This window comes from Cupressus sempervirens, chromosome 10 (assembly GCF_028749045.1).
Source record: "Cupressus sempervirens isolate cs-2001-9-10 chromosome 10, ASM2874904v1, whole genome shotgun sequence".
Lineage (NCBI taxonomy): Eukaryota > Viridiplantae > Streptophyta > Pinopsida > Cupressales > Cupressaceae > Cupressus > Cupressus sempervirens.
Window position 1 is genome coordinate 353,911,457 of NC_143127.1, and position 144,179 is coordinate 354,055,635.

The window sequence follows — 144,179 nt, forward strand, 5'->3', positions numbered from 1 at the left end:
TCTCTTTAGGCGAATGACACTTCTCGATGTTAATCATTCTGGGATTATGAATATCTCTAATATTAAATCCTTCATATTTTGGCCCCTTTTCTGCTCTCTTTTGTTTGATGTATGCATCATGTCTATTAAATAATTTTTCTAAAGCCATAAAATATGGAGGAATAATATTACCTTTCAACTAAATTTCTCCATTTTGATTTTGTTCCCCACTCACATTAGAGCTTTCATGATTACTTCCACTGGATTTATGCTCAAAACTAGATTTTTCATTTTCAAGGAACATTTGCAAACTTTTATCATCATTGAAAACCTACCATGATTCTATGTTATCTGGAAAGGCAAATCGATACACAATTTCGATCTGATACTTTTTGTTTTTGTAATCTGGGTGAGGAAGTAACAGGGATGTAGAGACTACTAAGGAATCAGCTTTGGTATTCATCTCTCTCAAAACTTCTTCAAGAGAGAAGGCATCAAGGCCTTCAATTTCATCCCAGACTCTATTTTTGCAATTCTTCAACTTATGATTTTTAATAGAATACTATTCTTTTACCTGCTTTACAATAAGCTCTACATCACCTTGATCTTTTAAAATCTTTATCCCTCTTTCTTCTGCTATTATTATCTCCAGTAACAAGGCCTCATATTCCATGGTATTATTTGTATTCCCAAATTCTAATTTGAAAGCCATAGGTTCAGGTTCTCCTCCCAGGGATATCAATACTACACCTACTCCAAATCCTGAGGTGGCACAACTTCCATCAAATTCAAGTGTCCATATACTCGATGCATTTTAATTTCTTTTAAAAATGTCATTTATTTGAACCTCATCTATTTTTTCATCTGAGCCTTCCTCAGTAAACAACATATAGTTGTTAAATTCCAGCTCTTGGTAGAGAATTTGAGCTTTAGGGTCATCTGATTTCAAGACTATGAACTTTTCCTTCTCCTCAGGTTCTAATTTGACCTTCTTATTCCTAATAGGTATCACTACTTGTGACTAGTCCAACTTTATTTCTCCTCCTAAGTCTTGACAAAAACTTCTACTTAAAAGGAATCCATAACTAGCTAGAATATTAGCTACCAAAATAGTTAATAGGAGCTTCTTTTTTGGGCAAGAAGCTAAGGCTACTTGAGTGTCTTTAATCTACCCAAGTAAGGGAACTTATTTAGCACCCATTGATTAGCACCTTCCATGTACTTTTGTGATATTGAGACCCAAGGCTTTGACTATAGAATAAGGCATAACATGTTAGTCTCAGAATGGTTTTTATATTTGAGTGCCAACACACTTAACCACTTTCTACATTGGATTCGAGCACACTATGTATGCCGAGTCACAACATGAGCCAAGTCAGAAAGTCACAACATGAGTCGAGTCAAAAAATCCAATAGGTGTCGAGTGATCTTCAGGTGCCAAGTAGCCTTTAGGTGTCGAGTGAAGATCAAGTGCCAAGTGACTTCAGGTGCTGAGCATGATATAGGAGCCGAGTGATATTTAAGTATCGAGTCACAGATGATGCCGAGAAAAATAGAAACACAATAGGAGGTGAGTGAGACAGTTTTGTTACATGTGCCAAGCATCAAAAATTAGTAAGTGTCGAGTAACACAAAATGCACATATGAGTTTGTAACTTCACTAATTCAGATATAAACCATTTTTATGGCCAAGATTGAAGGATCTAGAAGGATCAAATAGATAAGATCAAATCTTTTATATTTCCTATGCAATCTACATACAACCAATAAGAAAAATGGAGAAGTCATGCAACCAATAACAAAAGTGCAAGGAATGAGCGGGAAACAGAGATTCAATATGGATCATAGATCCATACCTAACCCTAAGTCTTCAAATGTCTATATAAGGAAGATGAAATCTCATTGTAGAGGGATTTTTGATGAAGGAAAGCATGGGAAAATTATAGTGGAGTTTAGAGTGATGAGTAAAAAAGACTTAGAGGAAGAGAGCAACAGTTAGACATTCAGTTGATCAGAAAAAAGCAAGGGATACATACGAATATCAGATCTCAGAGGATCAAGATCAGAGAAAGTAGATCAAGTGCCTGTATTCAGCAATCAAAGGATTGTAAGCTATCAGGTTTATTATACCTAATACTCTCTAGCCATTGTATTAGAAAAGAAACCCTATGTTGATAGGTTAGCTTAACAGCTAGGTTGTAGATCCTTTGAAAAGGTGATTAAATCCTTTAATAGGGTAACACTTCCTGTAAAGTGTTTGTAAATCCTTTAACCAGGTCACTATTGACACAGTGTAAAGCCTTTAATAGGGTAGACCATCAGAAGTGGTCAAACACTATTGCTGCAGTGATTTTGTGGGTATCATCCCCACCCCAGGTTTACCTTCTTATTCCTAGAGGGTTTTTGGGTTACCAAAATCTCAAGTGTTATATGGTGATGCATATTTGTTTCTCATGATTCCTTAATGTTTATATGCATGCATGTTCATTTTAATTATATGTTATTAAGGGTTTAAAAATAGGCTAAAAGCTAGTACTTCTAATTCGCCCCCCCCTCTTAGAAGTATTCTTTCCATTAAGACATTCCAGCAATTGGTATCAGAGCTAAGTTCTCTCAAGAAGAAGCCTAACAACTTGGAGGAAAAGATCTAAAGATGGAAGTTTTTAAACTTGGAAAGATCATTGAGAACCAGGTGATAGATGTGCATCTCACTCTACACAAGGTAGAAGAAGCTAGAGAGGAATTAAGAAAACCCTTTAAAAAAGGAAAGAGATAGCTATAGCTGAAAATGATATAAACTACAGAGAGATTGATACGACACAGGTGTTTTCCAATGGAGACACTAAAGAGTTTGATGCAGTGATAGCATAACTGATGGAGAAAAACAAAGTTCAAGTAGAAGAGATAAGATCTCTCAAGATGGAATATGAATTATAGGCCATAATGTTATGTGAAATCACTGAACAAAAGAAAAGAGCAGTTGAGGATAGAGTCATGATGGAAGATGACAAAAGGAATCTTGCAAACAGACTAGAAGAAAAATGTACTGAATTAGCAAGGATCTCAAATATGCAGATGGATACACTTGCCCAAATGATGAATCTTCATCATGAACTCAATATAAAAGATATTGAGATCTCTACTTTGAGGATGTAGAATGAACAACTACAAAATGAATTGAACAGAGAAAAAAAGATAGTAGAGAATCTCAACAAGTCAAGTGAAGAGATCAAGTACTTTGAATAGTTGCTAAAATTCCCAAGATCAGCCCATGATACATTAGGAATTGGACACAATAGCACTAAAGTTGGGGAATCATCAAAGAGTGTTGAGAAAAGAAGTGACAAGGGTAAGGATTCTAAACCCACTTGTCATTACTGTAATAAAAAGGGGCATACTGCTAATGTGTGTAGGTGTAGAAGAATCAATTAGCTAAACACACCCAAAAGCAAGGGTTACTATCACAAGTGCAACATGCAAGGACATATGACACAAGATTGTAGGTCTAAAGTCACAAGGACACAAAGATTTGATGGACATTGCCATAATTGCAAGAAGTATGGACACAAAGTCTTTCAATGCAGATCAAAGCCTATGTGGACACCAAATCAACATGCAAGAAGGAAAAACTATGTAAATCATTACTATTGGGACTACAATACAAGGCATAGCTATCATTATTGTTAGGAATATGGACATATCTCTAAAAATTGTATAAGGACACACTTCAGAGGGAATTATAGTAGGTGGCTAAGTCAAACCACTTGTTTAAGCTATTTGAAAACTAGTCATATCAGTAGAAACTATCCTACAAGGTCAAAAGCACCAAAAATTGAACCCAACAAAGGAAAAGAAAAGATTGATGTCAAAAAAATAAGAGGGAAAATGAATAAGACTTGGAAGAAGAAAGATGAGTGGAGCACATCAAGTGAAGGGATCACTTCACCCAATGAGTCAAGTGATCACACTTCATCAAACTAAGCATGAGAAAGGTGCATGGGACTGATATACAAAGTTATATCATACACCAGTCCCAAGACAAAGAAGTACTAAAAAGAAGAAATCAGGATGAGCAGAGATGCCAAGTCATAATATGAAGATTCTTACAAAATTGCCGAGTTGTCCTCAGAGGTTGAGTAAAACTCTAGTGGGTGCTGAGTTCCTAATAGCAACCGAGTTGATAATTGATGTTGAGCTAAATAACTCCAATGGAAGCTAAGTGAAGTGAAAATGTAGTGCAAGCCGAGTAATGTTAAAAATCCTTCAGAAGCTGAGTGGGTAGTTGAGCATTTAATGCGATGGAAATAGGGTATATTATCGCAATTTTAATCATTTTTTCTTCATCGCGATCGAGAAGCAAAGAAGAGAAAGAGAGTGGAGAAACTTCATAACAGAGAATCTAGTGTTCCAAGAAGATTCCAAACTCTTATAAATTTTTTTCATCAATCTTGAGGTATTTTCATTTGTGCCGAGCTACACGGTCTCATATTTCTTTGTAAAGGAAACCCTAGTTTGCACAAATGGCTTCAAGTTCTAAGAAAACCCATGACAAAGAGTCATTCAAGGTCCAGCTAGTATCTAATGAGGTTAAGCAACCTAATTTTCATCCCATCCCTAAAGTTTTATATAAGAACGATCCCGCTGGAGCCCTTTCCCACATACCCTCAAAAGTTGTAATGGTTCAGGACGTAAGGAGATGCTATAATTGTAAGATAGGAGCCATAGGAGATATGGAAATAAGGGAAGCCTATGAGAAGTTATGTGACGATGGAGTTTTGAAGGATGAATACAAAATTACTGAGAGGAAGGGTTTAACATGAGCTTTGAGTTTTCCCACCATATTTAAGATAAATGGATTAGACTTGTGTTAAGTAGAATTCATGATGGTAGTCTATGGCTAGAAGATGTTCCCACTAAGATCACGAAAAGAATCATTCATAGGGTAACTGGATATCCTACCCTAGATCAGTACAAAACCTTGAGAAGTGAGTCCAAAGAGGTTATTGAGAAAAACATAGGTGCCTAGTGGAATAAAAGAGGAATGACAATTCACACCATTCAAGATCCTCTTGTTGAATTTGCTGTTAGAGTTATTGCCCATAAATTCTATCAATCCAGGAGACTCAACAGTGTGCCATGTATTACAGTAGATGTAGGTTACAAATTGGTGAAAAAGGATCATACTTATGATCTTGTATAACTACAACTACAACAGATTAATGAAAACCTAGCAGCTATAAGAAGGACAAAGGTTGCCCAATGCAAATTTGGTGCAAATTTGGTTTGTATATTCTTCTATGTTTAGAATGAATTTCCTTCTTTTGGAAAAGTTGCATGGAGAAATGATAGAACTATCATAGCCCAAATTAATAAATATATAGAACAAATGGGAGATAATTTTGACACACTGATGACAAGTTATTTTGAAAATTTTAAGAAATCAATGAAGAAAAGACTCAGGATTCCAGTTTCTTTAGTGGAGAAACATGTAAATGATGTTTGTTTTCTTATGGATATTGACTATACCTATGTACAAGCCATCATAACAAGGTGAGATGGTTGAGGCCTTTTGGTTATGAGATCAACATAGATGAAGCATCTGCAACAATAATTGCATTATTGGTAGAAGAGATAGACAAGAGTGCCCCACACTTTGGCACTTATGATGTGGTAAGGTCAAAGGGGAATATGGAGTTAAATACTGCCTCCACACTCAAGAAAAAGGATAAATTGGTTAAAAAGTTGAAGGCAAAACTTGGTGAAGGCACAATAGAAGGGGATGAAGAGGATGAGGAAGGAGAGGGAGAAGAAGAAGAGCAAGAGCAAGGACCACCTGCATTAACCCAAGGCATGGGTGAAGATGCTGAAGAAGAGGAAAGTGCAGAGAAGGATGCACCCAAGGCTGAGCCCAAGAAAAGGAAAGCAAAGAAGCAACTAGTTGCATAGCCTAAGGCATAGAAAACTATGACAAAACCTAGTCCAGCCAAGCCAACTACAAGGGCAGATACACGGGGAATAGCCAAAGTAGAAAAGGAATGAGAAAAGAAGAAGGCAATAGAGAAAGGCAGGCCTACAGAGCAAAAGAGAAGAAAGTTTGTTGCACCACAGGAGTCAGAAGAAGAAGAAACATAATCTAATGAAGAAAAATTTAAAATGGTAAGACGCTCTACTTCATCCAAAAAGCATTTGTAATGATATTAGAGATAATGTAGATTTATCTGGTCTTAAGACCATAAAGTTCAATAAGTTGTCTATAGAACAACAAAATATAGTTGAGGAGTCAATCTACGCTATGATGGAAAAGTTCAAGACTACTCCACTTGAACTTGATGACTCAATACCTAAGGAGCTAAGCACATTAATTGAGAATAAGTGGCATTACTGCCTCAAAATGGAAAAGGAAATAAGAGAGTCAACTTTGGCTCATGTAATGCCAGATCTTACAAAAGGTCAAATCAGTAAGGCAAGCAAGAAATATGCAAGTAAATTTGTACCTAAATAGCGAGCCTTCAGTATCTTGCAGAACCAAATTGAAGATGTTGTAAAAAAGTCAACATAAATATGGAAGGTAATCTATGGATTGACTACAAGAAAGGAGGGAGAAGAGAACCCTTTTGAAGGGAGAAATGAAGAAGAAGATAATGATGAAAGTGAAAAAGAGGAAGATGTGGAGAAAGATGCCTAACAAGGTGAATAGGCAACAACTGAGGAGCAGCAACAAGAATAGAGTTTCCAAGACACCTAATTGCCACCACCTAGTCCTCCACATATTGCAACTACACCTACAAAATTTGTAAAAATAAAGGATGTTCCTGTCAGAACATCAATCCACTCACTACAAAGGATCTCAAGAAGATTCTTCACCAAACAAAATTGCAATCACAGTTGTGCACTAGCCTTGTTTTGGTGAGTGTAGATGAATTGCTGAAGGTAGTAGCTGAAATTACCAAGGATAAGGTGAATCCACAAGATCTACCTTCACAACTTCCTATGGCTACTAGTACTCAACCTAAAGAGCACAAAGTCAAAGATACAATTGCTAAGGTTGACACTTCAATAAGTACACCTGCAGGGGAGACAACAAAAGAACAAACTAGACAAAAAGATACCTCTGTATCTACAACACAAACACAAGGTGCATTGCCTAAAATAATTGTCATTGATCAAGGCAGAAAAGAATAGGACAAGGAAGGGGAGAGCCCTAAGGAGAAGGAGCAGTAGGCAATTCAAACATTGGCCAACTTGCCTAGAAAAGGGACTCCCATTGAAACTTCACAGTAGCTGAGCTCTGTAGTACCATTGTAGATATCTGTACCAGGCTTGAGTTCTACCAAGGGGTCAAAGGTACTTCACTATGGAGACCCTACTCTTTATGAAGAGATAGTCATTCCTAGGTATGACTATGACAACATGACCATTGCCCAAATGACTGAAGTGCAAGAGGCACTTGAAAGGAAGAAGAAGTAAGAGGTACTTAGGTATGAGTACAAAAAGAGGCAAGCATTAGTAGAAATTAAGGATATATTTCTAGATGCTTTCAATTTATAGGTACCTGATGAAACAAAGCCCATAATGGAGCAGCTAGCCAACATAATGGAATAGGTACAAAGTGAAGACCAAGAGACCAGTGTAAAACTCATGGAATGGTCTAAAAAGAAATTTCAAGGGCAAGTAAACAAGAAAATTGCAAATGAAATAACACTATCACAAGTTGAACTGGCCAAGAAAATTGAAAAGGTCAAACAGGTACTTGAGAATATATTCTCATTGTACAAAAAGTTGTGTGACTTCTCATATTTCACACAAGAGACCAACTAGAAGATAATGAGCTTGGAGAGGAATCTGAATATTTCAAGCATGCAGCTACCTAAGGATCCAGCTCAAAGTGAGAAGCATTTTTCTCAAACTCTTTGTACTCAGAAGGAATTGGCTGAATTAATAACAGAAGATAGTACCATCAAAGCCAAATTGCTATAGCTTCAATCTTCCATCACCCCACACTTGGAAATCCTTCATAAGGAACAAGCCTATGCAAAAAATGTTCTAAAGAAAGGCCCCAATATTTCTACTCTAGATGGACTTGTTCATCTTTCTATAGAGACTACCATCCAGCACAAATCTCTTGAAATTGCTTTGAGTAATTGGGATGCTTCTCTTAGGATGATTATGGAGGTAAATAGTACATTTTTGGCAAAATATGGTCTTAACCCTTAGTACCCTTTGACATAAGTGTCAAAAAGGGGTAGATAAAGAGAATGGGGGAGATGAGATAAAGGGCAAGACATATTCAACACATAGATAATGGCACAATCAACTCAGGGGGAGTTACAATCATTTTGTGGTATATATTGTTTCTTACAACAATTTTGATCACGTTTTTTTAAACTTCTGTATATATACTGAGTAGATTAGTGAATATACTCATAAGGTTAGATAAATAATGCTTAGTTAAGTGTTTTTGTCACTCATGTCAAAGGGGGAGATTGTTAGTTTCAGAATGGTTTTGACATTTGAGTGCCAACACACTTAACCACTTTCTAGATTGGAGCCAAGCACACTATGTATGCCGAGTCACAACATGAACCGTGTCAGAAAGTCACAACATGAGATAAGTCAAAAAATCCAACAGGTGCCAAGTGATCTTTAGGTGCCAAGTGAAGATCAAGTGCCGAGTGACTTCAAGTGCCGAGCATGATACAGGAGCCGAGTGATATTTAAGTGCTAAGTCACAGATGATGTCGAGAAAAAAAGAACACAATAGGAGCTGAGTGAGATAGTTTTGTTACATGTACCAAGCATCAGAAATTAGTAAGTGCCGAGTAACACAGAATGCACATATGAGTTTATAACTTCACTAATTCAGATATAAATCATTTTTATGGCCGACATTGAAGGATCTAGAAGGATCAAATAGATAAGATCGAATCTTTTGTATTTCCTATGTAATCTACATACAGCCAATAAGAAAAATGGAGAAGGCATGCAACCAATAACAAAAGTGCAAGGAATGAGTGGAAAATAGAGATTTAATATGGATCATAGATCCATATCTAACCCTAAGTCTTCAAATGTCCATATAAGGAAGATGAAATCTCATTGTAGAGGGATTTTTGATGAAGGAAAGCATGGGAAAACTATAGTGGAGTTCAGAGTGATGAGTAAAAAGGACTTAGAGGAAGAGAGCAGTAGTTAGACATTTAGTTGATTAGAACAAAGTAAGGGATATAAACAAATATCAGATCTTAGAGGATCAAGATCAGAGAAAGTAGATCAAGTGCCTGTATTCAGCAATCAAAGGATTGTAAGCTATCAAGTTTATTATACCTAATACTCTCTAGCCATTATATTAGAAAGGAAACCCTATGTTGATAGGTTAGCTTAATAGCTAGGTTGTAGATCCTTTGAAAAGGATATTAAATCCTTTAACAGGGTAACACTTTATGTAAAGTATTTGTAAATCCTTTAACCAGGTCACTATTGATACAGTGTAAAGCCTTTAATAGAGTAGACCATCAAAAGTGGTCAAACATTATTGCTATAGTGATTTTGTGGGTATCATCCCCACCCTAGTTTTACCTTCTTATTCCTAGAGGGTTTCTAGATTACCAAAATCTCAAGTGTTATGTGGTGATGCATATTTATTTCTCATGATTTCTTAATTTTTATATGCATGCATGTTCATTTTAATTATATGTTATTAAGGGTTTAAAAATAGGCTAAAAGCTAGTACTTCTGATTCACCCCCCCTCTCAAAAGCATTCTTTCCATTAAGACATTCCAACATAACATTATTTGATGCACCTGAGTCTATTATACAATTACTAAGTTTACATCCATTAATATGTAATGAAATATAAAAAGGCTCAGGTTTTTGTCTTGGTGATGTTGCCAAGATTGTAGAGTCCTCCTAGTTAAATAAACCAGATGTCAAGGTTTTATCTTCCTTCTCAACCATCACATTACAATTTGTATCTGATGTACTTCCTTTACACTAGTCTACCAGTATTTTTAACTCAGAAGGATGTGACTTTAGATAATCAATAGTGGAAATTTGAATCTTTGACTCTTCACAAAATTGAATGAAATCAAAGGATGTCTTATCCTTACCTGTCTGTGAAGTAGTTGTTCCTTGATCAATATGTGTATTATTTGTTGAAGAACTGGAGTCATTTTTGTGAGTGTGACTAGAGGATTCATTCTTTGACCTTTTCCCATAGGTAAGAATTGTGTATGAAGTTCCATCAATTGTTGCATAGCACTCACCTTTTGATTCAGAATCTGATTCATATTCCAAAAATAAATTTCCAAAGTCACCATTTGGATAGGAATTGTGCTTTGAGCAAGGAGTCACAATGTTTAATTCGTTAGTAGATAACAACACCATCATGCAAGCAATCTTAGGACAACACTCATTATCATGATCTATGGTCAAATGAGAGATGCACATATTTCCTTTTTCTGGTGCTGCCTCAATTTGCAACCTGGGTTGTGAACTTGTAAGGTGTGGAAACTTACTTTTGTTGCTTCTTCCTGGTGAATTTTGATAATTTTGCTGATAGTCCCTATTGAATCTAGGCAACTATTTCTTCATTGCTACTAGCTCATAACTTCTAAATCATCTCCTCCGATGATGTGGTATTACTGGAATTTCCTTTAGTTTGAAGTTCTCATTTCCATTTTCCTACAAAAATCAAATCATCCTCACATTCAATCACCTACTTTTGCGCATCAGCTAGATCTATGGGATGTGCCCTCCTTAAATCATAATTGAAATTTGGAGGCATTGCACTAATAAAGAAGGTTTTCAAATTACCACGTGTGGGTCTGTCAACAATTGGAATTCTGCTAATAATCTTATTGAATTTGAAAATGAAATCCCTCATGCTCATAGTTGGTTGCTTCTTAATTGAAGTCAACTATGTTAGCAGGGCATGTTCATCTTCCACAGTCTTAAATCTTGTCTCACAGGCTATCCTCAATGTATCCCAATTAGTTATTGAGCCATTGGATAGATGGTAAAACCAGTCTACTGTATTATCTGTGAGGGTCTCTACAAATAACCTTACAACCACATCTTCATGTCCCACCCTTAAGATATGAGTGGCTGCGAAGAAAGCTTTAATGTGTTCGTTAATAGTGACTTTCCCATCACCTAAGAATTTAAGGAAATTCTTCCTCGAACTTCCCAAAAGTGGATGATAAGTGTTTAATGCTAAGGGTCTTTTTGTCACAACCCATGGAGAAGCCATGATTGTCCTAGCAGTATATGGCAGGAAATAAACAACTAGAGGAGTAGTCACTCCATGTAGTGCTAACATCTGACAAGTGGAATGTGAAATGCTAGTGTCTTGATTTCTAATAGGGGAAGGGGGTCTACTCTAGCTTTTACCTTTGCTTTTCCACTTTGGGACATCTAAAATAGGAAAGTTGAGCTCTGCAAGCTTATCAAAGATAGGGTCTTGTTCACCCTATTCCTTGGTACTTTTGAGGAACCTAAATTGTTCTAGGATGTTGGGTCTAATTTATCTCTAAGCTTATTACCTCAATTTTCTTTCTACTCTCTGGATATCTCTCCTTTAAAAAACTCTTTCCAAGGCTTCAACTCTCCTCTCTTCTTCCTCCAATACCCAACTAGCATTCCTATAATGTTTAGCATTCCTTCTATGTCTCCAAACAAATGTGTTTAGGGATGAAATTATGTCCTCTTGGTCATCTTGGAAACCAAGGTTAGGTTGGAGCACTAGAATTATTTTTTCACGAGGTAGTACAATTTTTCCTAATGATGTAGGCTTTTTGGTCAAGCAACTATTTATCTCCCCAGTGGAGTTGCCAAAAATATGTTGCTAAATAGATTTATTATTTTAGATTATTACTCTTTAATTCCTAATTCAAAACAATGTATGATCACACATAGTTGGAAAGCTCTTTACATATATTTTATCTTTCCTCTGAATTGGTAGGTATAGCTCCCTGAAATAGATTTACAATGAATTCTATTTTCTTCCTAAACTACTTTAGGGTATCTTCTTAACCCAAGAATAGTAGAGGGATAATCAAGCTAGACCTAAATAAAATCTAACTCAAGCAGGTAAAACTTCTCAATTTTGAAATAGATTTATGCATCCACACATCTTATGAATCCATAAACTCCATCCACATGATTAAATGATTCTTCACTAAGCTAATTTGAATCTAAAATTATGACTAATAAATTGGAAATACTAGCAGAATCTCTTTGTCGAATGAATTATAACAATACCTATCACATTCATCCATTGCTTCAAAATAGGGGGCGTAAAACTCTACTCTTCCCTTATTCCAATTCAAGACAAAAGACAAAATGTAAACTAAATATAATAGTAACTGGAATAGAAAATGATTGACATAAATACCATTCAATTGTCTCTGCAACAAACAATACTTCACACCAAAAATTTGCCGATCTTTCATTAATCTTTTCAATTCATACATATAGAGTTTTGATATGACCGTTACAAAGGAAGTTTAATCAGTTCATCTTTTGAAGGTGACAAATGGCAAGGTGCTAGTTTGTCATATTAAAAAATTACAAAAGAAAACAAAAAGAGGGTATAATATGAATCTTTAGATTTCTTCCCCTTTTTTGTTCTTGCTCTATGTGACTTGGCAGCAACCATTATTGGGATCAACTCTTCATGATTGGGCATGTGTATATTGGTGAATCTCAAAAGCCATTTTGTATGTTCCAAGTGCCAACTCTTTTATGGCATTCAATTTATCTGGCAACTCTTTTGCGGCCACATGTATCCATCCATTGAGCACCTAGAGTTATGTAGTTCTGTTCTGGCTATTGGAAGCTATTGTGGACAAGTTATCTAAAAAATTAGAGAAATTAATTTTCATCACTTCTATTCTAATGAAGTCCTTTCCTTGGCCACTAGTTTGAGAGTCAGTGTGTAACCCTCTCATTAGCTCAAATCCTATATCTTGAGTCTTCTTTATTTTTTCCTTTGTCTCCTTGAGCTCTTTCTCAGCTTCTTGGATCATTTCTAGTTTGAACTACATACTTTGGAACCATTCAAACAAAGGTTCATTCCCTTTCTTTAGAATCTTGGCTTTGACTGCTTCCTTGGCTTTCATTTGGATGATCATCTTCAAAAGGGAGATGCATTCATCACATCTGACTCTTTCTCCAACCAGAGTATTACTATTAGATAACATGTTATCCTTTTCTATTTCCAATCTGAGGATAACATTTCCAATCAAATCTATGAGAGAAATTCCTTCTGATTTGAGTCTCTCAATCCACTCTCTATCGATCTAGCCATAGTGTCTATCTTCCTGGAGCTGGGAAATGAGAGCTTGCACTTTAGCTACACTAGGGGTCTAAGTCATAGACATGTGAGAAATAGTTGCTAGTGGAGTGGCTAACTACCTAATAAACTTATTCAATTCTTCTATTTCTACCTTCATCTTGATCTTTGACAACTTGAGACTCTCTAATTGTCCTTCTATCACTTTATTACTCGATCTCCACAAGCCAACCTTTGTATTATATCTGGCTTCCCCAAGGTCAATTGAATGCAAAGTAAAATCATCAGGAGTCATATCCTCAATTCTCCCTCCTTTGTTCAGCTTTTCTATCTCCATTGTCAAGTTCCCTGTTTCTAGATCTTGTCCAAGTATGGACAGAGTCTTCTATTTCTTGACCTTTGTCAATGCAGTCTCAGAAAAAATTGCAAGGGATACAGTTTCTTTTGCAGAAACACCCTCATCCTTTCTCTTTCTTTTCCTTTCCAAAGTATCTTCTAGCCAAGAATTAGTTCATATCACCTTGGAAGCTATTCCGAGTGATTCGATGTTAAACATCTTCTTCTTCACTAGAGTCATGGCCACAATAGTTGAAGAGAAAGGATTCTTTGAATCCTTGGAGATGAGTTTGGAAGAAGCCTAACCTTTTTCTATTTTTGAAGTCTTCTTTTTCCCTTCATTTGATTCAATTGACTCATTGGTGCTACTTTTTCCATCCCCTAAGTCTACTATCTGTATGGGAGAGCCACCTAGTCTCAACAGGGAAGCACTTGCTAATGGCATGGGGCTATGATGAGGGGATGGGATTGGAGTGGTGGGAAGAGAAAGAACAGGGGTAATGTGAGGATATGGAATGGGAGAAGTATGTGGGGAAGGTACTGGGGAAGGAGCACTATCCTTTGGTTCTTCTACTTTCTTCTCTTCAGTGCCAGTCTAGGTTCCTATAACTATAAATGATACATCATGACATGTTGGGGCTAATGGAACATTCTTGTTTGGGGGTTAATCACCTCCATCCAAAGGTTGAGCTAGTCCTTGGGTGGAAGCTATGGTCACACCCATTGTAACACTCTGAGATGAAGTAGGCATTATAGCTGCTAGAGAGGTTTGAGTGGCTGTACCCTTACTCCAGCTCTTTTTGGCTGTCCAATCAACCCACTTCCCAATTCTTTTAATTATCCTTGCCATCATAATATCGAGACTCTCCTCCACATCTACATATAAATTAGAATTGATATGGATTCCTCTTAATTTAGTAAGATATGTATTGCTATACATATTTTGACTCTCATCCTCTAATCCCTCTATGTTGAGATCAATGCCATATGTCTTTATTTGTTGCATCGTGAGTCTGGAAAATGCAAAATCATGGCTCTCCAACTCATCTCTGCAATCTACCCAATAATCCTCCAGAGTGGTGACATGTTTGATTGCACTCCCAATCTGAAGCACCTCACTTGCATATCCATTTGGGTGGAACATGGGCCTCATAACTTCATATTCCTCCAATTTGTAATTACTCTTGAATGCCTTGAGCATGTTTTTAACATCAGACTGAGAATCACAACTATAAGCCCCAACCTTCATGGGGATCTCATATCCCTTCTTCCTTAGATTTTCACTCAACATGTTCACTTGGATAGCTTGTCTTATGATCTCTATGAGCACGATCATGTCACTTGGGTATATAGGCAGCTTTAGAGGAAATTAGTCAAGAGTTGCAAGATGCAAATATGAGAAGGATGAGAATTGAATGAAGTAGCTACCAATCTGACTCATGGCCGCCATCACTTCTAGACTAAACCTCCTCTTTGGGCATCCTTGTAGCTCCCTACAAATCCTCATTGTAAAAGAGTTATTAACCCTAACATACTCTACATAACTATTCTATAAATGCAAGCATGGATAAAATTCATAACTTTTTACATCATCAAGAAAATCCTCTATTTTGGGAAGGCCCAACCACAATTGTAAAGAAGTCAACATGTACATCAGCAAAGAAGACATGTAGAAGGTATTGTAGAACTTTGCAGCACTGAGAGCTATGGATATATGTTCACTCACCTAATATGCCCAATCAACATAATGTGTGTATGAATAGACAATTTGCACTAAAAATAAATATTGTTCTACGAAATTGAGTGCTTCTACCTCACCTTTCAATCGGTGCAAAATAACCAGGATGTCCATGATCTTGGGTGCCAAAAAGGGTCTTAGGAACCTTACTCTTATGTCCTCATGGCTTTTGGAACCAAGACTTCAAAATCTCTTTCCGCCACACCATCTTCTTCAAGAAGAACTCAGACATGGCTCCTCCCATGGTCAAATTGGAAAATTCTTCCTGCTTTAGATTTTGGAGGCAATTGACTATAGTTTGCCAGTCAATTGATATCAACACCGTATGATCCGATAACATAATTTTTTTAGTATGCAGATTGTAATGGTCAATACATTCAATGATTAGCTCAGGGGCTTGAATTGCTACTTGAAACTTGACTGCTTCCAGTACTTCATTTCCCCAAAGTTTCTCTATTATAGGATGGATTGGATCCATCTTCAACCTTTTTTGAAAATCCTACATGTTGAAGAAGTGGAGTGAATTATTTGTGACATTCTATAGTGTCGACTTAATCCCATTCAGTCCATCAAAACCAACAAATCTTGTTGTCATCTTAACTGAGATAGAGATGACCTGTAAATCTTAAAATTGAAAATAGTACAGAGAGTAGAGCTTTGTAGCTATGAGGATTTTGAAATCACTATTCAATTCAACAACATAAAAATTCAACTAAGAAAGTGGTAGTTTGAAAATCCATTATGTTCATCTCTATATAGAAATCCCAATCCACGCATTAATCTTCAAGATCTACACCACACGAGTGAATTAAAGGATAAATCCATTGGATTAGTAAATGCAAAGGTTTTTAATGAATTTTTGCATGTCATTTCACTATTCTCATTGGCCCAATGGTTAATTTTCTTTATTATAGAATTACTTTCCCATTTTTCACCAAGTTGAGAAGAATTAAGAATGGAGTACTCCATGGGTCTAAATCCACCCAACTAGATTTTTCTCAAGATACCTTCCCAAATGTGATCAACTAGCTTCCATTATCCTTTTTAAGCATCCTGTGATTGATCTAAGAGCCCAACATATTTGCAGAAGTAATTTTTCAATGGATGCGAAAATTCGCTTTTAAGGGTTGAAAACCTGCCAAGGAGAAGGCAACTTCTATTTTTCTGCCTTTGTCTCATTTTCACTTAGCCCCTTTAAGTCAATGTGTCTCTAAGCTTCAAAAATTTTTAAAATGGTTGTGAAAATGAAAAATGAACCCACTTACTTTCTTTTCTTACAATTTTTTTTGTCGAAAAATTGACTTCCTTGGTCGAAGACCCGCCGTGGAGAAGCTACTTTAGTATTTTCCGCCAGATGCTGCTCGGATTATTATAATGATTTTTGAGTAATTCCCAAGGTAAAATACTACAAGGTAGGAACAATCTATCCATAAAACAACTCATTTATTCTTTTTTTTAGTCTATAAACCTCATTAGTTGGCCTTTGTAGAAAATCACCTACACAGTGCGAAAAACCACCAAGGAGAAGCTGATGCTAGGTTTTTCGCAGACTTCATTTTCTTTATGTGTAAACTATAATGAGTCATGAGTAAGTTATTTTTTGGTGATGACTTTGTGAAGATCATCATACAAACTAAGAATATCCATCAAAAAGTATCTTAGATTACCCACAAAACTCATGACAATAAGGGGAAACCCACCTAGTTATGTAATGCGGGAGAAGGACAAAGATGAAAATTTGATGGAGAGACTTTGCACTCAGGGAAAAGAAATAGGCTCAGACATACCTAAACCTAATTAAGACACAAGACCATTTTCCACTTTGCATAATGGGTACAGGATGAAAAGTGGGGCAACCGAAATATAGTTGTTGGGAAGTTATTCTCATGTAAGGGAAAATGAGGCTATATAAAGTTGTTCACATATCAATGTGAAACATTTAGTATCAATTTAGTTTGTATCAGAATGTATCTAATGAAAATCAAAATCAATAAAATCAATCATTTTATATTTTAGCTCTTTCATTTGGTAGTAGAGCCTAGTTGATCAATGGGGGGAAGAGTGTTGTTAGTGTATTTTGGATATCTAGACCCTAATTTCTATGGATTTTATTGAAGAGAGGTTTGAGATTTATTATGTAGATATTATAATGTTATATTGTCCATGATTTGCTATGATTTTTTTTTTATTAGGAATAAAATAGGGATAAGTTGAAGATTACATGCATCACTCAATTTTCAATTACTTATTTATTCTATAGTATTGTTTCCTAAAAAATGGATAAATTAACTACAATTCCCAAATTTGAAGGGCCTGAGTTTTGCACATGGAAAATTAAGATAAATTTTCTTTTGATTGAAAAATATCTATGGGATGTTAGTAGAACTATTCAAAAACCCCAAGAAATTCCAAGATGTAGATGAAATGACAAAGTGGATGGCTACATAATTTAAAAAATTATAAGAAATTGGAGGAAATGGAGGTTGGAGGATTTTTTATCATCTCAAGCTAGCTGCTTGCTCAGAGATGATAATTGCATGGGAATCAACTATTTGTGTCCCTGTAAAGCCGAGGCTTGACAGGAGAAGAGGGGACTTGATAGATTTGTGTCCCTAAAGAAAAGAGGGGACTTGATAGATTTTTATCCTTGAAGAAAAGAGGGGGCTTGGTTGCGTGATTGTCCTTTTATGGAGCAAGGGGGGCAAGACTTGAAGAATATTTGTCAAGCACTTATGGTGGTGTCAGAGACACTCGGAGGAGATGTTGAATTTTAGAGGAAAGACACCCATGTGCAGAAATATCAATGGTGATTATTTCTACAACACTTAAGGAGGCATAGACACACTCAGAGGAGATGTGGACTTTCAAAAGAAAGACATCTCATGTGAAACACCAGAGGAGGCATTAGACACACTCCAAGGAGATGTAAATTTTTTGGAGTAACTATGTCTCATTATGCAAGGAAGGTGATAAATCTTATTATGAGGAAAACTTTAGGATTTGCAGTCCCAAGTTGGGATATGAAATTTACTTATGAGGGCAACTATAGGATCTTAGGATTTGCAGTATGAAGTTGTAGAGAGAAAATATACTTCAATAAGAAAAGATTGGTGAAGAATTTCATAAAAGGATCAAATGAAGAATATTGGTGAAGGAGATTCATCAAAGTTTCTAGAGTGTTGGATTAATGTAATAAGATTCTTTACAACTTTCACTCCTGTTGGTTTAATGTAATAATGGGGAATGTTAAATCTATTGGATTAGTGTAATAACGGGGGAATGTTAGATTTATTACATTAATTAGGTTAGTTTCTAAGTTTAGTTTTAAAAAATTAATTAGTTAGATATATAGTTGCTAGGAAGTTTTTCTGTAAGTAGTCTTTGTAAAGGAAAATTAGGCTATATAAAGTTGTTCACATATCAATGTGAAACATTTAGAAAATATAGACATTCAAAAATATAGTTTAAAGAGTCCTTTGTTTTCCATTTTTTTTTTTAACATCTAAAAATAAGGTTTGTATTTTTATTCTATTTACCCTATTTTTATCCTATTCTTTCAAGGCATTTTCTATTGTAGTGATGCCTAGAAAGACTAGCAATTCCCCCTAGCTGGATCCAAAAAATGTAAGTAAGTGCACTATAGTTTAGGCTTATTGATTTTTGGTTGTCATTATTTACTTAATGACTTTAAATAAATTTTTTCCATATAAATGAAATGTAATATTATGCACTATTGACAATTTTGTGTGACCAAATCACCCTCAAGACATTACAAACATAGTTGTAAAAGCACATTCCTTTGAGAAATTTGAGTACTCAAATAACCCATGATAATTGAAGTAATGGTTCTACCCAAAATCTTGGAATACATGAAGCCAAAATTAGTCAACCGTATTCTTTGTCTCTATAGGGATTATAAAAATTTGAAGAGCTCAAGAAATGAAGAAATTAGGGTAATAATCAAGAAATAAAATTAGGGTAGTAATTAAGAAAATAAATTAGACTAATAATCAAGAAACTATATTAGTTTTCAAGAAAATTGTTCTCACAAATATAACATATTTTCAAGTTTTTCATGGCTGACTTTCAAATTAATTTTTTAAGAGCTTCATGGGTTTGAACAAAATAATTTAAATTTGATTTTTTTTTTGGTGCCTATATGCACCATTTTCACCATATTCCTCCTTTATACACTATTTTTTATACCATTTCAAATGTCTATTTCCTTTAGCCACCTTAAAACTGTTTCTTCTCAACATTTTTGAGAGCTATTCCATCTAATTTTCCATCTTTAAATCCATTATTGACATCTTGGAACAAATAAGCATTTAACATATGTGGAGAAGTTTAAAGGAACGTAATCAAGAATTTCTTCCCTATTGATGTTCCTTATTTCATTTTCCCATCAATTATTGATTATAGTTACCTCCATGTAATTCAAACTTGATGTCTTGTTCCTTTCAATTCAAGAGACACTCTTATTCAATCTAATCATTGATGATTATTTTCTTTGTGATTTCCTGTACATATTAATAGAATTTAGCTAGCTAGGCTATTTGGATTATTATGATATAATATTCTTGACCATAGTATGCTTAGTTTACACACACACACACACACACACACACAGACAGATACATAGATACATACATATATACACATCGGAAAAGTAAATATTATATTATATTTTATGTATATATATATATATATATATATATATATATATAGACATAAAATATTATATTATATTTTATGTATGTATATATATACACACACATATATATATGTATGTATATATATATATGTATCTATATATATGTATGTATATATGTATGTATATATATATATACATACATATATATGTATGTGTATATATATATATACATACATATATATGTATGTGTATATATATATATACATACATATATACATACATATATATATATACATATATATATATACATATATATATACATACATATATATATATATATACATACATATATATATATATGTATATATATATATATACATATATATATATATATGTATCTATATATATATATATGTATGTATATATATATGTATATATATATATAATATATATATATATATATATATAATATATATATCATATATATATATATATATATATATATATATATTATAAATAATATAATATTTACTTCTCCAATGTTTCAAAGTTTTGTTAGTGTACATGAGTTGTTTGCAATTGAATTTGGAATTAAACTTCTAGTATGAAAAGAGGGAGTTGTTGAATAAAATAGAGAACAAAATTAAATCTAATAATAGCTTGTAAGATTTAATTTGTAATTATGGAGTTCTTCCTCATAAAAATTGAGGATCATTATCATAAAACATTCATTAATCTAGTTCACTTTTCTTTGGATTCCATGTCAGTTAACTGACATCAACTAGGAAATATATGCATCTTGTGTGAATTTTATGGGCAATGATTTCTGATTGTTTGCTCTCTCTTTCTATAGATTCCAAACCAAATTTTTAATAACATGATTTCCATTGTTAGTTTGTATTAATAATTTAATACTTTACTTTTCTCTCACTATATTGTGATCTATTAACTAATTTTGTCAATCATGTTCATTTGTAAAAAACTTTAATTATTTTTAATGATTTCTTGAATTTGGATGTAATTTGATTGATAAGTGAGATTTATTTTTGAGAGCGAGTAAAATTGTTATATTGCTATAAAGCTTCAACTATATAGTATTTTGAGTGAAAGAAATTTACCCTCTATAAATTTTTTTATTTTTTAAATAAAATTCATTGACCAACATTAAATTCTCAAATAACAAAATAGATCACTCCAACTTCAAAATTGGAGACTAATGTTAATATTGATTTGCAACCGACTGCTAACAGTTGTTTTATTAAATATGAATTTTATCTTTTATGATACTATCAATTATGATTCATCCTCCCTACCAATCTACCATAATTTGAAATTATTTTTAGTTATTCAGTTTGAAAGATTCATGCATTATAACATATGACCTATACACTTGTTTTTTTATTGTAAAGTTTATTTGTTTGATGTTTTCCTCTACTATGGGACCATCACCATTTGATGACATTGGAACTTTCTTAATAGTTTTAATTTCTTTTATTAAAAAAAAATTCTAAGACACTAGTGAGTTTTACTAGACTCGAGAAATAAAGATTAACAAAATAGTCATTTTATTCATGCTTCTTAGTAGCATTCTTCGATGGTCTGTAACTTCGATTGGTGAAAGCTAATACAAAGCTTGACGTTTCAAATTTTTAAAAGTGAAAGCTAATACAAAGCTTGATGTTTCAAGTTTTTTAATTTAAATAGGCATCCAAAGAACCTATGATTCTAACTCAGATGACTTTGTTCTTTGTCAATGTGGATTATTATTGTATGCCATTGCAATGTTTACATAAAATTTTCTTCTAGAGTCCAACTCTATTATGTTCAACCAAATTATATTTTAACATTGGTTGGACATTCTATGATGCTCCACAACTCATTGATATGCCTTCTAGCATATATATGTGTCATCACTGAAGCAATATGGATAATTTTATGTAAAAAATTTATAAAGTAGAGAGTATTTTGATTGTTGATTGGTAGATTATTTTTCATTACAGTGGTAGTCCAAGTTTCTAAGTATTAATACTGCTTAATTTCTAGCAAGAGCTTATTTTTATTTTCCAAAAATTATACATCAAGATTTTTTCCATGTGTCAGATAATTAATTATATTAAATTAATACTAAACTAAATCTAATGTTGATACAATAGCTGGCATAGTTTGTCAATCTTAATGTCAAATTCGTTCGTTGAAAATATTGCTTATACAATTAGTACTTATGATTGTTAAGAAATAGATTAATTCTAGTCCATTAAATATTACTAGGAAAAGGGTGCATATTACATTATTCTATTAAATTGCATATTCATATAGCCTTTTATATATTATGCTTAAAAGTTCACAACTAAATAATTGACTACAATAAAAGGCTGGAACTTTGGCGGTTGGCCCCTTGTTATATTTTCTTTTTCAACAAAATCAATTTACATTTTCACATTTGAGATATAAACTTAAATTTCTTATAATTTCTAGAGTTGTTGTGAGGATATAGTTCTATAATAGTTATAGGGCATACATCACATCCTTTGACAATTACTGGCTATTACTATTTATATCGCAGAATTTTAAGTAAGCTTAATTTAAATGATAAATCATAGACATCCATAATTTGACATTTATAGTATTTTATTTTGTGTGTTTACATATTACTCATATTTTTCAAATAATTCTCTATAAGGAATGTAATATATGCATATACTAGCTGAAAATTGAAGCAAATGATAATTGAGTATGAAAAATATATACCACATTGCAAAGAAGAGGATCACACAAACCCCATAGTTTATCTGATTTAGTTTCATATATTATGTACATGATTAGTAAAATTAAACAATATAATAGATATATTATTTATTTAAATATAATAAGTAGAGAAACTTCATGATACTATATGTGAAACAAGTTTGATTTCCATAATCACAATTATATTCTAAGTAGTTTAGGTCATGTTTGATCATAAATCAATATGGTTATAGTTTTTTTAATTTTTCAATTTGGCAATTATCACGAGCCATTTTTCATGGGAGAGATTAAACATTAAAACTCATGTCAATGAACACAAATGCTATCCATTTAAATACGAGATTAATCATGTTTTGATTGGATTTTTATGTATTTTCATGGTGATAGATATGCAAAAACTATATCCACTTCACATTCTTATAAATTGGAAAATGTTATAAAAAAAATTGATAGCTACAAAAGTTATATCTTGGAGTCATCTTTTCTACTTCTATTTTCTATTAAATATGTATATGTAATTTTAGATGGAGTTTAATATTTGTTTCAAAGGTTTCAAATCTAAAAATTGATTGACATTTTATAACTGACTTTTTCCTCAAAACATGGAGTTATTTATATTTGTTTAGATCAAAATTAGCATTATATTAATTTTGACTTGGCATTTAATATAAATTCCTATTTTAGAAATACTGTTGGAAGAGAACTCATCTTACTTAAAGCTCAACAACACATTTAACTTTACTTAGATATTTATAAAAACTAAATGATCTATTGTTGATTTGATAACATAAAACAAGAACACAAGTGAATGTAAATTGAATCCTTCATATGTTGATCAATCTTGTGTGTTTGATGGGTGTAGTGTGTGTTTTTCCAAAGACAAATAATGTTCCCTGTAGAGGAGATTCCAACCTTCGAGATGGGATTTCAGATCCTATTGTTAGTGGGGGCCTACCAGAGGTGAGGTTTTCTTTCTACTTAACTCATTCACTCATGGAAAATTATTGGTATTTTTGATCATATTTCAATGTTTCATCTAGTTCTGATCTGCATTCACTCGTAGTGAAAAAATATTCAAATTTTGCAATCAATGTAGCATTTAGTTACTATTATTAAAAAAGATTAATATGTTGATTTCAAAAAATATAGATGATTCAAGGAAATTTTGTAAACGTATTATTTAGAACCTTCATATACTTAAAATATATGATGTATGTCTTTTTCAATGAACAATTGAATGTATTATACTTAAAATTGGATGTATCAATTTTATATTGAACATTTAATCAGTTGAAACATGTACTGAATGCCATGTGTTAACATTTTCATTATTATTTATATTTCAAATGGATTTGGTGGGCCAGTACTATGATGCAGGGGACCATATCAAATTTGGTTTCCTAGGAGCATTCACAATCACCATGCTGAGTTGGAGTGTGATTGATTACAGATACAAGTGTGAAGGCATTGTAGAGCTCAACCACATCATAGAATTGGTCAAATGAGGAACATACTAAATGTTGAAGACCTTCAATGGCTTTGCTATCAAAAACATTTTTGTTATCTATTCACACGTCTTTCTCTTTCTTTTCCCTTTATACCATCCAATCCAATCACATGGTCTACTTTTTAATCTTATTTACACATAATTAAAATCAATTTAATTTATTGCACAAAACCCTTCCAACTAAGCTCTTCCCTTTGGAACCATCCAATTGAATCTCACACTATGATGGTTGTGTATCCATTCAATTTTAACATTAATTTCTATTTAGAAAATGTACATCATCCCTTAAATGCTCTTCCATAAATATTTTAATCAAATGCATTTTCTTTTTCATGTGAAACATTGGGGATTTTTCTTCCAAGATGAGTTATGTGTGACTTAGTTTTTAAAGTGATGTAGTATGATAAATTAAGTAACCATGTAGTATTTCCTTCAAATTATAAGGGAAACACAAAAAAATTCTACCACCATTATATTATCAAGCTTCTAGTATTTTCACTTGTAGTTCAAACAAGGTTTTGTTGTAGCATTTTGTTCTTGAAAATGAGCTTCATAGAGGCAAACAATAGTAAAGAAACATAGAATTATTTTTTTAGAAAGAATAAAAAAATGTCTATATCAAAATCCCCTTTTTTGCCTCTCTATCAAAATGACTAGCTAAAGTATGCCTTTCACCAAGCACTTGACTCACAAGATCAATGATGCATTCAAAATAACAACTTATCTTTTAGAACAAATTTTCTCTTCATTCTAACAATGATATTTTAATTTTAGACATGATGTTTTAAGAAATGCTTATTTGAAAGCACTCACTCTATCTAGCAAGTTAATGTTTCTATTGTATATTTCAAATATCCATAATCAAGGTTGTAAATTAGGCCTATCACTTTGCATGCATTCTTATTTCCTAGTAGCATTTTATTTACCTCTCCTCTCCCCTATAGTAGACGGGAACTAAAGCTGCATGTATCTCTTATTTATTTACTTATAAAGTGTCCTTGACACTTTAGTGGTCCATAGTCAGTCTTTCTAGTTCCCCAAAATACCATATTACTATTATAAAACTACATTATTAGAGTATTCTATTGTAATTTATTAAATTATTATCTTTTTAAAGTTTGAAAATCAAATTAGTGAAAATTCTATAAATTTGGAGTTTGTACAGTCATTCCCAAAAGTGCTATTTTTTGTGTGGAGAATACCTTGTATTCTTTAAACTGAAGGTTAGATAGCAGAGAATGAAAGTCTGTATATAAGATCTGGAGAGCCATATATTCTGAAAATTTTGCATGAAATCTTCATCACTCTTTGTTTTCAGTTGTCAAGAAACTATTGATATGGGATTATAATTAAGATTTAAAGGCCACAACATCATCAAATATTATGCACATCTATAGATTTTTGGTCAATGTGTTTGAAACTGTAAAAAAAAAAAAACTATAAATTGTCCGTCAAGTCAATTTTTTGTGAGTAGTATTGTATGGATGTGGTGATGTGATCTAGGATAGATTTCTGATGTAGTGTCTGCCCTCGTTTACATTTTTTTTTCTAGTTATGTTGTTGCTATCATGGACAAACTCTATTAAACTAGTTTTGTGTTGATAGTTAGTAGCATTGTTTTGAGACTATCAGATATTGTGCTATGGATTCAGTTGATATGTGATGAGATTACTTAGACTCTACATTTCATATATGCATGATGATTATTACATTATTTCTAGTTATTGATGATGATTAGTTAGATGGTCTATTATCACATGTGTTTTCTTATGGATACTTACCCCATACTTGCATGTGTATGGTGTGCGTATTTGTTCTCTTATTGTATGGCATTTCTGATGTGGTTAGGAAGGGATTCGTAGTCACCTGCTAGTCGGGATCTACACGATGCACCACTTCTCGTCATTACTTGTTTAGCTTAGCATATATATATATATATATATATATATATATATATATATATATATATATATATATATATTGTATGTACATGCATGGATTTTATGCAGGTTGCAGGTACTGGGTATCAACTTCCCTGAATTTCTAGGATGAGCGTACCCTATCGCACTGTCTCAATGGTAAGAGAGGGGAGATAAATTCTCAAGTCCAAATCTTAAGCCCTTAAACCATTTGTCCTAGAAAGGTAGGACAAGTATCTGAGATATTTTACCTTTCGAATGTGTTGGATGACATAATTTGTGATTTTAACCCTTTAGACTGATTTTGTATGGATTGTTCTATGATGGGTTTTCATATTTTATTTTTGAGGTCTATGGTGAATTTTCTATTAATTAGGTCTAAAATTAAAAGATTTAATTTATAATTTAATTATTTTGGGAAAAATTTATATAATGTCATGATCTTTAGATATTTTGATTATTTAAATGGGAATTAATTGAGAAAAAGAATTAAATAAAAGAAATTAAAATTAATTAAAAAATAAAATAAAATAAAAAAAAATAAAAAATAAAAATAAATAATAATAATAATAAATAATAAATAAATAATAATAATAGAAATGATAAAAGAATTAAAAATAAAAGTTATAAGTCTACCAAGGAGTAAGCGCCTCTCTTGATTGCACATATGTCAACAACACAGGAGTTAATACACAAATTAAGCACATGGTGTCTACAACCTTGTGACTCGTCTAGAAGGTTGGAAAAGACTCATGCTTAGTTGTCAACATTTTCTGGTTGTTTTTAGAAACATTCTAGGCGCTTCCTGAGAGTTCTTTATATTCAAGCACTCCTAGAAGCTCGGGGAGAGCATGTTTGGAGTGTTGGAATAGAGTAACTGAGAGGGGGAGGGGGTGAATCAGTTACTACAAAACTTTGCACAGTCCCTAAGATGTCTGAATATACCCTTGATCTGATTAATATAAAATGGTGAAACTTGATAATGCAGCAAATGATAAATATTAAGAACTGATATGTTATCATGCACAAAGCAATTCATCAATTAAGAACACAAGAGACACCAATTTTAACGTGGAAACCCAATATGGGAAAAACCACCAATGTAACTAGATACTGTTTTTCACTCTTTTGAAGTGAGCCCTATTAGGAGCCAACCTTGTTAAAGGTTACAAAAACACACTGTTAGGTGTGACCTTGTTAAAGGATTTAATCAACCTGTTAGGAGTGGCCTTACTAGAGGTCTTTAGAACAATTCAACTGAACTGTCACCTTGTTAGAGGATTTATTGAATGGCTATTAAACCAACTCTGTTAAGAGATTTTGAATTCACTGTTACAATGGTTAGAAGGAAACAATGAAGTGACCTGATATAATGTACAACTTAGCTTTGCTGATTATAGATCTCTGTTATGCTTGACTGGATCCTTACTGATCAAATGCAACTTTACAGCTCCTTCAACTCATTTGATTCTTCATCAGACTTTGCTCAACATTCGCCTATTCACTTCATACTATAATTCGCATTCATAACTTCTTTTTCACAATCTCACACACTTTAATTCATAACTTGAATGACCATATATACCTTTCAGATTATCTTAGTCGGCTCGAATTACTGACTAAACAAACAATTACAATAGTCAGCTAGAAGTAATTAATTTGCAAATTCCTATACTGGTTGACCCTGCATGGTAAACTTTTCTCAGAAAATAATTTTTGTGTTAACCGACTGAGCTCGATTAATACAGCGAACTTCGTGACAATCCTTCAATCGCTAGGAGAACTCGGTAAGTACTGAGTTTCCTGAGATAACCGAGTGAGCTTGGTGGAAACTACGCTTTGGAGACCGAGTGAAGCTCGGTTAACACTGACTTCTCCATGATTCCTTTGATGATCGAGTGAGCTCGATGGAAACTACCCTTTGGAGACTAACTGAAGCTCGGTTAACACTGACTTCCACATTTCCTTCGTTGACTGAGTGAGCTCGGTGAACACTGTCTTTCACCTTTCCTTTGTTGACCGAGTTAGCTCGATTAACATTGTCTTCCACATTTCCTTCGTTGACCGAGTGAGCTCGGTTGGCACTATAGATTACATTGCATACTGTCTGAGCTCGGTGAACTTGAGACTAATGACTGATATGACATTTGTGTGACATCAAGGACAACATTATCCAACAATCTCCCTCTTTGGCATTGATGGCAACACAACATGTCATAACATAATGAAATTTTGAAAACAAGTCCAATAAGATAACAGACTTCTCCCTCCTTCAATAATCTCCCTCTATTAAGGGACTTCATGGAAAACTTTTCAAATCTCACAAATTTCATAAGGATATGACAGTAAATCTCTCCCTCTTTGACAACACATGCCAAAGGCAACAGAGGTTAAGTGAATTGTAATGTACCTTTAGTATTGATTCATATGCAATAATTTCTGATTAAACTGCACCAACAGATAGATCTTCAATCTTGTATGTGTTGATGCATCACTAGAACTCATTTTTAGTGGACTTCAGATAGGGGAATGACCCCTAACTTACCTCTGAGATACAAGAATGCATCCTTAGGTAAAGGCTTTGTGAATATGTCAGCAATTTGTTCCTTTGTATGGACATATTCCAATCTGATCTCCTTGTCTTGCACCAATTCTTTGACAAAATGATATTTTATTGCAATATGCTTGATCTTGGAATGCATCACTAGATTCTTAGATATGTTGATTGCACTAGTATTGTCACAGAACATGACAACTAGTTCTTCGATTTCCATCTTCATTTCTTGCAATAACTGCTTAAACCAAACAATATTTGAACAATTTACTGCTGTAACAATATGCTCTGCCTCTGTTGTAGATTGGAATGTACAATTCTTCTTTTTGCTTGTCCAAGAAACCAATCTTTTTCCAAGAAAGAATGCTCCTCCACTTGTGCTTTTTCTGTCATCAAGGTTTCCTGCCCAATCAGCATCAGTAAACACTTTCAAATCCAAATTACCTCCAAATTTCTACCATAAGCCATAATCTTTAGTTCCTTTCAAATATCTCATTATTCTTTTGATTGCCATCAGGTGAGTTTCTCTTGGCTTTGCTGAAAATCTTGCAACAATACCAACTGCAAGGGAAATATCTGGCTTGGTATGAACTACGTATTGCAACTTTCCAATCATAGATCTATACGATGTTTGATCTACCTCTTTGGATTCATCATCTTTGGTAAGTTTCAATCCAGTACACATAGGAGTTCCAACAAGTTTACAGTCCTCCATACCAAACTCTTTCAATATCTCCTTGATGTATTTTGATTGAGTGATGTAGATGCCATTCTTATTTTGTTGAATTTGAAGACCAACAAATAATTTTATTTCCCTAAACATAGACATTTCAAATTCCTTGTTCATTTGTTCTGAAAATTCTTTGTAAAGATCATCATGCCCTGTGAAAACAGTATCATCTACAAATATTTCTGCCAAGACAATTTTATTATCTGGTCCTTCTCTTATATACAAGCTACTATTATCATTAGTTCTTTGAAAACCAATCTGAATAAGATAGTTATGCAATCTTTCATACCATGCTCTAGGGGCTTGTTTCGGACCACACAGTGCCTTATGTAATTTGTAGACCATGTTCTTTTTATCTGGATCAACAAAACCTTTAGGTTGTTCAATATAAACCTCTTCATTTGAATCCTTTGTGAGTAGCATATGCAAGTAAGGTTTTGACTTCTTCCAATCTTGCAACAGGAGCAAAGGTTTCTCCATAATCTATGCCTTCTTCTTGAGAGTATCCTTTGCATACCAATCTGGCTTTGTTTCTGGATACCTTACCATCTTCAGTCAACTTGTTTCTAAATACCCACTTGGTTCCAATTACATTCTTATTTTTAGGCCTGGGTATAAGAGTCCATGTCTTGTTCTTCTCTATCTATTCTATTTCCTCGTTCATTGCCTCAATCCAACTATCATTTGTCAATGCATCTTTAATGCTTCTAGGTTTAAAATCAACAAGTAAACAAGTATTTTTCAGCTTGCTTCTTGTCAAGGTTCCTTTAGACTTGTCTCCAATGATCTGATCTGGTGCATGATGTCTTCTAACATATTTAGCTAATATAGGTTCTTTTCCTCTTAAATGAGTTTCATTTCTATCTCCTTGTGCTTCAATTTCATGTTCAGGCTATTCTGGCTTAGTAAGAATTGGCTCGGGCGCTTCAGACTCGGTAGACACTTGCTCGGTGATGTTTGAATGTTGCTGTGGCTTGGTTTGAACTTTTTGCAACTCGGTTACTGATGACTCAGGAGTTGAGGATTCTTGAGCGAACGGTATGCTTGGTATAGTATCTGGTTCAATGTAAACAAATCTTCTGTAATCTTTAGGTACCTTTTTGCTTTCTTCTTCAGATTTGTCTACAAACTCATCAACTTTCACATGTGCACTTTCTATGACTTTGTGAGTGGATAGATTTAAACATCTATATGCTTTGCTTTTGCAAGAATATCCTAAAAATATTCCTTCATCACCTTTTACATCAAATTTTCCTTTTCTAGATTCTTTTAAAATATAACATTTGCTTCCAAATATTTTCAGATAACTTACATTGGGTTTGTAGCCATACCATAATTCATAGGGAGTTTTGAATGAGTCCTTCTTCAACTGTACTCGGTTTAAGGTATGAACTGCAGTGCTAATGGCTTCCTTCCAGTATTTGATAGCAATTTTCTTTTCTATCATCAGGGTTCTTGCACAATCCATGATGGATCTGTTTCTTCTTTCAACTATTCCATTTTGTTCAGGAGTTCCTGGTGCCGAGACCTGTCTTTTAATACCTTTTTCAATGCAGAAGTTGTTGAATTCATGTAAGATGAATTCACCACCTCTATTTGACCTTAAACATTTTAGTCTTTTTCCTATTTCATTTTCTACTCTTGCTAAATACCATTTGAATTTCTCAAATGCTTCTGATTTATTCCTTAGATACATGACAGTCATCATTCTTGAGTAGTCATCAACAAAAAGAATGAAAAACTTTTCTCTAGTATAGCTTTCTATTCTAATGGGTGCACATAAATCAGTATGCATAATTTCTAATATATCTTTAGACTGATAGTTTTTACTTTTAAAACTAGTCTGTCCCATTTTACCAATTTGACAATTCTTGCATAGACCAACCTCAGGTTTCTTAATGTTAGGAATGCCTCTCACTTTCTTGAATTTGCTTATTTTTACTAGATTATCAAAATTGACATGACACAACCTTTTATGCCATAACCAACTTTCTTTAATTTGAGTAGTAAAACATGAGCATTCACCAAGTTCTAGATAGAACAAGTTACCTTTAGTTTGGGTGCCAGATCCTATCAACTTTCCTTACTCATTCAACAGTCTTGCCTTTCCATGCATGAATTCCACCTTGAATCTAGTATTGAGTAACTGTGCCACACTTAGCAAATTATGTTTAAGACCTTCAACCCAATAGGCATTATTACATACAAGTTCTTTGGTTAGACAGATTCTTCCTCTTCCTTTTATGAAATGAGGTTCATTATTACCAAACCTTACACTGCCACCATCATAGTCTTCAAACTGATCAAACTTAGTTTTATCACTAGTCATATGATGTGAGCAACCACTATCTATAATCCATGTATCATTCTTACTTATATGAGAAACAAGTGCCATTTTATCTTCCTCATCACTGTCAGAATCATCTTTAACAACAATATAAACAATTTCATCCTCACTATTATCAGAATCTTTAGAATTTTCAGCCATGAAGCATGATTTCTTACCTTTGTTCTTGGATGATTTGAAGTCTTTCTTGCCATTCCATTTGTAATTTTTCTTTTCATCATTGTTTTGCTTGTTTGGACACCTTGTTGCAATATGACCAATTTCCTCACAAGAAAAACATATTAGAGGAACTTTACCTTTGTATTTTCCTCCGCCTCTAGAATATTTCCTTGCTAGTAGAGCTTCAATCACTTCGAGGTCACTGTCTGAACTTTGGCTTGATTCATTTTCACTTTCTGACTGAGATTCCTTCTCCCTTTTGTTTTTCTCCTTGAGTGAGAGCTTGGCTTGAAATGCTGATTCAATGTTCTTGGAGGCTGGAGCATAGTTGCCAAAGTTATCTAGTTCAAATGCAGTTAGTCTTCCAACTATGGCCTCAAGATTTATCTGATGATTTGCTTCACACCTTCTTTCCTGAATTGCAGAAACTTTGATTGCATAAATGGGAAGCAAGGTTCTGAGAACTTTTCTTATAACTGTTTCTCCTTTGATATCACCTCCAGATGCTCTGATTGCACTCACACATGCTTTAACTCTTTCAACATACTTTGCAATGTTTTCATCCTCTCTCATCCTCATTTGATCAAATTGTCCTCTTAGACTTTTTTCTTTTTCTCTTCTCACATTATCATCTCCTCCATAGATCTCTTTTAGCTTGTTCCACATCTCAAAGGCAGTTTTGCAGTCCTTAATGTCATCAAATTCTTCATCAGACTTTGCTCAACATTCACCTATTCACTTCATACTATAATTCACATTCATAACTTCTTTTTCAAAATCTCACAAACTTTAATTCATAACTTGAATGACCATATATACCTTTCAGATTATCTTAGTCGACTTGAATTACTGACTAAAAAAAAAATTACAACAGTTGGCTAGAAGTAATTAATTTGCAAATCCCTATACTGGCCGACCTTGCATGGTAAAATTTTCTCAGAAAATAATTCCTATGTTAACCGACTGAGCTCAGTTAATACAGTGAACTTCATGACAATCCTTCAATCATCGGGAAAACTTTGTAAGTACTAAGTTTCCTGAGATAACCGAGTGAGCTTGGTGGAAACTACGCTTTGGAGACCGAGTGAAGCTCGATTAACACTAACTTCTCCATGATTCCTTTGATGACTGAGTGAGCTCGGTGGAAACTACCCTTTGGAGACCGAGTGAAGCTTGGTTAACACTGACTTCCACATTTCCTTCATTGATGTCTTTCACCTTTCCTTTGTTGATTGAGTTAGCTCGGTTAACACTATCTTCCACATTTCCTTCGTTGACTGAGTGAACTCGGTTGGCACTGTAGATTGCATTGTAGACTATCTGAGCTCGGTGAACTTGAGACTAATGACTGATATGACATTTGTGTGACATCAAAGACAACATTATCCAACATGGAGGACCCAAGAACATTGGAGAAGGAAGGAGCTGCTTTGTGGATTTTGAGGAGAAGTGATTTAGCATCAGTATCCAGGTAGACACTTGTGAATTTTGCATATGATATTTCACTTCTTGCACTTCCTTTTTTTCTTCGTGTCTTCTGAATGCTTTTTTAGGATTTTCATATGTTGAATATTTTGGTTGTTTGCATTTTGTCATGGGTAGTTAAATTAAGAGAAAATGTGATATGCGTAGATCTGAGGAAAGCATGGGGCTAGGGTTTTTCAAGTGTTTATGGACAGACCTATTTAAAGGGATTAATGGGTAAATTTGGAGAACAATTATTTTCAAGGGAAATTTTTAACTTATAGAATTGGAAAGCCCTTCTTGTTTAAAAAATAAAATATACATATATGTTACAAATCTGCATATATTCATATATATATAAAGTAAATGGAACCAAATACCATACATGATACATTGCAGGGCCTGCGATGGCTGTTGTAGTACCTGCGACTACAAGTACGGTGCTGCAGCCTACAAACATAAGCATGGGGTATGGGGGGGTATATCCCACCCCTCCCATATATATATATATATATATATATATAAAGTAAATGGAACCAAATACCATACATGATACATCGCAGGGCCTGTGATGGCTATTGCAGTACCTGCGACTACAAGTACGGTGTCACAGCCTACAAACATATGCATGGGGTACGGGGGGGTATATGTTTGTAGGCTGCGACACCGTACTTGTAGTCGCAGGTACTGCAATAGCCATCATAGGCCCTGCGATGTATCATGTATGGTATTTGGTTTCATTTACTTTATTGCATCATGGATTAGAATTAGGATGATGATGTACTTTATTTTCACATATGTATATTCTTTTAAGCCTTTCATACCCTGTGACATGTACAGTGGATGATTGAGCATTCTAGAATGTAGTTGACTAAAAGGACATTTGGAACAAAGTATATTGTTTTAAGAACGTTGGACTTTTCATTATTATTTCATGTGGATTTGGTATTAGACGGAATTAATATTAGTTGGTTTTATTGTGATTCAACATTAAGTGATCCTTAAAGAATGTAACCTGTTATGTATACTTTTAGTTGAATTGTTGCTATTACTTCCATTACTATGTATAAGTTGTCAATGGTTTTAATTTCATGTTTTAAAAAAAATAAAAAATAAAAAATGCTACCAAACTTAGTGAAACTTTAGGTGTAATTCCCCGCAAAGGGATCCAAAGAATTAACCTAAAGTTTCACTACGTTTGGTAGCATTTTTTTTTTTTAAACATGAAAGTTAAACTATTCACAATATAGTAGTGAAAGCAATAACAACATCCAACTGAAAGTAAACATACATACATAATAGGTTACATTCTTAAGGATCCCTTAATGTTAAATCACATCTAACATAACTATTAATGTTTCCAATTAATACTACATCCACATAAAATAATAATGAAAAGTCCAATGTTCATACATTACATTTTTGAATGCTCAATCATCCGTTGTACATGCCACAGGGTATGAAAGGCTTAAAAGAATATACATGATACATCATCATAAAAGATATAAACATCCATCGTAATAGAGAACCATAAATAAAAAACATAGCTAACTAAGTGCACAGTTCCTCCCAACCATAAATAGCATCATTAGACCATCTAGGGCCCTAGCCATCCCTCCATGCATAACATCCCAAATCACCGAAGGGATCATTGGTATTAACATAGTAGGAATGTCATTCCTAAATCATACCACATCATATGTAGAAAAGAAATCTAACATGAAAAGTAAAGCATAAGATAACATTATCTAACATATGCAAATCATCAATTTAAGGATACGTGTCCAACATCATAATCCATGAATAGAATGAAGATAGATGCCAACAAAGAATGCATCAGCCACAGTGTCTAAAACAGATCTCAAATGATAAGAGTGGAAAAGCACTACCACCCGACCGCATGGAACCTAAATGGTCTACTCGCACTACGCTGAGGAGATAATCTCAAGTCCCAAATAGGCTTTCAAATCACATAGCATAAATACTCTCGAAGTCCAGGAATCCTAAAAGTATACTAACTCAAAGGTTCCAATCACAAACCAACATCTAATCCTAGAGGCACACAAAGACATGTAGGAAACCTACTATGCAAGTGAGAAAGTGTCATCGCATTGATCACGCTAGAGTTACCCTGGTAGTCTCCCAATAGACCTCAGCCCCCTAGTGATCCCTATACGGCCACTAGTATCCTCTCATATAGACAAGGAATACTATAGAATGCAAGTTTGCAACCAAGCATTCTCTCTCGTCCCATCCTAGTCTATACTAGCACTTGAGGCATGGGCGAGAACAAACAATTATCTCATTAAGTCCATTTAAGTCAGTATTAGGTGTGATGTTTTCACTTATTAAAACAACTTACTATGAGTTACCCTAGTAGCCTCTTAGAGCCCCAACCCCCATTGCAAGCCACTTCTCGACACTACAAGTAGATAACCTACCCTAAGCTCATGGAATCATAAATCACAAAATCACCACAGTCCTATACAAGCGACTAGAAAAAAACCAAAAGATAATCCACAATATAAATGTCAAATCTCCATGAGCAACTGAAAAAGCATCCATAGATAATCATGACCACAATAGTTCTCTATTGGGAACTATAGGTATCACTGATAATCACAAAAATCATTGGTTCTTAACAAGCAACCAAAAAAGTATCTCAAAGTGACACTGATTGAAGACTCCAAAATGGTTGAGTCAAAACATGTCACAATATGACAACATCAAGAAATAAATCAACACTTCAGTCCCACCACAGTGACTACAAAGTAATCCAAGGATAACTGATCGATGACTCAAAAATGGTTAAGTCGAGTGTCTCATACACATATAACTTAGCTTCACACAAGAAGACTGATGAGCATCAACTCACAACTAGTACAAACATCTCATAGAGCATATCATCACATTACCATGGTTGGGTTATAAAAAGATCGAGATCAAATAACATCAACATGCCATCACAATCATAACCCTCGAGCTTCTAGTAGACGTCCTATAACTGGTCAACAATCTAGTCAACCCAAAAACCCAAAACAAGAAGCGTAGAGAAAACACAAAATATAGGCACATGTTTGGGTTTGCTAAAGTTACATAGTTGAATTAAGTGTAGAGGTTTCAATTTTCATTTTTTCAAATTTAGATTGCGAGTGGAGAAATTTGTACATTTTACCTTACCCAAGTATTTGTTTGATAGATAAAAGCATTCTCCCCATAACCCATTAATTCAATGCAAACAAATACAATTTATCATGCTTTGTTTTAAACATGATTGAATTCGATTTATATTAAAATATTATAAAATGATTAATTTAATTAAAGTAATATTCTATTAATAAAATTTTATTTATAAATATATATTAATTAATATTATACAACATTTAATATCATATAATAATTAATATTTAATAATATACATAACAATTATTAATTAAAAATTATTAATATTTATAACATTAAACAAAATTCTTTTTAAATCGATACATAAAAATAAAAATTTGAAACACATTATATATGTATAGCGTTTGTTTTAAAAGGCCGCCGCCTTTATGGTGGAGGCCGTGCACCTTGCCTGTCATTGTAGGGCCTACGACGTAGGTATGGGTCGCGACCCGACATCGATGGACTTGGGGTACGAGGGGGAAATATATCCCTTCCCTCCAATACCCTTCCCTCCAATACATATAATTTTTTAAAAATATTTTTTAAAAATCGCTTTCCTCAAATGGAAATCACGATTCAGAATTTATAATAAAGTTTTTCAACTACGATCAAATATATATATATATATATATATATATATGTAATATGTATATGTATATGTATATGTATATGTATATGTATGTATATGTATATGTATATATGTATATATGTATATATATATTTATACATGCAGATTATTATTATGTATTACAGCATATGTATATGTATATGTATACATATACATATACATATACATATACATATACATATACATATACATATACAACATATGTATATGTATATGTATATGTATACATATACATATACATATGCTGTAATACATAATAATAATCTGCATGTATACATACATACATACATACATACATACATACATACATACATATATATATATATATATATATATATATATATATATATATATATATATATATATATATATATATATATATATATATATATATGCAGATTTGCATAATTTAAAAAGAAAACAAATGCATTGTTCTTTTTTAAAATAAAAGGGCTTTCTAATTCTTAAGAATTTTCTTTTTAAAATAGTTGTTCTCTAATTTTACCCATTAATCCTTCTAATAGGTTTGTCCATACGCATCTGAAAACCCTAGCCCCATAGATTCCTCAGATCTAGGCATATGAAAATTTCTTATATGGAATTTAACTACCCATAACAAATGCATACAACCAAGAAATGAAAATCTTTAGAAAGCATTCAGAAGACACAATAGGAAGTGCAAGAAGTGAAATATCATAAGTCAAAATCACAAGTGTCTACCTGGACACTGATGCTAAATCACTTCTCCTTAGAATTCTGTAGAGAAAGCTTCTTCCTTCTCCAACATTCTTGGGTCCTCTTAGAACGCTTCCTAAGCTTCCAAGAGTGCCTAAATATAAAGAACTCTCAGGAAGCACCTAGAATGTCTCTAGAAAGAACTAGAAGGTGTTGACAACTAAGCATGAGTCTTTTCCAACCTTCTAGATGAGTCATAAGGTTGTAGACACCATGTGCTTAATTTGTGCGCTAACTCCTGTGTTGTTGACATATGTGCAATCAAGAGGTGTGTTTACTCCTAGGCAAGCTTATAAATTTTATTTTAATTCTTTTATTATTTCTATTATTATTATTTATTTATTATTTTTATTATTATTAATTTTAATTTCTTTAATTTATTTCTTTTACTCAGTTAATTTCCCATTTAATTAATTAAAATCAAAATATCTAAAGATCATGATATTATATTAATTTTTCTCAAAATAATTAAATTATTAATTAAATCTTTTAATTTAAGACTTAATTAATAGAAAATTCACCATAGATCTCCAAGATAAAATATGAAAACCCATCACAAAACAATCCATAAAAAATCAATCTAAAGGGTTAAAAATCATGAATTATGTCATCCGACACATTCAGAAGGTAAAATATCCACATACTTGTCCTACCTCTCTAGGAAAAAAAGGTTTAAGGGTTTATAATTTGGAGTTGAGAATTTATCTCCCCTCTCTTACCATTGAGATAGTGCGATAGGGTATGCTCATCCTGGCAGTTCAAGGAAGTCAATACCCGGTACCTGCAACCTACATAAAAACCATGCATGTACATACAATATATATAAGCTAAGCTAGACAGGCAATGGCAGGAAGTGGTTCATTGTGTAGATCCTGACTAGCAGGTGACTACGAATCCCTTCCTTATCTACATCAGAAACACCATACAATAAGAGAACAAACATGCACACCATACACATGCAAGTATGGGGTAAGTATCCATAAGAAAACACATGTAATAATAACCATCTAACTAATCATCATCAATAATTGAAAGTAATGTAACAATCATGATGCATATATGAAATGTAGAGTCTAAGTAATCTCATCATACATCAACTCAATCCATAGCACAATATCTGATAGTTTCAAAACAATGCTACCAACCATCATCATAAAACTAGTCTAATAGAGTCTAACAATAATAGCTAAAATATGTCCAGAAAAATGTAAATGAGGGTAGGCACTACATCCACCCCCCTTGGATTAGGCTTACTCCTGGAAGCCTACAAACAAGTAGGGATATAACTCTCGTAATCTAGTTGCATCCTCCCATGTAGCTGAAGAGTCATCAGTAGGGTCCCATTGGACTCTTACCTACTCTGTGGTTCAACCCTTGAGGGTCAACTCCCACTACTCCAGAATACGAACCAGCTCCAAAGCCAGCTGCCCATCCTCTACCTGCAATGCATTCCAATTAAGAACATGCAGAACATCAGGGATATATTGCCTAAGAACTGAAACATGGAAAACATCATGAATACGAGCTAGGTTGGGTGGTAAAGCAAGGCGATAAGCAACTGGGCCAATCCTCTCAAGAATCTTGAATGGTCCCACAAAGCGAGGTGCTAGCTTTAAACCCTTTTCATATCAGATCAAACTCTTCCGTGGATGCACTCTCAAGAAAACCTGATCTCCCACAACAAACTGCTTATCTGTCCTATGTGCATCAGCATACTTTTCCTGTCTATCCTGTGCCATAGTCAAGTGCTCATGGATACACACTACTTGTTGCCCCATATCACGAAGCATCTCAGGACCCAACAAGATGCGATCCTCAGGACTGTCCAAACTCAAGGGTGTACGACAAGGACGTCCATATAAAGCCTAAAATGGTGCCATGCCAATAGAACTTTGATACCCATTTTTGTAGGCAAACTCCACTAGGTAGAGATAGTCCTCCCAATGAGTCTACCTATCCATCACATACATCCTTAACATATCTTCCAAAACTTGATTCACCCTCTCTATCTGTCCATATATCTTTGGGTGATATGCCAAACTGAAATTCAATTGTGCTCCAAGCTCATGCTGCAGCGATGTCTAGAATGTGGATGTGAATACAGGATCCCTATTCGAAATGATGTTTTGGAGAATACCATGTAGTCTCACAATGTCATGGATGAAGACATTAGCTACAAAAGCTGCCATGTAGGAAGACTTGATTGGTGAAAAATGTGCCACCTTAGTCAATCGATCAATGGTGACCATGATAGCATCATGATGACGAACAGTCATAGGTAATCCTACTATGAAGTCCATAGAGATGATGTCCCACTTCCATGAAGGAATGAGATTTGGTTGCAAAAGTCTTGCGGGATGCTAGTGTTCTTCCTTGACTCTCTAACACTCAAGAAACCTAGCCACATAATTAGCAATGTCTCGCTTCATCTTAGACCAATAGAATAAATGTCACAAATCAGCATGCATCTTCTTGACACCAAGATGTGCCGAGTAGGGTGTATGATGGGCCTCTGCTAGAATCAAGGTGCAAAGCTCATCCAGTAATGGCACATAAATCCTTCCTGAAAGTCTTAAAAGAACATTTAACTGTCAAACGTAGCCTAAAAACTTACCCTCCAAAGGTCTTCCTAAATTTATCTCTCTGCACACCTCCTGATACCAAGAATTTGTAGGATGTGCCTGAAGAATCTAACTCCTCAATCAACACTAAGAATCATAGATGTTATCACATGTCTCCTACGAATCAAAGCATCTACCACCACATTCTCCTTTCCTTGAATGTACTTTACCTCAAAGTCATACTCACATAGGAATTCCATCCATCGCCTTTGGCGAGCTTTCAAATTAGGCTGAGTGAAAATGTATTGAAGACTGTGATGATCACTATGTAGCTCAAACCTGTGCCTCAACAAGAAATGTCTCCACCTTGTCAAAGCATGAACTACTACTACTAACTCAAGATCATTCATAGGATAATTTAGCTCATGATCCTTGAGCTTGCGTGATTCATATGCAATCACCCATCCATTCTACATCAAAACTGCCCCAATCCCTTCCAGGGAAGCATCTGTACACACCATGAAATCACCTTTCAGATCAGGTACTGCTAAGATTAGTACACTGGTCAAAAGCTCCTTGAGCTTCCCAAATGCTTCCTCACATTTCTCTGTCCATATAAACTTTTTTCCTTTCCTCTAAAGAGAAGTGATAGAATGCGCTATTCTGGAGAAATTTTGACAAATCTATGATAATAACTAGCTAGACCCATGAAACTATGAATCTTTGACACATTAGTCAGTGTAGGCCAATCTACTATTGCCTAGATCTTTGTAGGGTCTACAGAAATACCATCACCTGATATGATGTGCCCTAAATATTGAATCTTTGATTTGAAGAATTTTCACTTAGCTGCATTGGCATAAAGCTGATTGTCTCTTAAACACTGCAAAACCAGTCGCAGGTGTTCCTCATGCTCCTTTTGAGACTTAGAATATATCAATATGTCATCAAGGAACACAAGTACAAACCTATCAAGATAAGATCAAAACACTCCATTCATTAAGCTCATGAAAACTGATGGAGCATTAGTCAGCCCAAAAGGTACCACTGTGAACTCATAATGCCCATAGTGAGTTCGAAAGGCGATCTTGTGAATGTCAACTTCCTTAATGCGAAGCTGGTGGTATCTTGACTTAAGATCGATCTTGGAGAATACTGTAGCTCCCTTGATCTGATCAAATAAGTCATCTATCCTAGGTAGGGGATACCCATTCTTTATTGTTACCTTATTCAACTATCGGTAATCAATACAAAGGTGCAAAGAACTGTCTTTCTTTTTCACAAAGAGCACTAGAGCTCCCCATGGTGACACACTCAGTCGAATGCTCCCTTTGGCCAAAAGTTCCTCTAGCTGAAGATGCAACTCACCCAATTCCTATGTAGTCATATGATAAGGAGCTTTAGAGATAGGCTCTGGTCTAGGAATCAGATCAATGCTGAAATTAATGTCCCTCTTCGAAGGCATGCTTGGAATCTCACTTGGAAAAACATTTGCGTACTCCTCTAAAATTAGGTGATCTAAAGTCTTCCTCATAGGATCTTCCTCATCAAAATAATTTACCATAACCACAAATATCTAACATCCCTTACGGAAACTCCACTTCAGTTGCATGGCAGAAATCATCTGTAGAGATATAGGCCTTGGTATCCCAACAATCTTCACATCATTCCCTTGGTCATCTTGACACATAATAATCTTCTTCCTATAGTCTATACTAGCTCTATGAGAGCCAAGCCAATCCATACCCAAAACCACATCATAGGAACCATGAGGTATAACTTGAAGCTCAACTGTAGTATCAAATCCTCCTATGCTAAGCCCACACTTATGAACTACAGAATCTATGGAGACCTTAATGCTTGAGGCTAGTTCCACTTGCCAACCATGATCTTGCTTCACCACATCCAACTTACACTTAGCAACTATAGATAGAGAAATAAATGAATTTGTAGAACCTGAATCAAACAACACTGAAAGAGATGTACCTTGAATAGCTCTTATGGTTTCAACCATTGTTCCCTAATGATCTTCCTGATGGTGATCTATAGCTGCAAACACTCTATGAGCTCTACCTACATCCCCAATTATAGGCTCAGATGCTGTTGGCCTAGGTCTTGAATATTGAGGTGCTCACTGAGGATAGTGAGCTACAAAATGTCCAACTTTCCCACATGTAAAACATCATGTATTTCTACTAGATCCTCTACCCAAAGGTGGTGCATTTGACTACTGATGACTATTCCTACTAACAAAAGACTGACTGCTTTGAGCTGGCTGAGGGGGCTGATTTCATTTATTGTACTGAGCATTGTGGTTGTTCTTGGAGGTAGAACCTCTGCCATTGCCTTGAACCTGAGAGTTCGATCCCTTCTGTTGTTGTGTCTACTGAGACTACTACTGATACTATTTCCCCTTAGAAAAAGGAGGCTTCCTATTTCCACCTAAGTTGTAGTTGCCTTTAGATCCTGATGCTACAAGTGCTCCCACGAAACCTCCCTGACCAAGCTTGACACTTTTTTCTACAAGGATGGCTCTTCATACTGCATCCTTCAGGGTTTTTGACTCAAATACCTTGACACCCCCAATTATACGGTTGTTCAAACCCCTAATAAAGTGCTGTGTCAACTAAGTCGAGTTGTCATTGAATCTTGAAAAGGACATGAGCTCATAGAATTTGTGCTCATACTTTGTTACAATCATAGAGTACTGCCTAAGATTATGGAACTCATCTGCCCTTTGCTGCTTCCATTCCTCTGGTAGGAATCATTTGTGAAAACTCTCTAAGAATAGCTCCCAAGTGACACTATTCATATCTATACCCAGTTTCTTTTCCTCAATTGCCCACCAAGTGACCCATAAATTCTCCAAGTTAGTAATGGTCAATCTTTCCTTAACATTACTCTCAAAGTCCTGCATAGCAAAAATCCTGTCAACAGAAATAAGCCACTGTTCGGCCACATATCCAGAACCTTGCCTGTTAAAGGGCTTGACCTTGGATCTCGAAAGGTCCTTCATCTGAGTAGATACAATAGATCTCTGTTGATCCTTTTGAGGGCTCCTTGACCTGGGTCTATGCTTTTGTTCTGACTAATGTGCTTTATGCTAATCCTAAATAAGAGGTAGGTGATCAAGAATGGTCTGCATCATCTATCTCAAGTTAACCTCCTTAGACTTAGCTTGGTCACCTCTATGGCTCTCTTCTTGTTGCTCACTAACATGCTTTCCTTCGCTTTCTTCATGAGCATGCCCTCCACAGATAGACTCATGGACACTAATAACTTTGCCACATCCATGACCTCTTCCACAGCCTCTACCATGGCCTCCAACAGAAGACCTTGACCCAGATACCATACTACAACCATATACAAGATACAAAGTACTATTACAACCATAAGACACATGTTCTGCAAATAGACTAAGTTAAATTTTAGTTTTGCCTATGTTTAGGTTTAAATAAAATTTTTAGTTTTGAAAACTAAGTGTTTCTTATGCAAGTAATAGTTTTAAGTTTTTTTTTAGTTCACCTAGTTTCAATTTTGAAAGAGATACACATAATAGTTCAAAGTCCTAGTTTTGTTCCAAAATATCGACCAGAGCTCCCAATGTAGAAACTAGGCTCTAATACCAAATGTAATGCCCCGCCAAGGGATCCAAATAATTAACATAAAGTTTCACTAAGTTTGGTAGCATTTTTTTTTTTAAACATGAAAGTTAAACTATTCACAATATAGTAGCGAAAGCAATAACAACATCAACCTGAAAGTAAACATACATACATAACATGTTACATTCTTAAGGATCCCTTAGCATTAAATCACATCTAACATAACTATTAATGTTTCCATCTAATACTACATCCACATATAATAATAATGAAAATTCCAATGTTCATACATTACATTTCTAAATGCTCAATCATTTGTTGTACATGCCACAGGGTATGAAAGGCTTAAAAGAATATACATGATACATCATCATAAAAGATATAAACATCCATCGTAACAGAGAATCATAAATCACAAACATAGCTAACTAAGTAAATGATTCCTTCCAACTGTAAATAGCATCATTAAACCATCGTGGGGCCTAGCCATCCCTCCATGTGTAACATCCCAAATCACCAAAGGGATCATCAGTATTAACATAGTAGGATTGTCACTCCTAAATCATACCACATCATATGCAGAAAAGAAATCTAACATGCAAAGTCAAGCATTAGATAACATTATCTAACATATGCAAATAATTAATGTAAGGATACATGTCCACCATCATAATCCATGAAAAGAATGAAGATAGATTCCAACAAAGAATGCATCAGCCGCGGTGTCTCAAATAGATCTCAAATGATAAGAGTGGAAAAGCACTACCACCCGATCGTGTGGAACCTAAATGGTCCACTCCCATTGTGCTGAGGAGATAATCTCAAGTCCCAAACAGGCTTTCAAATCACATAGCACAAATACTCTCTAAGTTTAGGAATCCTAAAAGTATACTAACTCAAAGGTTCCAATCACAAACTGACATCTAATCCCAGAGGCATACAAAGACATGTAGGAAACCTACTATGCAAGCGGGAAAGTGTCATCACACAGATCATGCTAGAGTTACCCTGGTAGTCTCCTAATAGACCCTGGACCCCTAGTGATCCCTATGTGGCCACTAGTATCCTCTCGTACAGAGAAGGCATACTACAGAATGCAAGGTTGCAACCAAGCGTTCTCTCTAGTCCCATCCTAGTCTGTACTAGCACTCAAGGCATGGGCGAGAACACACAATTATCTTATTAAGTCCATTAAAGTCAGTATTAGGTGTGATGTTTTCACTTATTAAAACAACTTACTATGAGTTACCCTGGTAGCCTCTTAGGGCCCTTGCCCCCATTGCAAGCCACTTCCCGACACTACAAGTAGATAACCTACCCTAAGCTCATGGAATCATAAATCATAAAATAACCATAGTCCTATATAAGCGACTGAAAAAATACCAAAAGATAATCCACAATATAAACATCAAATCTCCATGAGCAACTGAAAAAGCATCCATAGATAATCATGACCACAACAGTTCTCTACTGGCAACTGAAGGTATCACTGATAATCACAAAAATCATTGGTTCTTAACAAGCAACCAAAAAGTATCTCAAAATAACACTGATCGAAGACTCCAAAATGTTCGAGTCAAAACATGTCACAATATGACAACATCAAGAAATAAATTAACACTTCAGTCCCATCATGGCGACTATAAAGTAATCCAAGGATAACTAATCGATGACTCAAAAATGGTTAAGTTGAGTGTCTCATACACATATAACTCAACTTCATACAAGAAGACCTGATGAGCATCAACACACATCCAATACAAACATCTCATAGAGAATATCATCACATTACCATGGTTGGGTTATAAAAAGATCGAGATCAAATAACATCAACATGCCATCACAATCATAACCCTCGAGCCTCTGGTAGACATCCTATAACTGGTCAACAGTCAACCCAAAAACCCAAAACAAGAAGCATAGAGAAAACACAAAATACAGGCACATGTTTGGGTTTGCTAAAGTTACATAGTTGAATTAAGTGTGGAGGTTTCAGTTTTCATTTTTTTCAAATTTAGATACTGAGTGGAGAAATTTGTGCATTTTACCTTACCCAAGTATTTGTTTGATAGATAAAAGCATTCTCCCCATAACCCATTAAATCAACATTTTAAAATGTTTCTAAGAGTATATTATATATACAATATTTGAAAAAGACCCCCATCATGTTCACATAGAAAATTCAATGCAAACAAATAAAATTTATCATCCTTCATTTTAAACATGATTGAATTTGATTTATATTAAAATATTATAAAATGATTAATTTAATTAAAGTAATATTCTATTAATAAAATTTTATTTATAAATATATATTAATTAATATTATACAACATTTAATATCATATAATAATTAATATTTAATAATATACATAACAATTATTAATTAAAAATTATTAATATTTATAACATTAAACAAAATTCTTTTTAAATTGATACATAAAAATAAAAATTTGAAACACATTATATATGTATAGCATTTGTTTTGAAAGGTTGCCACCTTTATGGTGGAGGTTGTGCGCCTTGCCTGTCGTCGCAGGGCCTGTGACGTAGGTATGGGTCGTGGCCCGACGGTGATGGACATGGGGTACGGGGGGGAAATATATCCCGCCCCTCCAATATATATAATTTTTTAAAAATCACTTTCCTCAAATGGAAATCGCAATTTAGAATTTATAATAAAGTTTTTCGATTGCGATCAAATATATATATGTATATATATATTTATACATGTAGATTATTATTATGTATTACAACATATATATATGCATGTAGATTTGCATAATTTAAAAAGAAAACAAATACATAGTTCTTTTTTAAAATAAAAGGGCTTTCTAATTCTTAAGAATTTCCTTTTTAAAATAGTTGTTCTCTAATTTTACCCATTAATCCTTTTAATAGGTTTGTCCATACGCATCTGAAAACCCTAGCCCCATAGATTCCTTAGATCTAGGCATATGAAAATTTCTTATATAGAATTTAACTACCCATAACAAATGCATACAACCAAGATATGAAAATCTTCAAAAAGCATTCAGAAGACATGAAGAATATAGAAAGTGCAAGAAGCGAAATATCATAAGTCAAAATCAAAAGTGTCTACCTGGACACTGATGCTAAATCACTTCTCCTCAGAATTCCACATAGCAAGCACCTTCCTTCTCCAATGCTCCCCAAGCTTCTAGGAGTGCCTGAATATAAAGAACTCTCAACCAAGAATGTCTCTAGAAACAACCAGAAGGTGTTGACAACTAAGTATGAGTCTTTTCCAACCTTCTAAATGAGTCACAAGGTGATGGGGACACAACCCAAGAACAGAATGGACACAATAGAAAAGGGAAAAATTATATTCACTGAGAAAATAAGCTAGTACAAATAGTACAGAGAAAATAAACTTCAAAACATGCGCTAAGGGCTTACAATAGCATAAATCTAGAGATAATTTCTCCTTTCAGTACCTCCTCTCAAACTCCACTCCGAACTGCCTTTTACAATGCCAGAAATCTCCTTAAATAGACCTCGGAAGGTCAAGGACTACGAGTACATTTTAGAAAGTGGTAGTAGGCATCCACTGACCAAATAGAAGTTTCCAGAAGCTGCGTTAGAAGTCGATGCAAATCTAGAAGAACCCAAAAACGGTAACCGAACTTTCGGGAGGCATAACTTTTGAACTGTAACTCCGATTGATGAACCGTTTAAATTTTTGGAAAGCTCTCAAAGCACTCTATAGCCCTATGGACCAGCTTCACTCATCCCCCATTTTTCATCCCTTTTTGAGGTCATTTAATGCCCCTAACCTGACTATGAAGCATTCTTAGGAGGTCTCCAAAACCCAAAAAATTGCAATAACTTTCAAATCGTGGAGCCTTTTGACCTGATTCTTTTTTTGGAATGCTCTAAATCATAATTACATTCATCTGGCCAATTCACACCTCTAGGTTACCAAAATGATGGCCCAATTGCATGCTCCTATTTCTTCAAGATTTTCTAGCACACTGATAGTTGAACTGTGAGAGTTGGAACCTTTATTTGACCCAAATGGATCAATAAATTGGAAAAATACTTTGAGTATGAGGATATCAAGGACCTAGATAGGGTTAAGTTTGCAAAGGCCAAACTGAAAGGTCATGCCAAAATTTGGTGACAGGAGGTTCAATTGGAAAGAAACAGAAGAAGAAAGGAGAAGATCACAAGATGGGATCGCATGGTGGACAAATTGAAGAAGCAATTCATTCCTGTGGACTATGAGCTTGATTTGTTTAAGAAGATGCATGGGTTAAAACAAGCAAGAAGATCAGTCCAAGAATATATAGAGGAATTTTATCAACTCTTGATTAGAGTGGGACATGTAGAAGCAAATAAGGAGAAGGTTTCTCGTTATATCAGTGGGTTGCAACATAGCATCCAGGAGGAATTAAGTCTGGTAAGAATGACCAGCGTTGAAGAGGCATACTAGTTTGCCCTACGAGTTGAAGAGAAGCTGAATAAAAGGTTTGGAGGAAGAAAAAGAGGGCGCGGTCAAGGAGGAAGGGGAAGCGGTAGATCATCTGGAGGCCGCAATGAAACCCAAAAGAAAAATGAAGATGTGGGTACTAACAGGAATCAGAGGAATGAGGGTTTCAATCGCTCCCATGATCAAGACTTTGGAAATCAGAGAGGAAGAGGTAGAGGAAGTGGACAAGGAAGAGGAGGCTTTCGTGGTACTTTTTTCCATTGCAATGAAGAAGGTCATCGTGCCTTTGAATGCCCTCAACGACAAGGAAGGACAGATAGGAGAGCTGAGGGCCAAGCTAGGGTTGCTCATGTGGATGAGGATGCAGAAAGAGGAGAGACCTTGGTAAATGAAAGAGTCCTACTAAGTGGTGAGATTGAACTAGGAAAATGGAGGAGTTTGTTTCATACCAGATGTAAGTGTGAGGATAAATGTTGTGACATGATCATTGATGGTGGTAGCACTGATAACTCGGTATCAGAAGAGATGGTCTCTAAGCTAAAGCTCAAGAGGGAGAAATATCCCCAGCCCTATCGGATTTCTTGGGTAAAAGATGATCATAAGGTCCTAGTAAGTGAACAATGTTTAGTGAAATTCAAAATTGGGAGTTACCATGATGAAGCTCTCTGTGATGTTATTTCGATGGATGTTTGCCATCTATTGTTGGGTAGACCATGGCAGTTTGATAGACATGCAGTACATGATGGGCATGCAAACACATACTCTCTGAAAAAGGATGGAGTTTGCCACAAATTGAAGCCCATAAAAAAGGAAGGCGAAAAGGTATGTAGCAGTGCTAGGATTTGTCTTGTTGATGAAAGGAAGTTTTTAGATGGCATGAAACATCAACATATGTGCTATGCTTTGATTCCTAGGAAAGATAAAGAAGGTAGTAGTGAAATGCCACTTGAAGTTTCAGATTTACTAGGGGAGTTTGGAGATATTATCTTTGATAATATTCTAGATGGATTGCCACCAGTAAGGAAAATTAGTCATCAGATAGATTTGATTCTAGGAGCTAGTTTTCCTAACAAGGTTGCTCACAGGATGACTCCTACTAAAATAGAGGAGCCAAACAGACAGGTTTAGGAGCTGTTGAGGAAGGGCTTGATTCGGGAGAGCCTAAGTCCATGCAGTACCTATAGTAATCGCACCAAAGAAGGATGGAGAGTGGAGGATGTGTACAGATTCTCGAGCTATAAATAGGATAACCATCAAGTACCAGTTTCCTTTGCCAAGGATGGATGATCTTATGGACTGCTTGAGTGGAGCTCAGTACTTCACAAAGATAGATCTCAAGAGTGACTATCATCAGATATGGATTCGAGAAGGAGATGAATGGAAAATAGCCTTCAAGACCAAGGAGGATCTTTATGAGTGGTTAGTCATGCCCTTTGGATTGACGAATGCCCCAAGCACCTTCATGCGGCTCATGAATGAGGTACTTAAGAAGTTCTTGGGAAAATTTGTTATTGTTTATTTGGATGATATTTTAATTTTCAGCAAGACTTTGGAAGAACATTTATTGCATATTCGTAGTGTCCTTGAAAGGCTAAGGGAAGAGAAACTGTTAATTAATCTGAAAAAGTGTATCTTTGCAAGAAGGGAGTTAGTCTATTTGGGGTTTGTTATATCACCCGAAGGTCTCAAAATGGATCCGGAGAAGGTAAAAGCCATCTTGGAATGGCCTACTCCAAGGTCTGATACTAAGGTAAGATCATTTCATGGTTTGGTTAGTTTTTACAGGAAGTTTATTAAGAATTTCAGTGGCATATGTGCACCCCTAACTGATACAATAAGAGGGGATAGAAAAGAGTTCAAATGGACTGCAACAACTGCGAGAAGTTTTGAATTGCTGAAGAAGAAGGTGACAGAACAACCTGTGTTGGCACCTCTAGATTTTAGAAAACTGTTCCAGGTGGATTGTGATGCTAGTGGTAGTGCTATTGGGGTTGTATTAAGCCAAGAAGGTAAGCCTATTGCATATTTTAGTGAAAAATTGAATGATGCAAATAAGAAGTATTCTGTTTATGATCAAGAGTTCTATGCAATAGTTCAGGCCTTAAAGAATTGGAGGCATTATTTATTGCCAAAGGAATTTTTTTTGTATACTAATCATCAGGCATTACAGTACCTAAATAGCCAAGGTAAATTGAATCAGAGGCATATGTAGACACCATGTGCTTAATTTGTGCGCTAACTCCTGTGTTGTTGACATATGTGCAATCAAGAGGTGCGTTTACTCCTAGGCAAGCTTATAACTTTTATTTTAATTCTTTTATTATTTCTATTATTATGATTTATTTATTATTTTATTATTATTATTATTAATTTTAATTTCTTTTATTTAATTCTTTTACTTAGTTAATTTTTCATTTAATTAATTAAAATCAAAATATCTAAAGATCATGATATTATATTAATTTTTCCCAAAATAATTAAATTATTAATTAAATCTTTAAATTTAGACTTAATTAATAGAAAATTCACCATAGACCTCCAAGATAAAATATGAAAACCCATCACAAAACAATCCATACAAAATCAGTCTAAAGGGTTAAAAATCACGAATTATGTCATCTGACACATTCAGAAGGTAAAATATCTAGATACTTGTCCTACCTCTCTAGGACAAAAAAGTTTAAGGGTTTAGGATTTGAACTTGAGAATTTATCTCCCCTCTCTTACCATTGAGATAGTGCGATAGGGTACGCTCATCCTGGCAATTCAGGAAAGTTGATACCTAGTACCTACGACCTACATAAAAACCATGCATGTACATACAATATATATAAGCTAAGCTAAATGAGAAATGGTAGGAAGTGGTACATCGTGTAGATCCTGACTAGTAGGTGACTACAACTCCCTTCTTTAACCGCATCAGAAATGCCATACAATAAGAGAACAAACATGCACACCATACACATGCAAGTATGGGGTAAGTATCCATAAGAAAACACATGTAATAATAATGATCTAACTAATCATCATCAATAACTGAAAGTAATGTAACAATCATGATGCATATATAAAATGTAGAGTCTAAGCAATCTCATCATACATCAACTAAATCCATAACACAATATCTAATAGTCTCAAAACAATGCTACCAACCATCATCATAAAACTAGTCTAATAGAGTCTGGCAATAATAGAAACAATATGTCCAGAAAAATGTAAACGAGGGTAGGCACTACATTAGGTTAATTCTTTGGATCCCTTGGTGGGGTGTTACAGCCGATTTTAAGTTTATATAGTATCTTCATTAAATTGTTAGGAGTACATGCTGAAATTGCTGTTGTCGAAGTGAGAGTCTACATGGATTCCTAAATCTAATCTCACTATTTCTTTAGTATATATTTGAGTAGTTCACTCACAGTCATGGATTCCAAACTCTAGTTTCACCATTTCTCCAACTTTCAGAGATATCACACACCATAATGATTAGTTAATTCAAAGAAATCATGTTCATTATTGTAATTCATTACAAATAAAGAAGAATTTATATTGTTCAAACTCCAATTAAAAATGGTGACATATAGTTCTTCCACCGTAGTTTTAGGGAATTGCATAAGACTCAGCGTATGCACTTTTAGTATTAAAAATAAGTTGTAATTTCATTTTTTAAATTAATTGTGCAGCAATATTTTTGTTTATCTCTAATATAAAACATATCATTCTCTATTCAAAATAGAGTATCTTTTAGTGTCATATATTATTTTCTTCACATTTTTTTTTCCATTGTATTGTTGATCTTTGGTTTCTATAGTACATATTAAAGTCACAATTATTACTACACATTGTTCTTTAATATTTCTGTCAAAGAATGATGTTTTTATTTTTTCAAGTATGTACACGATTTAAATCAATTCATTTCATTGAATGAAACTCTTGGACTGAACATGGTGGTGGTGATTACTCTACGTGTAGGTGGGACATGTAGTCAATGGTTCATCAACTCTTGTTTACCATTATTGTTGGATGCAGCCTGAAGATATGACCTGCTTACATCCCATGCTTTGAACTACTAATGGCCTTGACTTGGTTGCTAAGATGGCTGCTGCACTGGCTATTGCATCTATTGTATTCAGGTATAATAGGGTCTACTCAAAGAAGTTGGTGAGAGGTGCCAAACTTCTATATGAATTTGCAAGGGACAGTGGTAGGAGGAGCCATTATAGCACTGCAATCCCCACATCTATCATTTTTACAATTCGATAGGATATTTTGATGAGTATTTGTGGGTGCAACGTGGTTATATTTTTCCATAGGAGACATCACTTACCTCCAGCTAGCTACCCTACAATTGATAGCCAAACATGTAAGAGCCTTTTCAAAGGGGCTATCTTTTGGTGTGTTGAGTTGGGACAATAAGCTATTAGGTGCCTAAGTAGGTACTAGAGTTCTAATTTATTTGTCATTTTATGCTAAAAATAATGAAAATGGATGGTTTTTCTTTTTGTACTCTTAGAGACAAATATATAACACAACTTAAAGTATGCATATCAGTTGCTTATCTTTCAATTAAGAAAGGATTGTTTTATTAAATTTCTCAATGTTTTTGGTTTTCAAAGTTTGGAATAAGTTATTCAACTATGAAGTTGCACTTTTTTTTAGTGTGACTTGGCATTTTATATTTAGTAATGCAAGAATATGTATTGATATTATGATTTTTAATATCTAGTTATTATTTATTTAATATATATAATAAAATATATGTATTTAAAAAATAGAATATATGTTAAGGTAGTATTATTGTATACTATGAAAATATCATAGAAATAATGTTTCATAATTAATTATTATAATAGTAATTTGTAATTTTATTCTTTTATATATATTTATATGTACTCAAATACTATATTTATTACTTCATACAATATCTTCACAAAAATAGATAAGATAAATTATATGTTTTTGTTATATTTGTTTATTGTTAAGTGCTCATTTTATACCTTCATGTTGCTAAATAAAACTGGCATATACAAAATCAAATCATTTAGTTAAATATCACCATTAAAATATCATGTAATTAACCATTAAATATCTCAGATATTTTATGTTTCAATTGAATCATGTGTAGTTTGCATCATAAGATTTTTGTAAGAGGCCTCTATTTATTTAAAATATACTCTTTTGTTTCTTTTTTTTTGAAAAATAGTTAGACAATCAATGTCCCTTTTTAAAAATGTCTCCTTGATCTAATATATGATTAAGATCTTCTAGATTCTTTGGCAATGCATTTTCCAACTATTACATCATTTTTACCTTTTTTACACATCATCCCTCCTTGTTAACACATCATGCAATCAAATCTGCACTCTTAAAAGTTATGGATCTTCTCACTCATAATTTTTTTACTTTGTATTATTAAGTTATCTCCAATGTTTAATCAAATTGGCTTGAGCATCTAGTACCTATTGATTTTTTTTTTCTTTCTATGCTTTACAATTTTTAATTTTGTTTCTATTGATGACATAATTTTTTATCATGACACCATATTATGCTTAGATATGTGACATTTGGCTAGTATAATTTGCTTTCTCTTCTTACAATATAGAGTTAAAAAATGAACATGTATTCAACAAGCATAGGACTTTGAATAATTCCATTACCAAGAAAATGGTTCATTGCTAGAAAGCATGGACTAAAAGGTTGCAATCAAGCTCCTCAAGCACATAACCATTGCTGTATATGATTCCTAGATAGCCATTTTCCTCTTTCTTCTCATGTAATCGAGTAGAGTTTGGATATTTGAGAAGGCTATACCCTAAATAAATCCTATTAATCATTGACCAATGAGAATAAAATCAAAATCGATTAGAAATTTCTCAAGTAACTCCCTCCACTATAAGGATAGGTGGATAAAATACATCATCCATAGACTTCAACCTTCTCATTCTACAAATTGTTGATCTCAGATTGGTTTTGAGAAGTGAGTGTCCATACAATTAAGTCATTTATTTAGTTCATGCCAAACAAGTAGTATATGCCGAGCAAAACATGCATAAGATAGAGCATGCCAAGTCCATAGTGAGTGTCGAGTCACTCATGTGCCAAGTCACTCAAGTGCTGAGTAGACAATATATGCCAGGTGATATAGGAGCCAAGTAAGCAGTGGATGCCGAGTCATTCAGATGTTGCATCATAGTATAGAAAATAGTATATGCCGAGCATCAAAGACTTCAAATGTCATGTAAGACAGTTTGGTCATAGTTGTTTGAAATAGCACAAACTACTATGTAAACCATTTTTGAGTTGGCTTAAAGATTGAATTATGATATTTTGGAGATAAGGACAAATATTAAGTAGGAATCCCTATGAATTACATGCATCCAATCATGAAATAGGAAAGGTTTCAGTGGAAAAATGGATGAATCACAACTATTGATTCATACATAACCCTAAGTCACCTAGATCTTCTTAAGGAGGACAAACCCTAAACTTCATATGCATGTGGAAGGAGCAAAGATAGAAGTTTGCATGCACAAACAGAGCATTCATGGTAGCTAAGGAATTGTGAATTGAAATTGCATTACAGAATCAGTTAAAAGAGAATAGAGGAAGGGAATAGTATACAACAGAGAGACATCTGATCAAGAAGGATCAAGAATACATTAGTTTAGAGGTGATTCATCATCAAGAAACAAAGTGCTAACCATAGGATCAATGTTGAGTCATTCTAACAGGTGAATTAGTTAAATCTCTTAATAGAAAAGTCCTAATAGGTTGTATTAAAATCCTTTAATAGGGTGCTTACTTAATCATGAGTTAAAGTCCTTTAACAAGGCACACTTCTAACAGGGTGTTGAAATCCTTTAACAAGGTAAAACCTAACAATCTTTGAAAGCCTATAATAGGGTAGACCTTTCACAAGGTAGATCATGTTTCATGATCAAACATTATAACCTTCATTGGATACATTTTATTACTGCAGTAGTGAAGATTTGTGGGTGTCATCCCCACCCCAATTTTACCTTCTCATTGGAGGGTTTCTAGGTAATCATATTTAGTGTCACATGTGTGTGAATGATTATTTGTTTACTTGATTTATATGTACATGCTTTACATGGTATTTTATTTTTACTTATTAAATGTATGAGATGGATGTGTGGCAATTTTTTTATGGGTCAAATTTTATACTACTGATTCATACCCCCCCTAGAAGTTTACCTTTCCTATTGTAATTCCAACACAAATGAGGTGAATAAGGAATCCAATGCCATTAGGTACTTGAAAAAAGAAAACTAACATTCATAAAATGTTTGTGTAGTTTTAGATAATGAAAGGAAAAAAATAGTTATAAATGGCATTAGGAAAAGAGATAAGCTTATAGCTATAGAGATATCCTTGGCCGTTGAAGAGTATGCACACAAACAAGTGCATTTAGCATATACTGAGACTATAAATGACATGTAATGTACACTTTTTGTTTTGACAGCATCTCCCTGGAACCATAAATAGTAACTTCTTATAATTCATTCAAGGATGAATTTCATGGGCTACTTAACTTCCTCTAGTGTTTCTAGGTTTTGGGTACACCCTAATTTTTTTTATGATTAGATTTTAAAACTTTTTATTTTTTGTGTAGGAATTGTATTTATTTTTGTTCATTTTATTACAATTTTCTTTTTTATATGACTTGATGATGATTGCAATAGGTTCTGCTAATGAGGTTGAGGATTTCCCTTGATCCAAGCTACCCATATGAGGACATTTTGGCAAGCTATCAAAAGTAGACCAACATTTTTATGTGTTCTTACTTACCTCCATTTGAAGTGTTCAATAGAACTAAAGGTGAGCTTCTATTACCTCTTTTACTTTTTTAACCCAAGGCTTGTGATTAATATACCTTCTATTCTAATAACTTATTTCTTATATGTAGGTAGTTTGATCTAATTGAACCATGGAAATCTGCAACCCGTATAGTACATTGTGAATGCTGCTTTTCTCACATTAGTATACAAAAATTATCTTTATATTGCTAGCATCCCTAGTTTTTTATTAGCTCTAACAACTTTTCTAGTATGTTGTGAATGCTAATTTTCTAGCATTTGGTTACCTTAATACTACATGTATCCCTGGTTTTGATTGTGGTCCAAATTATATTTTGAGAGAAATAATATGGAGCTTTTCCAGATTTTAGATATAAGCTGACATGTTTTATAACATTAGACAACACTAATTGAATGTTAAATTTTATTTCCATGAATGAGGGGCTTAGGTAAAATTTTGTTTTTGTTTTCTAGGTGGACTACGTCTTAGGTCAAAATCTTGAATCAATGAGTTATGTTGTGGGGTATGGGAAGCACTTCCCAAGGTAAGTGCATCACCATGCATCATCCATCCCTATGGATAACATGAAACACTCTTGCACAGGAGGGTAGAAATGCAGAGATAGTGCAAATCCCAATTCCCATGTAATCACAGGGGCCATGGTCACAAGTCTTGATAAATATGAACATTTTAATGACAGTCAACATAATTATATTCAGATTGAACCAACAATTGCATGAAACATTGGCCTGGTTGCAGCCTTGGTTGCTCTTTCAGGAGGGGACAACTTAACGGTTGATAAGAATATACTCTTTTCTGCACTTCCTCCCATGTTTCTTTTATCTCCCCCGCCCTGTTCACCATGGATCCTTAAATGTATTTATCATCTTAAGAATATTCCTAAATGTTCTAGGGAATTAGCTCATTCCTTTTTGTAAATTGAGATTTCAATAAAGATGGATTATTTACTTACAAGTGTGTGTACTACTTTGGATGATTTTGTATGAACCTCATTTTTCATTTCTCAATTCCAATTTATACTTTATGGAAAAGGAACCAAAAATATTTACCCTTATACACTGAAAAAAACTAATATTTTGATAATTATTCTATTTTATCATTCTTTCTAAGATGGTACATGTGAAGGTTGAAACTGCACTACATAATTTTTTTAGAATCAACTATTACACTAATGGTTTTTTTTAAACCTTGCAATTAAAGTGGCATTGTTTTTGTAAAAATTGGAATATCATAATCATCCCATAGGGGGCTTTAGAGACCTATTGAAGACTTGATTTTTTATAACCAACTTCAAGATTTTTCTCAAGAACATAAAACTGGAATAAATGCCAAGTTTTTTCTAGATGCTTATGATCGCTATTAGAACTTATCATGTTTATAAGCTATGAGTGAGAAAGTTTGGTTTTAAAATCTATTTCCATAAGGCATATTTGTTGAGCTACATTGTCAAAATTACATGATATCTTTAACTTTTTTACTTTGAATGTATATTAGAGAGAGTATAACAATACAGGAGAGAACTATAACCTTATGAGCAATGACTGGATTTTCTCCTATATGCTTAAGAAGTTTCTACAGTTCATGAATGGGAACTTAGAATATTGATAAATGCCATTCACATTAAATGGGAATGGGAACATGTAAGAGAAAAGCCAACCTAGAATACATAATATACATGTTAAATATTGTATCAATTTCTTTACTAAAATAACTCCCACATCATTGAAGAATATGCTAAAACAACTAGGTAAAAGAGTATAAGATATGGTTTTTCAAAGCATCAGTTAACCAACTACTAATTTAAAGCATATCAAACTATGGGAAGTTAGAAATTCTAATATCAGTTTTGTAACCACTGATAGCTTGTAATTGATTTGAGGTAGGTGCGATCTATTCTAGGTGCAGACTATCACTCCTAAAAGACTGATATTTTAAGTTTCAAACAAAATAACTAATCTTCACAACACTTTCTTATGTGAGCTACCTTCCAAGGTTGCTTGTCAATTTTACCAAGACATTTCTTGCGTAACAAATGCAAATCTTAGGTTTAATTGCTCTTGAGATATCTGATATCTTGATTTCCTCAAGACTCAATGAATTATAGAAACCTATAGATATTGAATTCATTAGTACTAGATTTAAAATGTGAACCCAGATGTTTTCTTATTTTCTTGATCTTTCATCTTTGGATCCTCATTGTTTAATAACAAATCTTAAGATAGAATTACATCTAGGATGAAATTGGATATGAAAAGGTAGCAAAACTTTCAAACCCAACAAAAATCTTAAGGGAAACAAAACAAATATTTGATTAAATTCTTGAAATTATGAAGTTTAGTCACATATGTCATTTTTAAAAATTCTTATGATCACTATTAGAACCTATCATGTTTATAAGAAAAAAGTAAGAAAGTCTTGTTTGAGAATATATGACTAGATTTGTGCGGTCTACTAAAACAATTGCTAAAGTTCACAAATGGGAACTCAATTCCTGTCATCAATAAATGACCTTCAACATGTTAATGGGCATGTAAGAGTAAAGCCTACCTAGAATGTAAAAGAGAAACATTAAATGTTTTATCAATTTCTTTCCTAATAGATTTTCCATGTGCAGGTTGTTGCCACTCATTTAAAATTTGATATTTTAAGTTGAAATATAAACCACTGACCTCCACAACACTTACTTGCTAACATGTGAGCCAAATACACAAATCAATGTGCATAGATATTTATTCTTTGTGAATGATTGTTATAAAGATGGATAAATTATTTTGTAAGTATTTATATTTCTTAATTCTGCCAAATCACAAGTAGTTGTACTTAGTATTACTTTGCATGTAGTCTGCATAAAAAGGATGAATCACAATGAGTAGGGAAAATGAAAGAAATATCAAAGATTATAAGAAATACACATGTAAATGTCATTAGACTTCATTCCAACAAAAAAAAAACAAAACTTTTATACAATTATTGAATGGTGTATTTTATTTGACATGTTTTAGAAAATCTATTGAGTACTAAGATAAACTTAAAAGTTCTTTGAATTGAATAATAGGAATTTAATTAGTTTCCTTTAGTTTTGATCTTTGCTTAAATGGATGTCTACGACTGCTAGTTTCTTTGCATAAATTCTATCATTTTTAGAAAATAGAATCTTTTCAATTTGGTTTTTGATACACCACTTTAGAACTATAAACTACATTTTTCACTGATTAATGTTGAGAAAGACAATTTTATCAAATAATTTTGGTAGATATTCTTAATCTAACAAAACATTGAAAAGAACAACTTTAGATAAAAAAGAAAAGAAACCGAATCACAATAGAATCCACTCTAGTTAACATTTTTTTTAAGAAAAAAAACAAAAGTTTCTTTTGTTGTTGCTACATTTGACATACATATCTACAAGGGAAAGTCACAACCACATTAGGCAATAATTTATTTTCTATTATTTTTTAAGACTAGAATATTCTCTTACAAAGCTTCAAGTTTTCCATCAACTAGCTGAATGCTAACGTAGGTTGATGAGAAAATGTAAACCTACCAATTTGATATACTTAAAGTTTTTAGGGACACATTTTCATGCATATTTGGCACTACAAAGTTCCCGTTTTGGTACAAATAGGTAGTATGACAAGAAAGATATGCCTTGCAATTTTATTTAATAGGTCTCTAAAGAATAAGATTGTAGTTTTAGTAGGGTTTTTTTTTATACATTTGATCTTTTGGATATTGACTTGTTAACCTATGTTTTGGCTAAGGTACTTACAACATTTGCAGTCATATTACACATAGAGAGATTGAAGGGTTAACGTGTGTTACCTCATAAAAATACACCTTATATAATCAGTATTGTTTTTTAACAGATTTTTTTTCTTCAAAGGTGTTTGAGATATTTTCTAATAGGTATATAAATGATTTTTTTCTCTTGGAAAATCTTATCATATGAAAGCACTTTAATGTGCACACATGAAAACTTTAAGGAAAAGCTACCCAAAAATATTTTTATTGTATAATGGTAGGTTACTAGAGATATATGGTTCTTAGCTCATTAGATGACAACCCATGTCCTATTCATCATCATCATCATTACCAAATAGTGAGTTTCTTGTTATAGTTCAAAGATTATTATGGTTAGTGATTAGAGTTCTAACTATGACTATGTATGCATCTTTGTATATTTTCTTTAACTCATCCATCTATGGTTTCTATATAAATAAATTATATGATACACTCATAGAACTATTATAAGATATTCTTTAAAATTCAATCTTGCAAAAAAGATGTCAATTTATTTATGGAAACTTGGTTTTTAGCATTTCTCTCCATTCTAATCCTTGCACATTTAATTATTGTATAGATTCTTTGAGATTCCATAGTTTATTTTATGACAGTAAGAGTTAATATTTTGCAATAATATTTAATTTCAAATAATATTATTTTTCTACTTTGTAGAACTTTTAAAATTGAATTATGTGCAAGTAAACATTCCTAAATTGATAATGCATCAACCCACTAATTTCACCTAACCTTAACTATTAATTCATCAAATCAACTAAGTCACTACACAACAACTTTTTTTATTTTCAAACTTTATAAGATGAAGAGAAAAAAGATTATACTTATTTACACTCTCTAAGCTTCCCAATATATAGAGTTGCCAAAATATTTTTAAAAGAAACTTGTTTATAGAAAATATTGAATATGTATTTTAGAATAATGAAATACCATCAAAATATTGTGCAAATGAATGAGCATGAATTTTCATGTATGTAGAAACTAGTCTTTAGTTCTTTTTATTATTACAAATGAACCTTTATTTAAAGTTTCTATATTTTAGTTTGAATATGACTCATATATTAGTATTATTATATTGGATATTAACATAGAAATATAGTTTTTGACTAACCATTATTTAGATAATATGCTATATAGAATTTATCACTTGAAAATTTTATGTATTTTTTTAAATATAAAAGTCATCATGTTTGTTTTATAAAATTGAACAGTTATTTTTCATGTTGATTGATCCTTTTACTAAATTATAAAATTGGTGGTGTTTAATCACATTCTTATTTCATCATACTTATCCCAAAATGCATCACAAATAGGTAGGAACTTTGAAATGTGTATCCCTTGTTGCTTTATGGAATTACATTAATTATGGTAACTCTAGGGATGTACAAAATCAATATAAGAGTTTGTAGACTCATTAATCAAATTCACCCTACTTTTGTGAAGTTGTCCAAGATTTAATTATCTATATTTTCATCTTTCACCATTAATGATATCTATTTTAAAAAAAATTCCATATATTATATTGTCCTATCTAAACATTGAAGGCTTTTGGTTTTCTCATTTTAGTAATTTTTTTTGTTCTATGCAAGTACTACTATCAATGTCTCGAATGAATCATAAAACTTAGGTGCCTTTCACAAGGAGTACGAGGTAGTCTCATTTTATAGTCACTATATTTAGACCCTAAAAAATATATTGTTGATATTGTTGGACTATAAAATAACCTTACATTTTTCTTCACCATATTTTATGTATGTACTAAGGCTACATATCTTTTTAAATAATGTGCTAGTAATATTGAATTGAAGTAAATTAGCATAGTAGTCATTTAAAAATGCACTATCTAGGCTTTTGATTTACCCTCTAACAAAAAATCACAAAATGATGATGACTCCCCTTGGGTTGATGATCCTATTGCATATTTTCATGATGTTTGTGTCACATCCTCTACAGTGCTTGTGCCCCATCATGTTATTGGTAAATTCAACTACATGGACCCTTCTCTATTTGTTGTTCCTTCTCTTCTTCAACCTATGACTAATAATGTACAACCTTCTCAATACTTGCTTGTGTTGATAGTCTCCTTAATAGGACTTCACCACTTTCTTCCATTTCTAATGGGGATCCTAGTGGTAGTATTATTGAAATAGTTGTTTGATCTTTCATTGAAAAAAAGTATTGTGTAACCCCTTCCTCTTATCCCTATTTTGTGGGTGCTTTGTCTATCCACTCTTTAGGTGGGCAACTAAATTTTTTGGTAGTGCATCCTTAATGGCCTATACTTGTAACATTGAAAATATTAAATCTTAATGTGTTGTTGATATTTTTTGACACCTATGTGTTATGGTTTTGCAAGGATGTGCATCCATATTATGTTGTTGATTGATATTAAAATAACTAAAATATAGTGAATATTTTACAATAACATCTACCTAGAAGTCACTTCTCTTAAAAATGTTCAAAACAATCAATTGTTAAGCTTGGAAGAGCTTTTGGTGAAAATAATAATTTTACAATAACTCCACACAATTAGCATTACACTATAATAGCCTTTTATTTCTTTGACCAATTATCAAAAAATAAAAATAATTGTTAAATTGAGAACTTGTATTTCAAATGTGACCACCAAGTTTTAAAAATTAATGTGTTCCTTGTCTTCCAAATTTCAAGATTGTGCTTGGTACCATGTGCAACTAAATAATTTTCAAAGTAAAAGTGAGAAAAATAAAAATACTTGGAAACATCATAGAAAATATTTGTAAATGGTTGATAATCCACTTTGAAATGTTCAACTTTTAGAAGTCAACAAATATAGAATTAATAGTGTGATTATCGACCACTAATTACTACCTTCTATATATAACATGTATATGTCTTGGATTCCACCTAGGCTAACTAAAGGACCAATGCAAGACTACATAAATAATTATATAATATACTTTAGGCTAATGTTTGTTAAGCCACAAGAAACTCAATATATGTTCATAACAAGAGGAGAAAAATAATAAGATAGATTGGCTAGTTTCTCTATAGAAGGAGTAGGTTGGATTCCTAGGCTTTGTGCCCCACAAATATATGTTGTTCAATTTCCATTTATTCTTTAGCCATAGGGTGTGACTCCAAATATAGTAGAAATACCCACCCTGATGATGATTCTAATGGGGTCTTTGAAATTAATATCAATGGAAATGCATTGAGTGGTTGAATGGTTGATCAATGGAATAATATGTGACCCTTGGCCTATCTTTTATAAATAAATGGTTTATGCCTAGATAGTGGAGCATTACATAGATATATCTAAAATGAAAACATATATGTTTTTATCTAAATAAACAAAAAAAGGTATTTTCCCATACACAACCAAGATGCATGTGCATCAATAGATTGGCAAAATTCCATTTACAACAAGATCAAGAGAATATCATAAACAACACACTAATAGAAAAGCTAGCAATCCATTTCAAGAGTTAGTAGACGAATCACCTACAATGTGGGGAGGAGAATGAGAGATTATCGAATAATTTTTTCTATGTCAACATACAACCATCCAAGTGATGTTTTCACTAGGATCCCCACTACAAGGAGGAGAAAGTAGTGAAACCCTATTTTAGAGACTATCACTACATGAGATAGAGTGTTGAGAAGGTTGCACATTGTTATCAAAATATTGGAGTAGATAATAAATAGATTGAGGAGGGTCCATGCAGCCAAAAGGGGCCACATGAAGGAGGAAGATCCACTTGGTTTGAGGAGTCCAATCAGTAGTATGAGCATTATCGTGAGGGATTCATCATCAACTTGTATATCTTTAACAAAGAAAGAATTATAAGTCAAGATAATTAAACATTCATTATTAGTAGTCCTTCCATAAGAGGTTTTTCCCTTACAATGTGAGAGAATAATGTATGATCAACTAACTAGTTATGTGTTGACAAAAATTGTTCAATTATATATTGTCTTTGATGTTACACAAAATGTCAATTCTTTACTAGTTAGTGTTTGCCAAGCTCACTCGAGCAATGAAGATAGTTTCCAATATCTATCAAGCATTCCATATTTTTCCAAGTTCAAAGTTAGTGTCTACTAAGTTCAATTGGGAAATTGGCATGGAGTTAGTGCCTATCGAGTTCACTCTGGCACCAAAGAGAAGTTGGAAGAAATTTAGTGTTAACTAAGCTTACTTAATTAACAAAGGAAAGTTGGCCTAGAACTAGTGTTAACTGAGCTCACTTGGTTACCAAAGGGATCAGGATGGAGTGTTAACCAAGTTTAGTTGGTTTACAAGAAAATCCTTTTCTAAGTTAGTGTTGACCGAGTCAGGTTGGCTAAAAAAGGATTTTCTGTATCAACATATTGCATCTAACGAAATAATTTGGTAGTTCTAGTTGACTCAAGGGTTGATTATTGAATGTTTATAATAAGTGTATTCAAGTCAACTTGACAAGGTAATTCATGTAAGCATAAGGTTAAAATGAGGATTGAAAGTGTGAATGTGTGAAATTAAAGAAGATGAACAAAGGAAGTGAATTGGAAGGATAACCACGGTATCCTAGTTAATCGAGATTCAAAGAACATTCTAATCAATGGGGATCAAGTAATCAAGCTAGAATAGAGATCTAAAATCAACAAGTCAGCTATATCAACAATCAGGTCAAGTCATTTTTACTCTCTAATAATTGTAGTAGTGAATCAAATCTCCAAACAGAGTTATCTTAATAGCTATTTTTCAAATCCTCTAACAAGGTGCCATTTGTAGATCGAAGTGTTTGAAGACTTCTAACAAGGCCACTCCTAATAGGGTGATCTAAATCCTTTAACATGGTCACACCTAATTGTATGTTTTTTAACCTTTAACAAAAGTGGTTCCTAATAGAGCTCACTTTAGAAGAGTGAAAAATAGTAACTATTTGCAATTGGTGGTTTTCCCAAATTGGGTTTCCATGTTAAATCTTGGTGTCTCACGTCTTCATGTTATTTCCTTTATGTTTCTGCAACTATGTAATTAAGGTTAATCAAACTTAATATCATAAGATCTACATGTTCAGTGTTAATCAAGTAACAATATATGTATTCAATATTAACTGAGTGTTACCGAGTGATAGTCATTCTTAGTGTAAATTGAGTTACTATGTTAACTGAGTAATTTAGTGCTAACTGAGTTATAGTAGCATAAATGATAGAGTGTTTTTTTGTTTTGTACTGACACCTTAAGGGACTAGGACTTTTTTGTGGTAATTGATTCACCCCTCCCCTCTCAGTTAATCCTCTTACATTTCCAACAATTGGTATCAGAGAATTTGGTGCTTATAGATAAGGTTTCAAGGACCTAAGCTAAAGATCAAGATGTCTTACAGAAGGGAAATTCCTAAGCTGAACACAGATGATTTCCAAGCATGGTAGGAACTCATGAAGCTATATTTGGCAACCATTGGAGACTCGGGCTTGAAATATCTAAACACCAAGTATGTGGTACCCACTAGAACTATGAGTGTGGAAGAAATTATAGAAAAGAAGAATCATGACATTATGATGATTGATATTGCCTCTACTCTCAATTATGTTGAATTTGATGAAGTAAAAGATTGTGGTACTACTTATGAGATGTGGATCAAGCTAAAACTTATCTATGGAGGAGATGACAATGAAAGGAGAGTGATGGAAAAAATTTGCAAAGATCAATTTGATCAAATGAAGATGAGAGAAGATGAAAACATTGCAAAATATAGTCAAAAGATCAAATCCAGTGTGTGTGCAATTAGAGCCTCAGGAGGAAAGGTAGATGATGTGAAAGTGGTAAGAAAGGTACTTAGAACTCTTCTTCCTATTTATGCAATTAGAGTTTCAAAAATTCAAGAGATGAGACGTGATCCCAAAAATGATATAACTTAGGATGCATTAGTGGGAAGGTTGACAACTTTTGAGTTAGATAACTATGATAAGTATGTTCCTAACTCTGGTAACATTGAGTTTGCATTTCAAGCTAAGATATCACTCAAAAAGAAAGCTAAAAAATCTAAAAAGCAGTCTGACAGTGAATATGAAGAAGACTTTGATGATGATTTTGAAACCATTGAAGCATTAATTGCAAGAAGATTTCTTAAAGGCAAAGGAAAGTACAAAGGTAAAATACCTCTAATATGTTTTTCTTTTGAAGAAGTTGGTCAAATTTTTGCAAGGTGTCCAAAAAAAGAAGGCCAAGAAGAAAAGAAGTATAGCAAGTATAAAGGCAAGAAAGATTTCAAAAGCTACAAAGATAACAAGGATAAAGCAAGAAATCTTACTACATGGCTAAAGATTTTGATAGTAGTGATGAAGATGAAATGGTTTACATTGCTATTAAAGATTAATAAAATGATGAAAATGATAAGATGACCCTCATTTCTCATGTTAGCAAGAATGACTCATGGATCATAGATAGTGGTTGTTTTCACCATATGACTGGCGATGAATCTAAATTTGAAAACTTTGTACATTATGATGGTGGAAGTGTCATATTTGGAAATGATGAACCATGTTATGTAAAAGGAAAATGATGCATTTCATTGACCAATGAATTTAGATGTGATAATGCTTATTTGGTTGAAGGACTAAAACATAATCTACTTAGTGTGGCACAGTTGAACAATATTAGACTCAAGGTAGAATTCATGAATGGTAAGGCCAAGTTGTTGGATGGGAAAGGAAATTTGGTTGGGACTAGAAATCAAACAAAAGGCAATCCGTTCTATCTTGATCTAACTAAAAGTTCATGTTTCTTAGCTCAAGTAGAGGAAAGTTGGTTATGGCATAAAAGTTTGTGTCATGTAAATTTTGATAACTTGATCAACATAAGAAAGAATAGAAGAATGAGAGACATTCCAAGCCTCAAGAAACCTGACATGGGCATGTGAAAGAATTATCATATTGGGAAGATGGGAAAGATAGGATTCAAGAGAAAGAACTATAATTTTGAAGAAGTTCTGGAGCTGGTTCACATAGACCCTTTTGGACCTATTAGCATAGAAAGCTACTGTGGAGATAAATACTTTATTTTATTTGTTGATGATTATTCTAGAATGATGATAATAATGTACTTGAAGGATAAATTAGAAGCATTAAAAAAATTCAAGTGGTATCTAGCTAGAGTGGAGAAGGAAACTAAAGTGTCTAAGGTAAGATTGAGGAGGTGAATTTGAATCTCTAATGAATTCAACAAATTCTACAATGAAAGAGGAATGAAAAGATAGGTATTAGCGGACTTTCCCTTGGATGGACTTAGCTATCTCCCTATCTAGGCTTGAGGGAGATAAATATGATGATGTTTTTGCTACTACTAATGGTTGGCCCCCCCCTAAGGCAACCATTAACCCCAAGGACTTCTAGGGTTCTGATGATAAAGACCCTCCTTCAGCTAGCACTGCTCTTGGCACCTGAGGCTTTATGCTTCTCTTTTAATAGTTTTTTTGATGAATAGTTGTTAATCTATCCTTGTTCCATTTGAACTCATGGGGTGATCTTGTATCCCCCGACCCCTTTTTTTTATGAATATGTATCTTAATATTATAAATTAATGGAAAGGTCTATTCATAAAAAAAATATAGGCATCAACACTTGGTATACCTTAACAGAATTATATAGAAGAAAGAAGAAATAGATCTATCGTGGATTGTGCAAGGACATTGATAATAGAGAAAAATGTTGCAATCAAATACTAGAAGGAAGCAATCAGCAAAACAGTTCATACCTTGAACTGAGTTCAGTAGAAGAAAGATTTAGAACAAATAGCTTATGAATTATGGTATGCCTATAAACCTAATGTTTGTTACTTCAAATTATTTGGAAGAAAATGTTATATCTTAAAAGAGACAAGGAAAGGAAAATTTGATGTGAAAAGTAATGAAGGCATATTTTTGGGATACTCCAACAAAAGAAAACCATATAAGTGTTTGAATCTATCTACTCACAAGGTTATAGAGAGTGCACATGTAAAGATTGATGAGTTTGTAGAAAAGAGTGAAGAACAAAGCAACAAGGAACCTAAATACTAAATAAATTTTGTCTACTATAAACTTGATACTTTACCTAACACAATTGGGAATTGACAACCTTCACCATCCAAGCCCCCAAAATCTCCAATTCAACTCGAGTCACAATCAGAAGGACTTGAGTCTCTATCAAAAGTACTTGAGATTTAGGTAGTGGAAATTGGGTCATAGTTTGAAGGACCCAAGTCACAAATAGTAGGACCCTAGCATGATTTAGAAGATCATTTTGAGCATAGTGAACCATGTCATTCAAGTCCTAAATCCAAGGAGAAGATACATGTGCTTGCTAGATATATTAGAAGGCATCATGCACCTGATAAAATCATTGGAGATTAGTCAAAAGGAATAATGACAAGGAAAAAATTGAAAGGTACATGTTTTCTTACTAAATTTGAACCAAGAAATGTTAAAGATGCATTAGATAATGAAAGTTGGATTAAAACTATGATGTAGAGATAAAAAAAATTTAAAGGAATAAGACTTGGTCTCTTGTTCCTTGACCCAAGGATAAGAATTTATTTGACACAAAATGGGTATTTAGAAATAAGTTGAATAAAAATGGAGAAGTATCAAGGAATAAGGAAAGGCTAGTGTGCAAGGGTAATGCTCAAGAGGAAGGTATCGACTATGGAGAAACATTTTCTCCTATTTCTAGACTATAAGTTTTTAGAACACTACTTGCTTATGCTACATATAACTTTTTTAAGTATATTAGATGGATATCAAGTCAAATTTCTTGAATGGAATCCTAGAAGAACAAGGACCAAAAAAGAAGATATTGCTAGCATAAATTTTTGTAGATGATATATTATTTATTGGTCATGATAACTTGTGAAAATCTTTAAAAAAAAAAAATGAAATAAGTAAGGAATTTGAAATTTCAATGTTTGGAGAGAACAAATTCTTTATTGACCTACAGATTCAATAAAATAAATATGGTATCTACATCACTCAATCAAAGTATATCAAGGAGATTTTGAAGAAGTTTGGAATGGAGGATTCTAGACTAGTTGGAACACCTATGTCTACTAGACATAAGTATTCCAAAAATGATGATTCCAAAGAGGTGGGTTAGACTACATATAGATCTGTTATTGGAAAACTTTAGTATGTAGTGCATACAAGACCTGATATTGCACTTGTAGTTGGTATGGTAGCAAGATTTTTTGATAATCCAAAAGAAAATCATATGATGTTAATGAAAAGAATCATGAGGTATCTAAAGGGTACTATAGATTATGGATTGTGGTATAAGAAAGGAGGCAAATTTTAATTGAAAGCCTTTACTAATGCCGATTAGGCAGGAAGTATTGATGATAGGAAGCACACTAGTGGTGGAGCATTCTTTCTTGGAAAGAGGCTAGTGTCTTGGACAAGAAAGAAGAAAAATTGCATCTCTCATTCAACAATAGAAGTAGAATATATTGCAACAATAGTCAATTGTTCTAATATTGTTTGATTCAAACAACTGTAGATAGGTATGAAGGAAGAAATCAAGGATCCAATACTTATTTTCTATGATAACACCAATGCAATTAACATTTCCAAGAATCTTGTGATGCATACTAAGACTAAACACATTGCAATAAAATATCATTTTCTTAGAGAATTGGTGCAAGACAAAGAGGTGAGATTGAAATATGTGAATAAAATGGAAGAAATTGTAGACATATTTACCAAGCCATTACCTAACAATGCATTCTTGTATCTAAGAGGTAAGCTAGGGATTATTCCCCTATCTAAAACTCACTAAACAATATTTAGTGATGCATCCACCAAGAATTTGAAGATCAGTTAGGGTTGATGTAATATTATCAAAGTAGATCACATATGAATCAATACATTAGGCACATGGAAAGTCCATTGCATGTTTTCTTTGGCATAAGATGTCAAAGAGAGAGATTTTGTTGTAAATATCAAGAAATTTTGTGATCATTTTAGCTTTTGGCATCAGATATCAAAGAGGAAGAGTTTTTTGTCAAATCAGATTAAGAATAAAGAGAGATAGTTTGATGACAAAGGGAGAAACTGCAATAAGAGTAATCAAAGAATCATTCCAGAGAGAGAGATTGATGTTAGAAGGAGCTCACACTGATAGACAGAGTCTCACACTGATAGACAGAGTTCTTATGGATGAGAATCATAATTAAAATAATGATGTTATCCTTAGTTTTATTTTGCTCTAAAATTTCATTGTATTATAACATATTGTGTTTCAATCAATGCCAAAGAGGGTGATTGTTGAAAATAATTGTTCAATTGTTATTGTCTTTGATGTTACACAAAATGTCAAATCTTTACTAGTCAATGTCTACTGACCTCACTTGGGAAATGAAGATAGTTTTCAATATCTATCGAGCCTTCAAGAGTTTACCAAGTTTAGAGTCAGTGCACTAGTAGAATTTTGGTAAATAAATGACCACATGACTAAAAATTTTAGTCATAAGTCTAAAAATTATAGTTACGTGACTAGAAGTGATCAAATTCTTTCAATGTTTTATAGTTGAAGCATAATGATTAGCGGTCACTTTCTAATATTCATCATGGATAATGATTGATAATGATCCATAAATGATCAAATTTTCATCATATTCATCATTATAGCTTGTGGTGATCATTGCTAATCAAAGCAATAGAGGAGTGGCCTAGGCGATCAGCGATGAGATGAAGTCATTATTATAGCTTGTGGCAATCATCACTAATTGAAAAAGTCAGCTTTTAGACATAGAGACTGGCGATAAAGAAAGGTTATCACTATATTTTATAGTGATCATCATTGATCAAGGTATTTAAAAAGGCTTTAGTGATCAACGATAAGGGTTTTCTGATCACTGAAGGATATGGTGATGAAAGGCTATATTATTAAGCAGTTATTGCTATATGGTATGCCAATAAAGTAAGTATAATTGTTGATTACACTTGGTGTAATGGAGATATAATGATCACTGATGAGATGCGGAATATTGACATATGTTATAGTGATTCTTTTTGCCAGAATAAAAAATAGAGATTTACAATCACCATACCTAATAGTGAAAAATTGTATTAGGGATCACAGTTGAAGGATTTGCATTGTGGCAATGAGCGATGGTGTTATCATTGTTACTATAGTGATGGGCACAAAGTTGAAAATAGTTCTCTATTGGAGGAATTTGACAATGGTGATCAAGAGACTCATATGTTCATATCACTAATGGCTATAACAATGAATGTTTGAATATATTTTGATTGTGTGGAAAGAAAATGCATGATATGACCTCTGATAACTAGTTCATCTGGTACAACGATAAAAAATGACTTTATGTTTTGATTCGTGTGAAAAGAAAATGCATGAATGTAGTCTATTTTCTAATAAAAGGGTAATCATTACAGTGTTATGGTAAAAAATTATGATAAGTTAGCCACTAAAGTTAACATTTGTGTTTAGTCTTCATAGAAGATTTGTATTTGAAAAAGTATTAGGAACAGTCATGGAGAACTCTGGTTTAGTTCAAAAAATGAAAGCATAGAAGGTTAAGAAGGTGAAGGCTAACAAAAAGTAGAAAGCTGATGATGAGGTGCCACCATGAAAATTGAATGAGGATCTCATTGAACAAATGGAATTTGCAAGCCCTAAATCTAGAAGTGGTAAATTTTCTTCTCCAGACAAGGTGGAAGACAAGTATAGTAAGGTTGGAGATTTTTAGACTTAGACTAGAGGCTATGAGTTGTTTCTATATCATTATGTGAGAAGAAACCATTAGGCACCCATATGCCATCCTTGGGAGATGAATTTGGGAAAATTGACAGTGCTAAATGTATTCTTGAATGTGGAGATGCTCAAGGTCATTATGAGAAAATATAATGCTGAGGATAGATGTATATACGAAAAAGATGGGAAAAAATTCATGGAAGTATCTATTGAATTCTTGAATGAAACATTTAGACTCACTGATGGATTGACAAAGAAATTGTCTTTCATTGAATTGAATAATAAATATGAATAGTCAAATATCTCATACATGCAATCGAGGTTGATCTTGCATAAGATAGAGAAGGGGCCTTTGAAATCAATAGATAGACCTCCTTTTAATGTAAAATTGTTTAAGACATACTTAGATATGACTTATTAATCATATGGACAAGTAGGGGGAATCGAAGCACCTGATTTGATGGAGGTTGGCCCTGTGGTGTTAGCATCAGATGTGCAGATGCTTGAACCAAGACCCTATGATTACGTAAAGTATGTTGTTGACAATATTCATATTGCTTTTGTTAATTTTAATAATTTAGAATACCCTACCTTTAAGCACTATTCATTATTTATGCATATGGTTTTGTATTTTGGATAAATAAAAGGATTATGGGTTGAGGGTTTATTATTGAATTTAAGAGAGTCCAATGGGGATATGAAACCAGTTCAAATGTGGATATTAGTATGAGATTATAGGTTTAGTGCTTCTTTTTATCTAACATTTGAAGATAACTTTGTGCAACCTTTGTATACACTGTTTGGACACCACTCTTTCCCTTTAATCAACCCTCACATCAAAAGATTCTTAAGACCTAAGGAGAATGGGCTAGGTGAGAAGATTAAGCATAATTGGGGAGATTGGTATGCTTATGACTATTTCACTTTTGTAAGAGTGTTTGGATTTGAAGGGAGACCATATAGATTTCCTGCATCAGTGCTTGATCATATTTCTTATTTGGAGATTGTTACGAAGATGTCCTAGTCCAACAAGAAGCATTTTGGAGGTAGGTAGAGAAAATAGTCTTTCCTTCTTGTAACCTTATCATTTGGATATTTTACTATTTGTTCAACTAGGTCATATGATAAGATAGAAGGAAAACTGTAGAATGAGTATCATATGCATACTATGGATTCCTGGAGTCACTATGATCTAGAAGGATGCATTCATGTATGTAGAAAATAAAAAAAGTTGGCTGATTTCAATCACCATGGAAATGAGAATGAAGAAAGTTTCAAAAACATGGAATTGATTGAAGTAAAAAAAAAGATTGAGGAACAAGAGAGGGAAATGGAAGAACAAAGGCAGAAAGCCAAGGTACAATTTAGAGAAGAAATTCAAAGAGTTCCAGATTTCCTTGTTCAAGTTTCCAGAACTATAGAAAGGCCAATACTTCAGCCTGTGGAACATGATGTGCAAATCCTAGAGAGTGTAGATGCCTAGAAGGATGAGAGACTTTTAGGGTCTAGAAAATTTGTAAATGATGATGCTTTCATCAAATCCAAAGAATTTATAGCTATATTATATAAAATAGAGGTAAACTATTGAGGTAGAGTATCCCTAATATCTCTCCTAAGAATGAACAACAATTATATTTCAAATATGAAAGAAGATATTAAGAGAGAGGTTGAACACATGACTCCAGCAAGAGGGAGACAATTTCTAAATGAGGAAGGGGTAATGGTTCTACCTAGTTGGGACTTAAGTGCATCATATATTTTTGATAGTTTGATCAAGTCGGGCAAGCAGGATATGAAGTTGGATGTGCAAGGAGTTAAAGATGTTATTATTGGATCATGATTTGTTGAGGATGAAAATATATGTTGCTTTGGGCTTTATATCTATTGCATAAGAGGCTAAAAATCATCGATGTTGATCAAGCATTTGGTCATTTAATAACATTAAAAGTTAGTGTCACAAACCCAAACAATGTTGTAGGCATGCAAGTAGATCTTGCATTATTCAATTAAAGAAGTGTTTCATAGGTTACTCTTGAAAGAGATAATTGGAAAACTATGTACACAGATTTGTTGAAAATACGACAACCTCAGATGCAACTGAGGAAACAATCATCGGATGATGCCCTAAAGTTTGAATTGAAGAGGTTGTGAGAGGAAAATGCTAAATTAAAAAATATCTCAATGATTAGAAGGGAGGTTGCTAATACCATGATTATAATTTTTTTCAAGAAATTTCTAGTTAAATTAGGTCAGGTCTGGGATGCTTATAATGTGTATAAACCTCTAGCCCAGAGACATAACAAGATATATAAGAAATTGGTTAAATAAAGAGATACCCTCAAAGAGGACAAAGATATAAAGGAGGCTGAGAAATTGATTAGAGATCATACTATGTATTCTCAAGAATTCAAGGTTTCTTTTAGACTGATAGAGGAATTAGTGACAGAGTGTAGATTTGTATCTTGGTAGGAAGAAAATGGTGACATAATTAGCCAAGATAGATGGATGGATACATGCCATGTGATGTAGAGAGAAGCCCTAGAAGCAACACAAAATGATGACCTAGAAATGACAAAAGCTAGCAAGTAGATAGAGCATATGTTCAAGATCAAAGTCAAAGTCTGGGAGATTATCAATGATGCAAATTTGGCAGAGGATGACAAGTATGCTGAAAACATCAGGCTATGCAATGATTTTATTGAATCATCATCATCAAAATCAGTGACATAAAGCCTTTTGTTTTATAATTATGTTAAACGTGCATTCATTTTGTTGTTAATATGTTAATTAGTTATGAATTTTGTAAACAAAGGGACATTCCCTTTCACAATGTAACTAATCCAATGCCTATAATTATAAGGGTTGGATTTTAAATAGGATATCATAGGATAATTTTTTTTACATTATATATCAAAGGAATCTTATCCTTTTTGTTCACTTTGGATTTTTCCAAGAGTGTTATATGTAACAATGTGGTGAAGCATTTTAAATTTAATATAAAGGATTATATGCTCGTTTGATCTTTTGGTGATATCGATTATGTCTCTTTCATTTTGTTTCCTCTATCTACATCGCTATCTTATTGGCCTCTTGAGGAGAGTTAAAATAAATAAGATCTGATATTAACATTTTCTTGAGCATTTCAAGCAATTCATACTTCATTAAAGTGACAACAATTTTTCTTAAAGAGATTTGTTTTTGTCTTGGAGAGTTACATAAGCACTATGAAGGATTGATAGAAATTTGATAAAGAATCCTTTGGTTAAGACACTAGTCAAATGTATTCATTTGAATCTTCATGTTGATTGCAGAAAGGACATACATCCAAGTGACAAAGATAGAAAAAACACATACATATATTCATATACATTTACAAAACTTTTACTTAAACCTTTTCCCTTTTTCATTTATCTTTTATCAACACCCATGATTTGACAAGTTATCTGATCAAAGCCTCAAGGGTGTGAGGTATAGGCCTACCAGCCTTGGTCCTACAGAGCTAGAATTGCAAAGGTTTGCATCCTATTTGGGTAGGACCTGTTAGTTGGAAAATTGCTACTAGGAATTCCAAGAATTGGATTATTATTCCATAGGAAACCTAATCCATCAATTTGGGCACCAACACAAGCCAACAAAAAAAGTAATGCATGATTAACACATTATAAAATATAGATAAGATTTTACCTATTTTACTTGGTATAGTCAAAGGTGTTTGCAAGCTCCTTGTTGTTGACAATGCACTTGGCAATATCAGAGTGATGACTAAAGGAGGCATTCGAACTTCATCATGAGATGAAGAATAAATTGTTAGCAAAGATATTTTCAATGGATAAAGATCAAATGGGATACAAGCTAGAAGCATCTAAAAATAAAAGTGAAGTGTTATAATGTTGTAAAGAGAAAGTGTTACTTACATGAAGGTTGTACACTACAACCCTCACCATATTGACCACATGGTCTCATAGGTGTCACAAAATGCTGTAGAAGAACACATAATATTTTAGATCATGATCCATGAGATACTATAAAATATAAAAATCTATTGAAATTTTATTATTGCTTTAGATTAATTATTGCTTAGCTTCAAAGAATCGACTCTAAGTATCAATTCTTCTTTTAATGCTTCTATCTGCTTGGTTACGTTTCTCTCGAGTATAATGCTAATAATTTCATCACTATATTTTTGTATGAGCTTATGGGCCATGAATATGGGGTCCATCCTATGGGTGATTTCATCTAGAAAGGACGCCTATGTTTTAGACCGCATTTGATCTACTATCTTTTTGCTTTTCCCTATCAATAAGTGCCAAGTTGTGACATCAATATCAGTAAATTTCCATCAAAATAACTCCAAAGACATAAAGAAAAGAACATAATAATAAAAAATTTATTTCTATATAATTTTTACAATTACAATAATTAAGGTTTACCTTTAGTGAAGAAAGTGTGTGAGCTGGTACATTCCCACATGTGTGTTGTGGTGTATCCATGTCACCCTGTGAAAAAGAGTAGTAATCTTAGCAATCAATAGTGAAATAAGGGTATCCAAACTTACCAAAAAATATATAAATAAAATAGTAGATTGTATATTGGAGTTAATATTAATTAGAGGCTATTGATTTTAATGTTATACTTACTAGTCCCATGATAGGGAATTTTTTTTGTATCTACATGATTTAAATTGTAATCTATCAGAATCTCTTCCCTTTCACTTATTTTTTTTATCACACATACAAAAACATGATTTCCCTTGTGTGCCTTGAATATAAAATTTGACCATTTATTAGTTGACATCGGTCAAGAACTATTTATAAATCTTGCAATATTCCCTATTGCTTTTGGCCTTCCATCAATATATTACAAATTATGTAGAAGACGAAAATTACATGATGCATTCATTGATATGTCATTTCTAGATGAACTATTCGTGACCTCAAAGACTACACTTATTCCAAAATCACAAGTTTTCTTCATTTTGTATAACTTTTTATACAAAATTTATGGCCATGGTAGTAGATATCTTTGTGGTGTTTGATATGCAATTATTCAAACATGTCAAGATTATTTGCATCGATATGTGAGTTGATATTAAACTTATGGATCATGATTAGTAATCTTTTACTTACCTTTTTATCTCTTAAGTCATATGCTAGATCATGTACTATTGGCGTAACATTGATATCTTCATTATGATGAGCTTCTTTAACCAACAATGCAACAACATCCCATCTTAATGAGTGGCCATTTTATTTAGACTATCAAATCCATACCATCATCCAATCAAGATTGTTTGCAATATACAAATGTAGTGCATCTCACTCATGACCAACTATAAAGAAAATAACTAGACCAGTTAGAAACAAATTATATTGATGGTGGATAAGAATTAATTAACTACAATAACATCTTATAATTACCTCACACTCTCCTCAATCTACCTTTCCCCATCAGATACTCCCCTTCAAATTTGTTAATAGAGTTGGGATCCTAAATGTGATCTAGATGGATATTTGCTACAAACTTTGGAAGATATTCACTAATGTACACCATGGTCTAGTATACCATATATCTCTCTATCATAGAACTCTCATAACATGTTTTTTGTTGAACCAAGTCCTTCATAAATTTCAAGTGCCTCTCAACCATCCACATTGCCCTAGTTTGTATAGGTCCATACAATTAAATCTCAAAAACTTGATGTATGAGGTAGTGTTCTTGAGCATTGAAAAAAATTTAAGGTAGACACTTTTGCATTTCAAACATAAGTTCTGGAATTTTTCTCTTCCAATATTTTATATATTTTTTTTATCAATTTCTTTAGATGATAACCACCTAAAAGAGATTCAATATGCAAGAATATATAAATGAGATTTCAGATAAAAATATACAATAGAATAGATAAAAAGTAAAGCATGTCATAAATATAATATATGTACAAAAAATCTAAGAAATAAAACTTCTAATCTCATGTATTTTCCAAGATCATATATAACTAGTTTAATACTATTTTCAAACTAGTGTAGGAGGCAAAGAGGTAACGCATACTACAATCATTAAAAAATTTATCTTTTCAAAATATTATGAAATAATACAATAGGTAGTACATGTAATTTTACAAATATATTGTATATAGAGAACATGACTTACCTTGACGAAGGTATGCCAATCATGTGTTTTTAACCCTGGCCCAAAATCACCTTTATTTGATACAAGACTGCTTATATTTGTAGTAAATCATGTGGGATTTTTATTTTTTATTTTTATGACTTCTTTTAATATATTACTTTGTTGCTTCATTAATAACGAAGGAAGGGCACTCATATTTATGTAGTCTCCATTGCTATTTGATTCAATGAAATCTTTTAGGGCATGATTAGATTCATGGATGTCATTACAAATTTTGGCAATTTTTTCTCTATCACACCTTCCATCTAATATTTTCCATAGTTTCTTTGTTACATTCTTTCCAATATGCATATCATCAAACAAATGCACAATTGAGAGATCTTTGTATTATGGTCACCTACTAAAATTGAGTACAATAACTTTTTATTCCTCTAGAAAGTTGGTCATTGATGACTTGATGACCTTCATGAGCATCAATTACATCATTACTAAATAAAAGACAATATCAAAATATAAATTTCAAACTTTAGACCACAAATTGGCCATTACCTCGGTGATTTAGTCAATTGTATTCTAATCTCCATAGATGAGGTGTCATTCTTTGTGGCCTTGATGTTGTCTCTTCTTTCCCATTAAAAAGATGTTTCTCAGTAATTTAATACTTATGATTATTGTGGAGAAAGTGCCTAAACTTATTGAATACCTACTTTTCTAAACTTCTTGAATGACGATATTTCATCTTCGAACCACAAACAAGACATACATTTTTTTTCTTTGTCTAAACACCTAAAAGATCATGTACAATTAGATCATGTACAATTATCATGCACAACTTAAGCATACAACAATAATGTGTAAGCACTATAACCAACCAAAAATATGTGACCTTAACAATATAACATACTGCAAAAATGAGTTAGGCCAGGGACATCATGTATTGTCCATACAAGCATTGCATAAAATTGAAATTGTCTTTGTCCTATTGGTCTAGAGATGTCACACACAGTGACCCCATTCTATAACTTCAAAAATTCATCAATAAGGGGTTTAATACACATGTTCATATCTTTAACTTGGTACTTACCTATTAATTGAATGAACATAAATATTACATAATTATTATGATCATTTGATGCACTATTTATAAATTAATTTAGATAACTATTAAATAAAAAATATTTGGTACAATCATTTACAACATTATGTGCTCTCTCTTTATGGACATCCAAGGAGGAATATTATTATTAATAACAAAAAGAGACCATACTGAGTAAATAGATCTCATATCTCCAAATGGATTGACATCATCCACTGCAAATGCAAGCTTGAGATTACAAGATTCTTCTTTAAAGTGTGGCCATATTTCTTCTATCTCTTTAAATGAAAAACCATCTGTAGGCATTCACATAATGTCATCTTGACTTCTATTGCATACATGGTAATCCATAAATTGTGCCAAGCTAGTAAACCTAAATAATCATTCAAGATGTGGAATAATGAGAATGTATTGAAGAACCTTGTAAGACATCTTTTTTGTTATTTGATTTGATCGATATCTAGTAATATGACAATCAGGGCATTTTGTTGCAAATTCATGTTGTTTATGATATAGAATGTGATCATTGGGACATGCATGTATTTTCTAATACTTCATTCTAATTTAATTCATAATGGTAGATAATTCTTAGTACGAATGAGGCAAAATGTTTGATAGTGGTAACAAAAACTCACCTATCAACTTACAACAAAAAATATGAATTATTAATATAATGAATAGTAATGGTATGTTAATATTGAAGATGACAAAAATGGCATATCTTAGCATATGTGACATTGCTACATTGGATAAACCATTCATAACCTTCAAGTTCACCAACAACACTATGGTAGAGAGAAGAGTTGTTTGGGAGTCTTGGTATAGGGGCTCGTGTGCCTTCTCAAGTATAGGTATATCAAGACCATCTTCATCATCATTATTAGATGTGCTAGTACCATCATCATGAGCATCTTCATTAGCTGTGCCAATACCATCATCTTCAATCATGTCCTCTCGCACATTGTCATCTTCTTCCATGTGAGTGTTATCCTTAGCTTGGATATTCACACCTCTATGTTCCTCTAGTTGGAAATCCACATTCACCAAATGACAAAAATTGTGGCCCCCTTCAACATGACCATGTTGCCTACATTGAATCTAGGCTATTGTGATTATAATTCTTCAATTCTTTAAGTCCTTACACCTTTTCCAAGGACAATTATATTTATCAGCTTTTCTTCAGAATTCAGACCACAATCTAGCAATTGTCTTGTTATTTTGTTATGGGTTCATATTGCCAGGCGTGGTCTTTCTTCATAGGATAATATATTTGAAAAGTTATTGGACATGTTGTACTTAATGCTTATATCTGCACATATGGTTTTGAAAAAAAAACCTAGTGTAATTAATATTTATATTTGCAAAAATATTGGACATGTTTTACTTGTTTATATCTACACATATAGTTTTGAAATAAAAATTTGGTCTAATTAATGTGTATATCTATTAAAAATATTAGACATGTTGTACTTAATGTTTATATCTGCACATACGATTTTGAAAGAAAAATTTGGTCACCTTGCTCAAATTCACCCATTTTATAATCAATGAAAAGTTATCCACTTACATAAAATTTCATTGTTTGTGGTTAAAGATTTATTGTTAAGGAAATTGGCAAGGAAGCAAGGAAAAAAGTTAGAAGAAGCCAAAGATTTCATTACATGTATCACCTCCCAAAATCCAATTATAGAAACAAAAATAAAGAATTTGTAGAAATGCAAGATGGAGAAGCAGAAGAGTTGGACAAGGTTCCAATAAACTCAAAATTGTTAAACCTTCCAAAAAATTGGAATTCTTATATGTTCAATGTACAAAAAGCCAAAGTGAGGCAATGGTGCAGGGGTCCAAGGTCCTAAACAAGATGGTCAAACATCAAATTTTGGATAGATTAGGTGATTAATAAGTGTCCAAGTTGACACATGGCAATAAGTCAATCTCAAGAATCCTAGAATGCATTTTAGGAAAATTTCTTGCATGTTGTAATAAGGCCTATGAGCAAGTTGTAGGTCAATCAATATTGGTCAACACTATGAGTTTACCAAAAATCTTCAATTTTATGTTTTCTAGAATGCTTGCATGTTTTATCAAGTTTTGGTAGGCATTTGGAGTCATTTTTTTGGAAATATTGAAAAGTTGCAAAAATTGTCAAAAAGTTGTCATGCAACTTTTCTTGCAAATTTGGAAGGTCAAAAATCACAATTGTGTTTTAATTGAACAAGTAGAGGTGAATATGTAAGATCAAGAGGCTTCACCATAAATTGAATGTTCTTCAACCTAGGAAGGTTGTTGGTGTTGTGATGTACAAAATTTGAATCAATAAAGCAATTTTTGGTAGGAAAATAAGTGCAGATAGCAAGTACTATTTTGACAAGCAATCAGAGGAATGAAGTTGTAGACGAGGTTCATGATGAAAAGAAGATGGTGATGGGTCAATGCAAGACCATAGATAGTATAGAATTGGAGTGTCTTAATGTAGAGGCAATGAGTTATCCATGGACAATAAACATAATTAAAGTGCAGACAAATGAAGTGAAAATATTAAGGTTAAAGTTGTTGAATTGGATGAAGCCATAATTTTTGGAAAGTGGTATGTTGAATAGTAAAAGTATGGTATTTATGTCACCAAGGCAAGGTAAACCTTGTGTAAAGATGAAAAATATTGGTTCATGTGGAGCCAATGTATCTCAGATAAAAGAGCCACCAGACATTGGCACAATTATGATTATTCCTATAATCCAAAATAGGGTTGAAGAAAAGAAGATCATAGTTTGGCCTCCAAGATGAATTATGAAAATACTCATGATGTATCCACCATCCTTGTCCAACAAAAACCCCTGCACAAAAATTACAAAAATGCTTAGCTCAATAATTGAAAATCTAGTTATTCTTAATATTTACAAGCAATAATAGAAAATAATGTTGATGGTGGGTGTAAGAAGTAGTGAATGAATGGTTTTTTCTCAATTATCTATTTTTTCAAAGTTTCAAAATAAATTATACAAAATACAGTCAATTACGACATTTAAAAATATACATAATCAAATTCAATGATACCTTGCTGAATGTAATTTAAAACATTGAAATTAAAGTTGTTATTATTATTTACATAAAATAAAAAGTTTTTTACCATCTATAAAGCAATGACTGATTAGTTTTTATTTTGATTATCTATAGTTTTTAGACCTTTCAAAACATATTATTTTCATTATCTATATTATTTTGATAATCAAAATGTTTGGAAAAATACATACAACTATGTTAATCAACATCTCAAAAAAAATACTCCATCCAATCTAATGATACATCGAAAAATGTAAATTTAGAATATTGACAAAAAAAAAGATTCAAGGCTGAACATAAATAGTACACTCATATTTTAACTTATATAAATGAATTTCACTAAATTTTTTCATAGAATCTCATTTATTAAACAATTTTGTGTAAGCTTTACTTTACATGAACCAACTATTTGAATCAAAATCAAATTCAGCTGATTTGAACTATCTAAATTTTAGACGAAATCAAAACCAAAACCACATTTTCAAAAAATTGAGAAGAGGCTACTTAACTCACCTAGAAATGCTCCAAACCCCAAATAAATAGCAAGATACACCAATATTAATGAAAATTGCAATTTGAATTGAAAATAATCATAAATCATTCATATAAACACAATAACTAATTGACTATTAATGCTACAAATGAAATATTATTGAGCAAATTGATGAATTAATATTCCAAGACTCACCTTTCTTTTTTGTTTTAGGTTGCCATCTTGTAGGTTGACACCATACCCCTGCTCTTTATAATGGAGTTGGTCGAGAGTCTATAAGACACTTGCCGCTGCATGAAGATTAAAAGGTATCAGCATTCAAGAAATATGACAGAGGCAATAATTAAAAATCTAAAAGCATTGCAAGCTACCAAAAGGAAAATAATTTCTTAGTATAATATTATTAAGTTGAGATGCATACAAGATATTAATAAATAAGTTAGATAAAGAAGAAGAAAAATAAATTGTTTGGATTATGTGAGAAGCATAACATACCAGTGCTTTTGTCCCTAATTTTATACAAATTGGACATATTTGTATAAGAGAAACCCACTCCAGCAGGAGATTCGAGAAATAGTAAATTTTCAGCTACAATGGTAAGAGTTATTATTATTGAATAAGAAATATATAACTTTTGCAATTTGAATGTCATCAAGTTTTTATCTTTTTATTCTTTGTCTTCTCTTGCATTCTGATGATAGATCATAGATCAAGGAATGTGATGGAAAATATTGATGATAAATATATATATGTGGATGTCCATAGTTAAATTTTGTGTATTTAGGGAGATCATGGTGCGATGTGAATAAGGATAGATCATATCCAAGATGAATATTGTTTCTAGTATGAAGTAAATTCTCAGCCTATGTGGACACATAGAGGGATGAAGGCCCATCCACCATGGAAATTTTCAAGTAACAAAAGGAACTATGCACCATTTTGGTCACAATAGGTGCCGACAGTAGTTGGAAATGCTATATTGATTTCTCAAATAAGTGTGTGTAGACATGATCAAGGAAGGATATACCATCTTGGGCATATGTATGCACATGATTACAAGGAGGAGGTACTCAATGAATTGAATAACACTTTCAAAAGATCACAATAAAATGTGTGGATTAAATGAAAGATAACTTAGAGCTTGATGGGTGCATTTTATAGAGATATGTGCATTTCAGTGGGAAGTGTTGTGTTGACTTCTTATATGTTTGTATGTTGACATGGAAAAATCAAAGAAGAATCATTTGCCAAACCCGATATGGGGGCTATGGAGAATTACTATGTTGAGTCCCCATACACACAGGTGAGAGTTCTCAAGAACCCATTTTGTAAACATAGAAATGACATAGAGATGAGATAAACATGGGTGATTTCCATTACCAGTTTGGATGGACTCCCTTAGCCACATGTACATGCATAAAAAATTCATTATCATTTAGAGTATATAGGATGTCATTGATTGTTGCTTCAACATAGGGGTTTGCCTCATTTTCTAACTACAAAGGTCATACTAACAATGATGGAAAAAATGGGGTGTGTAGAAGTGTAGATCAAAAATAAATATAGATAGCCCTATTGTCACTTTGAAGTGGGTTTGTTTAGCATAGTGTACATATCGGACATAATCAAATTTAGGAAATTATTATTAGAATTGGAATATTGTTAAATCAATCATCTTAAATTCAAATGAAAGTAGTGAATATATCATTACCTCTATTCTACGAGAATTTATTCAAGGAAAGTCACAACCATCTCTATAGGGCTCACAACCATCACTAGAAGCATGTCACCTAGAAAAATCCATCAAAAAAAAGAAAAATCTAATGAAATGATGTTGAGATGATCAAGGGGATAATGAGAGTAGGAAGATCCAAAAGTCCAAAAATTGAAACCTTAAAAGAAAAAAATAACCTCATTGAAAAGAGGCAAAACCTCAACTCAACTCTAGGTATTTTCCATCCACATGAAGCAAGGGAACTCAAAACTTCACTACAAGAAACATGCCAGAGGGAATGAGTAAAAAAGGAGATCTAAAATCCCCCTAGCTCCCATTGAGAAGCAAACTACATCCTTTGGGAGGGAGGCACTAAAAGCCCACAAAGCTCCACAACTACAAGCCAAAACAAACCTTCAAGTCCCCTCCAAACAAACCCACATAGAGACATCTAATTGTTTTCAAACAAGGGAGCAACAAGCTCCAAACAGGTAGAGAAGATAGAGAAAGAAGGCCCCCTCCATTCGTCTAGCTATCATCTCCATAACTGTTGTTGGCAACTACCATCATTGAAGCTAAAATTCTAGCTCAACCCATTTTGGCATTGGATTCTAAATAGATTAATAGTTGCAAAAAAAACTTTTGTAATATATTTCATATTTTAATGTAATCACCACGTTGGCTATTACTAATAAAAAAAATGTAATAGCCTTGTTCTACTTATTTTTTATACTTAGTATTGATTGAAGATATAATTGAAGTAGATTATAAAAAATGGAGATAAAAATATGGTACATGTATCACATGATCATGTTAATTGAGATGATAACTATATAACCTCCAAATTTGAATATGTCTAAATTATATAAAAAATTTATAAACTATTAAACTAATATAATTATTTCAAATATTTACAAGATATTTAAAAGAAGTAGTTGTAAGATTCTCTCACTTATTCTGCACATGTTATAAAGTAAAACAAAAGGTAAAACAATTTGAAGTAAAATCAGTTAATGTCAACCTTTAGTGTATCATAAAATTAGCATAACCAACTAAAGTACTTATCTTATTTATTATCACTCTCTTATCCTCCTCCATGTTGTGACAAAAATATTCCTAAATGAATCAATATACTTTTGTACATGAAAAGTAGGGTTCTTGGAAAAACTAAATTATTAGACTTTAGCTCCAAGTTGCTTACCATAAAGTAAAAATTTCACTTAATGAAGAAGTTAACTTTAGAAATTCAAATTCCTCAAATTTAAAATTAACTACAACACATCTCATTCTTTAAAAGATCATTACAATCTCAAGTAACTATTTATTACTGTTAAGGTGAAAACTATAGACATTTCATTTCTTTTATACATTTACTAATCACTTTGATTTGTTATGAATAATTAGTGTACACTTATTAATATATGCATGTCAACATTTCTAAAATACATTTTTAAATTAAAAATAATAATGGATGAATGAAATTTGATTGAGTTTATTAATGTAAACTAAGATTTATATCTTCTAGAAATGTTATCATCATTTAGAAAGTAAATAATAAATTAAATACTATGTGCTATTTTAATTAAAGATAAAAAGGAAATAATATGAACACTTAGCATGCAACATATAGACAAAAGATTAAATTGTTTAATGAAATGTGCATTAGAAACTTTGAAAATACTATGCAATAATTCTTTTCTTTCATTTTTACTAATTTTTCATGTAAACATTTAATTTTCCTTTAGATGTAACGAATATATGTTTTGTTTCAAATTTTTACGTGATAGAGGATTTCATATAATCTACAAAGTTGTTTAATTGTTTGATATGAGAACATTTATTTTTAGGTTGAAACATCTTTAGCTAAGACTGGACAATTGAAGGGTATCTATTCTATCAAATTCACTCATGGCACCATCTTGACTCAATTCCTTATGATGTTGGAACCTTGTACTCAATAAAACTTGATTCCTAATACACTTATTATAAACCATTCTTCAAATTCATCAACTATAAATAAAACCTATAACATTTCAAACAAATTTTAAATATTCAAAATATAAATTTAATTATACAATTACCAACAACCTATGTAAACAAATTAATTTTCAAACATTATAGAAATAATTTAATATAGAAAACACTCTACAAATAAAAAGAAGAAGGGGGGCCCTCAAATTTTCAACTTCGACTTGGTTATTATAAAAATGTTGATATTATTTGTTCACCTGCAACGATAACGTCGCACACAAAGTTTGTGAAGGTAATAACTAGAAAACTAAGCGACGAGAAGTGCCCTCCCACGAAAGATCCTTTCTTTATTCGATCACTTCGCCTTTCTTTCTTAGTTAGGGCCCATTTGGTTGCTAGAATACAACCGGAATAGGAATAGGAAATTAGAATATGATTTGTATTTTTTGTTTGGTGCGTGGAATAGGAATAGGGAATAGGAATACGTATTCTCATTTTAGCCCCAAAATGAGCTTTTGTCCATTCCAAAAAATACATGTAATTGGAATTGCTATTCTTGCATTCATTTTAACTTTCTCAAATTTGATTAAATTTTCAAATCCGCTTTGACCTGGGGTGAGCACTGGAACTTTGTTTTCAATATTTTCAAATATTTCAACAAGTCTCCAATGGCGCCGATTGCATCTTCAGAAATATTTTCAAATGGCGCCGATTGCAAGTTAACCCTATTCCAGTTTAAGCTTGCATAACCAAACAAGGGATAAACAAAATTGGATTGCATTTTTCCATTCCTATTCTTCATTCTCCATTCTCATTCAAATTTTCTATTCTAATTCTCAATTCCTACGCCTGCAACCAACGTTGTTTGTCACCTTTGACTGATTTCAACAAACAATCGACAGAAAATATGTGCCAGCTCTCTAAAAAGACACAGAAATGGCGGGAGCTACACTGTTATATTTCACAGCTGATTATTTTGCATCAAAGGGTTGAGATGATCAAGGATTGATGAAATAGAGGACCAAACAGAAAGTAGAAGAACAGGAAAAATAGACACCAAATTGAATTGAGAAACATGTTAACATAAAATTTTAAACTCTCTTTTAAATCATTCAAATGAATCTGTCTTCAGCTACCTAAAAAAAATCATTCCTTGTCAGATGACCAGCAGAAATCATGGTCTATTGATATTCCGGATGCCCTATTTATTCGTACAAATATAAATTGAAGCATTTTTGGAAAATCATTTTAATGAAAATATAGACATAGATTGTCAACATAGAAGATTTTAATTTGAAACTTTCATCACTAGAAGAGATGGGAAAAATTTAAAAATGTTGGTGGCGGGGATTACACGAAATATATTATCTAAAACTTTTAGAGACGTCCGAAGTGCAACTACCGCTAACTAGAAAAAAAAGTTGATGTTTTTTCAAAATATGGTAAAAACCAGCCCCAGTGAAATATGGTAACAAATAAAGTTTTCGTAATACCCTGACAACGATTTCGTAAAGTTTTCGTAAGATGCGTTTCTCAATGCTTCCAACGAAGAGCAAGATAAACGTTTCTTGTTTATTCAATCATTTCACATCTTTATGAGGGTCGTTATCACCTTTCTCGATTGATGTAGTGCGACATTTTTGACTGTATTCATAAAATATCGACAGAAAATATGTGCCGGCTTTCTAAAACAACAGAGAAATGACGGGGGTTACAAACACTTTGAATATTGTTAAAATATGCTTCAAACGGTGCTCACGATCGAGGTCTAGTTTGGCCTTTACATATTCTCCAGTTGGGTGTATCTGTTATAATTCATTTGTAGATTAGTCTGCAATTATGATGATGCTACACATTTTGTGCGGGCTTCTGATCTGGGTCTCACTTGGATCGGCGGACCCAAGTGAAGGGTATACTCAGTTGAACTTGACTAGTGCAAATTTTGACATCCAAAATCCATTTGATAAGGAAGCATCCGAATATTATAGCTTCATTAGTGGTGTCCACTCCATGTTAGTTTTTCATTTTTCACCATCATCTTCCTTTACATATTCATCAAGCTGTAAATCATCGGAGGGCTTCAGCTTCACGAACGACCCTTTTTACAATCACAGCAATAGCAAGCCAAGGATAGGAATAAAAATGACGGTTGAATTTCTAAATATTAATTTCCTTCTTGAATTTTCTATAAACTACTCCAAAAATAGATCTTCATGTTTAATTTGAGTGATGTAATTATGGTGCTGCAGGGATATGACTATTTCGAAGGAGTGGGGCAGATCGAGGCGGACATTTATGCACCGAAGGGAACGTGGGGAGTTTGCCTCATGCGAGTTTCCTGCAGTTATCAACATGCACCGTCAACAACGCTGCTGGTTAAGGACGAAAACCTTAGGGACTACGATGAGAAAGTAATGGCGTCTGATATTCATGATCGATTGATTCATCTGAATGTTATTCACAATGAAGAGGAGGGGAACATAAATGTGTTCGTGGATGGGAAAATAAATGTGTTCGCGGGCACTCCCTCTCCCTCTCTTCCCCCTTTGTATAAGGAACTGATTCTCTTCTTTTAGTCTTCTCTTTTATTTTAGCTAGAACTAGTGGAATTTCATGGCTACTTTGTAATAAGGTTCCTCTTTAGACATTTCCTTACTTTTTCTTTCTACAATTCAAGGTGCCAGTTTAAGGGTTTGGGATCCTTATCAAAATCCCAAGATTGTGATGTAGTAGAGAGTTGGGACCTTTGTTAAGTTTCTAGTTTTGTTGATCTTGGAACTATTGAGCTTTATCTCTCACACCTTTTTAGTGGTTTTATTTCTTTCTGTTCATGATGGTTGATCTATTAAAAGTCCTATCCTTCTCTCATGCTTATCTATTTAGAAAAATGATAATCTACATAACCATAACAATAGAAAATTATATTAATTAAGAATATTTATAAGGCCTCTATCATTACAATCACATGAGAGAGTAACAATCCACTACTAAGTCCTAGAATGGCCTAATTTAAAGATTTCAAAGAAAGTTGATTGGCTAAAAAGGGAAACTCTAAAGTCGTCGAGGTAAAATACAACTCGTCAAACCCTACCTGAAGAGTATTCCATTTTTCTTCCTTTTGATATTTTGGATCTTAGTCTCAGTTATAAACTCTATAGAGAAGATTCAAAGAAATTTTATTTGGATGGGCACTCAGGGAAAAAGTCACATGTCTTTGATCAACTAGGACAAAGTGTGCTCTCATAAGAAAGCTAGGGGAATTTCCATAATAAATACAAGAACAATAGACAAAGCATTGATTTCTAAAGTGGGTTGGAACCTTACAGAGGGTAAGAATGAATCGAATATTTTTTGAAAGCCAAATACTTGCATTATGAGAGTAATGATTCCTTCTTTAAAGTTACAAGGTTTCTAGAGGTTCTCCCCTATGGAATAAAACTCACAAGATGAAAACAAATCTTCATAGGCATAGAAGAAGAATAATAGAGAATGGATAGAAGAGAAAATTTTAGTCTAACTTGGGGTTTATAGAGTCCCCTCTTCAAGAGACTAATTCAGCTCACCATGTGCTAAGGATGACTACCCTTAAACATCACACACTAAAGAAAAAATTATGGTCGGAAAAAACAAGTCAACTTTGACTATTTAACACTTTTAGCCTATGAATCAATCCTTAGTGTGTGATGTCTAAGTCATCTGGCTAAGGACTGGCTCACTGCTAGACAGAGAGGGAAGATTGAGCATTTCTATCCTTCCACTAGATGGTTGATGGTGGTGCCCACGATAACCCTAACATCATAACGGATGATGTTAAAAAACTCACTTTCTACTCCCAAATTGTGATGTTTTTATCTAGGATAAAGGAGATAGATATAAATGGAGACATAACAAGTTGAGCTTGTTTATTGTCAAAATTCTTAAACTACTCTTGAGGAGAACACTGAGTTTGACCAGTTGTGGGATTATGTTTAGCTTCCTAGGATGATCTCAAAGGTTAATTTCTTTTGGTGGGTGACTATTCATGGTTCTAGACATTGAAACTTAATACCTAGGGCCGAAAAACCCTAACAATACATATAGAGTCGGCCAAATACATCTTTGACAATTATTTTAGATATTTCAGGTAGCCCAACTTTGAAAGGCCATAACTCTCGAACCATTGCTCTGATTGGCTATTGTAACCACTTTTTGGAAACACTAGCTCATGATCTACAAGCTTGAAATGATACAAATGCCCTTTTATTAAGGTTTTAGACGTCATTCAGGCATTCTAAGGCCTCCAATAGTGAGCCTAAAGATTTTTTTGCAATTTTTTCCACCGAAAATTTGCAATAACTTCTCTGATACTTAAGCTGGAGCAATGAGATTTTTATGGTAGGCTTATAACTCTAAAATGAACCTTTATCTAGAAAATAATAACATTCTGAGCCCTGTTGGAAATATTCAGGATAAGGTAGGTTACTGAGAGGGGAGGGATGACTCAGTAACTTATAAAACTTTTAACCAATTCAACATTTTAACCATTCACCATTCATTTGTCTAGTCTATTGCATAACTGAAAGAACAAACATTCATTGCACATGTAAACAAAGATTTGGTGACCCAGAAACCTTCCAAATAGAAAGTAAAACTAGGTTGGGGATGATACCCACAAAACTTCAATACTGCAGTATAAAACTGGCCTGTTAAGGCTTACAATGATCACTTTTGGTGATTTGCCCTGTTAGGAGCAAGTAGGACTGCTAGATCCACCTTGTTAGAGGATTTACAAACATACAGTGAAGTATGCACTCTGTTAGGAGATTTACAAAAAGACTGTTAGGTCCACCCTGTTAAAGGATTTATGAACTGATTCACCTGTTAGAATGAAGGAGTGGATCTTCTTACAACTGTTTGCTGATAAGATACTTGTTGCATTGATCACCTGATGTGATAGATATAACCTTTTTGCTCCTATGTTGACCTTGCTATGTTCCTTTTTATTCTATTGCTGATTTTCAATATCCTCTTTACATGCAAACATCAATCTTTTCTTTTATACACATCATGCCATACTAAAAATGATATCATATAACACATATATATACCACTCCAATATTTACAACTACAAGGTCAGCTAAAACATAAGTGAACAAAACATTACTGAGTCGGCCAAATAGTAGAAGACTCGAGTTCCTCAAGCTGACTCGGTGACCTTTTGATAGTTGACATCTACTACATTACTCGGCATCGTCATGCACTCGGTAGAAGTAGAGGCTCGGTTCATACTAGCCACACAATACTACTTGGGACTCAGTAATCATTGGTGACTCGATAGATATAGTGTAACTTGATAGAAGCTAACTTCTTCATTTACCTTGCTGTGCTCGGTGAACACTGAGTCCTTCATTTACCTTCCTTTGCTCGGTGAACACTGAGTTCTTCATTTACCTTGCTTTTCTCGGTGAACACTGAGTTCTTCATTTACCTTGCTTTGCTCGGTGAACACTGAGTTCTTCATTTACCTTGCTTTTCTCGGTGAACATTGAGTTCTTCATTTACCTTGCTTTGCTCGGTGAACATTGCTCACCTACTGAACTTATAAGGTAACCACTGAATGCTTGGTATACACTGTAGAATAAATGATGAGCTCAGTAAGCATTCAGAATCAAATAAGTGTTTGCACTAATGACAAATATATCATAATTCCAACAAGCTCATATGGAAAACTTACTAAAAATAGCAATTTGCCATAAATAGTAACCACCCTATCTACTAGTCCTTTTTAAAAGTAGAAAAGACTGAAAATAAAAGATTATTGCGTGATGCAAGATCGCTCTTACACCCAAGATGCTTCTGCATCAGTTACTCAAGGTAATTTGAGAAGTGACTTCGTCACGTCTCATGTGTTCAGAGGAAAACCAAGATGGTTAACCTCCTCCCTTGCTAGCCATGTGATGAATCCTCTACTAGACTCCCTTTCCATTTGACGAGATATTCCTCATAAGTTCTGTTCTTGGTACTTTTTCCAACACAACTGTCCAATATCTCCTCAATCTCCTTTGTAGCTGAACTAGCTGCTGGAATACTCCACTATGCTTCTGCAAGTTCATCTCCATCACCTCCTTCATAATACTCTATCAAATTTGAAATATTAGATATTAGTGAATTATTCAATTCAACAGGAAACTCTACATCACAAGAATTTCTAGAATCATGCCTTTTCACTATCTTGCACGGTCCAAACTTCATCTTTAGCTTATTATATGTACTCACTAGAAAATGCTCCTTTCTCAAATGAACCATGACTTTATCTCCAATCTAAAATTCCTTATACCTTCTTTTCACATTTTCCTTAGCCTTATACTATGTATTCATCTTTATGATGTGCTTCTTCACCTCCTCATGGATATTCTTCAAATATTCAATAAATTCTTTGACTTCAACACTGCTTATCTCTCCTTTATCCAACTACCTCAATTTTGAAGCATTTTTGGGACTGCTTCCATAGATAATCTGGAATGGTGATTTACCAGTACCCTTGTTGATAAAATTATTATATACAAATTTTGCCTATGGTAAAATCATATCCCATCCTTTTGGCTTGTCTCCAACCAAACATCTTAGTAAATTTTCCAAACTCCTATATGAAAAAAAGACTCTGCCACATGAACAACATCACTATTCTGCTTGCAAGGAATAAAATGTGCCATCTTTGAAAACTTGTCAACCACTACAAAAATAGAATCATGCCCACCCTATGTCCTCAGTAATCCAAGAACAAAATCCATGTTGATATCCTCCTACGACTTCTCTAGTATAGGTAATGGCTGATACAACCCTATATTCTTCTTTACTCCTTTCACCATCTGACATACTCTATAACTCTATACAAACTTCTTCACATCTTGCTACAACTATGGCTATTAATAAATCTCAACAACCAAAGCTATGGTTTTATCTCTACCAAAATGTCCAGTCAATCCTCCACTATGCTTCTTCTTGATGAGATTCTCTCTCATTGAACTTTTTAGAATGCATAACTGGATTCCTTTGAACAACATACTATCTTGGATCATGTTTTCCAACCACTTTGTCCTAAAAAGTGTAACAGGTTCTGTACAAGCCTTCAACACTTCTCCAAAATCAGGATCATCGGGATACATAGTATTGAGTTCCTTGAATCTAACCACCTCTATCTGCATTTCTGTTAGAAAAATTTGTCTTCTACTAAGAGAATCTACAACTTTGTTAGACTTCCCACTCATCCATTTAAAAAAAAATTGTATAACTTTGCAAAAACTTAACCCACTTCAAATGCCTTCAGTTTAATTTTCCTTGACTATTCAAATATTGCAAATCTTGATGATCAGTACATACAAAAGAAACTCCTTAGGAAGAAGATATTGTCTCCACTTCTTTGATGATTGAACTATAGCATAAAATTCCTAATCATAAATAAAATATTTTCTTTTTGCATCATTCAATTTGTCACTAAAATAAGCAACATGTCTACCTTCTTAGCTCATAACAGCTCCTATTGTACTGCCACTAGCATCACAGTCTACTTGTAACACCTTGTTAAAATTTGGAAGTGCTAAAATAGGTTGCTCAGTAACTTTCTCTTTCAATAGATTAAAACTCTTATCTGCTCCTACAGTCCACTTAAATTCTTTCATATCCCCTCTCATTGTTTCAGTCAAGGGTCCATAAATACTGCTAAAACCTCGTATGAACTTTCTATAAAAACTAGCCAGTCCATGAAAAGATCTTACCTTTGTTACACTCATTGGAGTAAGCCATTCAAGGATAGCCTTCACTTTCTTTGGATCCATCTTTAGACCTTCTGCTGAGACTACAAATCTCAGGTACACCAACTCCTTTACAAAACTACACTTCTTCAAATTTATCAACAAATTTTGTTCCCTCAACTTAAGAAACACCTTACAAATATGGATCAAATGCTCCTCCAATGTCTTACTAAAGATCAAAATATCATCTAGGTATGAGCCTAATGAAAGTGCTTGGTGCATTGGTTAGCCCAAAAGGCATGACTAACCACTCATACAATCCTTCTTTTGTCTTGAAAGCAGTCTTTCGCTCATCACCTTCTTTGATATGAATTTGATGGTACCCACTCTTTAGATCTATCTTTGTTCCATGAAATACTCAGCTCCACTCAAATAATTCATGATATCATCCATCCTTGGCAATGAAAATTTGTACTTGATTGTGATCTTGTTGATCACATGAGAATCTATGCACAACCTTCATTCTCTATTCTTCTTTGGTGCTAATACGATTGGTACAACACATGGACTTAGGCTCTCTCAAATCAACCCCTTTTGCAACAACTCATGAACTTGTCTATTCAAGTCTCCACTTTCTACTAGTGTCATGTTGTGTTCTGCCTTGTTTGGAAAATTGGCTCCTAGAACCAAATCCATCTGGTGACTAATCATTCTCATTGGGGGCAATCCATCAGCTACATTATCTTATACAATATTAGAAAATTCTCCCAACATATCTCCAACTTCTATAGGTACCTCCTCTACTTCTTGTCTGCTATCTTTTGGAATAACACATGCTCACACTTCATACCTCTGAGAAACTATTTTTCATCAATAAAACATATTTTGGTAGCACTAGATACCTTTTCTTCTTTCTCCTTTAATGGCTTTAACTTATGTTTCACTTACACCTTGGTTAGAGTGTAGGTGTTTGCTTGCCCATCATGTATAGCATGTCTGTCAAATTGTTACAGCCTACCCAAAAATATATGACATATGTCCATAGGTATGATATCACATAGTACCTCATCCTGGTAGCTTCCAATCTTGAACTTCATTGAGCACTACTAATTGACTATGACCTTGTGGTCATCTTGTACCCAAGCAATATGGTATGGATGTGGGTGTTTATATCTCTTCAACTTCAACTTTGTGATAATCATTTTTGACACTAGATTGTTAGTACTTCCACCATCAATGATCACATCACAACACTTATCTTCACATCTACATCTTGTATGAAAGAAGCCCTTTCTTTGATTAGGTTCATTCTCACCACTCAAAATGACTCTTTTGTTAATTAGGACTTCTCCTCTTTTAATGTCTTCAAAATGTGATGATCTGGCATCTTCATCAACATGTGCAACTCTAGCCTTTCCTTCTATTCTTTGATCTATCATTCCTTGGTGCTAGGAACATTCAAATGCTATATGTCCTTCTTCTCCATAGTGAAAACATTTCCCACCGAAGCCTCCTCTTCCAGATCCTTGTCCTCTACCTCTTCCTCTCTAATCTCTATTATTTTGATCATGTAAATGATTGGAATTGTTTCCCCTTTGGTTCTAATTGCTACTTCCAACCTCATCCTTGTTCTTCTAATCACCAGTATGACCTCCATAAGATTGTTTCCCTGATCTTCCACTGCGACCTCTTCTACTATTCTTGTTGTCAAACTTGTTGCTTAGTTTTTCCTCAACTCTTAAGACAAACTGGTATGCCTTCTTAGTATTGTTCATTCAAACTAGACTCAGGTCATCCTAAATACTTGGCCTTAACCCATTAAGATAACATACCACTTTCTCCCTATCAGCTTTTGCATGGCCAGTTCTAATGAGAACTCGGTAGAACTCTTTGGTATACTCTTGAATAGATTTTCCTACTTGCTTCAATCCTTGCATCTTCTTCAATAGATCAAGCTCATAATCCACAAGAATGAATTGTTGCTTCAGTTTAGCTATCATCCAATCCCATTTGGTGATTTTTTCCTTTCCCTTTCTATTAAACTCCAACTAAACCTCCTGCCACCAGATCTTTGTATGTCCCTTCAGTTTTGCCTTTGCAAACTTGATCCTATTAGGATCCTGAATATCTTCATACTCAAATTAATCCTCCAGTTCATTGATCCAATCGATCAAATCCTCTAGGTTAAGATTTCCCAAAAATGTGTGAACCTCAAACTTGGGTCTTTTTCCAATCTTGGAGATGGCCTAAAAAGCCTTTCTTCCTCTAGGTTTAGAATTTCTTTTGCTTCGACATTTTCTTCTACCTTGTTCTCATCCTTTCTTTCATCTCTTACAAGAAGATTTATTTCTTTGCACATTTGTTCTTCCAATGCTTGCATTTTTCTTTGGAGGGCTCTAAAACCCTTAGATGTAACACCTATAGCTCTTCTGCCATGCTTTGTTCATGGAGACAATTTCATGCTTCCACTAAAATCTTAGTGCAAACTTCCTCTCAATCGGTGATCTATCTACACACTTAGCCCAACCCACGGTCCTAGTGTGAACTACCTCACAGTCGGCAATGTGTCCACACAATTGAGAACTCTATCTCTGATACCACTTGATGAAGGGTGCTCCCCTTAAAACCATAAACACATAACAAAAACAAAGAAACAAAAACAAATGCGAGAACAAAATATGGACTTCATATTTGTGCCACAAATATGAAATTACAAAATTCACCAGTACAATATGCTAACCCACATGGGTGCCTTCACTATAGTAATTTGCAAGACTAAGTTGCGAACTACCACCCAGAGCTGCCCTATACCATGTTTGGGCCTTTCTTAAATAGGAAATTTTATGCCACCCAAGAGGGTTCTAGACATTGAAACTTAATACCTAGGGCTGATAGACCTTAACAATACATATAGTTTCAGCCAAATACATCTTTGACAATTATTTTAGATATTTTGAGCAGCCCAGCTTTGAAAGGCGATAACTCTCAAACCATTGCTTTGATTAGCTAATATAACCACTTTTTGGAAACACCAAATCCTGATCTACAAGCTCAACGTAGTGCAAGTGCCCTTTCATCAAGTTTTCAGTCCTCATTCGAGCACTCTAAGGCTTCCAATGGTGAGCCTGAAGACTTTTTTGCAAAATTTTTCACCAAAAATTTGCAATAACTTCTCTGATACTTAAGCTAGAGTAATAAGATTTTTATGGTAGGCTTATAACTAAAAAATGAACCTTCATGTAGAAAATGAGAACATTTCAAACTTGTATGATAAACCTACTAAAAATAGAAAGTTCCCATAAATAGTTACCATCCTATCTACTAGTCCTTATTAAAATAGAAAAGATTGAAAATAAAATATTTTTGGGTGATGCAAGATTTCTCTTACACCCAAGATGCTCTTGTATCATAATAGATCCACACTCTCCAAAGATGCCTCTTAATCCATAGAGAAATTCCTTATTCATTGTAGGTATTCCAATGAGGCTTGGTCTCATATCCTTCCATCCCTATAGGTGAATTAGGTTATGTCAAACTCTATCAAGTTATTGTTGTCCCAATGAGATATCAACTCTCTCAACCATTTGATCCTCATTGACCTATGACAACTCTCTTAACCATTTGATCCTCATTGACCTATGACACCAAATTCTATCATTTACTACTTGACTTGTGTGGAAGGAGCATAATTTCAAAATACATAGGGAACACATTATAACTCCTTTGGCAATCTTTTAGATCATAAGACTATAGGTGATCTAGAATCTAAGTGTTTCTACCTTTAGAGTAGAAAATGTTTTCCCTTCTCTATAGGATCTTACAGTTAAAAAAGAATGGAATATCCATCATTGCTTTAGTAATATTGACCAGGATGATATATGGAAAATGAAAAGGAATCTACTAGAGAAAGGATGAACCAAATGTAATGTGGAGGGTTGTTTGAAAGTTAATACTGGTATTTTTGCATCTAGAGGTATTATTAGCAAATAGAAAGGTATTGTGAGAGTGGGGTTTGGGAAAAATTTGTGCAAATACACTAACAAATTTGTAGAAGCTATGGCTATGTGGTATGACATTAAAATACTTAAAGACATAGGGGGTTAAAAAGTAGTACCAAAAGGGGACTCAAAATTATTCTAGATATTGTTTTTAATAAAGCTACATGTCCCTAGGAAATTGTTAGCAAAAAACTAAGATTGCAATGGGATGCTTAGATCCTTTAAAAATGTGGCTATTTCCTCTACCTTGCATTAAGGAAACAATGAGCTGCACATTGTTTAGACAATTAGGGGTTGAAATTTAAAGAATGGATTCTAATTAGTTTTGATTATAGCCCTTTCGGATTAAAATAAATTCTTTCATATAAAATGCTTTAAATATCTGAGAAATGGGAGTATTTAGACATATTTGGGAAGGAATATTTTCTTCTTTCTCTTGTGTGTTGGAATAAAAGTTAGAACTAATGAGAATATGAAGGTTTCTAAAAGTCCTAAAATGAAAAATAACTTTTCTGTATGGGTAGGAAAAGAGAAAATTTGTCGATAATTTTGGTAAACCTATGAATTAAGCTAAGTTTGTTAGTGGTAACTATTTTGATTTTATTGCCTTCCATTTTAAAATCTTATACTGAGAGTGTTAATGCAAATATAAAATATGTACACCATCATAATTATATATAGTTTCAAATGAGAGATAAGAAGGATAATTTTTTTTTGGATAGAGATAAAAATAGGTTTTATAGGAACCTGAAACCTAAAGTTTAATACAAAAAGGATAGAAGGAAAAACTAAACATAACGAACACCCTAAACATGTAACCAACAAAACTATCTAAAATAAAACAACAAAAACAAGGATAATAGCTAACCAAGCTCTCTGAGAGCTTTGACTACCTCAATCTTTGTGACTTTGTAGACTCCCTTTCTGGTCTTGGAACCAACCACAATCTTATTTTTGGTGAGTTTTCCTCGAGTCCTTTTTCCTAGGCCCTGGATGTCCTCATCCTTCTTTTATCTAGTGGTATCAACTTTTATCCCGATGCCTTCTTACTCCTAGTTTAACAGCTTCTGGACTAGTGAATGAATCTTTCTATCACTATCATTTATAACCCTTTTTAATCTCTCCTAATTGACCAGTACTATTTTCTTCCATTCTATTTTGTACTCCCTTTTGGATGTTCCTTTGTAACTCATTGATCACCATCTTAAGGGAAATAATTTAATTGTGAACCCAAAAATCATAGGCATCAATGGCTTCTATTTTAACTTTGATTTTGTCCACACCAGCCGAGGAGTGAGACAAATTATCCTCTTTATCTCTCTTGTTATTACTAGTTAAGATGTATTCATATTCAAAGCTTGAAAAACCCATAATATTCTCAATCACTTTGTCCACCTCCTTTCTTGGGCTCACATCACCTAATCCCTCAATAATATGAGCCAAATTTTCAAACTTCATCTCCTCCTTAGTTTTATGTTTTTCAATTGGTAGGGCAATATCTTCTTGTCCAGTCGCCATACCATCTTTAGTTCCTTCCTAGAAATCCACTAGAGAGCTTCTCACTATTCAACTCCTTAGACTTTGAATCATCCTCCTCCTCCCCACTTCTAGTATCATTGTCACTTTCAATTACAATATTTTTCTTTCTTGAAACAAGGGTTAGATAGGAAGGATAATTATTACTTGAAGTGGTTTATTAAAAGTAAGTACTATAGATACACCATAAATTTTAATTTATTAAAGGAAACTACTATCAAGTTCTTGTAAATACTACCTATCTATGCCAAAAATCACTTCTTGTAAAAATTACATAGTATAGATTGTTAGTGTTTCCCTTTTCACCACTCATTTGATTTTTATTCCTTTTTATATAATGTTTTATTTAGAAGATTTATGTTCAAGCCTCTTAGGTTTCATGGGTACCTAACTAATAATCATGTAAGTAAGGATACAAGCCTAGTTATGTTGTTGAATTATGAAGGGTAGAAGAGCTTTTAGGATGTCAGAGTCACAATGTGGGGGAGCCTTTGAAGAAGGTAAAACCTAAAGATTATGTCAATATGATCTATAATCACAATCTCTATGATTATTTTGTGAAATTTGGGCTTTTCAACTATATTCAAAATCATAAAAGGTTTTAATACTACTTTGTTCTTCAAGTTTAATAATTCTTGGCACAAAGCGCAAGTCTTCATTAGAAGTATCAAGTTTGTGGTAACACTATAGCTTATTAGTTGTTGACCCTATGGTAAGGCATATTGTCAATTAATGCCAATACACTTAGTCATCATGGGAAGTCTACTAGTACTACAAAAAAGCTTTCCCTCAGGTACCAAGCACTAGTATACCTCGAGTGTTAACTAGTATTAACCAAGTTAGTAGTGTCAATCAAGCTTTAGCATAAACCAAGTTAGTTGAGCATTCTGGTTTTAGAATGAGAACCAAGTAGGGAGAATAGTGTGAATTGAGTTGACAGAGTTTGTTGAATGATCAATGTGAACCAAGCATCCAAAGTCAACTGAGTGCTAGAGTTAGCCAAGTTGACAATGTTGTCCGAGGGTCTGCATACCACCTGAATAAGCTATTAGACCTATGTATCAACATTGAACCGACTTGGTAATTGTTTATTGCTATTGTAACTACCCTTATGAAGGGTTACTATTTGGATCAATATATATGGAAGATATCTTGTTTCATCCAAATTATCACGGAGTCACATTATTCATTATCATAAGTGAATGGGGACAATGGAAGAGTAGATTGATTAGGAGGCTACTAAGAAGTACAAAGGAAAAGCAAAGAATCATCTATTATAGTCAGGTGATCACTATATTATTCAAGGATATTAATCAATAAACAAAGTTGTAAAGAAAAGATCAACCTTCTAATCCATCCTAACAAGTGCATCTATCTCAAATCCTCTAACATAGGTCGACCTAATAGTCCTTGCAAAATCTCTTAATTGAATGTATACTTCATTGTATTGTATAAATCCTTTCACATGATGGACTTAGCAGTCCTATTTACTCTTAACCAAGTAGATCATTAGAAGTGATCAATTGTAAGTTGTAATAGGCCAAACTTTATTACTGCAGAAGTGAAGCATTCCCACCCTAGTTTTACCTTCTCCTTGGAGGGTTTTTGGGTTACCAAATATTTTGTCAAAGTGTTATGGTGTTGTTACTTTTATTGCTTTATATTCTATGAATGCAAGTAGATTAGATAATCTAATAAAGTGGAATTAAGAGAAAGAAGTTTTAGTGGTTCCTGATTCACAACCCCCCTCTTAGTCACTCAGTCATCATTACATTTCCAACAATTGGTACTAGAGAAAGGTTCTCTTGTTAGAATTTTAGTAGCTTGAGAGTAAAGATTTGAGGTAATGTGAGTGTATAAACTAGAGAAATCCATTGAGAATAAAAAGCTAAATCTACATGTGGCCATGGAATAAATCAAGAAACTAAAGGATCAACTCTCTCAATACCTAAAAAGAAGAAAAGAGTTAGCTGTACAGATGAATGACAATCTATACATAGAAGAAATAATATAAGACATTTGCAAAGAAAGAAGTTTAGAAGAAGCAAATGTAGCTATAGAAGATCTACTTGGAAGGAACCTCATTCTACAAGAAGAATTCAAGAAATTGAAAAGAAAACATGAGATTCATTTAGTCAGGATATGTGAAGTCATGTAATAAAAGAACAAAGCTGAAAATGATAAAGAGATGATAGATGAAGATAAAATATTACTCAACACAACACTAGAAGAAAAGGACAATGAGATCCACCAGTTATCACTACTTTAGGAAGATATGAAGAAGTCATCAATCTAAGGATAGAAAATGATAGACTAAAGAATGATCTTAGAGGATAAAAAGAAACCAATAAAAGAATGATGAGATCATGAGAAATCATGAATCAGTACACTCAACTATCTTAGAAAAGATACAAAGGAAAAATTGGGTTACATTGAACAAGGAGAATCATCACAACAAGGAGCTCAAAAGAACATAAGGCCTACATGAAACCACTGTGGAAATTTAAAACACTCATGAAAAAAATGTTGGAGAAATGGAAAGCCAAAATTCAATGGGAATTTCTATAGTTACAATAAGCATGGACACAAAGTAAGAGAATGTAAAGAAAAACCAAAATTTGAAGGAAAGTGCTTAAATAAACATACAACAAGCAAAGTCATAAATCCTCTGAATGAAGAACAAAGCAATGGAACATTGGACCAAGAATAGGAAGATTTATCAATTTGGATTACAATACATGGTATAGATGTTATTTATGTGGAGAATATGGGTACAAATTGGAGCAAATTGTGCAAGGAATGACTCCAAGAAAAATAATCCTACCAAAAGATGCTATGTATGCAAAGAACTCATTTATTTAGCAAGAAACTGCATGAACTGAGCTACTAAAAATACTAATGATGAAAATAAAGGTAAGACTAAGATTAATGAGATCAAGACTCAAAAGAATCTCCAGAAAGCTCAAGTCAAAAATATGAAGTTGTGGACACCCAAGTCAATGAGTTGGGTGATGAAACTACCTGCATAAGCTTACAAGGAGACCATAGGAGCTATAAATAAAATGCAAGATCCTACATCAATTCTAGAAAAGCAAAAAATAAATTTTGAATCAACATATCATATGCACAAGGACAAATGGAAGAATCATGTTTTAACTAAGTCAAATCTTAGTTATAGCTGAGCTGTTAGACATTACCAAGTTATTCTTCAGGCATAAGTTTGTAAGGTTAGGTTCTATGCTTTAACAGAGTCATACGACTTAATTGAATGAAGTCAGGTTGGAAGCTAGTTCTAATTGAGCTTCACAATGTATATTTCATGCCAAATTTGAGTTTGAAGACCTAATTGAATAATTTCACCTACCATAGTACAAAGCATTTATGAGTTCCTAAAAGTTGAAATTTTAATAAAAGGAAAAATCAAGGGTTTATTCTTTCACTTCAAATTCAATAATCAAATTATGTAGAGAATTCTTCAAGCCTTCGAGTAATCTAAGAGAGAATTAATTATCAAGCTAAGTTGCAGGCAAGTCTATTGATTATTTAGAGCTCTTCATTAACTAAGCATCATGGCAGCTTCATCAAGCATGAAGATAAGGAAGAGCTCTGAAATGTTGGTTAAGAATGCAATTTGTGAAGCACCTAAATTCAAATTGTACCCTACAATTGCTAAAGAGAAGGATCCCAAAGGAACACACTTGACCATCCTTTCGAAGGTACTTCTAATTCATGATGGGTAGAAGTACAAAGTTGTGTCACCTTTTAGGCAGACTTATCAGAATAGTTGAATTTAAGTATTTCTATCTAAAAAACATTTTTCTTCAAACATATGATCTTGATAAAATTATTATAGCTAAGTTATATATGGTTTCACACTTTTCCAATTGGAAATGTGATCTGATGAACGGATCTAGACTAATTGTAGTATTAAATGCTTAAATAAAATCAAATTTTAGCTGAAGTCTTATTACATGCATACATAAATGAAATTATGCATCAAAACTTAAGAATTTAAGGTGAAATAAAAAGAATTGAGAGAGAAGAAGATAGAGAGTGCAAACAAAGTTTGATTTCGAAGTTTGTCACAAATGTGACTATGTCTCTAGGTCGGCTCCAATAGAGTATGACCGATTCGATTATTCTCCAAAATCAATTACAAATGCACCAAGAATTATTCCCTTAAACACATCAGTATAACATGCCCTCGACGTGCAGAATAGTCTTCAAAAATCTCTTAAACATTCTCCTATTCTCACCACCTGAATGTCTTTCCAAAGCCTACTACCCCCATTTTATACATCAAATTTAGCCAAAAATGGGCTAAAACAATTAACAAACATAATCCCCTATTTTGATTACATATTTTTGAATTTGCCCCTTTTACCATTATTTTGTTATGATCTCATACCAAAATTAAGGGTTTGTTTTCAACAAATACCCTTATTTAGATAAGATTGAGTGGATCTGTTATGTATAGATAACAACTCTTCTCCTAATATTGCATGTACCATAAATAACCCATTGGTTGGCCTTAATTGTAGGAGGCCAATGGTTAGGAGTTCAACTCCCATTATCTCATTCTTTTAATTCGAACTAAATAACCATTTTAATTTGAATTTCAATGTTTTCCCTCTCTTTATGATTTTGTGATGTCATGATGACATCATCAAAATCCATACTTTTACCTGAATTTGAAACCATCATAACTTTTACATCCAATCTCCATTCTTGATGAAATAAACGCCTTTGGAAAGCTTTTGACGATCTCTTTCATTTGAAATCCATGGTCAAATACTTTTGAGATGATTACTTTTTCACCCTTTTATGGCCTCTAGTCTCGATTTGACCAAACTTTGACCAAACATAACTTGCACGAACAGAATCCTTTTCACTCTGTTCAAGTTGCGTTGGAATTAGGATGCTGAGATCTTTCTGATGGTGCAGAAAAATGGAGATTTGAAGACACTTCAATTTTCACTAATATCCACCAGATCAAAATGTCTATTCAATGCATGTTTTTATACTAGTTAGTATCCAATTACTTAAAAAATACAATTATTTCAGAAAATTGACATTTCAATAACTCTTACTATCTGTTATGATTTTTTTAATAACATATAAACACCATTTAATAGAGCTCAAAGTCAAGAATATTCTCATATAGAGTTCATATTGTTTTAATTAGATGTAGTATATTGTAATTAAAAATTTCTACAAGCACATATTTTAACACTCGAGAAGATGTCAATTTTGAGAAAGAAATAATATTAAATAATATCAAAAAAAATTAACAATTATATGATTTTCTAGAGGAGAGAGTCCTCTTCTAGAATCTATAAATTTTATTTTGGTTGAAATAGATTTATTTTGAAAAATGTTGTGGGAGATGAAAACTATCGATTTGAATGAGTTGAAATTTGAATTGTTATAAAAAGAGAAAATGTAGGTCTAAATCCCAATTTTGTTTTTGATTGTTCTAGCTACATATATTATCAATAACATAACCTAAGATCAAAGGAAAATAAGTTTATTTCCATATAGTTTCGTGGTGGGAACTAGACCCCTAATTTCTAGCATTTTTCAGCAACTAAAATTTATCTTAAAAAAAAAAAGAAAATATATAATTTCTTATTCCAAATAAGTATTAAAAATTATAATCCTAAAATTCATCCATTTCTACACATTTGATTATTACTTCATTTTAAAATTCTAAATAACAATACCAGTTTTATGTTATTGAATGTGAACAACTACACTTTTGTTAGCCTTTTCCTTTGTAAAAGGGTGACATAGGTTTGTGCTTTTACCCTGATGTAAGGACTTTTTATCACTATTATATTTAAGAATTGGATAATTTCATGATAGATCAGGAATGTAATGTGTTGTGTGAGAATGGAGCTTTGAAACCCAAACATAAGTATTTGGAGGTCAAGCATTTGACCCACATTCTTCATATGTCAAGGAAATTTCAAATAAAATGGATTAGGTATATATTGAGCAGAGTCCATGACATGACCTTCTGGCTTGAGAAACTAGTCAAGATCACCAAGAAGATGATGTACCAAGTTATTGGATATCCAATACTAGAAATCTATAAGACAACCAAAACTTGAGCTCAAGGAGAATTGATAAAGAAAACCCTAGCTAAATGGGATGAAAGAGATATGAAGTTGAACAATGTTACTGATATAGAAATCAAGTTTAGAATTCATGTCATAGCCCAAAAGATCTATAGTTCCACAATAACTAACAATGTTCCTTATGAAGTGGTTGACCTAGCATACACAATTGTAAAGAGAAAATTATCCTTTGATCTTGCTGAGTTGTAGCACATTCAACTAAGTATGAACATGGAGAGCAACCAAGCTTCCTAGAACAATTCATGTAAGTTTGGCTCTCTTTTGATGTGTTTATTTTTCTATGTACAAAAATTATTTCCATCCAAAGGAAATGTTGTATGGAGCAAGGATATATGTGTGTTATAGCAGATCAATGATTTCATTAGTGAAATGGGTGAGAATTTTGATGGCATCATGGATGCATATTTTTAGAAATTCAAGGAGAAGATACAAAATAGGTTTAGGATTCCCAAGCAATTGGTTGATGATTATGAGCAGGACATCTATTTCCTATTTGAGTATGAAAAAGTTTGCATTGAAGTAGTGAGACCTAGGAAAACCATTAGAATATGAAGTTAACATTGATGACACAAGAGATATCATTGAAGCTCTTATCAATGAACTAGTGGATCCTAAGGCTACCTATTTTGGAACCTATAATGAAGCCAAAACCATAATATCACTTGAGATACAAATTCCTCAAATTTTTAAGAAAGGAAAGAAAAGGATAGAAAACTTTGAGAAGAAATTTGGCAAGAAAGATGACCCTCTCATGCTTATTGAGGGTAAAGGTGATGATATAGAAGAAGAAGAAGAGGAAAGTGAACATGAAAAAGAAGAGGCATAGGATCCTCCAAAGAAGAAAGGAAAGACACCATCAAGAAAATCTAAAAGGTCTTCTACTATTGTGATTACTACCACCAAGCCTAGGAAGTCAAGAAGAAAACTGATGCTTGATAATGAGGATGATAATGAATATGAAGATAACACCCCAATCATGTCATCGAAGAATCGCCATCATCATTTGAGAAACAAATCAAATCAATAAGGGAAGGAAGTGGACTGGCAGGATTCAAAATCTTCAAATATGAATCTAGAAATAAGGAGAAGCAAAAACCGATAGAAGATGCATTAGTAGAGAAAATGGGCAAATGGAATTATGACCCTACTAAACTAGAAGGGCATGCTCCTAGAACCTTACTGAAGCTTGTTTCTCACCAATGGATTAATGTAGTCAAAAGAGAGGACATTAGAGAAAATACTTTGAGGAGGCTAATGCCAAATCCCGCTGAGAAGGAAATAAAGGAGGTAATGTCAAAGTATGAAAACAAATAGACTCCTAGATTCAAAACATTTCAAATTATGTCAAATAAAGTTGAGGATGTTGTATAGTCCACATCCAATATGTCAATTTTTTTTTTGATCTAGATGATAAGAAGGAAGACGAATATCTACCAAAGGTTCAGACCATTGAAGAATATGATGCAAAAATGATAGCAGCAATAGTTATGGCATCTCTTCTAACCTCTCTAAGCCAAGCCCATATCTCATCAATCTTTGAGCTACAATCTACCAAGTTAAACATAGTTCAACCAAGTGTGAAGAGAAGGAAGGAAAAGAAAAAGAAATTACATCTTTACTAAGTACAGATAATGACACGGGAGCGTATTGGGTATTGGATCAATCTTGCATCAACCAAAAAAATTTCTCTATTTATAAAGTAGCATTGCTGCTGGAACTGTATTTTTTTGTATTTTTCATGCCTATTGCGGGAACTATAACTAATTTTGCACAATGATTCAAAGGTTGAAAATATTAGGTATTGAAGAGGGCCTAGATTAATTTCTATGGTTAAATGTAAAATTCTTAATTCATCATGGTTTGGGAGATATGGATGTTTTTCTAACACATCAATTGTTTTCCAATTTCATGATGGGTTTCTATGCATGAATTTCATGATGGATGCACAAATCTCCTTGAGGAATCAGCCTTTGTGCACTTAAGAGGTTGTAGAGGAGCTAAATTAAAACCTTTTTTTCAAAGGAAAAGTTATAATTCAATCAAAGCTATGAGATATCATCGTTTTCCTTGGACATCAATTTTTGGACAATTTTCATGGGAATGTGTGGATTTTTCATCTTGTGTAGTTTTCTATGAGGAAATGGAATAATTTTTAACATTGGGCCATGTTCTTGGATCATTTGTGGACCTGAATATGGCTTAGTATTAAGTTTCATTCATATTTGCTATAATTTTGGTTTACTCTTCCACGAAGGACCTATAATGTAATTAAATGCCTAACTAGCTGACTTGTGGCATAGCTGGCTATATATAAAAAGCTTGGATTGATGTAGGAAATCATTATTAGGCTTAGGATCATATGAGGTAGAAGATAGATCATGAAAAGATCCTAGAGAATATGGCTAGATATGAGTTTGGATTTGATTTCATAACTCTTTGTATTTGGCCATAACCCAGAAGACCTCACAGCCGGGCATGTTGAGATTTATTTTATGATTATATCATATGGTTTCCCAAAATTTTGGCTCTATTTCTCTATTGTTTATTTAATTTGTACATTTCTTCTGTGTGTAACTCTTAGTAGGGGATAATTTTTGGTTTGAGTTGGATTAATTCCTCTTGAATCTACTAGTCCCTACATTAGGTGGTATCAGAGTAGTGTTCTTTCTTGTGGATTGGATCATGGAGAACCTTATTGGATTGGTTGTAGGGTGGTAGATTTGAAATCTAACCTATAACTTGTAGAATGTTATGATCTTGCAAGAACCTAAGTGTCAAGATGGTTCATGGTAGAGGAAATGATAATAATGCTATAAAAGACATGTTGAGAAAGATTGCAACAATACTTGAAGCTGTGGAGATAGTGCAAAGAAGAGGTGTGCATCTTGAAGATGTTAGTGATGAAGAAGAGATAGTACCTAATGCTAAACCTATACCTAAAGCTGAAAAAGATGAGGAAATACTTTTGAGAGTTTTGTCTAAAGCTAATTCTAGACCCACTGTTGAAGTTTCTCACTATGATGGAAGACTTGAGATTGATGCATTGTTGGATTGGATCTCTGAGATGGAAAAATATTGTGAGTATGAAGGTACTCCTGATATTAAGAATTTTAAGATTACAATCACAAAGTTGAAAGGTCATGCATCTCTTTGGTGGGATCATTTGCAAACTGATAGACAAAATAGAGGAAAAGAAAAGTTCAAACCATGAATGAAGATGATTGGAAATATGAAGAAGAAGTTTCTCCTAATAGACTACCAAGTTAGTTTGTTGAGAAAATTGCAAAATTTGAGACAAAAGGACATGAGTGTGAAGGAATAAACTGAAGAATTCTTCAAGATAGATATCAAATATGGACATGTTAATGATGAATTTGAGAAAGTGGCTAGATAACTAAATGGCTTGAGAGTATCAATTCAAGATGAGATTAGCTATGTTAAGATGGATAGCATGGAAGAGGCACATCAATTTGCTTTGAAAGCTAAAGAAAGATTGTTAAAGAAACATGATCAAAGGTAGTAAGGAAGAGGTGGTAGATTTCAAAGAAGCATAGGTAGAACCTATGGAGAAAGGAGTAGATCTGATGGCTCAATGCAAGATAAAGGATGGAAAGATGAACTTGCTAAAAGAGGTAATTACTCTAGAGGTAGCCATACTAGTTACTTTAGGAATAATAATAGTGGAAAAAGAGAAGAGAGATCTTGGTTTAAAGGTACTTATTACAAATGTGGTGAAAAAGGACATAGGGCCTTTGAATGTAATATTATAGGTACTTATTACAAATGTGGTGAAGAAGGACATAGGGCCTTTGAATGTACTAACTCTGGAAAGAAGATTGGAGGTAACAACAAAAATACTTTAGCTTGTGAAGAAGTTTTTAAAACATCTAATGTACCTAAAAATCATGAGAACCTGATGTTAAGAAGGATTTTGTGGAATGAAGAAGCTGATGAGGAACCTATTTTGAGAAGAAGTTTGTTCAAAACTAGATATAAGATCGCTAGAAAATGTTGCAAAGTAATCATTGATAGTGGAAGTTCAGATAATTTGGCATCTAAAGAGCTAGTTAAAAAATTGTAGTTGCAGAGATTGAAACATCCTAAGCCTTACCATGTTGCTTGGATCCAGAAGGAGCATAATTTACTTGTAAGTGAACAATGCCTTGTCAATTTTAAAATTGGGAATTATCATGATGAAGTATTGTGTGATATTATACCTATGGATTGTTGTCATATTATTTTGGGTAAACCTTAGTAGTATGATAGAAAAGTTTTGCATGATGGTAGATTCAATCAACATACTATTTGGGTGGAAGGAAAGAAATAAATATCATTTACTTTGGTGGAAAAGTTTGATGAAAGTCACTATACTATAGTTAGAGTATGTTTGATAGAGGGTAAAAAGTTTGTAAATGAAATGAAAGTCAAAATGTTTGCTACGCTTTGATTCTAGAAAGATTGAGAAACACGATGAATTGGAACATGCAGCTATGATTGAACTAATGTTGACTGAATTTCATGACATTATTTCTGATAATGTACCTAATGGTTTGCCTCCTATGAGAAGTATAAGTCATTTTATGGATTTGATACCTTGAGATAGGTTTTCTAATAAAGCACCACATAGATTGACACCTATTGAAAAGATTGAGCTGAATAGACAAGTACAAGAATTTCTTAAGAGAGGTTTGATCAGAGAAAGTTTAAGTCCTTGTGTAGTACTTGTTGTATTAGCACCTAAGAAGAAATGGAGACATTATTTTATGTATAAAGATTTTGTGTTGTATACTGACCATAAAGATTTGCAATATTTGAGAAGTCAACATAAGTTGAATCAGAGACATATGAAGTGGGTTGAGTTTTTGCAAAGTTTTTCCTATTTATTGAAGCACAAAAGTGGATAGTTGAACAAAGTTGTTGATGGCTTGAGCTGAAGAAGAAATTTGATGATTGACATGAGAGTTGAGGTACTTGGTTTTGATGATTTGAAGAATTTATATGAGAATGATCTTGATTTTGGAAAACCTTGGAAAGCTTGTAAAGAAAAAATAGTAAGTGATAAGTGGGATGATTATTTCATTCAAGAAGACATGTTGTTTAAAGGAATTTAGTTACGTATACCTAGAGGATCTATGAGAGAAAACATAATCAAGGAGAAACATAGTGGTGGACTTGCTAGATATTTTGGGATTGATAAGACAATGAAACTAATTTTAGAGAGATACTTTTGGCCACAAGTTTATAAGGATGTGTAGAGAATGGTAAGAAGTTGCAGAATTTGTCAAACAACAAAAGAAACTAGTTATAATTTTGGATTGCATTCACCTTTTCCTATACCTGATAAGCCTTGGGAAGATATCGGTATGGGCTTTGTTCTTGGTTTACCTAGAACTTAGAGGGGTAATGATTTTATCTTTGTTGTAGTTGACAGATTTTCAAAGATGGCTCATTTCATACCTAGTGAGAAAACACGTGATGCATTACATGTTGTTGAATTATTCTTCAAGGAAGCGGTAAGATTGCATGGTTTTCCTAAATCTATTATTTCAGATAGGAATAGTAAGTTTACTAGCTATTTTTGGAAGACACTTTGGAAGAAGCTGAATATAGAGTTGACATTTAATTCTACATTTCACCCTTAGACAGATGGACAAACTAAAGTTGTGAACAAAAGCTTGGGTAACTTGTTGAGATGTTTGGCTAGAGATAAGCCTTCTAATTGGGATTTAGGTTTGGCAAAAGCAGAGTTTTCATATAATAATTCTATGAATAGAAGTACCAAGAAAATACCATTTGAGATTGTTACTAGATTTCATCCTAAGGGAACTATAGAATTGAGAGACTTGAGCATGGAAACAAATAGGAGTTTTGAGGTTGAAAAAATTGCTAATTTTATGAAGAAACTACATCAAGAAGTCAAAGATAACTTGAATAACAGTAATCTAGTATATAAGGAAAGAATGGATAAGAAAAGAAATAAATATTTTGAAGTTGGTGATGAAGTAATGGTTTACTTTAAGAAGAACACATTTCTAGTTAGAACCTACAATAAGCTAAAAATGAAGAAGTTTGGGCATTGTATAATTCTGACGAAGTTTGAAAGTGATAATGCTTTTGAGATTGAATTACTAGAATATATGGATATTTCACCCATATTCAACATTGTAGATAGAGGTAGTTGATAAACTAGATCATCCTAAGAAGTAATTTGATGGTAGTGAAAGAGTTTTGGATACTAGGATAAGTAGAAGCATCAAAGGAAAATATTATTTGGAATATCTAGTTCAGTGGAAAGACACGCCAATTAAAGATAGTTCTTGGATTACACAAGCGAGTTGGATCTTTATGATTTAGGTTAGAATATAAGTAGTGCCTAATGTGGGAATCAGTTCTTTATTAACCCTAGGTTTTTTATGTAGGAGAATCTTGGGTCTTGGATCAATCTTTCATCAACCAAAAACATTTATCTATTTGTAAAGTTGCATTGGTCCTGGAATTGTATTTTCTGTATTTTGTGTCCCTATTGCAGGAACTATAACTAATTTTGTACAATGAGTAAGAGGTTAAAAATTTTAGGGAATAAATAGGGCCTAGATTAGTATCTATGGTTAAAGGAAAAATTCCTAATTCATCATGATTTGGGAGATATGGATGTTTTTCTAACACATCAATTTTTTGCCAGTTTCATGATGGGTTTCTATGCACGACTTTCAGGATGGATGCATAGCACTCCTTGAGGAATTAGTCTTTGAAAAATTAAGGAGTTTTAGGGGATCTAAATTAATCCCTCTAGTTCAAAGGAAAGTTTATAATTAAATTAGAGCTAGGAGATATCAATTTTCCTTGGACATTAATTTTTAGATAGTTTTTGTGGAAACATGTGGATTTTTCATTTTGCATAGTTTCATATGAGAAAATGGGATCTTTTAAAGATTGGTCCATGTTCTTGGATCATGTGTGGACCTAAATATGGCTTGGTGTTAAGTTTCATTCATATTTTCTATAGTTTTGGTTTACTCTTCCAAGGAGGACCTATAATGTAATTAAATGCCTGACTAGTCAACTTGTGGCTTAGCTAGCTATATATAAGAATCTTGGATTGATGAAAATAATTATTAGGATTAGGATGATATGAGGTATAAGATAGATCATGAGAAGATACTAGAGAAGAAGGATAGATGTGAGTTTAGATTTGATTTCATAACTCTTTATATATGGCTGTAACCTAGAAGGCCTCACAATTGGGCATGTTGGGATTTATTTTCTGATTATATCATATGGTTACACAAAATATGGTTTTTTTTTCTCTATTTCTTATTTAATTTTTATGTTTATTTTATGTATAACTCTTAATAGGGGATGTTTTCTTTTTTGATTCAAATCAATTCCTCTTGAATTTTGCCATCCTTGCATTAGATAAGGAAAAAGAGGAGAAATGAAATCCTTCATCCATTGAGCAACATATTCTAACTACTCCCTAGGAAAGCCTAATTGAGCACCTACCTATCAAGGATGAAGACATGGTTGAAAAATAAGATAAAGAAGAAAAGCTTCAACCAAAAAATGAACAAAAAAGTATTGAAGGAAATGGGAAAGAAATCATACCTTCATCAATTGTCAAGGCTAAAGAAAAAGAAAAGAATATTGATTATATTGAACTAGATGAAGATATTGTGTTTCTAAATTAGGACCAATCTAATCTTTTGGCTAAAAAAATGAATATAATGGGTGAACTTGTGAAGAAAAGAGCCAAGAAGAAGAAGCTAAGAGTAGAAAGAGGAAAAAGAAAAGTCCTTAAGGACATTAAGACATATTTTTGGATTCATTATCTATAGAGGTAAAAAAAAAAAGTCCCCAGAATTGAGAAATTAGTTGAAATGGTACAAAATTTCAATGAATACATAGATGGTTAGGACAAACTTCTTGTAAAGGCGGAAAGGAAGTTTGATTGTAAAGTTCTAGAAAATGTAGCACAAAAAATTGTCATTGATCAAGTAGAGTTATCTACTTCTTATTGCTACATTGGAGAATGTTGTAAATGATGTTGTATCCTTATTTGTAAAATTGAGTGAGACAACAAATTTTACCAAGGAAATCAAGGATACATTGGTTAAGATTGATATGTACTTAAAGGTTAGTGCTAGTTAGTTGACACTTAACCCAAGTTTCAACTCAATTCATTGGTAGTTCCTTCTAATGATGGTATATTAGATCTTCCATTCCTTATCATTATTCTCATGTTTGTTTGTATATCATGAATTATTTTTACTTAGAGGGTTTCTATTTTCATATCATGGCTACAACTTTCCTATTCTCAACCTTATCCTCTATGTTGAAAAGATTAATTTTTTAAACTTGTTTTTGTCTCTCAGTAAGAGTATACCAAAGGTGACAACTCACCCCTCTATCATGGTCATACATATGTTCTAAACTAATGTTATTTTATCCATGCACGCTCCATGAGTATAAGTATCAATTACCTACAATTAGTTAACTCTCCCCAAAGCTTAGTAAGACTGAGCTCCTAAGCAATCAACCACTAAAGGGAAAACCAAATTTTTATTGTAAACCCAAAAAGGAGTCTAAATCCATCTATGGCATTGTGAGAACCCCTCCCCTAGTCTCCTTTTAAGAAGCTATTCTTAACACCACTCTAGCTAAATGCAACCACCCCTTAAAAAAGGTTGTGCCTGTTAAGGTGAGTAAAACCAAAAACTTGAAGAATTTTTTTATGGATGTCAATGATGACTATTTTTATGAGGAGGAATACATGGAGAAAAGAGAGAAGATATATATTTTAGAGGAAAAAATATGAGGGTATTTCTGGTGAACACAAGTCTTCTAGATGTTGAAGAGAGATAAATAATCATGGAAGAGGAGGTTTTTTTAATGAAATTAATCAAGAGTAAGATTTGGAGGACACTGAAGAAACAAATCAGTTAGAAGAGGAGGATTTTTGAAAAGGTGAAGATGATGTAGAAGAAACGAAAGATGAGAAATCAATGGAAATTATGGTTAATTTGGATAATATTAAGGAATTGAACCATATTGAGGACATATCTCCTTATAGTAAATATAAATCTAGATAAAATTATATCCTTAAGGGGTAGGACTTGGGTACACTAGTAATGGTAAACTGATGGGTTACATCCATGACCTCAACAATTAGATCATTACTATGGAAAATGTTGTCCTTCACACAATCTCTTTGGAGGACCTTAATTTTGTGATTTTATTGATATTTGGGATGGTGGATGGAATCATACACAAAATAGTGGTGAATGTTTTCACACATAAAATAAAGTTGAAGAAACACTGGTGGGAAGAAAATGAGGACTCAAATTAGGAGGACAAGGATGATAAAGAGTAGAGAAAGGACATTAAGTATCTCTTGAGAAGTTAGGTTATGATCAGTAATATTAATAATTTTATATTTTCTATTAAGAGACTATTCTCCCAACACTATTTTTTGGTTCATTATATAACTATTTTTTTTGTCTACACTTTTAAAAATATCTCATTTAAGTTTTCCATTATTTGGGTACAAGGGAATAGGGAATTTTTTTACTCAAGTTTAGTTGGATGTTTATTATTTCCAAAACCTGCACTTGTTTTCTCCAAACTATATAGTGTTTTGTGTAGCTTCTTAGCCATTTCTAGGTATGAAAACAAAAAATAATTTTCTAGATACATTGGGGTTGTTGGGAGCCTTTAGAATTTACATGTTTGGGGTATTTTATTTGTCCATGCCACTATTGTAGATGTAGAGAGAGACATACACTTATGATTGGTTAGTTTAGCATTTTTTCTTCTTTCCTTTTGTGCATATTGTGGTAGAGTTATGTCTCCAAAGATTCTTCCTATTGCTTTTTAAGAATATCAAAGATTTTGTTGTTGTCTATTGTAGTTTCATTAGGACTATTTGTTGTGTATATTGGGGTCTTTCCTATAGTGTAGAGATAAGAACTAAAGTAAGATCTATGCATGCTTTGCATTATAATAAGAAACTATTATAGTCATGTTTTGATAAAAAAAATAAAATATTTTGTTGCTTCAACAACTTTTTGAAAAATATATAGGATTTGTGTTGCTTCAACAAATTTTCGAATTATCTATTTTGACATTGTTTTGAGATTAATGTCATATGTCCCTTTATATTGTTATATAGCCTTCTTATTCATCTAAGAACAATAGTTTAGTGCTTCTTAGGTAGATAGGTTTAATAAGTCAACCTTAGTTCAAAATTATGTATTATTTTTCCAAAATTATCTAGAACAAGAAATTCAAACTTTTTCTTTTTCTTACTCTATTCAAGTGAACAACTCTTCCTTGTGTGTATATTGGAAAAAATGACCACCATATTATTCACTCTAAATTCACTCATGTTGTTTGTGAGCATGAATTTTTCATTATAGATTAACGTCAATATTGACATGTAATTTTTAATCTTTGTTCTTTTATATCAATGATGGATCACAAAGTGCAATTGATATTGAAAAGAAATTACACAACGGAATCTAAAAATAAAATTATGTTTAATATTTTGAGTGTGATTCATTATGGAAAAACAAATTGGCCAAGCATAAGAAAATAATGCTCTGCACTTGAAACTGAAATGCTGCTAATTTGTTTTTAAATATCTACATTTTTTTCCTACACATTGCAAATTAATTATTATCTATATTGTATTTTTTAGCATTTTTCCTAAATAATATTAGGACATAAAATATTAAAATGAAAATGAAAAAATAATTATCATAATAAAAAAATAGAAATAAAAAATAGAATTGTATACGAGTTGAATAGTTATTTTTTTTTACTATAGGTTGAATATGCTTATGATATTTTTAACATAAGTCACTTTTTATTTAAATTAATATTATTATTTTCTTTTAATTATTAATTTTTTTAATATAGTACACTTTATATATCTAAAGATGGGTACAAAGACAATTCAATTATGACATTCAAAGCTTTCCCAAATATTTAGAGGAACAATAAGCAAAATAGAAATATAATTTTAAGAAGGTCTCAAACTATATAAATTGAATAGAATTATACTTGAATAGTTTTGTTGAAAAATATACTTGTTGATTTAAAATGTGTGGTTGACAGTTAATTTTATTATTTGTGTGTACACTAATTAGTATGTGGAAATGCAGATAATAATAGTGTGATTAGTATTGGCATGATAAATAGATTCCTCATTATTGAACTTAGCTTCAAGGTCATGGAGAATGCAAGACCATTTAAAGATGTCATTACTAAGTCAAGTAGCTCTTTTGAAAATAATTTTGTAGAATCAGAAAGAAAAGATGAGTATGAAACCAAAATTTTTTGGACCTTTGTTAATTGGTCAGACAATTTCCAAAATAGTGTTTAAGTCTTTTTGATTTCTCAAAAATATATAGAGTTGTCTTGGCACCCAAGATTAACTTGCCAAATTTTGATAAAAAAGACATCATTAAAATGAGACTTCTCTCTAATAATGAAAATAGATGGAGAAGATTTTATAGGTGTAAGGATAGAGAGAAGTACGAAGGTTTACGTAAATTTATCAAAACTTCATATAAAGCCAAATGTGTTAAAGATGCTACTGTGGATATATCTACATTTAATAAAACCAAGGACACTCATTTAATGAGAATTATTTTAATAGAGAATTATTACAATCATTATTTGTTAAGCCTCAAAATTCTTTAAGATAACATTGCTCTCAAAGTTTCTTGGTTCTCTGCTCTAAGAAAAAGGATTTTTTATAGAGGAAGTACAAAAGTGTGAGGTTTCTCAGACCTCCACCACTATGGAGGACAAAAAAGCATTTAAGAAGTGCTTCAAGAGATGGGAAAAGTAAAATAATGGGTAGGAAACTGAAGAAAGTTGAGCCGAGGGATAATAGGGAATGTAAAATAAAATGTGGAGATTTGGAAGTATTTTTAGGATGCAAGCCTTACCTATTTCCTTTAGGCTATAAGGGGCTTCAATTTGGAACTCTCCTTGAGGTTTTCTAATTCTTGGTAAAAGGGAACAATGACTATTGCTAGTATAGAGTTATTTGTGACCTTGAAATTAATGGCAGAGGACACTAGTCTGAAGTGCAAAGGTCACTAGGTGGAAAGAAAGAGCCAGTGAAAGTACAAAAACTACAGGAAAAAATTCTTCTGTGGAAATGAGAAGGCAAAATAAGTGAATTTTAATAATGGGTATGATAGACTTTCTCTTCCTCCCCCTTTTTCTATTATTTGCCTTTGGATTATGAAATATTTTTGTGTAAAGGGAGATTTAACCCTTACCATGCTCATCACTTTCCCCTGCTGATTTATCTTCATAATGGGAAGAAAATCAATGTCATGTTATTTCTAGTTTCCTATTTAAAAGGTCAAATTGAAAATGGGGACAACCCACCTCTCTACCAGGGGCTTATATATGTGTTATACGATCATGTGTTTGTTCATGATATAGCCTTTAGCAGGAGATTGAACCATGGGAAAGAGTTGGTTGGGACTAGATCAATTGTGAAAATTGAGGAAATTAACCCCACCTCTTATTTTAATTGTAGGAAAGAAAGCCCTAATCTTGGGTCCCAGAAAAAGAGCAATGTTGGGCCATCGAGCCCTAAAAGTGGTACTAAAACATCCCTTAAAGAAATAATCACCCCTAGAGTAGCCAAGGCCCCACCCTTGAACAAATAAAGATAGAAGAATACATCATCAATGTTGACAAATATGGGATCAAGGATAAGTAAAGAAAAGAAAATACTACCATGGGGACAATTAATTATGAAGAGGTGATCTCTGCGGAGAGGTCAGAATGACTTTGAAGAAAAAAAAGAACAAAATAATAGAAGGATGAAAGGAAGGACAATTGTAATGCTATGTAGTAATTCAAATACCTTGAGCCTAAAATTGAAGTGTAGGATGATACTGAGAATGAGGACATGACACATATTGATTATAGTGAGGGAGAGGAAGAAAGATACTATGGGGAGGAAGAGGATGTAGGAATGGTTGAATAGAATCCATAATTGAAGTTGATCTTAGAGGGGACAATGAGGACCACACTAAACTTATGCAGGTCAATGATCTAAAATAGGGAGACTAGGGCTATAATGAAGAAGAGCATAATAGGAACAAAAAATTGGACACTTTTATCAATAGGGTTAAAGATATGGAAGACAACTTATCCAACATAATGGATCCTATATAGAGAAAAATAGAGTCCTTGGATAAAATGTATAAAGAGACCACCACCAACCTTGAATTGTAGGTCTTTTATGAGAATATCTATAGAGTCTAGAGAGAAATCATGGAGAAAATGGTCTTGGGTGTGCTTACTAGAAAAAGAGGGTTGCAAAAGATAAAATAAACATGTACACTAAAGCTAAGGAAAAGGAACATTAATAGGATGCTAGAGATATCACCAATCGGAAAGGGGAGAAATCCAAGCTAATCAAAGATTGGAATAATATTAAGGAAGTTTATTTATTTTTTCTATTTTTGGTATCTTTTGATCACCTCTTGTAAAGGTGTTAAAACTTTTAGTAGTAGTGCTTTGAAGTGAAAGTTGTTTTTATTCACTCTAAACTTATGATCCATTAATTGTACTAGGTTTTTGATTGAAAAGAACTTATATTTTATTAATATTCTAATCTGTTATAGATATGTTAAATGTTGGATATGTAAAGGAGCTTCTTAGGGTTTGTTTTGGTCTGATGCTTGGGATGGATTCCCTTCCATTTTATCCATATACCCTCATCTTCAACCTCTTTGTGACTCTTTTCTTGCTGCTAGATGGGATAAAGTGGCTCATTACAAGACTACTTATCAATTGGGACCTATTGTTGGTTACAGATGGAAGCATTCTTCTGATTGGCCTCCTGGAGGTATAGACATTGATTGTCAAGAGCTTTCTCAAATTTTGGCCTCTAGAGAGTGTTTTTCTTTGCTTGGTCTAGATGTTTTGGCTTGGGGTGGTACCTTGTTTGGTAAATATCATGTCTCTGCTGGGTATTAGGAGATAACTAGACAATTATTTGGGGATGCTGAGGTCCCTTGGTGGAAGCAAGTTTGGAATAAATTTTCTTGGTCCAAGTGCAATTTTTTCATGTGGCTAGTGGCTCACAACCATTGTCTTACTTGGGATAATCTTTGTAAACGTGGATTTTAGGGCCCCTCTTATTGTGTTTTGTGTGGTAATGGAGAGGAGTCTGTCTCCCATCTGTTCTTCCATTGCTTCTATTCTACTCAGATATGGCACCTTTGGTGGAGCACTTGGGGTTGCTCTTGTCGGCATGCTTCCTCTTTGCCTGAGTTCTGGGCCCACTTGGGTAGTGCTCCCTCCAAGTCTTCTTCTCTCCATGCTGCTTGGATTGCTGGCCCATCTTTCATGCTTTGGCATATCTGGTTGGAGAGGAATCGTCGCATATTCCAAGATGTTAGGCTTGGTGTTTTGCATCTTTGGTGGAAAATATCACATTCTCTTTAGGAAACTATTCCTGTGAAGTGTGAGCTTGATGGGGGTATCGATACGGTTGATCTTGCTATCTGTAATCGCCTCAATTTTCATCTTCAGGATGGGGCTGTAGCTCATAGGTTTCCTTCTATGTCCAGGCAGCTTCACCATCAGAGGAAGGGTCGGGTTAACCAGGATGGGCACTAGACTCCTCCTCCCTGTGGAGTTCTGAAAATTAACACTGATGGTTCTTCCCGTGGGAATCCTGGTCCGGCTGGTATTGGCGGAGTGGCTCGTTGTAGTTCTGGGGATGTTAAATTTTTCTTCTCAGTTCATAAGGGTGATTATACTAACAATCTCATGGAATCTCAGGCTATTTTATATGTTGTGGAACAGTGTTGCTTGCAGGGATGGAGTAAGATTATCTGTGAGTCTGATTCCCAGGTGGTGGTGAACATGCTTTCTTCGCAAGAGCTTGAGGATGTTAGTTGGCAGCTGGCCACTGTTGTTAAGCAAATTCTTTTCTTCTCTTCCTCTTTTCAGTTCATTAGGTTCACGTATATTCCTCGTGAATGGAATAGAATTCCTGATTGTTTAGCCAAATGGGCTTCTAGTCATGATCTGGGTTGGAATATTAGGGATAGGAGGCAACTGTCCTTTGAGATGGTGCAAGAATTTGATGATCTTGTTGCTCAGGATTGAGCTCCTTGTTGAGCTCTCCTTGTTATATTCCTTTCTGTCTTAATAAATTTTTACCCCTCTTTTTGCAAGAAAAGTATAGATATGTTAAATGCAAAAAAATTATATCAATTCCTAACTTTTAGATTTATTTCTATGTATGTATGTTATTTAGTAGGCTCCATTTGATGCTATATTTGGTCAATGTTGTTGCTGCTCTCATGTTTTGTAATCATAGCTTTGGTAGTTTTTGTTTACTATTTATTATTATTTTGTGGGAGTATTCTTGTTGCTATTATAGGATGATTTTGAAAGTTTCTTGATTGTAATGGACTAGGGCTTCACTTTCTTATAATTGTAACCTCAGGCTTCGGGCCTTTCCCTTGCCTCCTTTTATCAAAATATTATATTAAATCATGAGGAAACTATTCAAGGAGCAAGGAAGTTGATTCAAGAAGCCCAAAACATAAAAAATTATGACATAGAAATAGTGAAATCCTTGCTTGAGCCATGCCATGTACCATACGTGGATTTAGAGGCAGTCCATGAATTCTTACATGAGCAAAGATATGTTGAATACTATTAAGTTGACTTTTTCTAGCATCTAAAAAATAAGTACCAAGCTATATAGAGAGAGAGATTCTACACAATTTTTAAAACCAGATTAAAAGAACTTGATGTTTAGTGTTGCCAATGAATGTTACATAAGTATTGAACAATATATGTGTTTTTTTTCTGCCAAATGTAAAGGTAAAAATGATAGATTTTGATCGTACTTTGTCCCCTTCGTAAAGGTTGTTTTCATTGTTTGGATTATATTGAGAGATGCGTCTTTTGGAAATCCTTCAAAAAAATTATTATAAAACTATTTTGGGTTTGTATGACTTGTTGTAATATTTTCAATTATCTTACTGCAAATATTGACTTTGAATTGAAAAAAACTTGTTGGATTGTCATTTCCTAGATTCTCTATTATACCATTAAACTAAGAGATCTAATTTGTTCCAATAGGATTTAACTAATTATTGCTTCACACATTCACTTTTGTACAATTTGACTTTATGAAGTACTACTAAATATAATATCATGTTAGAAACCTGTATAATATTGCCAATTTTGTAATGAACATACAAAAAAAACCTTATAGGTGGACTTTAACTTTTAAATATTTCCTATTTATTTTTTCCTTCTTTTTTATAATTCTAAATTTAAATAGAATGTTTCATAGTAGAGTGTGCTTGTTCTCCCTTGGTCCATAAGTTGCATTGTGATACAACATTTTTCTCTTTATGAGTTTTAATATAAATGAGTGTCCACTTTATCGATTCCTTTGTAGTAATTTTATTCTTTAACTAATTCAAGAAAGCTTGAAAATAATTAGGAGAGTACAAAATGTTGCAACATTTGGTTAGTCTACGTTTTGACTTCATGTCCATTAAAATGATGATCTACAAACTTGTTAATATATTCTAATTTCCTTGGAATCAAATCTCCATTCAAATAATTTTTCGAAATGATATGGGTTCAAAAAATTCTTTGAGAGTTTTTCCTTTGAAGAGTTACCAAGAGTACCATTTGAAGAGTTTCAAGATTTCTATTAGCTTTGATTTCTTTAAATTGTGCCTTATCTTATAGTACCAAGAGTGGTACTCACCACCCAATGTCTTGGGTTATATATCTTTTTTTTAGGACTAGCCAAAATCTACAAGTCATGGCTACATTAATCCAAGAGGCAAGGAAGGCCATGCATGATGGAGATTTTATATTGGTCCCAAATGTACTGGTTCTAAGTATTGAAAACTTTGGCTATAGCCTTGAGAAAATGCATAGGTATAAAATTAATATATCTGATGGAATTAACAAACACAAAGAATCCCTTCCTAAGAAATATAGTTCATATATAGTTTGTAAATAAATTAAGGTTGGTTCAATCATATGACTAAGGTAATACAAGTGACCTGTTACACATGGCCCATGGCGAGTTATTCAGAAAGGTGTTTCTAGCATGAAAAATAAACACACACTCTTAATTTATTGCCATATTATACTAAAGGTCTCTATTATTTCATGTGTGTAGATGGGTTTTAATTATAAGGCTAGAGATTATTTGTGCAAAGCACAAAATAGTAGGTGATCCAATAATTTTATTTCTTAAATGAGTGACCAAACATGCACAAAAAGTCATATGTGGATAAATATACTGGGAGGGATCAAAGAAGAGACACTTACTATAATTCTTATCATGAGTTTAAACCCTTGCCAAAAAACATGGACAATTAGAGGTCGTGTAACTAGAAATGAATAAATTCATCAATATAAGGATAGTAGAGGAAGTGGGAAAATCTTTAGCTTTGATATTATATATAAGGAAGGAACTAAGACACACATCACTTATTTCAATGAAGTTCTTGACCTCCATTTTCAAAGCATACACATTAGCTCTACATACATGACATCTGGTGGTATACTTAAGGCTTCAAACAAGATTTATAATAGGCTCAACAGTGGATTGGAGATCACTTTTTGGGTTAATTCTAAAGTTTCTCTTTGTAATGATGACCACTCAATTCCAAAATTTCATTTCTCTTTTAGACTTATTAATGAAATTTCATGCAAGAGTAATGATTTATTTGTCAATTTTATTGGAGTTGTCATCTATGTGGAACTAGGAAAAAAAAATTAGGAGGCATGATGGGATAAAGGTGCTAATATGTGCAATAAGGTTGGTTGTTATTACATATAAAATAATAGATGTTACTTTATGGGAAATGGTTTTTAAAAAGGAAGGTTTTGAACTCCAAAAAATCTACTTGTCACATGGGACCTCTATCTTGCTATAAAACATGATCATGTACCAGAATATAATGAAAATGTAATAAAACTCATATTTACATTCTCAAACCTTGATTGTAGTAATGACGAGTAAAATATGTTGGATCAAGAGAGAAATTAATTATTAACCTATTTAGAAGCACAATTATATATTGTTACCATCATAAAGTGCTAGTTCACATTTCAACATAGTCAAACTAACTCTCTATGTAGTACTAATTCATTGACTGACAACCTACATAAATAAAAATAAATAGTTTGAAAACCAACTCATATTTTAGATGGATACATTTAGAGGACTCTCTAGAAGGTTTGATCTACTAATGACGTGGTGTGGCAAGAAATATAAAGGACAAGTTAAATTCACTATTGTGCAAGGGAGTACAATGATGGATTGATATTTGTAAACTAATTTCATATAATTTTAGTATTCTTCTCTTAGAAATAAATAACCACATGAACAATAAAAAGAAGTGAATATCAATTGAATTTTTGAGTACTCATATACCAATAATTTTAACAAATTGCTTTATTATTATGATTGTTCTCTAACGCAACCTTCATATTTATCATTCAATTGAGTACATAAAGTATTATAAAAAAATAGTTTCTAAGTATTATATATATCAACAATGTATAGAAAAATAATCACAATTAGTACTTTAAAAATTAAGTTTTTTAATATGTGTAGTAAATTATTTAGATTCATTGGTAGATATATATTATCTAATAATAACCACATTTATGGAAAGAAATATATATAAAATCCAAGTAGTGATTATCTAGAAACAACTAAAGAGGTGTCCCATATTTCGAGACAAGAGCATAAGCATATCTATTCAATGAATCAATATAAATATATGCTACTCCTCCGCACCAAATTGGACCTAATAGAAAATCCCTTTACTTCAAGGGTATGTGCAGGATCATGGTGTGCCAAAAAGTGGCAATCTAAAAAATTTGTAGTTTTGAAATATCTCAAACCATTTCAAAATCTATTCCAAATTTTTTCCCACCCACCCTAATACTAAATGAAAAAAATTAATATCTTTATAAGGTCTACTATATTTTTTGATACCAAACCTATATGGTCAACTTAAAAAAAATCCTAAAAATGTGTTGTTGGCCTATTTTTATGTGATTTTTACTTCAAACATGTAGCTGGTGACTTTCTTTTCACCAAAATTTGATGAAATAAAAAGGGTTTCTTAAGAATGTTCTTATCTTTCCGTTAATGTAAGGTTTGTCAAATTATGATTTTAGTAAGTAATTATTACTTATTTTCTAATGGAGCTACATATAAAGTACTGACTAACACACTACTTGAAAAACAACTATAACTATCAAATGGTACAACATTTTTTAAATCCAAAAGATTAATCAAATTCTATGTTTCTTCTACTATAAGGAAAAAAAATTAAAAATTGAATTTTATAGAGTTTTGAATTAGTTAAGGGTCAGACATGAGAGTTTTTTATTCTAAAAATACTAAAGTAAAAAATTAATTATTAATTATTTATCTAGAATAAAAATAACCAAAAATATGTGTCACATCTAGGCATAAGTCTACTACTTATATCTAGAATATTATTAAAAACATATTATCAATTTGATTTTGATTAAGGTGGTCAGACATACGTCTACTTCTTATTTTTGTTCTAAAATTTTTGTAATATTGCATTAAAATTCAAAATTTTGACCAAATTTTTTTTTGTTTTTGAAATAAGTCCTAGTAGTTTAGAAACTAGATTCAATTTTCTAGAGATTCTTTTCTCTCAACTTTTTGATATAAATTTAATAAAAAGTAGACCATAACCATAACCCTGATTTTCTTATTTTTTATTGCAACTTAAGGGCATAGTTTGGTTGACCATGATCCTGCACATACCCTCAATAAAGATAATATATATCCATGGAGGAAACAAATGAGATAATAGTTTTAAATAACCTTTGATAAACCCTTTTATTAGGAAGCTAATCAATATATTCATTTCCATATATAATGCTAGCAATGGAACCATGGTCTTTCTAACTAGCTTAGAATCCCTCTCTTCTTATGAAAAAACATATTTTCTACCAAGGGCACTAATGTAAATTACAATCAAATTTGTACCACTACATTAGTTTGCACATCCTAAGCTCACTATGAATAAATACATAACACCATTTTTATATATTATTTTCCCTTGAGCATCTATATGTGAAAAAATTATGAAAAAATTAAGGTGTCAACAATTTATCATGTGATATTTTTATCAAACCATATATGATGAAGACCATTTGTTGTATGATATAATTAAAATATACTCATCCCAAACTTATTTATATAGAGCATAATTAGATTATGAAATAAAAAGTGAGGTCATACATCTAACTTCATTTCCTAAAACTATCCTTAAAAATACTTAATCTAAAAATACATCATTCAATTTTAACTATGATTCAAATTTTAATGGATGCTACCATATTAACTTATCTATGTTCCTTATTATAATTGTGCTTCAACTTTTATTACTATGAATTCAAATTAATGTGAATGGTATTCATCTTTAGGTTTATAGTATAGTTGTTTTTCCTTTATCCTTCCCTTTATTTATTTTAATGTCAATTGAAAATTTATGACAATGAACTTGTGTGGGAGGTTTCTCTACCTAGGTTCAGTATACAAAAGTGTGATGTCAATTTTCTAATCATCTCCCTAATTAATATAAATCTAATTGGTCATAGTCACAATGCATATATCAAATTTAACATTCACACTAATCTATGAGTTAAGTTGGATATCTGATTTTATGAAAATGAAAATTTCCAAGATATTTGTTTGCTTAAATTCAATCAAGAAAATGTTATAAATTTATCTTTCTTATGATCTCTATAATTAATATAAATGTAAATTTTTTTATCTCTATTATTGCTATCAAATAATTCTTCTTAGAACTATTATGAGGGTTTCCTTCTTGCTCTAATTTCATCTTTTCTACGTTGTTCTTTTGAAGTTGCTAGATTTGGATTTTGGGTTATTGATTTTAGCTCATATATTTAGTAGCTCTAATGCTCTCCACATTCTATGATTTCTCTAGAGATTTCTTGCATACTATTAGGACCTTACTACTATTTATACAAGGGGTTTCAAACTAAAGACATTCATAATGCATTGTTCCTTCTCTTCAATATATTGATTTGTGGCTCTATTTGTTTTGGGATTGATCCTAAGGGGAGATTTTCCTTAATTTCAATATAGTTGGTGTGATAGGGTTTCCATTTTCTTTTGGTGTCCTTGCTTTAGTCATTTTCCTTTTTCTTAAAACTATTGGTTTACTACTTGAGTTTTTGTGTTCTTGGGTATTTTTACTTTATTTTCCCTCAATTTTGATTTGCTTATAGAAACTTCTTTTAGATCTTTTACATCTTCCATAGACCTTATTTCTTTATGTGAGGGCTTTCTTTTTCCTTATTTATTTGGTCTGTAGTTCTAGAAAATTTCATGGGTCTACATTTTTTAGTGGTAAGTTAAGCACCACTAGTGGTTATTTCTTCCCTAACATTGTGGCATCCTAGATTATATTTAGCCATTTTTTGGGGGTTTTATTTTTCATTTCTTGGTTATTTATCTCATAAGATAGGTATGGAGTTGTTTATATTCTTTGATTTTCTCTCCTTGTTCTCAAGTACTACTAAGATGTGTAGTTTTTGTTTGGATATGGAGTTTGATATCTAGGTTTTTGGCTATTAGCTCCTTAATTTCTTCTATTCTGGTCTAGTGAAGATGGATTTTGTAGAGGGTGTGGATATTGCATGCTTTTAGAGGGGACATTGTAATTTTTTTGATCTTGGTGCTATTGAGGCAGCATTTTCAGGATCTTTTTGTTTTGGATCCTATTATGGTAGATTTTGGGACAAATCTTAGAGGTTTGCTAGATCAAATTATGGGATATTTTCTTCAAGTTCTTTTTGGTTTAGGGTCTCTCAATTATGCAATTTTTGAAGTGTTTGAGAGGTTATCTAAATCCTATTACAAAATTATATCACTTATTAATAGTTCTTCTTCTATGAACCCTTCTACTTTTAACCTATTTTACTTAATTCCATTTAGTGACCTTGCATAATTTATTTTAATAAATTAATAAATAACTTACCTATGTTTTAAAAGATCTGTAGTGATCTCTAGTTATGAACTATTATAAATATATGTTACTTCACCCAAAAACACTCCTAAAGGGTGTGGGTCTTGTAGGCCTTTTAGAGGGGTCACTGCAATTGCTTTGATCCTAGTGTTATTGAGGTGGAATTTTTTGAAGATTTTTTTTGGTATAGGCTCTCTCAATTATGTAATTATTGATGTATTTGAGAGATTATCTTAATCCCATTACATAATTCTATAGCTTATTGTTAGTTCTTTTTCAACAAACACTTCCATTTTTTATTGATTTTACTTAATTAACTATTGGTTGTTAGTTCACACAAATCCATTCTTCTTAAACATAAGATACTAGTAGTTCATTGTACTAATTTTCTATATGTTATATGCATATGTGTATTTATATGTATCTACATATGTTAACATGCATTTGTTTGTCTACTACTTCCATTTTTTTTTGGTAGATATGCATATGTTTTTAAACTCTCTTTTTTGTTTTATTTTTCATTATTTAGATAATTAAATCATTTTGCACTATTGTTTCTTTAAGTACTTATAATTTTATAAAAAAAAAATTAACTAATAGAAAACTTACAATAGTGCCATATGAATCATCACAACAAGAGGTAGACCTTCAATTATTTGCATGGGTGTGAAGACAAGGTTCCTCATAAAAAGGATTATTTGGCAAGATTGTATGACAATTCAAATTAATGATTCTATTGAAAAAGGACATAGAGGGTGGATTTGTCGAGATGTAAAAAACTATCAATTGATGATAAAAAAGACAAGTTGTTAAATTCCTGATCCAACTATAGCTGGTGACAACCATTTACAGATGGAAAGGGACTGCTATTATGTGTCACTAAGGGTGGTCTTTCAATTTCTGGGACACCTTGTGGACTTATGATGGCTATACATTGCATTTTACTTTTAATCTTTGGTGCAATTTATTTAATATTTAGTAACTGCCAAACTTGCGACACAACTATGTCAGAAAGTTTTGAAGATTTGGTGGTTGAACTGGGTGATGTCATGGGCACTAGTGATCATATTGAACCTATAAGAGTGGAGATTGCATCCATAAGAGCGAAGCAATGATGGTCTATTTTTAGGAGGGTGACCTATTACCATTTATGGAAGGGATGGGATGATGAAACATGATGATAATGTCTCAATGTAGTTCTTTAATTTGTGGAATGATAGGAAAGTGACTATCAATGTGATGGGTTTTTAAATCTTGGAGGAAGTCATTATTAAGGTTGGAGGGTTTGTCCTAGAAGGAAAAAACTAGCATAAGCAAGTCAAGATAAATGAGGAAACCAATCTATGATTTTTTTTCAAATTTAAGGAGGAACCGATGCGAATGCATGGTGGGTTTTCAAGGGAAGACCTTCCTAAACCTTGGGATGTCATTTGCTATTCCATTATGAGATATGTTTCCCTTAAGGATCGGTTTCAGGTACTCTATTATTACCATTTCCCCATTCTTAATCACTTTAGAAACATGGATCACATTTCCTTTTCTTTTCTTTTGTTACATTCTATGGAAGATTGTATCTATAAGGCTAGGAGGAAAAAAGAGGAGGGTAAAACCTTTTATCTCATCCATCAGGGGTTCATGAACAAACTGTATATTTACCATTTGCCCAAAATCCAATGCTCTTGGTCAATCCATTGGATTTTTTCACCCCACAACTCTCATTGGACCCTAGCCCTAGTACCAACCATAAAAAAACCAAGAAAACCCCGGCCCTAAGGTTAAAATTAGCCTCATTGATTTAGATATAAACACTAGGAAGAGTAAGCAGAGTTCTAGGAGAACTAGCAAATACCTCCAGCTGGAAAAATTCAAGTCCTCCCCCCAAGCATGATTCTATCTATGAATCTACTAAAAGTGATGTTAAACCTACCAAAAGGAAGAGACTTCCTTGGGACATGAAGCTTGTCCCCAGCCCCCTTAACCCCTCTCACATTTCTAACACCCTCAAAGCTACCCTGACTAAAAGCAGGGGGGGTGAAGACATCACCGCCCCCAGGAAAGATACTCCTAAAGGTGGGTGGAAAAAAGGCAAGCATAGCCATGGAAAGAGCCACAACAAGGCTAGATTGGATAGGCTAGAGTAGTCGATGAGTGATCTAATAGACAATCACATTGGTATCTACCATAAATTTGACACTCTGGTGGAATTCTCCACCAAATTCATGCATTCTACGGTCACCACCCTTTACTTTTTGCAAGTGAATGAAGATGAGAAGGACTTGGGCGAGGAGAGTGAGACAACTCAATCCATTTATGGGTTCTTGGCAGAGGACTAGTTGAAGATTCTCTTGGACAAACCTATCAATGTGGAGGGGGAGGACATGAACAAGGATGTACCTAAGGAAAAGAAGGATGAGGATCCTAGAAAGAAGGAGGGTAGCTAGCTTTGGATTTGGGTTTTTTCCTTTTTGCTATTATGTTGTTGGTTACTGTGAACTAGATACCTTATGGGGTTTTACATTATATGCTTATATCGACATGTGGGACTGATAGCAGCAAGTTGTTTGAGTGTTGCTAGAATGTTTTTTCAATTTTTTCTTTCTCCAAGTTTTAGGACTAATTGTATTGTTAATTCAGCTATGGATATTATATGTTTTTTGAAGTTTAAAGTTGGTATAAGTTAGATGACTAGGAGGTAACCTTCGGCTATCTATTCAGCCTTTTTGTACTTCAATATCTGCCCCTATCCTTTTGGCTATTATCTAATACTTCAAAAAAATTTAAGATGTGACAAAGAAATACACAATACAACAATGCAAAAAAAATTTCATTTCAAAAAACCAAGCAAAATCAAAACCCTTGAAATCACCAAAAACTTATTAGGAAAGTACTCTACATAGCATAAAACAAAGAGATGATTCTTTTGCATATAATCATCAATCATCTCCTATTACAACAATCAGTCATTTGGTTAGAGATTGATATTTTTCTAGTGGGAGTCCATGAAAGATGAAGTGGGGTAATCTCCACACTTAAAATAATGTTCATTTGCATAATATATGTCACAAGCCACCACCTTCTCCCTGCCATCCATGAATACATGCTCTTCCATTTCATCTGCATTGTTAATAACTTTCAGATGAATCCATAGATCATAAATATCACACACCACTACTTGTTCATTGTACTGTGTAACATTTTTTTCCTTTGTTAGAGTATTAATGACGTTGCATGTTCAACACCACCAAAAAATTGCATGGTGCACACTTTAGATGTTTGTAGTGACACATAGACATCCCCATCAAACTACAACATACATTAACACACTAATTAAAAAAAGCATGCAATCATAAATTATGAGGAGTTTATATAACACAATTTTAGAGCATCATAAATTTAACCTTGATAAAGACTTCTGCCCTGGGACTTGTCTTGGTATTTATACATTTGTAGACCCACAATGAACAACCACCATCAATAAATTTTTCTGTATTTAAAGTCACTTCGGTGAAGCCTTCAATTGGATCCACATTAGCACTTGCAAGAAAAACTAAAATCCCAATTAAAATAAGTAAAACCTTTGCCATTAATAATTCAAAGGATGTAGCTCCCAACATCTTGGTGTTCTAGATCCTAGATGCTCTTTTTGTAGCCAACTTGAGAGCTTCCTACACATTTTCTAGTTTTGTAGAAGAGCCCAAAAGTATTGGCTCTAGATTCATGATTTCTTCAAGCCGTTTCATCTAGAGGATTTCACTTGGTACATAGTTGTTCTAGGAGATTCATTCAGGCTTCCTTTTAGATATGCCTAGATTTGGCATGCTTTTAGAATGAAGATTTTGTTTACTATTTGGAAGGACCACAATGTTGTTTTATTCTCTCACAACTTTTTTGATATTCATGTTGCTATTTACTCTAAAGCATGTATCTATAATAATTTTATGATGCAAATTCAAACACAAACTAAGTCATGCTGGAGGTGGCTCACCTGCAAGAGTTATTAGCTCATTGGGGAAATGTGCCCTATATGATCACACACGTGCCTCTGGATACTTTATCTAGTAGCTACACTCTACCTCATGGTTGTCGGTGAGGCCAGAGTAGATCTATACATCGCTCATATACTGCTTGGTATCAACCCCATTGCCACTCTCCCGATGGTTTTGGTGGCTGTCATCGCTCAGCCTTGCCTCCATGGAGGTTGGGCTTGGGTTGGTCCCTAGTGGCTCCTCCTATTGCCTCTAATGCAGGTTGGATGTCTGCAAGAGGTGACCCTAAATGGGCATTCCCTCAATTGGATTTAGCCATTTCTCCACCTAGATAGGAAGGAGATAAAGATGCTGATGTTGCTGTTGTTGACAGTTGGGCTCCCTCTAAGCCAACCAATGACCCCAAGGACTTATAGGGTTCTGATGATAAAGACCCACCCTTGGCTGGCACTGCTCTTGCATCTTGAGGGCTTTCTACTCAAAGCTTTTATATATTCTTTTTTGATGAATAGTTGTTAATCCAGCCTTGTGCCATTTGAACTAGTGGGGTGATCTTGAGATCACCCAACCTCTTTTTTTGTGAATATGTATCTTTTATATTATAACTAATGGAAGAGGTCTATTCATAAAAAAACAAGGATGTAGCTCAAATATCAACCTACACCCTCTGAATATATGGTGATAAGAATACTCTAAAACATTATACATATCCTTGAAAATATGAATTTTCAATATTTTTCCAATGTCCTTTACAGCTAGTAGATACTGATAATCATGAAGAAATCCATTGTGAAGAAGACATTGGCTTGCAAAATAGAATATTTTCTACCAGCTAACTTTTCCTTTGCTACATAGCTGGTATATAGTTTCTTTTAGAATATCCAAGATAATGCATAGTTAGCTTGCTTTTCTTTTAGTGAAAAATTAATTATTATTTCACATACAGATGGAATTCATTGGAATAGCTGTGACTAGAAAATTCAGTTATTAGAACATGACTAGATGACAGCAATTGCATTTTGTTTATTTATTTTTAATGGATACCTCTTATCATTTTAATCTAAAGTTTTGTCTTTACATACTATGTAGCTATATGACATTGTGGATGATATGAATCCTCCTTTAAATACATAAGTGAATGGATTACTATTTTTATTTTATTCAAAGTAAAATAAATTTTTTATTGAAAAAAGGGGTAAAAACTTATTCAACCAAATTCAAAGTATAGAGCAAAGGCCAAAGGCCTACACCAACACCACATATTCTTGTCTCCCAATAACAGCTGCTCAATGATCCCATGATACTCAGAAGGTAACTCATCCCTTCCACCAATATCATAACTATCTATGTTCTCTGAAGGCCACTTCGAGAAACAATCAACCACTTTGTTCCATTCTCTAGGGATATGATGAAAAGATATAGAGTCCAAGGAACAACAAAGACTTAGAGTTTGTGTGACCAAAGAGGCTAATTTCCAACTAACATCCCCCAAACTCTGGTTATGTAAAATATTCAAAACAATATGAGAATTAGAATCACAGATGATCCTCTTCCAACCTAAAGAGCATCCTCTCTCAACAAAAATCTTAATAGCAAGGGCATCCATCGGATTATCAGAGTGTTGACCTTTGTAAATAGAGAAGAGAAAAACTACACCACCATCATTGCCTCTACCTATATCCCCAATACTAGCATGACCAAGGTTCCCATGAGAAGAACCATTTGTATTAATCATCAAGGTCCCAACTAGGGGAGGAGTCCACCTCCCATCTTCACAAACCTATTGCTTGACATGGCAAGGTTTTTTTTCCATGGTGCATCCTTGTCTACTATCACCTAGGTTCAAATTCCTAAAGCTGACTAAGAGTTATCTTCTACAATTGAAATATTCCTAATTTGGAGTTACAAAAAATTCTATGGTTCCTCTCCAACCAAAGGTTCCAAAGAATGAGAGTCGGATTGACTTTCTAGGCTACTTGTAGGAAAGAAGTCTTCAGTGGAGGTCTGCCCAAACTTTTTCAAAAATCAATTAGAGAGGTAGTATGAATACAATTGTGTCACCAAGCTTCCCACAATTTGTGCCATATCTCTCTTGAAAAAGGGAAAAAAAAAAAAAAGTGAGAGGTACATTCCTCAACGTTTGAATAGAGGAAGCAACCAAAAGGTCCCCGAAAACCTCATTTGTAAAGATTCTCCCAAGTGAGGCATTTTTTTGAGCTAGCAACCATAAGAAAAAATTATGTTTGGGTGAAGAAAAGTTATTCCAAGACTTCTTCCACCAGTACACCTCAACTGGACCATGTAAGTTCCTATCAAGTATAGCATAGCCTTAAACCACCATAAATTTACCTTTTGGGCTAGGACTCCAAGCCAAAGCATCCCACTCATTAAGGAATTAGAAAAACCTACTCTCCAAATCTTTAGTAAGAACAACAAGATCCTCATCAGAGCCACCCATAGGTCACTCCTAAGGGTCCTTCCAGCAAGTCACCTCCACTTGACCCATACTCTTAATAGTCTTAAAATGCTCCACCTTAAACCATATAGAATTAGTAAAAGTGTGGAAAAGAGGCTAAAGCTGGGGGAGGCTAGAAAGAATGAGAGGGTGGCTCTCCCAAGAGTCCTACCAAAATAGGGCATCAGAGCCTTTGTTGCAAATCCAAAAGAGACCCTCCTTAATAAGTTAAGCTCCCTTCTTAAGAGTATCCCAAATACAAGAACCTTTACCCTCTAGAGTAAGTCATGGCACATCAAGGAAATCAGCACTAGGAAAATACTTATGGGCAAGAATCTTGGCCCAATCTTGATCCTAACTGTTGCACCACCGCTAGTACAACTTGGTAGCCAAAGCTATGACAACAAGAGCCATCAATCTAAGACCAAGGACCCTAGCATGATTCGGCATACATATAGACTCTAACTTGACTAGGATCCACTTTGAGGATAGAAGGCTTCTAGACCAAAGAAATTTCTAAGATAAAGCATCAAAATCCCTCACAAAGTTGGAAGAGGGAACCTGAACGCAACACCTATAAATGGGTAGAGACTGCACCACAGTCTTTAGGAGAACCACTCTCCCAGTAGAAGATAACCATCTATAAGTTTAGTGATTAACCTTACTCTCGAATTTATCCAAAATCCCCTACTAGTAACCTCTACATTGATATCCCAAGGCCAAAGAAACCCCAAGGTACATCAAAGGAAGGAAACCGATTTGAAATCTAAGAATCCTTTCAATCTTGCTCTGAATAAGCCAAGAAGTATTAAAGAAATAAATAGAAGACTTATCATCATTAATACTTTGACTTGAGGCTTTCAAATAGATATCCAAAGGTCTCTTAAAATTCACTGCCTCACTGATTCTAGCCATGCCCAATAATCCAGTGTCGTCCACAAACAAAAGATGAGAGTAGGAAGGAAGATTCTTTTTCCAGCTCCAACCTTGGATAAGACCTTACCTCAACTAAGATTTTATAAATTTTCCACGACCCTCTGCCATGATAATGAATAAATAGGGAGAGAAAGGGTCCCCTTTCTGAAGTCCTTGAGAAGCACCAAACAATTTTGAAGGTTCCCCATTAATGAGAACAAAGAAGGAGGACAAGGTCACATAGCTAAGAACCCAATTCACCCACTCCTCATTAAAAACAAAAGCCAATTTTTTTTGTAAGAACTCCCAACTCACTTGATCATAAGCTTTGGCCATGTCAAGTTTAATGAACATAGCTTTCTCCTTAGATATAGCCATATAGTGAATAGCCTTCATTGCTATCACAACCCCATCCAAAATTTGTCTTCCTTCCACAAAACCACCCTCTTCAATAGAGATCAAAGAACTAAGGAGTTGTTTGAGTCTCTCAACAATCAATTTGGTGATGATTTTATAGAAAACATTAGATAATGCTATATGCCTAAGTTGATCCAACTATTTAGCCCCTTCCTTCTTATTTATAAGAGCCAAGAAGATAGAATTCAAAGACTTCAACATTTGTTTGTTTCTATGTGATTTCTGAACCACTTCTTGGAGATCAAACTTTATTATTTCTTAGAATCCTTGGAAAAATTCAATTAGAAATCCATCTAGGCCAGGGGCCTTACCTTTTTTCATGGTAAACACAACTTTCTCTAATTTAGGTAGCAAGATAAGACTTAAGAGGGCCCCATTCATCTTAGCAGGGACCAAGTGGGGAATACAATCCAAGATGGCTGACTTCTTGGTCCTAGTAGTAAGATCCTCCCTAGTAAAAAGATTAGAAAAAATAATTGACAGCTTCCCTAGAAATTTCTTCATAGGAAGAGATCTGAGCTCCATCAATTGAGACAAGAGAGGAGATAGAATTCCCTCGCCTCTGAGCATTAACCGAGTCATGGAGGAAAAAAATGTTCCTATCACCCTCTTGAAGCCAATCAACATGATATTTTTGCTTCTAGAAAATATCCTCCCAAAGCTCCCACCCCTCCAGTCCCTTAAGAGCTGAGGACTCAACTTTACTTAGATCAGAGGTCAACCATTGGTCCCAAATTCGACGAGTAATATTATCCAACTTGGACTGAGTAGCTATCTTCTGAGCATTTAGGTTCCCAAAATACTATTTGTTCCATCTCTTAAGCATGTACTTCACATGTTGAAGCCTCTTACTAAAAGTAAACATGGTTGTTTCATGGGTAGGCATCCCCTCATACCACCAATCCAACATAAGGTCTAGTAGAGACAATTCTCTTAACCACATCAACTAAATTTTGAAAGAGGGATTTTGAGTGACTTTGTAAGAGGTGATAGAGAGATTAATAGGCCAATGATCAGAGACCCTCTAGTCAAGAATTTCAAAACTAGTGATCCACATGTTCATCCAGTAGTAGGAAACCAACAATCTGTCAAGCCTTTTTGAGATAGCCTCACCACCAAATATATGATTATTTCATGTAGAGACACCATTGGTTGGCTTCACATCAATGAGATTCAAGGAACCAATCATATACTTAAGTAGATTTGAAGACAGGTCCAACTTGGTTAGTCATCCTTTTTTTTAATCCAAACTAGTAATAGCATTAAAATCTCCAGCCATAATCCATGGGAGAAATGGGTTCAGGGACCAGATGAATATGATATGAGCCCATAAATGGGATTTACTTGAAAAATTATTAGAAGGATAAATATTGGATAAAAGACACCTTTCTCCAGTCTCAAAACTAAAGCAAACCAAAGAAATGGAGGACTAACTAGAAATCCACCATTAGGGGGAAAATTTCCTTGGGTTCTAGAAGAAAGCCAACCCCACCAAACTATTCAAAGCACCCACCCTCTTCCAAGAGCTCTTGGGCTAGATACATAAAGCACACTTATCTAAAACATCCATTGTAAGCTTAGTTTCCTAAATAAAGACCACATTAGGAGATTGAGACTCAATTAATCTATGAATAGCCTTTTGTCTAGGGATGTTTTTCAACCCCCTTACATTCCATGAAAAAAAAATCATTTATAGGGGTGGGAGAAGTGAGAATCAATGTGTTTCACAGACCCATAATCAACCAAAGTATCACTCATTATCTTCACCTTCTCTTGATCAGTCTTCCTACCAATCTTTGACGGTTTATCTAAAGGCCCCTTTTTGAAGGATTTTTGATGTATGCCTAAGACAGGAGGAGCTTTATTACCCTTTATAGAATCTAAGGTCCCCTTAGGAGTGTAATACAAAAAAGTGTGAGAAAAGAAAAGATAGTTGGTATTGATTGAAAAGAAAAGTGTGAGAAAACTTTGAAGGATGGTCAGATATCCTTGAGGAGCAGAAAAGTTGTATTTGATCAGAGAGGATCTAGTGAAGCATAAGAGAGATTTGTATCAACATTTTAGTTTCATCTCATTTAGGTTAATTCATTGTTACTTTCTCACCATTGCAGCAATGATTCCAAAATCTCTTAACAGAGTTGGTTTAACAGCCATTTTGTAAATCCTCTAACAAGGTGATAGTTCTTTTGAATTGTTCTAAAGTCTTTTTAAAAGGCCACTCCTTACAGGGTGATTAAATCCTCTAACAAGGTCAAACCTAAGAGTATGTATTTTAACCTTTAATAGGGTTGGCTCCTAATAGGGCTCACTTCAAAAAAGTGAAAATCAATAGATAGTTACTTGGTGGTTTTTCCCATATTGGGTTTCTACGTTAAGTCTGGTGTCTCATGTATTCATGTTATTTCTTTTATGGTTGCATGTTAATCACTATGAATACTTAAATATTTGTTAAAGATAACATACATTGCATCTATCAAGTTACAACATTTTTCTGTATGGTTACGGAGTAGGAATAGTAACTAGTTTCATAAGACATCCAAGGGATCTGTGAATTTGTTTCTATGGTAATTGATCCCCCCCGCCCCCAAGTTACACCATATATATTTCCAACAATTGGTATCAACACTTTTGGTGCTTGCAGGAAGGATTTCAAGGATCTAAACTAAAGATCAGGATGTCTTACAAGAGGGAAATTCCAAGGCTTAATAGGGATAACTTTTCAGCATGGCAAGGTCTCATGAGACTCCATCTGGCTTCCATTGGAGATACAAGATTGAAATACCTTGATGAAGAATACACAACTCCTTTTGGCACATTATCTATCAATGACATTGCTAAGAAGAAGACTCATAACACTATGATGATAGACATTGCATCTGCTCTAAGCTATGAAGAATTTGATGATACCAAGGACTACAAAACTACCTTTGTTGTGTGGAACAAGCTAAAAGAAATCTATGGAGGTGATGAAAATGTAAGGAGAGCCAAAGTAGAAAGTCTAAGAGGACAATTTGATTAGATGAAGATGAGAGAGGATGAAAACATTGCTAAATATGTTGAAAGAGTCAAAGCAAGTGTCAGTGCAATCAAAGCTTCTGGAGGAGATATCTAAGAGGAAATAGTTGTAAGTAAAGTTCTTAGAACTCTGCTTCCCATTTATGTAATTAGAGTATATTCAAGAAAGAAGATGTGAAGAAAATCATAAGATAAATTTGGAGGCCATAGTAGGAAGATTGACTACATTTGAGCTAGATAACTATGACAATTATGTTCCAGCTTCCAATAACATTGAATCTACATTTGAAGCCAAGCTTTCACTCAAGGAAAAAGGGAAGAAAATAAAGGAATCTCAATCAAAAAGTGAAGAAGAATCAGAAGAAAGTTCTAACAGTGATCTTGAAGTAGTTGAAGCTCTACTTGCAAGAAAATATTCTAGAGGCAAAGGAAAATACAAAGGTAAGGTTCCTCAAATCTATTTTTCATGTGAGAAAATCAGTCATATTGCTATTAGGTGCCCAAACAAGAAAAACAAAGATCAAAAGAAAGGTCACAAGTGCAATGGCAAGAAAGACTTCAAATCATTCAAGGAAAAAGGTAAGAAAACATGTTTCATGGCTAAGGACTCTAAAAATCTTGATAATAGTGAAGATGAAATTGTTTACATTGTTGTGAAAGATGAATCTGATAATGATGAGGAAGATAAGATGGAACTTATTTCTCATATGAGCAAAAATGATACATGGATCATAGAAAATGGTTGTTCTCATCATATGACTGGTGACAAAACTAAGTTTTAACATGTTGAAGACTATAATGGTGGTAGTGTAAGGTTTGGAAATAATGAACCTTGTTGCATAAAAGGAAGAGGCAAAATCTCATTAACCAAAGAAATTGTATGTGATAATGCCTATTGGGTTGAAGGACTAAAATATAATCTTTTGAGTGTGGCATAGCTAATCAATATTGGATTCAAGGTGGAATTCATGCATGGAAAGGCAAGACTATTGGATGACAAAGGAAAGCTGATTAGATCAAGCATACAAACAAAAGGTAACTTGTTTTATCTTGAACTTGGTGAGTGCTTATGTTTTATTGCTCAAGTTGAAGAAAGTTGGTTATGGCATATAAGGCTATGTCATGTGAATTTTGATAACCTAGTAAAGATAAGCAAATTCAAAAAAGTAAGAGGCATTCCTAATTTAAAGAAACATGATGTTGGTCTATACGAGAATTGTCAGATTGGTAAGATGGGAAAGACTAGTTTTAAAAGTAAAAGCTATCAGTCTAAAGATATTTTGGAAATTGTGCATACTGATTTGTGTGGAACTATTGGAATTGGATTAGGCATACAAACAAAAGGTAACTTGTTTTATCTTGAACTTGGTGAGTGCTCATGTTTTATTGCTCAAGTTGAAGAAATTTGGTTATGGCATAGAAGGCTATGTCATGTGAATTTTGATAACCTGGTAAAGATAAGAAAATTTAGGAAAGTAAGAGGCATTCCTAGTTTAAAGAAAAATGATCTTTTGTCAGATTGGTATGATGTGAAAGACTAGTTTTAAAAGTAAAAGCTATTATCTAAAGATATTTTGAAAATTCTGCATACTGATTTGTGTAGACCTATTGGAATTGAAAGCTATATTGGAGAAAAGTTCTTCATTATTTTTGTTGGTGTAAATAAGTATTTACTTATTACACTTACTTAAGTTTTACTTAGGCTAATGCATTATTTTATCATTATTTTAGGTGAGACACTTTGGAGTTTGTGTACTCTCATTGAGTTATGCAACTCTAATTATGCACATGGTATCTACAAGATAGGAGTATGCATCATTCACTGAGTTGTCATGATGACAACACAGTTTTCCACACTCCTCATTTAACACATGTTGTCTACTCCACTGATTTGCATGCTACACCATTGTAGGATTATCCTCACATCATCGCACTTAATCCCATGCTTAATGGAGGATAATCCATATCTGGTGGACATGTGCCTAGTTGTATGACATATCATGATGCTAACCTCTATGCATTCTAGAAGCTCTCCTGAGGCCTTTATATTCAAGCACTCCTAGTGTACTCTTGAATCAAGTTATTGAATGAATATCACCATTCTGATCATACTCTACCTATTTTGGTCTACTGTGTGCTTGTGTTGAGTTCTTTAGTTCTTGGGTGAATTCTGGCCTAAGCCAAATTCTTACAATTTTTGTTGATGATTACTCTAGAATGATGACTATTATGTATCTGAGAGAGAAGTCAGAAGAATTTGAGAAATTCAAATGGTATTTGGCCAGAGTAGAAAAGGAAAAAAGGAAAAGACTAAAATGCTTGAGGTCAGACAGAGGCGGTGAATTCATCTCCCATGAATTCAATAACTTTTTTATTGAAAGAGGAATCAAAAGATAGGTATCAGCTCCTTGAACTCCCAAGCATAATGGAATAACTAAAAGGAGGAATAGATCTATCATGGATTGTGCAAGGGCTCTAATGATTGAAAAGAACATTGCTATAAAATACTAGAAGGAAGCTATTAGCACTACAGTTCATACCTTGAATTGAGTACAACTGAAGAAGGACTCATTCAAAACCCGCTATGAGTTATGGTATGGCTATAAACCTAATTTAAGTTACCTAAAAGTATTTGGAAGTAAATGTTACATCTTGAAAGAATCTAGAAAAGGAAAATTTGATGTGAAGGGTCATGAAGGTATATTTTTGGGATATTCTTGCAAGACTAAGGCATATAGATGTTTGAATTTGTCTACTCACAAAATCATAGAAAGTGCACATGTGAAAGTTGATGAGTTTGCATAAAGGACTGAAGAAGAAAGTAAAAAGGAACTAGAAGATTACAAGAGATTTGTTTTTATTGAACCTGATGCATTACTAGATACATCTATCAATCAAGTGACTTCTACTCCTGAGTCTTCCTCAGTCACTGAGTTCCAACTGAGTCACAAGGACTCGAGTCATAGTCTAAAGCTACCGACCAGAGCAACTAGAACCCAAAGTTGAAGTGCAAGAGGATGACAATGCAATTCATTCAAAAGGCAAGGAACATGTATTGGCCAAGTATTTTAGGAGACATCATGCACTGGATCATATTATTGGAGACAAATATGAAGGTACTATGACAAGAAATAAGCTAAAATGTACTTGTTTACTTGCTAATTTTGAACCTAAAAATGTCAAAGATGCATTGGAAAATGAAAGTTGGAGTGAGGGTATGAATGAAGAGATAGAGAAAATAGAGAAGAACAAACATGGGATCTTGTACCTAGGCCTAAAGATAAAAATGTGATTGGAACAAAGTGGGTATTTAGGAATAAGTTGAATGAAGATGGTAAAGTATCAAGAAACAAAGTTAGATTGGTATATAAAGGCTACTCTCAAGAAGAAGGAATTGATTATGGAGAGACTTTTACTCCTATTGCAAGATTGGAAGGTGTCAGGACCTTACTTGCATATGCTACATACAAAAGATTTAAGGTATATTAGATGTATGTCAAATTAGCATTTCTCAATGGTATTCTTGATGAAGAAGTCTACATTGAGCAACTTAAATTTTTTGTTGATCTAGATAGAAAGGACATGGTCTACAAATTACACAAAGAATTGTATGGTCTAAAACAAGCCCCTAGAGCATGGTATGAGAGATTGCATAACTATCTTATTTAGATTGGTTTTCAGAGAACTAATGATAATAGTAGTTTGTATATCAAGGAAGGACCAGATAACAAGATTGTTTTGGCAAAAATATTTGTGGATGATACTTTATTTATAGAAAATGATGATCTATGCAAAGATTTTTTTAGAGAAAATGAACAAAGAATTTCAAATGTCTATGTTTGGTGAGATTAAATTCTTTGTTAGTCTTTAGATTCAACAAAGCAAGAATGGTATCTACATCACTCAATCTAAATACATCAAGGAGATACTCTAGAAGTTTGGTATGGAAGATTCAAAACCAGCTGGAACTCCCATATGTACTAGATTAAAGCTTACCAAGGATGATGAATCAAAAGAGGTAGATTAGACCTTATATAGATCAATGATTGGAAAATTGCAGTATGCAGTTCATACAAGGCTTGATATTGCTCTTACAGTTGGTATAGTGGCAAGATTTTTAGAAAAATCTAGAGAGAATCACGTGATGGCAATCAACAGGATCTTAAGATACTTAAAAGGTACTAAAGATTATTGATTGTGGTATAAATTTGAAGAAATTTTGGACTTGAAAGTGTTTACTGATGTTGATTGGGTAGGAAACATTGATGACAGAAAGAGTACAAGTGGTGGAGCATTATTTCTTGGAAAGAGGTTGGTGTCTTGGACAAGTAAAAAGCAAAATTGCATAGCCCAATCTACAACTGAAACAAAATATGTTGCAGCAGTAGTGAACTGTTCTAACATTGTTTGGTTTAAAAATTTATTGGAAGGCATGAAATTTGAGATCAAAGAACTAGTTGTTATGTTTTTTGATAATACTAGTGCAATTAACATATCAAAGAATCCAATGATGCATTCCAAAACTAAGCACATTGCAATAAAATATCACTTTCTCAGAGAATTGGTGGAGGATAAGGAGATCAGATTGGAATACGTCCATACAAAAGAATACATTGTTGACATATTCACCAAACCATTACCTAAAGATGCATTCTTGTATCTAAGAGGTAAGTTAGGGGTCATTCCCCTATATGAAGCTCACTAAAATGAATTTTTAGTGATGCATCAATAGGAACCAAGTTGAAGATCTATCAGTTGATGTAGCATAGTCATGGGAACATTGCATATGAATCAGTACTTAAGGTACATTGTTACTCATTTGGCATGTGTTGTCTTTGGCATGTGTTGTCAAAGAGGTAGAGTTTACTGTCATATTTTTTTAAAATTTGAATTTGTTTAAATGAGAGTTTGCTGTTTAGAAAAGAAGCTATGTAATTCCTTCACAAAGGGAGATTACTGGATTAGAGAAATTTTGTGGCATAAAATCTAAGAGGGAGAGAAAAAAAATTCTATTAGAGGAAGACTTTTTTTCAAATTTCATTGTGCTATGCCATGTTATGTTTCCATCAATGCCAAAAAGAGAGATTATGGGATACAATTGTTCAATTGTGTGTTGTCTTTGATGTTACAAAAATGTCATATCAGTTAGAAGATAGTATCTATCAAGCTCAATTGGTCAGTAAAGAAAATTCCAAAGTCTACCAAGCATTCTTGGAAATTACTCTATGGAAACAGTTTCTACCGAGCTTACTTGGGCATCAAAGGATTTTGTGGCAGAAGTAAGTGGTAACTAAGCTCACAACCTGGTTAACAAAGGAAGTCAGTATTTACTGAGTTCACTTGATCTCCAAAGGATTTTGTAGGGTTTTTAGTGTTAACCAAGCTTCTGTTGGTTAACATTGGAAATCAGTTATGAAGCAGTGTTTACCGAGCAGGGTCGACCAATGAAGGATTTTGTTGTTTTGAGAAATAAAGTTTAATTATTTTATGTAATGATTGTAGCCAATTGATGTAATGATTAT

At 33.2% G+C, this 144,179-nt stretch overlaps 1 pseudogene; it reads left to right on the plus strand.

The window, feature by feature from the left end:
• Positions 1-33,831: 33,831 nt before the first annotated feature.
• On the plus strand, positions 33,832-88,287 carry LOC149534046 (endoglucanase 25-like; annotated as a pseudogene).
• Positions 88,288-144,179: the final 55,892 nt, after the last annotated feature.